General features: G+C 43.6%; 3 protein-coding genes and 1 pseudogene across 3 annotated transcripts; all 4 read left to right on the top strand.

The window, feature by feature from the left end:
* Nucleotides 1-9,124, top strand: part of LOC106590074 (thyroid receptor-interacting protein 11-like) — a 54,839-nt pseudogene extending 45,715 nt beyond the window's left edge.
* Nucleotides 9,125-21,455: 12,331 nt separating this feature from the next.
* Nucleotides 21,456-68,118, top strand: fbln5 (fibulin 5). Its single transcript, XM_045707216.2, has 11 exons — nucleotides 21,456-21,840; nucleotides 22,118-22,172; nucleotides 22,596-22,644; nucleotides 24,148-24,456; nucleotides 51,617-51,739; nucleotides 52,310-52,426; nucleotides 54,539-54,655; nucleotides 56,383-56,505; nucleotides 58,840-58,966; nucleotides 62,494-62,692; nucleotides 65,919-68,118. Exons 1-11 carry the CDS (start codon nucleotides 21,797-21,799, stop codon nucleotides 66,078-66,080), a joined length of 1,425 nt encoding a protein of 474 aa, XP_045563172.1. The 5' UTR covers nucleotides 21,456-21,796; the 3' UTR covers nucleotides 66,081-68,118.
* Nucleotides 68,119-70,548: 2,430 nt separating this feature from the next.
* Nucleotides 70,549-101,116, top strand: LOC106599381 (tandem C2 domains nuclear protein). The gene is made up of 12 exons (XM_045707184.2): nucleotides 70,549-70,691; nucleotides 70,982-71,052; nucleotides 72,164-72,361; nucleotides 75,255-75,389; nucleotides 77,672-77,754; nucleotides 78,599-78,680; nucleotides 86,023-86,132; nucleotides 87,330-87,446; nucleotides 90,291-90,482; nucleotides 96,610-96,715; nucleotides 98,645-98,841; nucleotides 100,208-101,116. Exons 2-12 carry the CDS (start codon nucleotides 70,983-70,985, stop codon nucleotides 100,316-100,318), a joined length of 1,401 nt encoding a protein of 466 aa, XP_045563140.1. The 5' UTR covers nucleotides 70,549-70,691; nucleotide 70,982; the 3' UTR covers nucleotides 100,319-101,116.
* Nucleotides 101,117-127,837: 26,721 nt separating this feature from the next.
* On the top strand, nucleotides 127,838-135,081 carry plek2 (pleckstrin 2). The gene is made up of 9 exons (XM_014189394.3): nucleotides 127,838-128,099; nucleotides 128,247-128,411; nucleotides 129,236-129,426; nucleotides 130,857-130,948; nucleotides 132,111-132,298; nucleotides 132,483-132,584; nucleotides 133,493-133,576; nucleotides 134,210-134,288; nucleotides 134,695-135,081. Exons 1-9 carry the CDS (start codon nucleotides 128,046-128,048, stop codon nucleotides 134,820-134,822), a joined length of 1,083 nt encoding a protein of 360 aa, XP_014044869.1. The 5' UTR covers nucleotides 127,838-128,045; the 3' UTR covers nucleotides 134,823-135,081.
* The last annotated feature ends 2,419 nt before the right edge of the window (nucleotides 135,082-137,500 follow it).

Raw genomic sequence — 137,500 nt, 5'->3', positions numbered from 1 at the left:
GAAATATAATTTTTTACATAAGTATTCATACCCCTGAGTCAATACTTTTTAGAAGCACCTTTGACAGCGATTACAGCTGTGAGTCTTTCTGGGTAAGTTTCTAAGAGCTTTGCACACCTGGATAGTACAATATTTGCCCATTTATTATTTTCAAAATTCTTCAAGCTCTGTCAAATTGGATTTTCACGTCTTGCCATAGATTTAAGACAAAACTGTAACTCGAACACTCAGCAACATTCACTGTCTTCTTGGTAAGCAACTCCAGTGTAGATGTGGCCTTGTGTTTTAGGTTATTATCCTGCTGAAAGGTGAATTCATCTCAGTGACTGGTGGAAAGCAGACTGAACCAGGTTTTCCTCTAGGGTTTTGCCTGTGCTTAGCTCCATTTCGGGTTTTTTTTATCCTGAAAAACTCCCCAGTCCTTATCTATTACAAGCATACCCATAACATGATGCAGCCACCACTATGCTTGAAAATATGGAGAGTGGTACTCAGTAATGTGTTGCATTGGATTTACCCTAAACATAACACCTTGTATTCAGGGGAAAAAAGTGAATTTGCTGTGACACATTTTTTGCAGTTTTACTCTAGTGCCTTGTTGGAAATAGGATGCATTACATTTTACATTTGACATTTTAGTCATTTAGCAGACGCTCTTATCCAGAGCGACTTACAGTAGTGAATGCAGACATTTCATACATTTAATTATTATTTTTTCTTTTGTACTGGCCCCCCATGGGAATCGAACCCACAACCCTGGCATTGCACACACCATGCTGGCGTTGCAAACACCATGCTCTACCAACTGAGCCACAGGGAAGAGATGCATGTTTTGGAATATTTATATTTGTATTCTGTACAGGCTCCTTCTTTTCACTCTGTCATTTAGGTTAGTTTTGTGGAGTAACTACAATGTTGTTGATCCATCCTCAGTTTTCACCTATTATTATATATTTTTAATATAGTTTTTCAACCCATGTTTTACCAGGTAAGTTGACTGAGAACACGTTCTCATTTAATCAACGAGACGTTACAGGGGACTCTGTTAACTGTTTTAAAGTCACCATTGGCCTCATGGTGAAATCCCTGAGCGGTTTCTTTCCTCTCCGGCAACTGAGTTAGGAAGGACGCCTGTATCTTTGTAGTGACTGGGTGCATTGATACACCATCCAAAGTGTAATTAATAACTTCACCATGCTTGTATGAGGTAGACATTCAACCATCACGTTGATTATTACTATTATTGCACACAGAGTCCATGCAATTTATGTGACTTGTTTTAGCAATTTTTTTTACTCCTGAACTTATTTAGGCCATAACAAAGGGGGTTGAATGCTTATTGATTCCATACATTTCAGCTTTTCATTTTTAATTAATTTGTAAATATTCTGTAAAATATAATTCCACTTTGACATTATGGGGTATTGTGTGTAGTAGGCCAGTTTAATTTAATCAATTTTAAATTCAGGCTGTGGAAAAAGTCAAGTGTTGTGTATACTTTGAAGGCACTACTGCTACTGTTTATTATCTGTAATCTTATTCCTAGTTAAATGTACATATCTAGCTCAATTACCTCGTACCCCTGCACATCGACTCGGTACTGGTAGCACATGTACAGTTGAAGTTGGAAGTTTACATTATCTTAGGTTGGAGTCATTAAAACTCGTTCTTCAACCACTCCACATATTTCTTGTTAACAAACTATAGTTTTGGCAAGTCGGTTAGGACATCTACTTCGTGCATGACACAAGTAATTTTTCCAACAATTGTTTACAGACAGATTATTTCACTTATAATTCACTGTGTCACAATTCCAGTGGGTCAGAAGTTTACATACACTAAGTTGACTGTGCCTTTAAACAGCTTGGAAAATTCCAGAAAATTATGTCATGGCTTTAGAAGCTTCTCATAGGCTAATTGACATCATTTGAGTCAATTGGAGGTGTACCTGTGGATGTATTTCAAGGCCTACCTTCAAACTTCGTGCCTCTTTGCTTGACATCATGGGAAAATCAAAAGATATCAGCCAAGACCTCAGAAAAACAATTGTAGACCTCCACAAGTCTGGTTCATCCTTGGGAGCAATTTCCAAACGCCTGAAGGTGCCACGTTCATCTGTACAAACAATAGTACGCAAGTATAAACACCATGGGACCACGCAGCTGTCATACCACTCAGGAAGGAGACGTATTCTGTCTCCTAGAGATTAACGTACTTGGGTGCGAAAAGTGCAAATCAATCCCAGAACATCAGCAAAGGACATTGTGAAGATGCTGGAGGAAACCGGTACAAAATTATCTATATCTACATATCGACAATAACTTGAAAGGCCACTCAGTAAGGAAAAAGCCACTGTTCCAAACCCACCATAAAAAATGTGCAGTTTGCAATGGGGACAAAGATCGTATTTTTTGGAGAAATGTCCTCTGGTCTGATGAAACAAAAATATAACTGTTTGGTCATAATGACCATCGTTATGTTTGGAGGGAAAAGGGGGAGGCTTGCAAGCCAAAGAACACCATCCCATCCGTGAAGCACGGGGGTGGTAGCATCATGTTGTGGGGGTGCTTTGCTGCAGGAGGGACTGGTGCACTTCACAAAATAGATGGCATCATGAGGCAGGAAAATGATGTGGATATATTGAAGCAACATCTCAAGACATCAGTCAGGAAGTTAAAGCTTGGTCGCAAATGGGTCTTCCAATTGGACGATGACCCCAAGCATACTTCCAAAGTTGTGGCAAAATGGCTTAAGGACTACAAAGTCAAGGTATTGGAGTGGCCATCACAAAATTCACCCAACTTATTGTGGGAAGCTTGTGGAAGGCTACCCAAAACATTTGACCCAAGTTAAAGAATTTAAAGTCAATGCTACCAAATACTAATTGAGTGTATGTAAACTTCTGACCCACTGGGAATGTGATGAAAGAAATAAAAGCTGAAATAAATCATTCTCTCTACTATTATTATGACATTTCACCTTCTTAAAATAAAGTGGTGATCCTAACTGACCTAAGACAGGGACTTTTTACTAGGATTAAATGTCAGGAATTGTGAAAAACTGAGTTTAAATGTATTTGGCTAAGGTGTATGTAAACTTCTGACTTCAACTGTATATAGCCAAGTTATCGTTACTCTTTGTGTATTTATTATTGCCGTAATTTCCGGACTATAAGCCGCAACTTTTTTCCCAGGCTTTGAACGTCGCGGCTTAAACAACGACGCGGCTAATATATGGATTTTTCCCACTTTCAAGTTTTTTTCACAAAAAAACCACATTCTGTGACGTGCGCAGTTTTTTGGCGGCATGAAGCTTTCATTAGACCAATGAAATTGCCGAACAGGTTAAGGTCAAACATATTTTTTGTTTACTGTTTAGATTAAATCAAGCGCTCTCAAACTTCCCATCATTCTGATTACGGTAGTCATTTTGTCACCTTGATTCCTGGGGGTACAACAAAGTATTTGCAGCCACTCGACATCAGTGTAAATCGTGCATTTAAGGTGGCGCTCTGTATTCAGCGGGAGGCTTGGATGACAAGTGGGGAGAAATCCTTCACTAAAACGGGCCGCATGCGAAGAGCAACTTATGGTCAAGTCTGCCAGTGGGTCCTGACAGCGTGGAGCATTGTCAAAAAATCCACTATCATCAACGGGTTTCGAAAGGCTGGACTGCTGCATGTTGAAGAGGGCTCAGCGGGGTTTTGCCTCCGGATGAAAGTGATGAGAGCGACAATGAAAACGATCCAATATCGGATGAAGCAATTCTGAGGCTATTCAACTCCGACACCAAAGGAGAGGACTTCAGTGGTTTCAGTGCACAGGAGAAGGAAGATGGTGACCAATGACTTTCTTGGTAGGCTACTGTTTACTGCTAATTATTTTGTTTTTTGTTACAAGCCGTGTTTCGTTAAAGCCTATTTATTTTTGTTACAAGCCGTGTTTCCTTAAAGCCTGTGTAAAGTTCATTTGTTTCAATGTACCGGTAGGCACCTGCGGCTTATAGACATGTGCGGCTTATTTATGTTCAAAAAAAAAAATGTAATTCAGTGGATGCGGCTTATATTCAGGTGCGCTTAATAGTCCGGAAATTACGTTACTTATGGCTTTTCTATTAGTTCTCCATTTTCTTTCTCTCTGCGTTGATGGGAAGGACCTGTAAGTCAGTATTTCACTGTTACATGCTGACCACACCAAGCGTTGCGAGCGTTGCGAAATAAACGTACACATACATGTTATTCAATCATTTCATCCAATCGGCTTGCGCGCGTCAACGAGCTTCTGCGTAGCCAGGCGCTAATATAGAACTTGATTCTATTTGTGACCCTTGATACACTGCAAGTCCCGCCTCTTCCATCTCATTGGTTGTTAGGAGCATATACCCACGTGGGTGATTGAAAGATGAACTGAGGTCCACACTCCAGTCCAGTTGGTGGTGGTAATGCACCTTAAAGTTGGTTGCCAACCTCCATGTAAATTCCAACGAAGAAGAAGAAGAAGCCTGAAGGAGGAGAGATGACTAGAAACAAACTCCGTTTACCCTTTTATCTGGGGATTAATTGTCAAGTAGAGGACCTTGTGCATTTCAGGTAAAATAACAACCCAATGTTTATATCCCAAGACAAATTAAATTACATTTCCATAAATGTTTCATGCTTTTCGATCTGTCCCCAAATTAATATAGTTGGTTCAGAGTTCGTTTTGATATTTCAACCTGCGTGTCCTGATTTGCATCTGGTGTGCGTGGACAAAAATCAACGCGCGCGCGCCCGGTCTGAATATGTGGATGTCGATTAAGGCAGCCCCCCGCACCTCTCTGATTCAGAGGGGGGTTGGGTTAAATGAGGAAGACACATTTCAGTTGAAGGCATTCTGTTGTACCACTGACTAGGTATCCCCCCTTTCCCTTTCTAGTCAGCATGTTAGTCTGCACCTGTCGTTTACGAAGCATGTGACAAATACAATTTGACTTAATTTCTTCTCCAGTCTTTCACTGAGATGAAGTTCCTGGAGGTGGAGTCTAGCCCGGTGCTTCCTGCCCCCAGACTTCCTGTCTATGACATCAAACCCCTCAGTGCCCCGCCCCCTGGGAGGACCACCAGCTCAGCCTGGGCTCAACAACCAGAAGGTAATGCTGTCATGGTAACATTGTTCCAGGTAAAGCTGTCATGGTAACATTGTTCCAGGGTGAGGTAAAGCTGTCATGGTAATATTGTTCCAGGGTGAAGTAATGCTGTCATGGTAATATTGTTCCAGGGTGAAGTAATGCTGTCATGGTAATATTGTTCCAGGGTGAAGTAATGTTGTCATGGTAATATTGTTCCAGGGTGAAGTAATGCTGTCATGGTAATATTGTTCCAGGGTGAAGTAATGTTGTCATGGTAATATTGTTCCAGGGTGAAGTAATGCTGTCATGGTAATATTGTTCCAGGGTGAAGTAATGCTGTCATGGGAATATTGTTCCAGGGTGAAGTAATGTTGTCATGGTAATATTGTTCCAGGGTGAAGTAATGCTGTCATGGGAATATTGTTCCAGGGTGAAGTAATGTTGTCATGGTAATATTGTTCCAGGGTGAAGTAATGTTGTCATGGTAATATTGTTCCAGGGTGAAGTAATGTTGTCATGGGAATATTGTTCCAGGGTGAAGTAATGTTGTCATGGTAATATTGTTCCAGGGTGAAGTAATGTTGTCATGGGAATATTGTTCCAGGGTGAAGTAATGTTGTCATGGTAATATTGTTCCAGGGTGAAGTAATGTTGTCATGGGAATATTGTTCCAGGGTGAAGTAATGTTGTCATGGTAATATTGTTCCAGGGTGAAGTAATGCTGTCATGGTAACATTGTTCCAGGGTGAAGTAATGCTGTCATGGTAATATTGTTCCAGGGTGAGGTCATGTTGTCATGGGAATATTGTTCCAGGGTGAGGTAATGTGGTCATGGGAATATTGTTCCAGGGTGAAGTAATGTGGTCATTACCGATGTTAGGGCCAGCCCGTCAGGCTTTGGTCGGGTAGCAGAGCTCTACTGCCATCTCAACCTGTCACCTCCAGCTTCATCTGACCTCTAACCTCTAATCTCTGACCTCTGATTTCTCCTAGGAGGGCGGCAGCCGGCAGGGAGCAGCAGGGGAGACCAACTCTTTCCTAGCTCCCCGCTCTGCGACCGTGCCACTGATGCATCATGGGAGTGATAGTTCCAGTGGGTCGGGAGGACACCACCTCCTGATGAAACCTATCTCAGACAACCTTCCCACCTTCACGCCTCTGCCTGTCTCTGCCGAGAACGAAGGGCAGGTGCTCAAAGACTTACTCAAGCAGTGATTGGAGCCGCGGCCTGTCAATCAGAGCTCCTCATCCAATCAGGAGGAACGTAGACACTTCATAGACTGAGATGGAGGAGGACCGTTAATACTGTGCTCCTTTCTTCCAACAGTCACTCAGTGAAGTCACTAACTTCCTCCACACAGCAGGACATGTCACCCTCTCTGATTCACTGGCAGTTTGTTGTCCTTTTTTATTTTTATTTAAAAAAATTTTTTTAGAAAGGGGTTGAAATAGTCTTTTTTTAAATGTATTATTTACTAAAGAAGGATCCATTCCATTGGCTATATTAAGGAGACGATCAGGACTCCCATTCACTCAGTCTGTGTAACCTTTTCTGGCACAGTATCTGGCACAGCCTCCTGTTTTATAGCCGTGCATTATAACGTGAGGGAGAACATCTCAGCTGTACTATAACATCACTGTTTGGACAATTGGAGATGTAGGTATATAAGTTTTGTATTATTTTAATTGAATTTTAGCCATAAGCCTAAACTCTGGTTCTGGCCCAAATAGCACCCTAATCCTTACTTTTAACCTGAGCCTTACGGGGCCTGGTCAAAGGTAGTGCACTATGTAGGAAATAGGGTACCATTTGGATCGTAGACTCGTCTGATCTGATGCAAGGCTTGCCTGATGCTTCCTGGCAACAGCAATGCTGTAGAGATTTAATGTGAGACTGCTCTATGCATCTGGTGAAACCATCCAGACATTTCTGCTAAATCTTCTGTTTTCCAGACAGAGAGACGGTGATTAGCCACACGGATTAGCCACACGGCATTACTGTGGTAAAACTGGTAATAACAGGCTGTGGTTTGATTAGATTGCTTGACTATGGTTCCGTTCCAATTAGCACCTTATTGCTTATAAACATACAGTGCAATTATGTGTGTGTGTGTGTGTGTGTGTGTGTGTGTGTGTGTGTGTGTGTGTGTGTGTGTGTGTGTGTGTGTGTGTGTGTGTGTGTGTGTGTGTGTGTGTGTGTGTGTGTGTGTGTGTGTGTGTGTGTGTGTGTGTACAGTACCAGTCAAAAGTTTTAGAACACCACCAAGGGTTTGTCTTTATTTTCACTTTTTTCTACATTGTAGAATAATAGTGAAGACCATCAAAACGATGAAATAACACATATGGAATCATGTAGTAAGCCCAAAAAAAAGTGTTAAACAAATTAAAATATTAGTTACATTTTTAGATTCTTCAAAGTAGCCACCATTTGCCATGGTGACAGCTTGGCACACTCTTGGCGTTCTCTCAACCAACTTCACCTGGAATGCTTTTCCAACAGTTTTGAAGGAGTTCCCACATATGCTGAGCACTTGTTGGCTGCTTTTCCTTCTCTCTGTGGTAAAACTCATCCCCTAACCATTTCAATTGTGTTGACGTCGGGTGATTGTGGAGGTCAGGTCATCTGATGCAGCACTCCATCACTCTCTTTCTTGGTCAAATGGCTCTTACACAGCCTGGAGGTGTGTTGGGTCATTGTCCTGTTGAAATACAAATTATAGTCGCACTAAGCGCAAACCAGATGGGATGGCGTATCGCTGCAGAATGCTGTGGTAGCCATGCTGGTTAAGTGTGCCTTGACTTCTAAATAAATCACTGACAGTGTCACCAGCAAAGCACCCCCACACCATCACACCTCCTCCTCCATGCTTCACGGTGGGAACCACACATGTGGAAATCATCCGTTCACCTACTCTGCGTCTCAGAAAGACATGGCGGTTTTAACCAAAAATCTCAAATTTGGACTCATCAGACCAAAGGACAGATTTCCAACGGTCTAATGTCCATTGCTCGTGTTTCTTGGCCCAAGCAAATCTCTTCTTATTATTGGTGTCCTTTAGTAGTGGTTTCTTTGCAGCAATTCAACCATGAAGGCCTGATTCACACAGCCTCCTCTGAACAGTTGATGGTGAGATGTTTCTGTTACTTGAACTCTGAAGCATTTGGGCTGCAATTTCTGAGGCTGGTAACTCTAATTGAACTTATCCTCTGCAGCAGAGTTAACTCGGGGTCTTCCTTTCCTGTGGCGGTCCTCATGAGAGCCAGTTTCATCATAGCACTTGATGGTTTTTGTGACTGCACTTGAAGACACTTTCACAGTTTTTTTTCCAGATTGACATACCTTCATGTCTTAAAGTAATGATGGACTGTCATTTCTCTTTGCTTATCTGAACTGTTCTTACCATAATATGGACTTGGTCTTTTACCAAATAGGGCTATCTTCTGTATACCACGCCTACCTTGTAACAACCCAACTGATTGGCTCAAACGCATTGAGAAGAAAATAAATTCCACAAATTAACTTTTAACAAGGCACACATGTTAATTGAAATGCATTCCAGGTGCCTACCTCATGAAGCTGGTTGAGAGAATGCCAAAAGTGTGCAAAGCTGTCATCAAGGCAAAGGGTGGCTACTTTGAAGAATCTCAATTATAAAATATATTTTCATTTGTTTACCACTTTTTTGGTTACTAAATGATTCCATATGTGTTATTTCATAGTTTTGATGTCTTCACTATTATTGTACAATGTAGAAAATAGTAAAAAGTTAAAAAACCTGGAATGAGTAGGTGTCCAAACTTTTGACTGGTACTGTATATGTGTATGTATGTGCGTACATGGGTGTCTATAAATATGAAATATAAGACAGTACTTTCAGAACTACCTTAAGTGCCTACCAATTTTTCTGTTCAGATAGGTATACTGTATGATTTTGGTTTGTAAATTAAGAAATATAAATATATATTTACAAAGTTGTAAAAACATAACAAAAACTGCACATTAAAAAGGTTTACGTGATGTCTTGCCCACTCTGTAAAGTTAGCTCTACATTTTTGTACGAATGTCCTCCACAATCGACTACTGCCAAATGAATGTCACAGATGCTTTCTCGAAGGTAAATAGACTAAAATATATATTAACATATATTCATGTACTCCTTAACATGTGTTAAAGATGCTCAGACTGAAGTTCGAAATTCTTAATGGATGATTAGAAAACCCTAAAACTGAGACTCTGATCATCGTGATAAGGACCAGTGACTTTCTTTTGTTGGTTGTTATGATAAAAATAAAGGTATTACTATACCCCTTAATCACATAGGTTGTCTGCTCCGTTTGAGTTTAACCTAGTGGCTGTGTCTCAAATTACACCCTATTCTCTGTACATAGTGAATATTACCACCAGGGACACCTGAAGTCAATATTGAATTCATTATTATTATGAGGAAGCTGGTGAGGTTCCAACAAACTTAATGCACCATAGTGCACGTCGGTCTGGAGCTCTGCCAGGGCAGTCCCGTTAGTTCTCTTATAGTTAAAATTTGCACGATTTACATGATTCATAATGAATTTATTAACGTTTGGTTCCTGCATGTGACTGACCAATATACCTCACGAGGATTTTTCTCTCCAAGCTGAGACCTTGAAACTGAGAGAACCCCTTTTTCAGTTCTCAAAGCAATGTTCTGGGCGTACTGCTAAATTGCTTATACTGATAGTGAGGATTCCACCCCAGGCACAATCAATCAGTCACTTGCATGAACCCAGTTCAATTTGGTTATTAGAAAAGCACAAACAACATTTTCCCCTCACAATAGTGCCCTACTTTTGATCAGGGCCCCGGCCAAAAGTAGTGAACTATATAGGGAATCGGGAGCCTTTTGGGACGCATTTTTTTTATTTAACTAGGCAAGTCAGTTAAGAACAAATTCTTATTTACAATGATGGCCTAGGAACAGTGGCCTTGTTCAGGGGCAGAACGACAGATTTTTTTTAACCTTGTCAGGTCAGGGATTCGATCTAACAACTTTTCAGTTACTGGCCCAACATTCTAACCACTAGGCTACCTGCTCTAACCACTAGACTACCTACCTATAACCACTAGACCACCTACCTCTCTAACCACTAGGTTACCTGCCGCCCCAAGAGCGTATACCTAAGAGACCCAGTGATTTATTATTTTGATATTCTTCATGAATTTGCACCATTTTCCACCTTGACCAACAATGTTCAGCAAAGAACCACTAGCTTCTGTATACGCTGCAACTCAGAACCACTAGCCTCTGTATACGCTGCAACTCAGAACCACTAGCCTCTGTATACGCTGCAACTCAGAACCACTAGCCTCTGTATACGCTGCAACTCAGAACCACTAGCCTCTGTATACGCTGCAACTCAGAACCACTAGCCTCTGTATACGCTGCAACTCAGAACCACTAGCCTCTGTATACGCTGCAACTCAGAACCACTAGCCTCCGTATACGCTGCAACTCAGAACCACTACATTTACATTGGAGTCATTTAGCAGACGCTCTTATCCAGAGCAACTTACAGTAGTGAATGCATACATTTCATACATTTCCGTACTGGTCCCCCGTGGGAATCGAACCCACAACCCTGGTGTTGCAAACACCATGCTCTACCAACTGAGCCACACGGGACCTCTAGCCTCCATATACACTGCAACTCAGAACCACTAGCCTCTGTATACGCTGCAACTCCTATGCATATCAGAAAAGTTACCTAACTTCCATTTCAAAGTGTCTGAATATTCTGCACTTGGACATATGTAACTCATTTATCTTCTAATGCTCTGCTGGGACACATTCAGCCACTAAACGTTGTGGAAAGTTGCAGGTAGAAATGCCATGGATTGAGTCGATGTCGTAACTTTTAGTAGTGGTGCATTTCCAGATGATCTCAAAACAGCCAGGGGTGGTTCCTCTCTACAAGAAGAGCAGTAAAACAAATGTAGGAAACTACAGGCCTGTGTCAACCCTCAGCACCTTATCTAAAGTTGTTGAGAGATTTGTTTTTTTAATCAACTTGAGGGATACCTTTTCGAGAACAAACTTCTTTATGAACTCCAGTCTGGCTTTAGAACAGCTCATTCCACTGGTACTTGCCTTATCCACATTTTTGACCTCAACAAGCAGGAACGTGAGAAGGGGAACTATACAGGACTGGTCATGTTAGACTTGCAGAAAGCTTTTGATACTGTGGACCATGATATTCTCCTGATGAAACTGAAATTCATGTTTAAAAAATGATGTAGCTGTCATAAGCGTCGAAAGGGACAGACCAAGGCGCAGCGTGTTGAGTGCTCATCTTCTTTTATTTTTTGAGAGAACACTTAAACAAAATAAACAAACGACAAGGGACAGTTCTGTAACTATACGAAAAAACAACCACCCATAAAACCCAAAGGAAAACAGGCTGCCTAAATATGGCTCCCAATCAAAGACAACGAAAAACACCTGCCTCTGATTGGAAACCATACTCGGCCAAACATGGAAAATTAAACATAGAAATAGAAAACTAGAACCAAAATCCTCTAGAACCAAAAAAACCCAAAACACACAAAACAAACCCCCCTGCCACGCCCTGACCATTCTACTATGGCAAATGACCCTTTTTACTGGTCAGGACGTGACAGTTGCAGTGAATTGGTTTAGGTCTTATCTGACCAATAGAATACAAGTATAATGTTGATTATGTTCTGTCAGAGGCCAAAAAAATATCCCGTGGAGTACCACAGGGATCCATTTTAGGGCCTCTCTTATTTCTTATATACGTTAATGATATACCAGATACAGTAAAGTGCAAACTCCTGCTTTATGCTGATGACTCAGCCATACTGGTATCAGGGAAGGATACAGTTTACATAGAGGAGACCCTGATTAAGGAATTGCATTTTGTTAGAGATTGGTTGACTGACAACCCAAAATTGCTGCTAAAATTATTTCTAAAATGGCGAACAAATTGAAATGTTTATATCGTAACGCTTGATATTGTAACATCAAAATTAAGAAACTGCTTGTCTCAACTCAGTGTCATTTTTATTATGCCTGAACTGCTTGGTTTATCGTTGCTCTCTGAAAAAGAGAATGCAGGTCATGCAAAATAATGTTATCAGGTATATGCTGAATATCCCTCTAGGACCCACATAGGGTCCGGGAGGTGGGCTTTGTTTCCTTTGGCGTCCAGAGTGGATCAACTTAAATCTAATCATATATTTGACATCCTTAAATGATTGTTCCCCCAGGTTATATGAAAAACCACATTTGATATGGTCTATAAACAAGTCAGTTACAATTACCAGAGCTAATGTTATGTCTTGTAAAATCCCAAGAGTAAACAGTACTGCAAGGAGCATGTTCTTTTTCCAAACAGGCATTTGTCTATGGAATAACCTTCCCTTAGAGATCAAGCAAAGAAAAAGTAGAAATAGCTTTTTAAAAAGAAAAGCCAGCAAAGGTTTTAATTTGGACAGGGTTGTCTCAGTAAGAGAAACCACTCCACTGACCCTTGTGCCCCCTACTGCTGCTCAGTTGTATATATCTGAAGGGTCGGTATGATGTGCAATTAATAGACTGTTTTAATGTGAAAATAATACGGTTGATTTTTTTAAGGTTAGGGAGACGTGCAGTGAATAGTGCCCCTTAATAGGATGTCAATATAAATGAATGTATTTATGGTTGTTTGTAATTTTTTTTCTTGCCTTTTTAATCATTATATGTGTTATTGTTTGGAGAACCACTTTAGAAACAAACGTTTTAATTAATACTTTCAAGTGATATCCTTTGGTTCCACAGTGTACATTTTTTGTTGTGTATGTCTGTTACCCAAAATAACCGTATTCTACCTGTCAGAGGCATGTTTGTTCTACATGGCATATTTCTATCTGAATGTTCCCAAACATTGTGTCCTGATGAACGCACCCCTATGGAGGCAGAATTGGATGCAATGCTTGTATGACCTTGTATTGTTCTGGTATTGGGGAGCAACATGATGATCATCAACTGAGATTATTTGATTTAACAGATCACTGCCTTTGTAACAGCTTAGCTTCCGTCCCTCTCCTTGCCCCAACCTGGGCTCGAACCAGGGACCCTCTGCGCACATCAACATCTGACACCCCACGAAGCAACGTTACCCATCGCGCCACAAAAGCCGCGGCTCTTGCGGTGCAAGGGGAACAACTACTTAAGGTCGCAGAGCGAGTGACGTCAGCTGATTGAAACGCTACTAGCGCGCACCACCGCTAACTACCTAGCCATTTCACATCGGTTACACCTTCATAGAACCATAATGGATTATTTGCATTGTGCTTTAAAGGAGTAGTTAGCGGTTTAGGTTTGTACACAGAACATGTGGAGAATCTCAATTAGATTTTTTTCAATAAATACTACCTAGTGTGATATGTTGTCATTAGTGTGATTGCCCCCACCTGGATCATGACCTAATAAACTACCACATGATCTTGGCCCGTGTGGTTGTCTGTAGAGCATGGTGCTTGCAATGCTAAGGATTGTGGGTTCTATTCCCGCTAGGGCCACCCATACGTAAAATGTATGCACACATGAATGTAAGTCGTTTTGGATAAAAGCGCCTGTTAAATGTCGCTGTGACTTTACTTTCATTAATCTGATGACTGTTATTTATCTAATCAATTAACTCTGTTTAATTGTGACCCGATTTAAATTCATCATGTAACAATTAACTCATTAGGATTTGGGGCACCACGAGAGCGGTTCTTTAAAGAGTGACCATCTCCCGAATTAAACTCTAAAGGTCTTAACCTATCACACCTTAACAGTAAACGTATTAATCATAACCTTGTATCATATCATTCTGAACAGTCGTAACCTCCTTGCATCTGCAAAAACCCCAGCCTTACTTATGATTCAGTACTACCCAAATTGGTTTAATTAATTATTTACTAGCTAACTAAATGGTAAAACAGGATAAACATACACACTTAATACATTAGAAACAGGTCCCTAGCGGACTGACACAATATGGCGGCTTGTTACAAAAGAGATGGAGAGGCGGGCAGAGAGCGACAGAGACAGAATTTGATACATTTAGAAACTACTCTCACAGTAATCATATACTTTGCACACGAACCGCCGCCCGTTTGGAGTAAGAAATCATGAATGTATTTACATGTAAATGTCTTGCTTCTTCATGTATTTCTATCGGGACCAGACCTTCTTGGAAAAGGGTGTTGGGCCTTTTTGCGGCACACTTGTAAGGCTCCGATTGTCCAAAAGGGATCCCCACCCGTCTCCTATTGTTGTTCTCCTCTGCTGTTGTCCGGTATCTGGTTACCTGTCGTGTAGTCTTGAACAGAACTACAGAGTTGATTTTCCTTCCATTCGCTCTAGAAGATGCTCCTTTGAAGATAGGCTAGCCAGCCGCGTCGATGGTTTCCAATGGTTTGAAGAAAGTAGTAGAATGGTCCCACTTAAAATCGCTATTCGAGAAACTAGCTGTACCAGTGATTGTCTGGGAGGTAACTTTATCTTCTCTACCTCGTGTTGAGATTCAACGTTTAAACCACTTTAAATATGAGCTGCAGCTCAATGTCTTTCTGATCTGATATGTTAATTCTTAACCCATCATTTTATACTGTTGGTTCAAAAGGGGCGGTTCCATCAGGAGACTACTTACTTACAATTTCCTTCGTTTCTACGATCACATCCCTCTCTTAACAAAAACATGTTCATCGTTTTTCATATTTCATGCACAATGCATCGGATGGACACTTCACACATATAGTGGGTATACTTTCCAAGTTACAGTATTTCCTTTATTACATTTTTAATGACATCACAAAGTAACAACCGAAACGTCACCAGTGTTCTTCAGATTGCCTCTGCCCATTCTCCACATTCTATGTTAGAAATATTGTTCCAGTGTTCGCCTTAGAACGTGTTAGAGTTTCGGCTGGAAAAGTTCTGTTAAAACAAAGGCACATATCTTAGGTGAATTTGGAGGGGGAGATAGCTGAATGTTCTGTCCTTGATTTGTAACAGGGCATGACCCCCCCATCAGTTCCCTTCTATCAGACCTCAGTATTAGACCCAGATGCAGTTCGAAATAACAGGTGTTTATTAACAAAACCGGGCGCATGCAGACGACAGGTCAGGGCCAGTCAGAGGTCAGTAATCCAGGGCAGAGTCAGAAAAATACAGAACGGCAGGGCCTGGAAAGAAGAGACAGAGGGCTGTGAGACAGAGGTTTAATCCTTGATACATGAAAAGTGGGATGTATACGGAGGGTGTGGGGCAACGGAAGATGAACAGCAGAGGGGCTAAGGATCTAAGAGATGGGGATAGGGGCGATAAAACGGGGGAGAAAGTTTGCGGGATTACACCTGGAAGGGAAGATCCCAAGTGGACAGCCATACCCTCTGCCTGAGACGATAACGGGGAGCTGGGGTCCAGTGGCGGTCCGCCTGTCGTCTATCTGGAGGTGGTCTTGAGAAGAGAAGACCGGGCTCTCTTCCATGTACGGCGACAGCGGCGGACAGACATCTGGACCGAGGGTATGTTGACCTCTTCCTCTTGCTCAGGGAAGAGCGGGGGCTGATATCCAGTCGAACACTCAAAAGGCGAGAGACCAGTGGCTGAGCAGGGTAAGGTGTTGAGTGCGTGTTCTACCCACACTAGTTGCTGGCTTCAGGTGGTGGGGTTGGCGGAGACAAGGCAACGAAGAGTCGTCTCCAGGTCCTAATTATCTCGCTCCGACTGGCCATTAGACTGGGAGTGAAACGGGCGCAGGGTTTTGTCCCTGCAGCCAGCGAGTCCTCAATGTACACTACCGGTCAAAAGTTTTAGAACACCTTCACATTCAAGTGTTTTTCTTAAATAGTAAAGACATTAAAACTATATAATAACACATATGGAATCATGTAGTAAACAAAAAAGTGTTAAACAAATCAAAATATATTTTATATTTGAGATTCTTCAAATAGCCACCCTTTGCCTTGATGACAGCGTTGCACACGCTTGGCATTCTCTCAACCAGCTTCATGAGGTAGTCACCTGGAATGCATTTCAATTAACAGGTGTGCCTTGTTAAAAGTTATTTTGTGTAATTTCTTTCCTTCTTAATGGGTTTGAGCCCATCAGTTGTGTTGTGACAAGTCTCCTGTGACAAGTCTCTGCTGCAGAGTATACGTTCATTAGAGTTACCAGCCTCAGAAATTGCAGCCCAAAAAAATGCTTCACAGAGTTCAAGTAACAGACAAATCTCAACATCAACTGTTCAGAGGAGACTGTGTGAAATCAGGCCTTCATGGTTAAATTGCTGCATAGGACACCAATAATAAGAAGAGACTTGCTTGGGCCAAGAAACACGAGAAATGGACATTAGCCCGTGCCAAATTTGAGGTTTTTGATTCCAATCGCTGTGTCTTTGTGAGACACGGTGTGGGGGAACGGATGATCTCTGCATGTGTATTTTCCACCATGAAGCATGGAGGATGAGGTGTTATGGTGTGAAGGTGCTTTGCTGGTGACACTGTCAGTGATGCATTTAGAATTCAATGCACTCTTAAACAGCATGGCTACCACAACATTCTGAAGCAGTATACCATCCCTTCTGATTTGGGCTTAGTTGGACTATCAATTGTTTTTCAACAGGGCAATGACCCAACACACCTCCAGGCTGTGTAAGGGCTATTTGACCAAGAAGGAGAGTGATGGAGTGCTGCATCAGATGACCACAATCCCGCGACCTCAACCGAATTGAGATGATTTGGGATGAGTTGGACCGCAGAGTGAAGGAACAGCAGCCAACAAGTGCTCAGCATATGTGGGAACTCCTTCAAGACTGTTGGAAAAGCATTCCAGGTGAAGCTGGTTGAGAGAATGCCAAGAGTGTGCAAAGCTGTCATCAAGGCAAAGGGTGGCTACTTTTTTGTTTACTACATGTGTCACGTCCTGACCAGTATTTAGGTATTATTTGTATTGTAGTTTGGTCAGGAAAGAAGATGAGTACACATAACCCCGCTGCGTATTGGTCCACTTTCTCCGACGATGATTTCTCTGTATCGTCTGACAAAGAAGAGTGTTACAACATGTGTTATTTCATAGTTTTGATGTCTTCACTATTATTCTACAATGTAGAAAATAGTCAAAATAAAGAAAACCCCTTGAATGATGTGGTGTTCTAAAACTTTTGACCGGTAGTGTATGTTTAGTGTCCGGACCCGACAGTGAATACAGCCATCCCCGGGGTGGTGTAGTGCCCGTAGAAGGTCGATCCCGCAGTCAAAGGGTCGATGCAGTGGAAGCGAAGTAGCCCAGGCTGTAAACCTTTTAATGGACAGGTAGACACATAATGACCGGTAGTCCCGCAATACAGACAACTCTCGGTGTTAAGTCTGCATAAACGTTCGGCTGGAGACAGCCTAGCTCTGCCGAGTTGCATTGGCTCCGGAAGAGGCGATTCGGCAGACCTTGGGGGAACTCGGGTAACCTCAGATTCTCTCGAGAACGTAGAAGCCGGGGACTTCCGGGATTCCTCGGAGGTGAGGTGGGATCCTTGGGCGAGCGAATGGGACCGGAATCAGACCTCCTCTCCCTCCTAAGTTCCCGTAGCCGCCCATCGATCCAGATGGTCCAGGCGATGAGCGAGTCGAGACCCGTAGGCAGCTCCCAGGACGCGAGCTCGTCTTTAACCTCCTCCGATAATTCATGAAGGAACGCGTCGAGGCGTTCTCCACTGTCAATGTGTGAAAATTCTCTGCGTAGTTTGCCACACCATGAGAGTCCTGACGTAGTTGGAGAAGTTTACGAGCTGCCTCTCTTCCTGGACAACGGAAAATGAAACACTTTACGTACCTCCGCTACAAATTCCTCCAGACTGAGACAAACTGCGGATTGTTGCTCCCACACCGCCGTAGCCCAGGCGAGAGCCCTCCCAGACATAAGCGTTATCAAGTACGCTATCCTCGAGCGATCCGAGGGAATTGAAAAGGGCTTCAGCTCAAAGATGAGAGAACACTGGGCGAGAAACACCCGGCAGGATCCTGGATCTCCAGCGTAGCGCTCCGGAGGTGGTAAGCGCGGTTCTCGGGAAGTCGGGGTAGGTTGGGTAGAGGCGCCGCTGTTAGCTGGGTAACTGACAGTCTGGGGGGTTACTGTAGTGGCGGGCTGCCTAACAGATAATCCGCGGAATTGCTCCAGCAATGTATGGAAGGCACGGTCATGGCGTTCCGCCACGGTCTAGAATCCTCCCTTAAGACCTTAAAGTAACTCCTTGTGTCTTCCAATGGTGGCTCCTTGGGAGGAGACGGCGTTGCGGAGCTGGTCCGAATCTGCTGGGTCAATCGTGGCCAGTTTGTACTATCAGACCTCAGGATAAGACCCAGATGCAGAAAGTTAAAATAACAGATGTTTATTAACAAAATGGGGCAGGCAGACGACAGGTCAAGGGCAGGCAGAGGTCAGTAATACGGAGCAGTGTCCGACAGGTACAGAACGGCATGCAGGCTCAGGGTCAGGACAGGCACAGTGGTCAAAACTAGAAAAACAAGGGCTAGAGTGAAACAGGAGTATGGGGAAAAACACACTGGTAGGCTTGACGAGACAAGACGAACTGGCAACAGACAAATAGAAAACACAGGTATAAATGCACAGGGGATAATGGGGGAAATGAGCAACACCTGGAAGGGGGGGTGGAGACAAGCACAAGACAGGTGAAACAGATCAGGGTGTGACACCTTCTCCCCCCCCCCCCCCCTCTGAGAGGTGGTCTGGTTGAAGTTATTTATTGCAAAGCTAATCTGACCTATTTGGATCCTTACAGGACAGTCATGACAATATAATAATGTAATTAGTATTATATGATTGAGACAAACAGTTTAGCAGCCTTATATAGCCTTGCTTATGCAACGAATAGTGTCTTAACACAACACACCCTCCAGATAGGTGTAATGCGATGCTCCTGGCGGCAGAGAAGTCAGGCGCAGGAGAGCGGAAACTCATTTACACCGTCAACAGAACAATACAATAAATGGGTCAAACAAAACCCGGTAAATACCAGCATACCGTGCACAAGCACTACAACAAACAATACCGGACAAGGACATGGGGGGGGGTTAAATAACAGAGGGTTAAAGAGGGTAACAGAGGGTTAAATACACAACATGCAATTGATGGAATTGGAACCAGGTGTGATGGAAGACAAGGCAAAACCAATGGAAAATGAAAAGTGGATCGGCGATGGCTAGAAAGCCGGAGACGTCGACCGCCGAACGCCGCCCGAACAAGGAGAGGGACCAACTTCAGCGGAAGTCGTAACAATAGGTTTTAAACATGCCTTGTAGAGTGATGGAAAGAATGACTGTGTACCAATGAATGGTGTTGTGACAGTGAATGGTGTTGTAACAGTGAATGGTGTTGTAACAGTGGATGGTGTTGTAACAGAGTAACAGTGAATGGTGTTGTGACAGTGAATGGTGTTGTAACAGTGAATGGTGTTGTAACAGTGGATGGTGTTGTAACAGAGTAACAGTGAATGGTGTTGTGACAGTGAATGGTGTTGTGACAGAGAATGGTGTTGTAACAGTGAATGGTGTTGTAACAGTGAATGGTGTTGTAACAGTGAATGTTGTTGTAACAGTGAATGGTGTTGTAACAGAGTAACAGTGAATGGTGTTGTAACAGTGAATGGTGTTGTGACAGTGAATGGTGTTGTAACAGTGAATGGTGTTGTAACAGTGAATGGTGTTGTAACAGTGAATGGTGTTGTAACAGAGTAACAGTGAATGGTGTTGTAACAGAGTAACAGTGAATGGTGTTGTAACAGTGAATGGTGTTGTAACAGTGAATGGTGTTGTAACAGTGAATGGTGTTGTAACAGTGAATGGTGTTGTAACAGTGAATGGTGTTGTTACAGTGAATGGTGTTGTAACAGTGAATGGTATTGTAACAGTGAATGGTGTTGTGACAGTGAATGGTGTTGTGACAGTGAATGGTGTTGTAACAGAGAATGGTGTTGTGACAGTGAATGGTGTTGTAACAGTGAATGGTGTTGTGACAGTGAATGGTGTTGTAACAGTGAATGGTGTTGTGACAGTGAATGGTGTTGTGACAGTGAATGGTGTTGTGACAGTGAATGGTGTTGTAACAGTGAATGGTATTGTAACAGTGAATGGTGTTGTAACAGTGAATGGTGTTGTAACAGTGAATGGTGTTGTAACAGTGAATGGTGTTGTAACAGAGTAACAGTGAATGGTGTTGTAACAGTGAATGGTGTTGTAACAGTGAATGGTGTTGTAACAGTGAATGGTGTTGTAACAGAGAATGGTGTTGTAACAGAGTAACAGTGAATGGTGTTGTAACAGTGAATGGTGTTGTAACAGAGTAACAGTGAATGGTGTTGTAACAGTGAATGGTGTTGTAACAGTGAATGGTGTTGTAACAGTGAATGGTGTTGTTACAGTGAATGGTGTTGTAACAGTGAATGGTGTTGTTACAGTGAATGGTGTTGTAACAGTGAATGGTATTGTAACAGTGAATGGTGTTGTGACAGTGAATGGTGTTGTGACAGTGAATGGTGTTGTAACAGAGAATGGTGTTGTGACAGTGAATGGTGTGGTAACAGTGAATGGTGTTGTGACAGTGAATGGTGTTGTAACAGTGAATGGTGTTGTGACAGTGAATGGTGTTGTAACAGTGAATGGTGTTGTGACAGTGAATGGTGTTGTAACAGTGAATGGTGTTGTGACAGTGAATGGTGTTGTGACAGTGAATGGTGTTGTGACAGTGAATGGTGTTGTAACAGTGAATGGTATTGTAACAGTGAATGGTGTTGTAACAGTGAATGGTGTTGTAACAGTGAATGGTGTTGTAACAGAGTAACAGTGAATGGTGTTGTAACAGTGAATGGTTTTGTGTTGATAGGTGAGACTCAACTGTGTTTACTGAACACCCACTGCCATGTAGGCCTCTGGTGAAAGCCCAGCGACTCAGGCCCAGACCGAGGCAAGCCTTTACATGTCAATGCAATAAGGCTAGATTAATTATAGGTAGTGGAAGTTGACTCTCATCTTCCTACAGAATCAGAAAAATAGAATAGATTATAAAATAAGATAAAAAAATCACTTTGCTGTAGAACCAGAATCAGAACGGAGGAATGTAACAGAAAACAGAACTGTGCATGTCTTCAGAGTCCCATTGTAGAATCGTGTCCTATTGATCTGTTCCTTCGATAATTATAAATAAATTTTCAAGTAGGCCCATACTTTGGATTAATGCGCCCTCTGATATCCCATCTGGGGCATTTCCCCCTCTCCCCTCTGCGGTGGTTCGAGGGGGCTGTCTCTCTTTGATTGAATCCAGCTGTTGTCAGAAATGCTCGAGGACCTGTCCCGGTCATTTGCATTGCTAAACTAAACTGTACAGTTTAGAGAGGGGGGGGGAAATAGACCAGACCGTTTCGAAAGACATTCCCCGTAAGGTGGGGCATAGATCAAGGTTTCGGTCGACTGGATAGCTGTTTATCAAATCCTGGTTTAGGTTTTCGGCGTAGTCTGGGCGGTGTGACTGGCGAGAGTAGCCCACCACATGCGCATTGGATTTTCGACTTCACAACAGTAGCAAAAGTGTTCAAAACCTTTCTTGCTCCAAAGTATCCACGGGTCATCTGAGTATATCAGCAAGATCCATAGAACATGTTTTTGGACATACGTGGCTTGAATGTCTGGACTTACGCAAGGTTAGTGAATGATGTTGGTTGTGAAATAGTTGTGATAAAGTTGACCAAGTTTTGTTGTAAAACAGAGCCATAGATTTTACTTTTATGTCACCAATATAATCTTACTCTGGTACATGCAATGGTTTGATATATCCTGATTCTTTTAAAACAGCCTTTAGCCTATATGGATTTGTCCCGTTGAATAATACAGGAGCCCAGTATTGAGATTATTCCATACATGATCCATCCTTGTGGAATTAAGATTATTTCTGACCAAAAAAAACCTCAATCTTTTCAGAATGTTGACAGTTGCGGTGTTGGTGTTATGTAGCATCCACTCTGGATATGGCCAGGTAACACATGTATTTATTTCTCATGGTATTTATTGAGACGTCTGTCTGTCTGCCTGCCTGCCTGCCTGCCTGCCTTCCTTCCTTCCTTCCTTCCCTGCTTCCCTCCTGCCCATCTGTCTTCACGCATTTCATTCATTCCTGCATGCATCTACAAAGAGTAGAGTGAATAGTGATGGACAGTAGGAGGCTTCAGTGGAAAATGATAAACTATGAACAAGATAATGTACGAATGAATGAAACAAAGTTACTGCAATGTTCCAAGTGCTTCATAAATTTTTTTCAAAAACCCAGAAAAGCAGCTCAACTTAAAGCTTCTACTGTAATGATGAATTAGTTGACTTCATAGTGTTTGTTTTTGCTTTCACTCACTGGTTGTCTGAATAATGCTCTTGGCCATCTGCTCTTTCCTATTCTTTCACGTAGACCTGCACGGAGGGGTTCGCCTATGATCGCAGAGCAAGAGTATGTGTTGGTGAGTTTAATCTCCCCTCCCCTCCCCTCCCCCACACACACCTACAGTATCCATTCTGTCTGTCTATAGGCTGTGTTTTGAGCAGTATCCATTCTGTCTATAGGCTGTGTTTTGAGCAGTATCCATTCTGTCTGTCTATAGGCTGTGTTTTGAGCAGTATCCATTCTGTCTGTCTATAGGCTGTGTTTTGAACAGTATCCGTTCTGTCTGTCTATAGGCTGTGTTTTGAGCAGTATCCATTCTGTCTGTCTATAGGCTGTGTTTTGAGCAGTATCCATTCTGTCTGTCTATAGGCTGTGTTTTGAGCAGTATCCATTCTGTCTGTCTATAGGCTGTGTTTTGAGCAGTATCCATTCTGTCTGTCTATAGGCTGTGTTTTGAGCAGTATCCATTCTGTCTGTCTATAGGCTGTGTTTTGAACAGTATCCATTCTGTCTGTCTATAGGCTGTGTTTTGAGCAGTATCCATTCTGTCTGTCTATAGGCTGTGTTTTGAACAGTATCCATTCTGTCTGTCTATAGGCTGTGTTTTGAGCAGTATCCATTCTGTCTGTCTATAGGCTGTGTTTTGAACAGTATCCATTCTGTCTGTCTATAGGCTGTGATTTGAGCAGTATCCATTCTGTCTGTCTATAGGCTGTGTTTTGAGCAGTATCCATTCTGTCTGTCTATAGGCTGTGTTTTGAACAGTATCCATTCTGTCTGTCTATAGGCTGTGTTTTGAGCAGTATCCATTCTGTCTGTCTATAGGCTGTGTTTTGAGCAGTATCCATTCTGTCTGTCTATAGGCTGTGTTTTGAACAGTATCCATTCTGTCTGTCTATAGGCTGTGTTTTGAGCAGTATCCATTCTCTCTGTCTATAGGCTGTGATTTGAGCAGTATCCATTCTGTCTGTCTATAGGCTGTGTTTTGAGCAGTACCCATTCTGTCTGTCTATAGGCTGTGTTTTGAGCAGTACCCATTCTGTCTGTCTATAGGCTGTGTTTTGAGCAGTATCCATTCTGTCTGTCTATAGGCTGTGTTTTGAGCAGTATCCATTCTGTCTGTCTATAGGCTGTGTTTTGAGCAGTATCCATTCTGTCTGTCTATAGGCTGTGTTTTGAGCAGTATCCATTCTGTCTGTCTATAGGCTGTGTTTTGAGCAGTATCCATTCTGTCTGTCTATAGGCTGTGTTTTGAACAGTATCCATTCTGTCTGTCTATAGGCTGTGTTTTGAACAGTATCCATTCTGTCTGTCTATAGGCTGTGTTTTGAGCAGTATCCATTCTGTCTGTCTATAGGCTGTGATTTGAGCAGTATCCATTCTGTCTGTCTATAGGCTGTGTTTTGAGCAGTACCCATTCTGTCTGTCTATAGGCTGTGTTTTGAGCAGTATCCATCTTGCATCTTTATACATTATGTTTTGCAGGCAGATTGTTTACAAGTTGTCCAAGATAATTTTCCACTCTGGAACAATAAAGTTTCCCTATTCTTATCCTTAACTGGTGTCCCTTCCTCCCTAGACATTGATGAGTGTCGTACGGTACCAGACGCCTGCAGAGGAGACATGCAGTGTGTGAACCAGAACGGAGGCTATCTCTGCATCCCCCGGGGGCTGTACAGCCAGCCTACCTACCCCCGGGCTGGTGGAGAAGGTGGAGGGGCAGGCAGGTCCCAGGCCAGCTACCCAGACACCTCCCTGGGCTTCCCAGAACCAGACCCCTACCCTCTACAACCCCCTCCAGGTCCCGTGGCACCCAGCTACCCCGTCGTAAGCCGCTCCGCTCCCTGCCTTCTGGGATACACCCTGGCAGAAGATGGGACCTGTCATGGTGAGTCTTGGTGATTATGTCCATATACTATTTTCATGAGAAGGTCTAATGGATTTGTCCCATGTCCCTGGTTGTTTTAAAGTTAGATACCTGTAATGGTGAGCACTTCTTTGTCACAAATGTCATAACATATTATACTCAACTAAAATGGCTTTTTCATAAATAGGCGCAAGGTGGATTTAGTGGGTTGTATATTTGGTGGTCTTGATGGGATAGTGGGCTGTATATCTGGTGGGATAGTGGGCTGTATATCTGGTGGGATAGTGGGCTTATATTTGGTGGTCTTGGTGGGATAGTGGGCTGTATATCTGGTGGGATAGTGGGCTGTATATCTGGTGGGATAGTGGGTTGTATATCTGGTGGGATAGTGGGCTGTATATCTGGTGGGATAGTGGGCTGTATATCGGGTGGTCTTGGTGGGATAGTGGGCTGTATATCTGGTGGGATAGTGGGCTGTATATCTGGTGGGATAGTGGGCTGTATATCTGGTGGGATAGTGGGCTGTATATCTGGTGGGATAGTGGGCTGTATATCTGGTGGGATAGTGGGCTGTATATCTGGTGTCTTGGTGGGATAGTGGGCTGTATATCTGGTGGGATAGTGGGCTGTATATCTGGTGGTCTTGGTGGGATAGTGGGCTGTATATCTGGTGGGATAGTGGGCTTTATATCTGGTGGGATAGTGGGCTGTATATCTGGTGGTCTTGGTGGGATAGTGGGCTGTATATCTGGCGGGATAGTGGGCTGTATATCTGGTGGGATAGTGGGCTGTATATCTGGTGGTCTTGGTGGGATAGTGGGCTGTATATCTGGTGGGATAGTGGGCTGTATATCTGGTGGGATAGTGGGCTGTATATCTGGTGGGATAGTGGGCTGTATATCTGGTGGGATAGTGGGTTGTATATCTGGTGGTCTTGGTGGGATAGTGGGCTGTATATCTGGTGGGATAGTGGGCTGTATATCTGGTGGTCTTGGTGGGATAGTGGGCTTTATATCTGGTGGGATAGTGGGCTGTATATCTGGTGGGATAGTGGGTTGTATATCTGGTGGTCTTGGTGGGATAGTGGGCTGTATATCTGGTGGGATAGTGGGCTGTATATCTGGTAGTCTTGGTGGGATAGTGGGCTGTATATCTGGTGGGATAGTGGGTTGTATATCTGGTGGTCTTGGTGGGATAGTGGGCTGTATATCTGGTGGGATAGTGGGTTGTATATCTGGTGGTCTTGGTGGGATAGTGGGCTGTATATCTGGTGGGATAGTGGGCTGTATATCTGGTGGTCTTGGTGGGATAGTGGGCTGTATATCTGGTGGGATAGTGGGCTGTATATCTGGTGGGATAGTGGGCTGTATATCTGGTGGGATAGTGGGCTGTATATCTGGTAGTCTTGGTGGGATAGTGGGCTGTATATCTGGTGGTCCATTTCAATGTCAATAACTTGTCAAATGCCAAACATATCACTGACTACTTCAACAAAAGCATTGCTTCCTAGTTCTTCGAATTTTGTTGAGCACAGTATCATGTTTCGATTTTAGATGTTTGTGTCCTTGCATATCTTCAGTCTGAATGAATGCACAATCATGGGATTATCTAAACCTTTGTATGATTGGCTCTGTATCTCTCACCCAGTATTGGCTTACTCCCTGCTGATTGGCTAAGGAAGTACGTTACACCCTGCTGATTGGCTGAGGCAGCAGGTCCACCTCCATCTTCCCCCTGGGATGTACAGAGCGGTCCCTGACTCTCAGCTCTCTCTGATACATTGGACCAGAGCCATATCTATACAGTAGTGATGCTCGGGTTGACTCATAACCCGCAGTCCCCACGGGCAGGCGGGTTGAATAAAGAGAAAACAATACCCAACATTAAAACACCCAGAAATGTCTTATTTTTGTTCACTTACATTTTAACATTTTAGTCATTTAGCAGACACTCTTATCCAGAGCGACTTACAGTAGTGAATGCATACATTTCATTTCATGCATTTAAAAAATACTTTTTTTTGTACTGGCCCCCCGTGGGAATGAAACCCACAACCCTGGCGTTGCAAACACCATGCTGGCGTTGCAAACACCATGCTCTACCAACTGAGCCACTTCATATCTATAGGCTACATTGAGGTTTTTCTTTCACTATTTTCAGCTGTCATTAGTGCTTACGCTTTAGTGAGCCAAGTAGCCTACACACCAATCGCCAAATGCTTTTGGTAACAGTTACTGTTGGTAAGTTAACTTTGATCCACTGAGTCACAGAAAGGACAATGTTGGAGCATAATTCAATAAGAGAAAAGCTGCGAATTGGAGAGTTGAATATTTAAAAAAAAAATATCTTATTATATTTTAATTTAACCTATATTTAACTAGGCAAGTCAGTAAAGGACACATTCTTATTAACAATGACGGCCTACCCCGGCCAAACCCGGACGACCGCTGGGCCAATTGTGCGCCGCCGTATGGGACTCCCAATCACAGCCGGATGTGATTTAGCCTGGATTTCGAACCAGGGACTGTAGCGTCGCCTCTTGCACTGACAGAAAATAAAGAGAAGGGAGGGCCAGAAAAGTCATGTTTTGGGAAAAATTAGGTGACGGGGTAAAAGACAATGATAGCAGTACCGTTTATGTTATGATTGTGAGGCGCTATATAAATTAGACAGTCACAAGACGGAGACTTGAAACGGGAGTATGGCACGTCAATGGAACTTGTTCAGATGTGAAAAATGCAAACTGAAATGTGGACACTGACTGTAAGTCTATAACATCTCATTCAGCCTTAATATCAACTCATGCAGACTCAAGCATTTCTTGCATTAAAATTATACACCAAATGTAGGTACAATTTTTTTTACACGGGAACAGGAGTGGAGAAATATGATTTCTTTCAGCATCTTGACAGAATGTGAATGTGCAGTTAGGGATCATCTGTAAAGGTGTTGTCTTTATCAGCATCATAAAAGCTGATAGTATTTCAATCACAGTTAGGGACCGTCTGTAAAGGTGCTGTCTTTATCAGCATCATAAAAGCTGATAGTATTTCAATCACAGTTAGGGACCGTCTGTAAAGGTGCTGTCTTTATCAGCATCATAAAAGCTGATAGTATTTCAATCACAGTTAGGGACCGTCTGTAAAGGTGCTCTCTTTATCAGCATCATAAAAGCTGATAGTATTTCAATCACAGTTAGGGACCGTCACTCAAACGGTTCCGGTGTCTCTGACTGTAGCTTCTAGCGCATTTTCTATATTAGTGGGTTAGTGTCGGGTTCACTTTAGTGGGTTAGTTCACTTTAGTGGGTTAGTCTCAGATTCACTTTATCATATGTAGTCAGACGGTTGCGGATGGGTTATTAGCAATTGCTGGCTGTCACGTCCTGACCAGTATAAGGGGTTATTTGTTATTGTAGTTTGGTCAGGATGTGGCAGGGGTGTGTTTGTTTAGAGTGTTTCGGGGTTTGTTGGGCTATGTTCTTATTTAAGAGGGGTGTTTGTTTAGAGTGTTTCGGGGTTTGTTGGGCTATGTTCTATGTTAGTATATTTCTATGTTTATCTAGTATGTCTAGTTCTATGTTTAGTTAATGGGGTTGACCTTCAATTGGAAGCAGCTGCTCCTCGTTGCTTCTAATTGAAGGTCCTATTTAAGAGGGGTGTTTTTTTCTATGGGATTTGTGGGTAGTTGTTCTTTGTATAGCCTAGTAGCCTTACAGGACTGTTTCGTCGTTGTTTTTGTATACGTTTTAGTTTTCCTTCTTTCTGCCAAATAAAAAGAAGATGAGTATACACATTCCCGCTGCACCTTGGTCCAATCCATACGACGCCTGTGACACTGGCGGTTGAAAACAAGCATACAAGACAAAAATATAAATGCAACATGTAAAGTGTTGGTCCCATGTTTCACGAGCTGAAATAAAATAAATCAAATGTTCCAAACGCAAAAAAAACATATTTCTCCCAAATTTTGCTCACACATTTATTTACGTCCCCATTTCTCCTTTGTCAAGATAATCCATCCACCTGACAGGTGTGGCATATCAAGAAGTTGATTAAACAGCATGATCATTACACAGGTGCACCTTGTGCTGGGGACAATAAAAGACCACTCTAAAATGTGCAGTTTTGTCACACAACAGAATGCCACAGATGCCTGAAGTTTTGAGGGAGTGTGAAATTGGCATGCTGACGGCAGGAATGTACACCAGAGCTGTTGCCAGAAAATTTAATGTTCATTTCTCTACCATAAGCCGCCTCCAACGTCGCTTAGAGAATTTGTCAGTACGTCCAACGGGTCTCACAACCGCAGATCACGTGTAAGTAACCACGCCAGCCCAGGACAGCTGATGGGTTTGCACGACCGAATAATTTTTGCACAAACCGTCAGAAACCGTCTCAGGGAAGCTCATCTGTGTGCTCGTCGTCCTCACCAGGGTCTTGACCTGACTGCACTTCAGCGTCGTAACTGACTTCAATGGGCAACTTCGATGACCACTGGCACGCTGGAGAAGTGTGCTCTTCACGGATGAATCCCGGTTTCAACTGTACCTGGCAGATGGCAGACAGCGTGTATAGAGAGTCGTGTGGGGGAGTGGTTTGCTGATGTCAACGTTGTGAACAGAGTGGTCCATGGTGGAGATGGGGTTATGGTATGGGCCCCATGGTGGAGGTGGGGTTATGGTATGGGCCCCATGGTGGAGGTGGGGTTATGGTTGTTAACAGAGTGGTCCATGGTGGAGGTGGGGTTATGGTTGTGAACAGAGTGCCCCATGGTGGAGGTGGGGTTATGGTTGTTAACAGAGTGGTCCATGGTGGAGGTGGGGTTATGGTATGGGCCCCATGGTGGAGGTGGCGTTATAGTTGTTAACAGAGTGGTCCATGGTGGAGGTGGGGTTATGGTTGTGAACAGAGTGCCCCATGGTGGAGGTGGGGTTATGGTTGTTAACAGAGTGGTCCATGGTGGAGGTGGGGTTATGGTATGGGCCCCATGGTGGAGGTGGGGTTATGGTTGTTAACAGAGTGGTCCATGGTGGAGGTGGGGTTATGGTTGTGAACAGAGTGCCCCATGGTGGAGGTGGGGTTATGGTTGTTAACAGAGAGCCCCATGGTGGAGGTGGGGTTATGGTATGGGTCCCATGGTGGAGGTGGGGTTATGGTATGGGCAGGCATAAGCTACAGACAACGAACACAATTGCATTTTATTGATGGTAATTTTAATGCAGAGAGATACCGTGACGAGATCCTGAGGCCCATTGTCGTGCCATTCATCCACAGCCATCACCTCATGTTTCAGCATGATAATGCACAGCCAGTGGAGTAACTTCACACAGCCTTTGAAGAGGAGCGGGACAACATTCCACAGGCCACAATCAACAGCCTGATCAACTCCATGTGAAGGAGATGTGTAGCGCTGCATGAGACAAATGGTGGTCACACCAGATACTGACTGCTTTTCTGATCCACGCCCCTTCCATTCTTTTTAAGGTATCTGTGACTAACAGATGCATATCTGTATTCCCAGTCATGTGGAATCCATAGATTAGGGTCTAATAAATGTATTTCAATTGACTGATTTCTTTATATGAACTGTAGCTCAGTAAAATCTTTGAAATTGTTGCATGTTGCGTTTAATTTTGTACATAGCTCTGGGTTGGGTAACCTCTGGGTTTTATTATGTTATTGTATATATATTGTATTCCTCTATTACGGATATATCTGAAAGGACAACAATCCTCATTCTTGAGCAAGATTGCACAGCTGATCTGATACATTCTTTGTGATTTCAATAGAATAACACATACCAGTTAAGAAATAAACAGTAAACTTCCTTTCCAGTGATAGTCTTTACATTCTGAAAGTGTTGCATAAAGCAGGCCTGTACTGAGCCTGTTATGGACAAGCTGTTGAAATGGACAGAGCAGACGGAAATGAGCAGTGCAGAAGCCCCATTAGGGCATATTTCTGCCATTCTGGCTAAATGAAGCGTGACTCTATAATAAGTGGAAAATGCCTTCCTTACTTTCAGTTTAGACTGGCACATATGTATCCCGGCTTTTTGTGGGAAGGAAAAAAAAAGGAGATTTCAGTGATTCTACTACAGTATGCTAAAACCTTGGTAAAAACCCAAATCCTCCTCCTCCTCAGAGACAGAGAGAGCTGCTATGTATTCCAACCATCTGCAATGCCCATCACACACACACACACACACACACACACACACACACACACACACACACACACACACACACACACACACACACACACACACACACACACACACACACACACACACACACACACACACACACACACACACACACACACACACACACACACACACACACCCAAACGATGAGGTAATGTGGTAGTTGCAAAATCTGTGCCTTGTTGGTTGGCGGAATAGACATTCCTCTGTATAGAGCTGGGTAAGGACTTAGAGGCTTCATCTCACCCTGTGTGTGTGTGTGTGTGTGTGTGTGTGTGTGTGTGTGTGTGTGTGTGTGTGTGTGTGTGTGTGTGTGTGTGTGTGTGTGTGTGTGTGTGTGAGAGCGAGTGTGTGTGTGTGTGTGTGTGTGTGTGTGTGTGTGTGTGTGTGTGTGTGTGTGTGTGTGTGTGTGTGTGTGTGTGTGTGTGTGTGTGTGAGCGAGTGTGTGTGAGCGAGTGTGAGAGCGAGTGTGTGTGAGCGTGTGTGTGTGTGTGTGTGTGTGTGTGTGTGTGTGTGTGTGTGTGTGTGTGTGTGTGTGTGTGTGTGTGTGTGTGTGTGAGCGAGAGTGTATGTGTGTGTGTGTGTGAGCGAGAGTGTATGTGTGTGTGTGTGTGAGCGAGTGTGTGTGTGTGTGTGTGAGAGAGTGTATGTGTGTGTGTGTGTGTGTGTGTGTGAGCGAGTGTGTGTGTGTGTGTGTGTGTGTGTGTGTGTGTGTGTGTGTGTGTGTGTGTGTGTGAGAGTGTATGTGTGTGTGTGTGTGTGTGTGAGCGAGTGTGTGTGTGTGTGTGTGTGTGTGTGTGTGTGTGTGTGTGTGTGTGTGTGTGTGTGTGTGTGTGTGTGTGTGTGTGTGTGTGTGTGTGAGAGAGTGTATGTGTGTGTGTGTGTGAGCGAGCTCTTACAGGGCAGAGATTTTCCAGACCGTGACTTCCTGTCTCAACTAGTTAGCGGCAGATGTGGCTTTGTCTTAATGGCGGAGCTTTTCCTCTTCCACTAATGGTCATTAGCCATCAAACAACACGAAACACAAGACCCTCTGTAAGGGATGCCGCCATTGAAACTAGCAGAGAGACCCCCATCAGTCTGTTACCCTATTAGCAGAGAGACCTCCATCAGTCTGTTACCCTATTAGCAGAGAGACCCCCATCAGTCTGTTACCCTATTAGCAGAGAGACCTCCATCAGTCTGTTACCCTATTAGCAGAGAGACCCCCATCAGTCTGTTACCCTATTAGCAGAGACCCCCATCAGTCTGTTACCCTATTAGCAGAGAGACCTCCATCAGTCTGTTACCCTATTAGCAGAGAGACCCCCATCAGTGTGTTACCCTATTAGCAGAGAGAACCCCATCAGTCTGTTACCCTATTAGCAGAGAGACCCCCATCAGTCTGTTACCTATTAGCAGAGAGACCTCCATCAGTCTGTTACCCTATTAGCAGAGACCCCCATCAGTCTGTTACCCTATTAGCAGAGACCTCCATCAGTCTGTTACCCTATTAGCAGAGACCCCCATCAGTCTGTTACCTATTAGCAGAGAGACCCCATCAGTCTGTTACCCTATTAGCAGAGAGACCCCCATCAGTCTGTTACCCTATTAGCAGAGAGACCCCCATCAGTCTGTTACCCTATTAGCAGAGAGACCCCCATCAGTCTGTTACCCTATTAGCAGAGACCCCCATCAGTCTGTTACCCTATTAGCAGAGACCCCCATCAGTCTGTTACCCTATTAGCAGAGACCCCCATCAGTCTGTTACCCTATTAGCAGAGACCCCCATCAGTCTGTTACCCTATTAGCAGAGACCCCCATCAGTCTGTTACCCTATTAGCAGAGAGACCCCCATCAGTCTGTTACCCTATTAGCAGAGACCCCCATCAGTCTGTTACCCTATTAGCAGAGACCCCCATCAGTCTGTTACCCTATTAGCAGAGACCCCCATCAGTCTGTTACCCTATTAGCAGAGACCCCCATCAGTCTGTTACCCTATTAGCAGAGACCTCCATCAGTCTGTTACCCTATTAGCAGAGACCCCCATCAGTGTGTTACCCTATTAGCAGAGAGACCCCCATCAGTCTGTTACCCTATTAGCAGAGACCCCCATCAGTCTGTTACCCTATTAGCAGAGAGACCCCCATCAGTCTGTTACCCTATTAGCAGAGACCTCCATCAGTCTGTTACCCTATTAGCAGAGAGACCCCCATCAGTCTGTTACCCTATTAGCAGAGAGACCCCCATCAGTCTGTTACCCTATTAGCAGAGACCCCCATCAGTCTGTTACCCTATTAGCAGAGAGACCTCCATCAGTCTGTTACCCTATTAGCAGAGAGACCCCCATCAGTCTGTTACCTATTAGCAGAGACCCCCATCAGTGTGTTACCCTATTAGCAGAGAGACCCCCATCAGTCTGTTACCCTATTAGCAGAGAGACCTCCATCAGTCTGTTACCCTATTAGCAGAGACCCCCATCAGTGTGTTACCCTATTAGCAGAGAGACCCCCATCAGTCTGTTACCCTATTAGCAGAGACCCCCATCAGTCTGTTACCCTATTAGCAGAGAGACCCCCATCAGTCTGTTACCCTATTAGCAGAGACCTCCATCAGTCTGTTACCCTATTAGCAGAGAGACCCCCATCAGTCTGTTACCCTATTAGCAGAGAGACCCCCATCAGTGTGTTACCCTATTAGCAGAGAGACCTCCATCAGTCTGTTACCCTATTAGCAGAGAGACCCCCATCAGTCTGTTACCCTATTAGCAGAGACCCCCATCAGTCTGTTACCCTATTAGCAGAGAGACCCCATCAGTCTGTTACCCTATTAGCAGAGACCCCCATCAGTCTGTTACCCTATTAGCAGAGAGACCCCCATCAGTGTGTTACCCTATTAGCAGAGACCCCCATCAGTCTGTTACCCTATTAGCAGAGACCCCCATCAGTCTGTTACCCTATTAGCAGAGACCCCCATCAGTCTGTTACCCTATTAGCAGAGACCCCCATCAGTCTGTTACCCTATTAGCAGAGACCCCCATCAGTCTGTTACCCTATTAGCAGAGACCCCCATCAGTGTGTTACCCTATTAGCAGAGACCCCCATCAGTCTGTTACCCTATTAGCAGAGACCTCCATCAGTCTGTTACCCTATTAGCAGAGAGACCCCCATCAGTCTGTTACCCTATTAGCAGAGAGACCCCCATCAGTCTGTTACCCTATTAGCAGAGAGACCCCATCAGTCTGTTACCCTATTAGCAGAGACCCCCATCAGTCTGTTACCCTATTAGCAGAGACCCCCATCAGTCTGTTACCCTATTAGCAGAGAGACCCCCATCAGTCTGTTACCCTTTTTAAATACACTACAAGTTTTACCTTTCCTGCATCGCAGAAAAGTTATCCTGCAACAGGGTGATCAAATGAAGATCCTACATCTGTATATCAGGAGCTGAACTGAAAGGCTCCCAGACTGTGTTCATTAGTGGAGTTACCACACAGACAGGAGTTACCACACACACAAACCTTTAGTACTGGTTTGTAGACTACCTTGCACAGTGTTGACACTTGATGTGCAATTCTGAGCTCACCAAACACTAGAACCAAGGAATGTTCTTTCAATTCTTTGACTAGAACACTGAAGTACGATTGGAGACGACTTTGTTTTGATTTCAAACTTTCTTTGTGTGGAGTAACTGTCTTATTAAACAACAGTCATAATTTACTTAACCAATCATCATTTTCCTTTAACAGCTTTATCAATTGATTAATCAAATCAAATGTATTTATAAAGCCCTTCTTACATCAGCTGATATATCAAAGTGCTGTACAGAAACCCAGCCTAAAACCCCAAACAGCAAGCAATGCAGGTGTAGAAGCACGGTGGCTAGGGAAAAAACTCCCTAGAAAGGCCAAAACCTAGGGAAGAAACCAAGCGAGGAACCAGGCTATGAGGGGTAGCCAGTCCGCATCTGGCTGTGCCGGGTGGAGATTATAACAGAACATGGCCAAGATGTTCAAATGTTCATTAATGACCAGCATGGTCAAATAATAATAATCACAGTGAACAGGTCAGGGTTCCATAGCCGCAGGCAGAACAGTTGAAACTGGAGCAGCAGCACGACCAGGTGGACTGGGGACAACAAGGAGTCATCATGCCAGGTAGTCCTGAGGTATGGTCCTAGGGCTCAGGTCCTCCGAGAGAAAGAAAGAAAGAGAGAATTAGAGAGAGCATACTTCAATTCCACACAGGACACTGGATAAGACAGTACAAATACTCCACAGATATAACAGACTGACCCTAGCCCCCGACACATAAACTACTGCAGCATAAATACTGGAGGCTGAGACAGGAGGGGTCAGGAGACACTGTGGCCCCATCCGATGAAACCCCCGGACAGGGCCAAACAGGCAGAATAAAGTAATACATGAATGGTTGAAGGTTGGTTACTATAGCTAGGTTATATGGTTGAAGGTTGGTTACTATAGCTAGGTTATATGGTTGAAGGGAGGTTACTATAGCTAGGTTATATGGTTGAAGGGAGGTTACTATAGTGAGATTATATGGTTGAAGGGAGGTTACTATAGTGAGGTTATATGGTTGAATACTATAGTGAGGTTATACTGTGGTATTCTATAGTGTGGTATTCTATAGTGTGGTATTCTATACTGTGGTATTCTATAGTGTGGTATTCTATAGTGTGGTATTCTATAGTGTGGTATTCTATAGTGTGGTATTCTATAGTGTGGTATTCTATACTGTGGTATTCTATACTGTGGTATTCTATAGTGTGGTATTCTATACTGTGGTATTCTATAGTGTGGTATTCTATACTGTGGTATTCTATAGTGTGGTGTTCTATAGTGTGGTATTCTATACTGTGGTATTCTATACTGTGGTATTCTACAGTGTGGTATTCTATACTGTGGTATTCTATAGTGTGGTATTCTATACTGTGGTATTCTATACTGTGGTATTCTATAGTGTGGTATTATAGTGTGGTTTTCTATAGTGTGTTATTCTACAGTGTGGTATTCTATAGTGTGGTATTCTATAGTGTGGTATTCTATACTGTGGTATTCTATAGTGTGGTATTCTATAGTGTGGTATTATAGTGTGGTATTCTATAGTGTGGTATTATAGTGTGGTATTCTATAGTGTGGTATTCTATAGTGTGGTGTTCTACAGTGTGGTATTCTATACTGTGGTATTCTATACTGTGGTATTCTATAGTGTGGTATTCTATACTGTGGTATTCTATAGTGTGGTATTCTATAGTGTGGTATTCTATAGTGTGGTATTCTATACTGTGGTATTCTATACTGTGGTATTCTATAGTGTGGTATTCTATACTGTGGTATTCTATAGTGTGGTATTCTATACTGTGGTATTCTATAGTGTGGTGTTCTATAGTGTGGTATTCTATACTGTGGTATTCTATACTGTGGTATTCTACAGTGTGGTATTCTATACTGTGGTATTCTATAGTGTGGTATTCTATACTGTGGTATTCTATACTGTGGTATTCTATAGTGTGGTATTATAGTGTGGTTTTCTATAGTGTGTTATTCTACAGTGTGGTATTCTATAGTGTGGTATTCTATAGTGTGGTATTCTATACTGTGGTATTCTATAGTGTGGTATTCTATAGTGTGGTATTATAGTGTGGTATTCTATAGTGTGGTATTATAGTGTGGTATTCTATAGTGTGGTATTCTATAGTGTGGTGTTCTACAGTGTGGTATTCTATACTGTGGTATTCTATACTGTGGTATTCTATAGTGTGGTATTCTATACTGTGGTATTCTATAGTGTGGTGTTCTACAGTGTGGTATTCTATACTGTGGTATTCTATAGTGTGGTATTCTATAGTGTGGTGTTCTATAGTGTGGTATTCTATACTGTGGTATTCTATAGTGTGGTATTCTATAGTGTGGTATTCTATAGTGTGGTATTCTATACTGTGGTATTCTATTGTGTGGTATTCTATTGTGTGGTATTCTATAGTGTGGTATTCTATAGTGTGGTGTTCTATAGTGTGGTATTCTATAGTGTGGTATTCTATAGTGTGGTATTATATACTGTGGTATTCTATACTGTGGTATTCTATAGTGTGGTATTCTATAGTGTGGTATTCTATAGTGTGGTATTCTATACTGTGGTATTCTACAGTGTGGTATTCTATACTGTGGTATTCTATAGTGTGGTATTCTATAGTGTGGTATTCTATACTGTGGTATTCTATACTGTGGTATTCTATAGTGTGGTATTATAGTGTGGTATTCTATAGTGTGTTATTCTACAGTGTGGTATTCTATAGTGTGGTATTCTATACTGTGGTATTCTATAGTGTGGTATTCTATAGTGTGGTATTATAGTGTGGTATTCTATAGTGTGGTATTCTATAGTGTGGTATTCTATACTGTGGTATTCTATAGTGTGGTATTCTATAGTGTGGTATTCTATAGTGTGGTGTTCTACAGTGTGGTATTCTATACTGTGGTATTCTATACTGTGGTATTCTATAGTGTGGTATTCTATACTGTGGTATTCTATAGTGTGGTGTTCTACAGTGTGGTATTCTATACTGTGGTATTCTATAGTGTGGTATTCTATAGTGTGGTATTCTATAGTGTGGTGTTCTATAGTGTGGTATTCTATACTGTGGTATTCTATAGTGTGGTATTCTATAGTGTGGTATTCTATACTGTGGTATTCTATAGTGTGGTATTCTATTGTGTGGTATTCTATAGTGTGGTATTCTATACTGTGGTATTCTATAGTGTGGTGTTCTACAGTGTGGTATTCTATACTGTGGTATTCTATACTGTGGTATTCTATAGTGTGGTATTCTACAGTGTGGTGTTCTATAGTGTGGTATTCTATAGTGTGGTATTCTATACTGTGGTGTTCTATAGTGTGGTGTTCTATAGTGTGGTATTCTATACTGTGGTATTCTATACTGTGGTATTCTATAGTGTGGTGTTCTACAGTGTGGTATTCTATACTGTGGTATTCTATACTGTGGTATTCTATACTGTGGTATTCTATAGTGTGGTATTCTACAGTGTGGTATTCTATACTGTGGTATTCTATAGTGTGGTATTCTATAGTGTGGTATTCTATAGTGTGGTATTCTATAGTGTGGTATTCTACAGTGTGGTATTCTATACTGTGGTATTCTATAGTGTGGTATTCTATACTGTGGTATTCTATACTGTGGTATTCTATAGTGTGGTATTCTATAGTGTGGTATTCTACAGTGTGGTATTCTATACTGTGGTATTCTATAGTGTGGTATTCTATACTGTGGTATTCTATACTGTGGTATTCTATAGTGTGGTATTCTATAGTGTGGTATTCTATAGTGTGGTATTCTATACTGTGGTATTCTATAGTGTGGTATTCTACAGTGTGGTGTTCTATAGTGTGGTGTTCTATAGTGTGGTATTCTATAGTGTGGTATTCTATAGTGTGGTATTCTATAGTGTGGTGTTCTATAGTGTGGTATTCTATACTGTGGTATTCTATACTGTGGTGTTCTACAGTGTGGTATTCTATACTGTGGTATTCTATACTGTGGTATTCTATAGTGTGGTATTCTATAGTGTGGTATTATATACTGTGGTATTCTATACTGTGGTATTCTATAGTGTGGTATTCTATAGTGTGGTATTCTATAGTGTGGTATTCTATACTGTGGTATTCTACAGTGTGGTATTCTATACTGTGGTATTCTATAGTGTGGTATTCTATAGTGTGGTATTCTATACTGTGGTATTCTATACTGTGGTATTCTATAGTGTGGTATTATAGTGTGGTATTCTATAGTGTGTTATTCTACAGTGTGGTATTCTATAGTGTGGTATTCTATACTGTGGTATTCTATAGTGTGGTATTCTATAGTGTGGTATTATAGTGTGGTATTCTATAGTGTGGTATTCTATAGTGTGGTATTCTATACTGTGGTATTCTATAGTGTGGTATTCTATAGTGTGGTATTCTATAGTGTGGTGTTCTACAGTGTGGTATTCTATACTGTGGTATTCTATACTGTGGTATTCTATAGTGTGGTATTCTATACTGTGGTATTCTATAGTGTGGTGTTCTACAGTGTGGTATTCTATACTGTGGTATTCTATAGTGTGGTATTCTATAGTGTGGTATTCTATAGTGTGGTGTTCTATAGTGTGGTATTCTATACTGTGGTATTCTATAGTGTGGTATTCTATAGTGTGGTATTCTATACTGTGGTATTCTATAGTGTGGTATTCTATTGTGTGGTATTCTATAGTGTGGTATTCTATACTGTGGTATTCTATAGTGTGGTGTTCTACAGTGTGGTATTCTATACTGTGGTATTCTATACTGTGGTATTCTATAGTGTGGTATTCTACAGTGTGGTGTTCTATAGTGTGGTATTCTATAGTGTGGTATTCTATACTGTGGTGTTCTATAGTGTGGTGTTCTATAGTGTGGTATTCTATACTGTGGTATTCTATACTGTGGTATTCTATAGTGTGGTGTTCTACAGTGTGGTATTCTATACTGTGGTATTCTATACTGTGGTATTCTATACTGTGGTATTCTATAGTGTGGTATTCTACAGTGTGGTATTCTATACTGTGGTATTCTATAGTGTGGTATTCTATAGTGTGGTATTCTATAGTGTGGTATTCTATAGTGTGGTATTCTACAGTGTGGTATTCTATACTGTGGTATTCTATAGTGTGGTATTCTATACTGTGGTATTCTATACTGTGGTATTCTATAGTGTGGTATTCTATAGTGTGGTATTCTACAGTGTGGTATTCTATACTGTGGTATTCTATAGTGTGGTATTCTATACTGTGGTATTCTATACTGTGGTATTCTATAGTGTGGTATTCTATAGTGTGGTATTCTATAGTGTGGTATTCTATACTGTGGTATTCTATAGTGTGGTATTCTACAGTGTGGTGTTCTATAGTGTGGTGTTCTATAGTGTGGTATTCTATAGTGTGGTATTCTATAGTGTGGTATTCTATAGTGTGGTGTTCTATAGTGTGGTATTCTATACTGTGGTATTCTATACTGTGGTGTTCTACAGTGTGGTATTCTATACTGTGGTATTCTATACTGTGGTATTCTATAGTGTGGTATTCTATAGTGTGGTATTCTACAGTGTGGTATTCTATACTGTGGTATTCTATACTGTGGTATTCTACAGTGTGGTATTCTATACTGTGGTATTCTATACTGTGGTATTCTATAGTGTGGTATTCTATAGTGTGGTATTCTATAGTGTGGTGTTCTATAGTGTGGTATTCTATACTGTGGTATTCTATACTGTGGTGTTCTACAGTGTGGTATTCTATAGTGTGGTATTATATACTGTGGTATTCTACAGTGTGGTATTCTATACTGTGGTATTCTATACTGTGGTATTCTATAGTGTGGTGTTCTATAGTGTGGTATTCTACAGTGTGGTATTCTATACTGTGGTATTCTATACTGTGGTATTCTCTACTGTGGTATTCTATAGTGTGGTATTCTATACTGTGGTATTCTATAGTGTGGTATTCTATACTGTGGTATTATATAGTGTGGTATTCTACAGTGTGGTGTTCTATAGTGTGGTGTTCTATAGTGTGGTATTCTATAGTGTGGTATTCTATAGTGTGGTATTCTATAGTGTGGTGTTCTATAGTGTGGTATTCTATACTGTGGTATTCTATACTGTGGTGTTCTACAGTGTGGTATTCTATACTGTGGTATTCTATACTGTGGTATTCTATAGTGTGGTATTCTATAGTGTGGTATTCTACAGTGTGGTATTCTATACTGTGGTATTCTATAGTGTGGTGTTCTATAGTGTGGTATTCTACAGTGTGGTATTCTATACTGTGGTATTCTATAGTGTGGTGTTCTATAGTGTGGTATTCTATACTGTGGTATTCTATACTGTGGTATTCTATACTGTGGTGTTCTACAGTGTGGTATTCTATACTGTGGTATTCTATACTGTGGTATTCTATAGTGTGGTATTCTATAGTGTGGTATTCTACAGTGTGGTATTCTATACTGTGGTGTTCTACAGTGTGGTATTCTATACTGTGGTATTCTATACTGTAGTATTCTATAGTGTGGTGTTCTATAGTGTGGTATTCTATACTGTGCTATTGTAGTAGGAGATTGGACAAAAGTGTAGTAGTCTTATTAGTGATGACATATGTGATCTAACTGCCCCAGACTCCAAATTAATACGGTTGATATACAGTCATGGCCAAAAGTTTTGAGAATGACAAATATTAATACAAACTGCTGCCTCAGTTTGTATGATGGCAATTTGCATATACTCCAGAATGTTATGAAGAGTGATCAGATGAATTGCAATTAATTGCAAAGTCCCTCTTTGCCATGCAAATGAACTGAATCCCCAAAAAACATTTCCACTGCATTTCAGCCCTGCCACAAAAGGACCAGCTGACATCATGTCAGTGATTCTCTCGTTAACACAGATGTGAGTGTTTACGAGGACAATGCTGGAGATCACTCTGTCATGCTGATTGAGTTCGAATAACAGACTGGAAGCTTCAAAAGGAGGGTGGTGCTTGGAATCATTGTTCTTCCTCTGTCAACCATGGTTACCTGCAAGGAAACACGTGCCGTCATCATTGCTTTGCACAAAAAGGGCTTCACAGCCAAGGATATTGCTGCCAGTAAGATTGCACCTAAATCAACCATTTATCGGATCATCAAGAACTTCAAGGAGAGTGGTTCAATTGTTGTGAAGAAGGCTTCAGGGCACCCAAGAATGTCCAGCAAGCGCCATGACCGTCTCCTAAAGTTGATTCAGCTGCGGGATCGGGGAAACACCAGCACAGAGCTTGCTCAGGAAAGGCAGCAGGCAGGTGTGAGTGCATCTGCACGCACAGTGAGGCGAAGACTTTTGGAGGATGGCCTGGTGTCAAGAAGGGCAGCAAAGAAGCCACTTCTCTCCAGGAAAAACATCAGGGACAGACTGATATTCTGCAAAAGGTACAGGAATTGGACTGCTGAGGACTGGGGTAAAGTCATTTTCTCTGATGAATCCCCTTTCCGATTGTTTGGGGCATCCGGAAAAAAGCTTGTCTGGAGAAGACACGGTGAGCGCTCCCATCAGTCCTGTGTCATGCCAACAGTAAAGCATCCTGAGACCATTCATGTGTGTGGTTGCTTCTCAGCCAAGGGAGTGGGCTCACTCACAATTTTGCCTAAGAACACAGCCATGAATAAAGATTGGTACCAACACATCCTCTGAGAGCAACCTCTCCCAACCATCCAGGAACAGTTTGGTGACAAACAATGCCTTTTCCAGCATGATGGAGCACCTTGCCATAAGGCAAAAGTGATAACTAAGTGGCTCGGGGAACAAAACATTGATATTTTGGGTCCATGGCCAGGAAACTCCCCAGACCTTAATCCCATTGAGAACTTGTGGTCAAACCTCAAGAGGCGGATGGACAAACAAAACCCCACAAATTCTGACAAACTCCAAGCATTGATTATGCAAGAACGGGCTGCCATCAGTCAGGATGTGGCCCAGAAGTTAATTGACAGCATGCCAGGGCGGATTGCAGAGGTCTTGAAAAAGAAGGGTCAACACTGCAAATATTGACTCTTTGCATCAACTTCATGTAATTGTCAATAAAAGCCTTTGACACTTATGAAATGCTTGTAATTATACTTCAGTATTCCGTAGTAACATCTGACAAAAATATCTAAAGACACTGAGGCAGCAAACTTTGTGGAAATTAATATTTGTGTCATACTCAAAACTTTTGGCCACGACTGTAGTAGTCTATCAAAACAATCACACCAATTATTTTAATATTCTTAACTTTGACAATATTTCACCTCTTCACTTAAAAGTCAAATGTTTTACATTTTTAACATTTTTAGTCATTTAGCAGACGCTCTTATCCAGAGCGACTTACAGTAGTGAATACATACATTTCATACATTATTATTATTATTTTTTCATACTGGTCCCCCGTGGGAATCGAACCCACAACCCTGGCGTTGCAAACACCATGCTCTACCAACTGAGCCACACGTGACCAGGCTCAGTACCACAACAATACTTTCAAAAAGCTGAAGCAAGTCACAAAATATTTATTTGTGGAAAATTACCATGTAATTACCATATTTAGAATACTATTTGAACCCAGTTCTGCCTGAGAGAGTATATAGCAGTTTAAATGCTGGCAGGTGCTGCTCTGTGTTTCTGTGTTGCTGTGCTGCTGTGCTGCTCTGTGTTGCTGTGTAGCTGTGTTGCTGTGTGTTGCTGTGCTGCTCTGTGTTGCTGTGCTGCTGTGCTGCTCTGTGTTGCTGTGTAGCTGTGCTGCTGTGTGTTGCTGTGCTGCTCTGTGTTGCTGTGTTGCTCTGTGTTGCTGTGTTGCTGTGCTGCTCTGTGTTGCTGTGCTGCTCTGTGTTGCTGTGTTGCTGTGCTGCTGTGTGTTGCTGTGCTGCTCTGAGCTGCTGTGCTGCTCTGTGTTGCTGTGTTGCTGTGCTGCTCTGTGTTGCTGTGCTGCTCTGTGCTGCTGTGCTGCTCTGTGTTTCTGTGTTGCTGTGCTGCTGTGCTGCTCTGTGTTGCTGTGTTGCTGTGCTGCTGTGCTGCTCTGTGTTGCAGTGTAGCTGTGCTGCTGTGTGTTGCTGTGCTTCTCTGTGTTGCTGTGCTGCTCTGTGTTGCTGTGCTGCTCTGTGTTGCTGTGTTGCTGTGCTGCTCTGTGTTGCTGTGCTGCTCTGTGTTGCTGTGCTGCTCTGTGTTGCTGTGCTGCTGTGTGTTGCTCTGCTGCTCTGTGTTGCTGTGTTGCTCTGTGTTGCTGTGTTGCTGTGCTGCTCTGTGTTGCTGTGCTGCTCTGTGTTGCTGTGTTGCTGTGCTGCTGTGTGTTGCTGTGCTGCTCTGAGCTGCTGTGCTGCTCTGTGTTGCTGTGTTGCTGTGCTGCTCCGTGTTGCTGTGCTGCTCTGTGCTGCTGTGCTGCTCTGTGTTTCTGTGTTGCTGTGCTGCTGTGCTGCTCTGTGTTGCTGTGTTGCTGTGCTGCTGTGCTGCTCTGTGTTGCAGTGTAGCTGTGCTGCTGTGTGTTGCTGTGCTTCTCTGTGTTGCTGTGCTGCTCTGTGTTGCTGTGCTGCTCTGTGTTGCTGTGTTGCTGTGCTGCTCTGTGTTGCTGTGCTGCTCTGTGTTGCTGTGCTGCTCTGTGTTGCTGTGCTGCTGTGTGTTGCTCTGCTGCTCTGTGTTGCTGTGTTGCTCTGTGTTGCTGTGTTGCTGTGCTGCTCTGTGTTGCTGTGCTGCTCTGTGTTGCTGTGTTGCTGTGCTGCTGTGTGTTGCTGTGCTGCTCTGAGCTGCTGTGCTGCTCTGTGTTGCTGTGTTGCTGTGCTGCTCTGTGTTGCTGTGCTGCTCTGTGCTGCTGTGCTGCTCTGTGTTTCTGTGTTGCTGTGCTGCTGTGCTGCTCTGTGTTGCTGTGTTGCTGTGCTGCTGTGCTGCTCTGTGTTGCAGTGTAGCTGTGCTGCTGTGTGTTGCTGTGCTTCTCTGTGTTGCTGTGCTGCTCTGTGTTGCTGTGCTGCTCTGTGTTGCTGTGTTGCTGTGCTGCTCTGTGTTGCTGTGCTGCTCTGTGTTGCTGTGCTGCTCTGTGTTGCTGTGCTGCTGTGTGTTGCTCTGCTGCTCTGTGTTGCTGTGTTGCTGTGCTGCTCTGTGTTGCTGTGCTGCTCTGTGTTGCTGTGCTGCTGTGTGTTGCTGTGCTGCTGTGTGTTGCTGTGCTGCTCTGTGTTGCTGTGTTGCTGTGCTGCTGTGTTGCTGTGTGTTGCTGTGCTGCTCTGTGTTGCTGTGCTGCTCTGTGTTGCTGTGCTGCTCTGTGTTGCTGTGTTGCCGTGTGTTGCTGTGTGTTGCTGTGCTGCTGTGCTGCTGTGTTGGCTATCAGCCGGCTGATACAACCCTGTCTAACACCCCTCCACCTCCTCACCCCTCCACCTCCTCACCCCTCACCCCTCCACCTCCTCACCCTTCCACCTCCTCACCCCTCACCCCTCCTCACCCCTCCATCCCCTCACCCCTCCACCTCCTCACCCCTCCACCTCCTCACCCCTCCAACCCCTCACCCCTCACCTCTCCTCACCCCTCCTCACCCCTCCAACCCCTCACACCTCCACCTCCTCACCCCTCCACCTCCTCATCCCTCGCCCACCCCTCCACACCTATTCCCTATATAGTGCACTGCTTTAGACCAGAGCCCTATTCCCTATATAGTGCACTACTTTAGACCAGAGCTCTACATGTACTATATAGGGAAGAGAGTGCCGTCTGGGACGCTGATCAACACTTACCGGGCCGGACTGCAGACTTTACCGTTTATCACAGCTGCCTGTTTAAACAAGAACACTTTGCTTAGCTGACTTCTCACCCCCCTCCCTCCCTCCCTCCCTCCCTCCCTCCCTCCCTCCCTCCCTCCCTCCCTCCCTCCCTCCCTCCCTCCCTCCCTCCCTCCCTCTACCTCCCTCCCTCCCTCCCCTCTACATAAAATAACTTCATTGTCTGAGAACCACGAACAGTCTGAATTTTTATTTGTAATATCCACATAAGGAAATGTAATGTTACAGTGGGGGAAAAAAGTATTTGATCCCCTGCTGATTTTGTACGTTTGCCCACTGATAAAGAAAGGATCAGTCTATAATTTTAATGGTAGGTTTATTTGAACAGTGAGAGACAGAATAACAACAAAAATATCCAGAAAAACGCATGTCAACATTTTTTTTAATTGATTTGCATTTTAATGAGGGAAATAAGTATTTGACCCCTCTCTCAATCCGAAAGATTTCTGGCTCCCAGGTGTCTTTTATACAGGTAACGAGCTGAGATTAGGAGCACACTCTTAAAGGGAGTGCTCCTAACCACAGCTTGTTACCTGTAAAAAAGACACCTGTCCACAGAAGCAATCAATCAATCAGATTCCAAACTCTCCACCATGGCCAAGACCAAAGAGCTCTCCAAGGATGTCAGGGACAAGATTGTAGATCTACACAAGGCTGGAATGGGCTACAAGACCATCGCCAAGCAGCTTGGTGAGAAGGTGACAACATTTGGTGCGATTATTCGCAAATGGAAGAAACACAAATGAACTGTCAATCTCCCTCGGCCTGGGGCTCCATGCAAGATCTCACCTCGTGGAGTTGCAATGATCATGAGAACGGTGAGGAACCAGCCCAGAACTACACGGGAGGATCTTGTCAATGATCTCAAGGCAGCTGGGACCATAGTCACAAAGAAAACAATTGGTAACACACTACGCCGTGAAGGACTGAAATCCTGCAGTGCCCGCAAGGTCCCCCTGCTCAAGAATACATATACATGCCCGTCTGAAGTTTGCCAATGAACATCTAAATGATTCAGAGGACAACTGGTGAAAGTGTTGTGGTCAGATGAGAGCAAAATGGAGCTCTTTGGCATCAACTCAACTCGCCGTGTTTGGAGGAGGAGGAATGCTGCCTATGACCCCAAGAACACCATCCCCACCGTCAAACATGGAGGTGGAAACATTATGTTTAGGGGGTGTTTTTCTGCTAAGGGGACAGGACAACTTCACCGCATCAAAAAGACAATGGATGGGGCCATGTACCGTCAAATCTTGGGTGAGAACATCCTTCCCTCAGCCAGGGCATTGAAAATGAGTCGTGGATGGGTATTCCAGCATGACAATGACCCAAAACACACGGCCAAGGCAAAAAAGGAGTGGCTCAAGAAGAAGCACATTAAGGTCCTGGAGTGTCCTAGCCAGTCTCCAGACCTTAATCCCATAGAAAATCAGTGGAGGGAGCTGAAGGTTTGAGTTGCCAAACGTCAGCCTCGAAACCTTAATGACTTGGAGAAGATCTGCAAAGAGGAGTGGGACAAAATCCCTCCTGAGATGTGTGCAAACCTGGTGGCCAACTACAAGAAACATCTGACCTCTGTGATTGCCAACAAGGGTTTTGCCACCAAGTACTAAGTCATGTTTTGCAGAGGGGTCAAATACTCATTTCCCTCATTAAAATGCAAATCATTTTAAAACATTTTTGACATGGGTTTTTCTGGATTTTTTGGTTGTTATTCTGTCTCTCACTGTTCAAATAAACCTACCATTAAAATTATAGACTGATCATTTCTTTGTAAGTGGGCAAACGTACAAAATCAGCAGGGGATCAAATACTTTCCCCCCCCACTGTAGCTTCCCTTTTCATCAGTGCTGTGACTATAGGGCTGCGGTGTGAATTGGAAACACTCCTAGTCTAAGGTGCATGAAACCCGTTAAACTACCACAAACCTTGTGAATCTGATATCAAAAGAGCCGGAGACAACAACTTCGATGGACAACATCCTCTGTAGTTTAGTGAACTACCAGAGCAGGGCTGAGCATTGTGCAAACAATGGTTACAATGTCTTTAAATATTAATTTCACTCTATACACACAATGTTAAACAGTAGATTTATAAATAAACCACCCTGCTCTCCCTGCTCTCCCTCCCTCCCTCCCTCCCTCCCTCCCTCCCTCCCTCCCTCCCTCCCTCCCCTCTACATAAAATGACTTCATTGTCTGAGAACCATGAACAGTCTGAATTTTGATTTGTAATATCCACATAAGGAAATGTTATGTGTTGATTATGGGGTAGTGTGTGAAACTGTTTAAGGGAAGTTAAATGAATTTCACCCAGAACATTAGTCTTTAATCTAGTGTAATACACGGAATTACAGTTATTTATGTGCAATCTGTGGGAACTATTATCATACTACATTAAGAACAATACATTCAGTTAATGCGATACTGACCTGTAGCAACTGCATATTTAGTGAAACTTAGAATGTTAAGGTAGGCTACCTCCAAAAAACGTTGTAATATTGGGTAGATTCAACAAACAAGGTTACTTCACGATCAATAGTGACTTTTTTTTATCAACTATCAAGGTTACTTCACGATCACTATTCACATACTGGGGTGGGGGACAGTTCTACATGAACTGGGGTGGGGGACAGTTCTACATGTACTGGGGTGGGGGACAGTTCTACATGAACTGGGGTGGTGGATAGTTCTACATGTACTGGGGTGGGGGACAGTTCTAAATGTACTGGGGTGGGGGACAGTTCTATATGTGCTGGGGTGGGGGACAGTTCTACATGTACTGGGGTGGGGGACAGTTCTATATGTACTGGGGTGGGGGGACAGTTCTATATGTACTGGGGTGGGGGACAGTTCTATATGTACTGGGGTGGGGGGACAGTTCTATATGTACTGGGGTGGGGGACAGTTCTACATGTACTGGGGTGGGGGGACAGTTCTACATGTACTGGGGTGGGGGGACAGTTCTATATGTACTGGGGTGGGGGGACAGTTCTATATGTACTGGGGTGGGGGGACAGTTCTACATGTACTGGGGTGGGGGGACAGTTCTATATGTACTGGGGTGGGGGGACAGTTCTATATGTACTGGGGTGGGGGGACAGTTCTATATGTACTGGGGTGGGGGGACAGTTCTATATGTACTGGGGTGGGGGACAGTTCTATATGTACTGGGGTGGGGGGACAGTTCTATATGTACTGGGGTGGGGGGACAGTTCTATATGTACTGGGGTGGGGGGACAGTTCTATATGTACTGGGGTGGGAGGACAGTTCTATATGTACTGGGGTGGGGGGACAGTTCTATATGTACTGGGGTGGGGGACAGTTCTATATGTACTGGGGTGGGGGACAGTTCTATATGTACTGGGGTGGGGGACAGTTCTATATGTACTGGGGTGGGGGACAGTTCTATATGTACTGGGGTGGGGGACAGTTCTATATGTACTGGGGTGGGGGGACAGTTCTATATGTACTGGGGTGGGGGGACAGTTCTATATGTACTGGGGTGGGGGGACAGTTCTATATGTACTGGGGTGGGGGGACAGTTCTATATGTACTGAGGTGGGGGGACAGTTCTATATGTACTGAGGTGGGGGGACAGTTCTATATGTACTGGGGTGGGGGACAGTTCTATATGTACTGGGGTGGGGGGACAGTTCTATATGTACTGGGGTGGGGGGACAGTTCTACATGTACTGGGGTGGGGGACAGTTCTATATGTACTGTGGTGGGGGGACAGTTCTATATGTACTTGGGTGGGGGACAGTTCTATATGTACTGGGGTGGGGGACAGTTCTATATGTACTGGGGTGGGGGACAGTTCTATATGTACTGGGGTGGGGGACAGTTCTATATGTACTGGGGTGGGGGGACAGTTCTATATGTACTGGGGTGGGGGACAGTTCTATATGTACTGGGGTGGGGGACAGTTCTATATGTACTGGGGTGGGGGACAGTTCTATATGTACTGGGGTGGGGGGACAGTTCTATATGTACTGGGGTGGGGGACAGTTCTATATGTACTGGGGTGGGGGGACAGTTCTATATGTACTGGGGTGGGGGGACAGTTCTATATGTACTGGGGTGGGGGACAGTTCTATATGTACTGGGGTGGGGGGACAGTTCTATATGTACTGGGGTGGGGGACAGTTCTATATGTACTGGGGTGGGGGGACAGTTCTATATGTACTGGGGTGGGGGACAGTTCTATATGTACTGGGGTGGGGGACAGTTCTATATGTACTGGGGTGCGGGACAGTTCTATATGTACTGGGGTGGGGGGACAGTTCTATATGTACTGGGGTGGGGGACAGTTCTATATGTACTGGGGTGGGGGACAGTTCTATATGTACTGGGGTGGGGGACAGTTCTATATGTACTGGGGTGGGGGGACAGTTCTATATGTACTGGGGTGGGGGGACAGTTCTATATGTACTGGGGTGGGGGACAGTTCTATATGTACTGGGGTGGGGGACAGTTCTATATGTACTGGGGTGGGGGGACAGTTCTATATGTACTGGGGTGGGGGGACAGTTCTATATGTACTGGGTGGGGGACAGTTCTACATGTACTGGGGTGGGGGGACAGTTCTACATGTACTGGGGTGGGGGGACAGTTCTACATGTACTGGGGTGGGGGACAGTTCTACATGTACTGGGGTGGGGGGACAGTTCTATATGTACTGGGGTGGGGGGACAGTTCTACATGTACTGGGGTGGGGGGACAGTTCTACATGTACTGGGGTGGGGGACAGTTCTACATGTACTGGGGTGGGGGACAGTTCTATATGTACTGGGGTGGGGGACAGTTCTATATGTACTGGGGTGGGGGGACAGTTCTATATGTACTGGGGTGGGGGACAGTTCTATATGTACTGGGGTGGGGGGACAGTTCTATATGTACTGGGGTGGGGGGACAGTTCTATATGTACTGGGGTGGGGGGACAGTTCTATATGTACTGGGGTGGGGGACAGTTCTATATGTACTGGGGTGGGGGACAGTTCTACATGTACTGGGGTGGGGGACAGTTCTATATGTACTGGGGTGGGGGAGAGTTCTACATGTACTGGGGTGCGGGACAGTTCTACATGTACTGGGGTGGGGGACAGTTCTATATCCAGCTCATAATATTTGTTTAACTAGGCAAGTCAGTTATGAACAAATTCTTATTTTATAATGACGGCCTACTGGGGAACAGTGGGTTAACTGCCTTGTTCAGGGGCAGAACGACACATTTTGTTCGAGGATTCAATCCAGCAACCTTTCAGTTACTGGCCCAATGCTCTAACCACTAGGTTACCTGCCGCCCCAAAATTTATGGAAGATGCCAAATATTATTGTTATTTTTTTTAGGGTGTAGATCAGCTTTAATATTGCAGATAGATTGTGGCTTCCGTCATTGAATATATACAGTACTGGTCAAAAGTTTAGACACCTACTTCAAGGGGTTTTCTTTATATTTTTTTTTTTACTATATTCTACAAAAAAAAAGTCAAAAGCTATGAAATAACACCAAAGAAGTGTTAAACAAATCAAAATATATTTTATAAATGAGATTCTTCAAAGTACCCACCGTTTGCCTTGATGACAGCTTGGCATTCTCTCAACCAGCTTCCCCTGGAATGCTTTTCCGACAGTCTTGAAGCATTTCCCACATATGCTGAGCACATGTTGGCTGCTTTTCCTTCACTCACAATCCGAGGGGGAGGAAGAAGTCAAGACTATCCAACCACACGGAGCAGGACCAGAACAAGGCTGTGATCAACATTTCTGGAGAACCCCTTTCTGATGATTGCGTAAGGGTATTGTCTAAAGGACTGTCCTTTGCCCCCACATACTCAACTAATGAATTTAATACAAAGATTGACCTATTTCGTTTCTACAGGAATCTACATCTGAAGGCCTGGTACAAGCAAAACATCTCTCCAGTGTGATGAGACAGGCAGAGAGTGTAATGAGACAGGCAGGGAGAGAGTGATGAGACAGGCAGGGAGAGTGATGAGACAGGCAGGGAGAGTGATGAGACAGGCAGAGAGAGTGATGAGACAGGCAGGGAGAGAGTGATGAGACAGGCAGTGAGAGTGATGAGACAGGCAGGGAGAGTGATGAGACAGGCAGAGAGTGTAATGAGACAAGCAGGGAGAGTGATGAGACAGGCAGAGAGAGTGATGAGACAGGCAGGGAGAGTGATGAGACAGGCAGGGAGAGTGATGAGATAGGCAGGGAGAGTGATGAGACAGGCAGGGAGAGTGATGAGACAGGCAGGGAGAGTGATGAGACAGGCAGGGAGAGTGATGAGACAGGCAGGGAGAGTGAGCTCATCCGTGGTGTCTCGGCAAACCCTCAAGCTTCTGGCCCGTTAGCTCTGTGTAGCATCGACTATTCCACAAAACCATCCTGAAGAGGTCAAGTCTATATCCACGTTTATAAACAAAGAATCACTACAGTTATTGTTATTTGTGGTGGTGATCATTGTTTTTTTTTTGTTCATTTTATCAGAGAGGAGGGTGTGACCATTTCTTTTATAGTACAAGGGGGAAAATATATTTTCCATTGGGGGAGGAGGGATACATTTAACCCAGTCGAACCAACCTGTCTCTGTTCCTCTATTGCAGACATTGATGAGTGTGAGACAGATTCCCACCAGTGTAACCCCACCCAGGTGTGTATCAACACAGCTGGAGGTTACACCTGTTCCTGTACCGAGGGCTACTGGCTGGTCGGGGGACAGTGTCAGGGTAAGAACCTGTGTGTGTGTGTGTGTGTGTGTGTGTGTGTGTGTGTGTGTGTGTGTGTGTGTGTGTGTGTGTGTGTGTGTGTGTGTGTGTGTGTGTGTGTGTGTGTGTGTGTGTGTGTGTGTGTGTGTGTGTGTGGTAGGACAGATACTACCCTATATCGTCATTATGGAAATGTCAATCATTACTATATGTGGAAATACACTATATGTTTACGTTTTTTTTTTGTTGCTGTGTCAAACTTGGCTTTTCCTGATTGTTCCAGGTCTTTCCAGATATTGATTGTTTAACTTCCAGATATTGATTGTTTAACTTCCAGATATTGATTGATTAACTTCCACCTCTCTGTGTCCAGATATTGATTATTTAACTTCCAGATATTGATTGTTTAACTTCCAGATATTGATTGTTTAACTTCCATCTCTCTGTGTCCAGATATTGATTGTTTAACTTCCAGATATTGATTGTTTAACTTCCAGATATTGATTGTTTAACTTCCATCTCTCTGTGTCCAGATATTGATTGTTTAACTTCCAGATATTGATTGTTTAACTTCCACCTCTCTGTGTCCAGATATTGATGAGTGCCGTTACGGGTACTGCCAGCAGCTGTGTGCCAACGTGCCAGGCTCCTATTCCTGCTCCTGTAACCCTGGCTTCCTCCTCAACCCTGACAGCAGAACCTGTCAAGGTGGACACACACACACACACACACACACACACACACACACACACACACACACACACACACACACACACACACACACACACACACACACACACACACACACACACACACACACACCGTGCAGACACACACACACACACACACACACACACACACACACACACACACACACACACACACACACACACCGTGCAGACACACACACACACACACACACCGTGCAGACACACACACACACTGGCATCCATGCATGCACCCGTATACACACACACACACACACACACACACACACACACACACACACACACACACACACACACACACACACACGTATAAAGTGCCTTATGAGAGTATTCACAGCCCTTTACTTTTTCCACATTTTTTTGTGTTAAAAGGTGAGATTAAAATGTTTGTAATTGTCATTTTTTTGGGGTCAACGATCTACACAAAATACTCTGTAATGTCAAAGAGGAAAGAAAAATTCTAACATTTGTTAAAAAATAAATCATGAAAAATCAAACACTAATATATCATGATTAGATAAGTATTCAACCTCCTAAGTCAACAGTACATGTTAGAATCACCTTAGGTAGTGATTACAGCTGTGAGTCTTTCTGGGTAAGTCTCTAAGAGCTTTCCACACCTGGATTGTGCAACATTTGCCCATTTTATTATTTTTACAATTCTTCAAGCTTTGTCAAGTTGGTTGTTGATCATTGCTAAGACAACGATTTTCAGGTCTTGGCATAGATTTTCAAGTAAATTTAAGACAAAACTGTAACTAGGCCACTCAGGAACATTCACTGTCTTCTTGGTGAGCAACTCCAGTGTAGATGTGGCCTTGTGTTTTAGGTTATTGTCCTGCTGAAAGGTGAATTCATCTCCCAGTGACTGGTGGAAAGCAGACTGAACCAGGTTTTCCTCAAGGGTTTTGCCTGTGCTTAGCTCCATTCCATTTCTTTTTTATCCTGAAAAACTCCCCAGTCCTTATAGATTACAAGCATACCCATAACATGATGCAGCCACCGCTATGCTTGAAAATATGGAGTGGTACTCAGTAATGTATTTGTATTGGATTTTCCCCAAACATAACACCTTGTATTCAGGACAAAAAGTTAATTGCTTTGCCACATTATTTGAAGTATTACTTTAATGCATTGTTGCAAACAGGTTGCATATTTTGGAATATTTGTATTCTGTACAGGCTTCCTTCTTTTCACTCTGTCAGTTAGGTTAGTATTGTAGAGTGACTACAATACATTGTTAATCCATCCTCATTTTTCTCCTATCACAGTCATTAAACTCTGTAACTGTTTTAAAGTCACCATTGGCCTCATGGTTAAATCCCTGAGCAGTTTCCTTCCTCTCCGATATTCAATGTCTGCTTTTTACATTTTTACCCATCTACCAATAGGTGCCCTTCTTTGCGAGGCATTGGAAAACCTCCCTGGTCTTTGTGGTTGAATCTGTGTTTGAAATTCACTGCTCGACTGAGGGACCTTACAGATAATTGTCTGTGTTGGGTACAGAGATGAGGTAGTCATTCAACCATGCAACTTATTATGTGACTTGTTAAGCACATTTTTACTCCTGAACTTATTTAACCTCTACTGGAGCGGTGACCAACAAAAAAATAAATAGAAAACACATGTTTTTTTCTTTGTAATATCTTTTACCAGATCTAATGTGTTATGTTCTCCTATATTAATTTCACATTTCCACAAACTTCAAAGTGTTTCCTTTCAAATGGAATTAAGAATCAGCATATCCTTGCTTCAGGTCCTGAGCTACAGGCAGTTAGATTTGGGTATGTCATTTTAGGTGACATTTTTTTTTTAAAGGGTCCGATCCTTAAGAGGTTTTAAGCTTGTCATAACAAAGGGGTTGAATACTTCTTGACTCAAGACATTTCAATTTTTTTCATTTGTAATTAATTTGTAAAAAAAAAAATTAAAACCAGAATTCCTTTTTTTTTAAAAATATTATGGGGTATTGTGTGTAGGCCAGTAATCAATTTTAAATTCAGGCTGTAACACAACAAAATGGTGAAAAAGTCAAGGTAATAACCTTGTTGTAGTGAAGGTGTTAATCTAACCTCCTCTCTCCTCTCTCTAGATGTGGACGAGTGCGAGGATAACCCCTGTACCCACGGCTGTTTCAACACCTACGGCTCCTACATGTGTAGCTGTGAAGAGGGGTTTGAGCTGGCTTCTGACGGGACCACTTGCAATGGTGATGACGCGAGATCAAATAAGTTCTGTGTTGCTGCAACCAAAGAGAAGGGTGTCCATCCCCAATGACACCCTATTCCCTATATAGTGCACTACGTTTGACCAGAGCCATATGGCACCCTATTCCCTATATAGTGCACTACATTAGACCAGAGCCCTATGGCACCCTATTCCCTATATAGTGCACTACGTTTGACCAGAGCCATATGGCACCCTATTCCCTATATAGTGCACTACATTAGACCAGAGCCCTATGGCACCCTATTCTCTATATAGTGCACTACGTTTGACCAGAGCCATATGGCACCCTATTCTCTATATAGTGCACTACATTAGACCAGAGCTCTATGTGACCCTATTCTCTATATATAGTGCACTACATACATGACCTCAGAGAGTCAGGACACCCCTTTAACGTCCCATCCGGAAGACGGCACCCTACACAGGGCAGTGGGATATTTTTTAGACCAGAGGAAAGAGTGCCTCCTACTGGCCCTCCAACCAGGGACTGATGGGTGCCCTATGGCACCCTATTCCCTATATATATAGTGCACTATGTTTGACCAGAGCCCTATGGTGCACTATATATAGGGAATAGGGTGCTATTTGAGCCACTAAGTTGTTGAAGTGAGACAGATAAAGGAGGTCTATGGTAACCTAGTGATTCATAACCATCCAAATCATTATTTTATATCTGGCTATTGTTCAGTCATTATTGTGCCCCTCCTTACACTTTGAACTGTAATTCTTGGGCAATATTGTAATGACAGTGATGACTATGATGTGGTGTTTTATGATGTACTGTGGTATACTGTGGTGTACTGTGATGACTGTGGTATACTGTGGTGTACTGTGATGACTGTGATGTACTGTGGTGTACTGTGATGTACTGCGATGTACTGTGATGACTGTGGTGTACTGTGATGACTGTGGTGTACTGTGATGTACTGTGGTGTACTGTGGTGTACTGCGATGTACTGTGGTGTACTGTGATGACTGTGGTGTACTGTGATGTACTGTGGTGTACCGTGGTGTACTGTGATGTACTGTGGTGTACTGTGATGTACTGTGGTGTACTGTGGTGTACTGTGATGTACTGTGGTGTACTGTGATGTACTGTGGTGTACTGTGGTGTACTGTGATGTACTGTGATGTACTGTGATGTACTGGGGTGTACTGTGATTGACTGTGGTGTACTGCGATGTACTGTGGTGTACTGTGGTGTGCTGTGATGTACTGTGATGTACTGTGGTGTACTGTGATGTACTGCGATGTACTGTGATGACTGTGGTGTACTGTGATGACTGTGGTGTACTGTGATGTACTGTGGTGTACTGTGGTGTACTGCGATGTACTGTGGTGTACTGTGATGACTGTGGTGTACTGTGATGTACTGTGGTGTACCGTGGTGTACTGTGGTGTACTGTGATGTACTGTGGTGTACTGTGATGTACTGTGGTGTACTGTGGTGTACTGTGATGTACTGTGATGTACTGTGATGTACTGGGGTGTACTGTGATTGACTGTGGTGTACTGCGATGTACTGTGGTGTACTGTGGTGTGCTGTGATGTACTGTGATGTACTGTGGTGTACTGTGATTGACTGTGGTGTACTGTGATTGACTGTGGTGTACTGTGGTGTACTGTGGTGTACTGTGGTGTGCTGTGATGTACTGTGACGTACTGTGATGTACTGTGATAACTACTAATGCTGTGTATCACCCGTAGACCTGGACGAGTGTGGTTTCTCAGAGTTTCTGTGTCAGCACCGCTGTGTGAACACACCTGGCTCCTTCCAGTGTCACTGCCCAGGGGGATACTACCTTTATGAGGATGGGAGAAGCTGTGAAGGTAATCAGGACACCTACTGTACTAACCCTAACCTGTCCAGGGGTGGGAGAAGCTGTGAAGGTAATCAGGACACCTACTGTACTAACCCTAACTTGTCCAGGGATGGGAGAAGCTGTGAAGGTAATCAGGACACCTACTGTACTAACCCTAACCTGTCCAGGGATGGGAGAAGCTGTGAAGGTAATCAGGACACCTACTGTACTAACCCTAACTTGTCCAGGGATGGGAGAAGCTGTGAAGGTAATCAGGACACCTACTGTACTAACCCTAACCTGTCCAGGGGTGGGAGAAGCTGTGAAGGTAATCAGGACACCTACTGTACTAACCCTAACTTGTCCAGGGATGGGAGAAGCTGTGAAGGTAATCAGGACACCTACTGTACTAACCCTAACCTGTCCAGGGGTGGGAGAAGCTGTGAAGGTAATCAGGACACCTACTGTACTAACCCTAACCTGTCCAGGGGTGGGAGAAGCTGTGAAGGTAATCAGGACACCTACTGTACTAACCCTAACCTGTCCAGGGGTGGGAGAAGCTGTGAAGGTAATCAGGACACCTACTGTACTAACCCTAACCTGTCCAGGGGTGGGAGAAGCTGTGAAGGTAATCAGGACACCTACTGTACTAACCCTAACCTGTCCAGGGGTGGGAGAAGCTGTGAAGGTAATCAGGACACCTACTGTACTAACCCTAACTTGTCCAGGGATGGGAGAAGCTGTGAAGGTAATCAGGACACCTACTGTACTAACCCTAACCTGTCCAGGGGTGGGAGAAGCTTTGAAGGTAATCAGGACACCTACTGTACTAACCCTAACCTGTCCAGGGGTGGGAGAAGCTGTGAAGGTAATCAGGACACCTACTGTACTAACCCTAACTTGTCCAGGGGTGGGAGAAGCTGTGAAGGTAATCAGGACACCTACTGACAGCAGTCTGTAATCTGTCAGCATGACAGGAGACTGACTTACTGGGTGAATCTCAATATATCAAATCACGTTATTGGTCACACACACATATTCAGCAGATGTTATTGGTCCATACACATATTCAGCAGATGTTATTGGTCCATACACATATTCAGCAGATGTTATTGGTCCATACACATATTCAGCAGATGTTATTGGTCACATACACATATTCAGCAGATGTTATTGGTCACATACACATATTCAGCAGATGTTATTGGTCCATACACATATTCAGCAGATGTTATTGGTCCATACACATATTCAGCAGATGTTATTGGTCCATACACATATTCAGCAGATGTTATTGGTCCATACACATATTCAGCAGATGTTATTGGTCCATACACATATTCAGCAGATGTTATTGGTCACATACACATATTCAGCAGATGTTATTGGTCACATGCACATATTCAGCAGATGTTATTGGTCCATACACATATTCAGCAGATGTTATTGTGGGTGTAGCGAAATGCTTGATTCCTTGCGTTGCGTCCTCTCTCCTCGCTTCTTACTCAAAATGTCAGAGGAAACTAAGGATCTTCTCTTCAAAGCTATCCTCGTTTACCTCTGGCATTTTGGGAAGGTGATGAGAATACTTTTTAGATTCACCCCGGGACTAACTTTACCATAACCTTTCTAGATAGGACTAGATAGATGTAAACCTACAGTAGGTGTCTCTCCAGGAACAGGGTTGGAGAGCCCTGGACTAGATAGATGTAAACCTACAGTAGGTATCTCTCCAGGAACAGGGTTGGAGAGCCCTGGACTAGATAGATGTAAACCTACAGTAGGTGTCTCTCCAGGAACAGGGTTGGAGAGCCCTGGACTAGATAGATGTAAACCTACAGTAGGTATCTCTCCAGGAACAGGGTTGGAGAGCCCTGGACTAGATAGATGTAAACCTACAGTAGGTATCTCTCCAGGAACAGGATTGGAGAGCTCTGGACTAGATAGATGTAAACCTACAGTAGGTATCTCTCCAGGAACAGGGTTGGAGAGCCCTGGACTAGATAGATGTAAACCTACAGTAGGTATCTCTCCAGGAACAGGGTTGGAGAGCCCTGGACTAGATAGATGTAAACCTACAGTAGGTATCTCTCCAGGAACAGGGTTGGAGAGCCCTGGACTAGATAGATGTAAACCTACAGTAGGTATCTCTCCAGGAACAGGGTTGGAGAGCCCTGGACTAGATAGATGTAAACCTACAGTAGGTATCTCTCCAGGAACAGGGTTGGAGAGTCCTTTAGTATAGTATACCTACCTATTGCTTGTTTTGTTTTCATTGTGTAATAATAATATTTGTAATTTGTTATGATGGATGATGATGTTGTGTAACTAACGTTAATTGTTGTGTGTTTGATTTTTGAAGATATCAATGAATGTGAGACTGGTAACAACACGTGTACAACAGCACAAGTATGTTTCAATTTCCAGGGAGGCTATACATGCTTGGATCCGCTAAAATGTGATCCACCGTACGTTGAACTCAGTGACAAGTAAGTACTCTCAATACTCTCTCTCTCTAAGGACTGTAGACATATTAATGCCTAGTCAATATCTCTCATTATAACTAACTATTGCTATTTTAACGCTTAGAACTTCACAAATAAATACAAAATAATTTTAAAAATTTAAAAGGAATTCCTTTATGAAATCAGATTTTTTTTTTTAAATGATACACTAAATGACCAAAAGTATGTGGACACCTGCTTGTCGAACATCTCATTTCAAAATCATGGCCATTAATATGGAGTTGGTTCCCCCTTTGCTGCTATAACAGCCTCCACTCTTCTGGGAAGGCTTTCCACTAGATGTAGGAACATTGCTGCGGGGGACTTGCTTCCATTCAGCCACAAGAGTATTAGTGAGGTCGGGGCACTGATGTTGGGCGATTAGACCTGGCTCGCAGTCGGTGTTCCAATTCATCCCAAAGGTGTTTGATTTGGTTGAGGTCAGGACTCTGTGCAGGCCAATCAAGTTCTTCCACACCGCGCTTCCACTGCTCCAGAGACCAATGGCGGCGAGGTTTACACCACTCCAGCCAACGCTTGGCATTGCGCATGGTGACATTAGGCTTGTGTGCGGCTGCTCGGCCATGGAGACCTATTTCATTAAGCTTCTGACAAACAGTTCTTGTGCTGACGTTGCTTCCAGAGGCAGTTTAGAACTCGGTAGTGAGTGTTGCAACTGAGGACAGATTTTTTTTATGCACTACGTTCTTCAGCACTTGACGGTCCCGTTCTGTGAGCTTGTGTGGCCTACCACTTCACAGCTGAGCCGTTGTTACTCCTAGACGTTTCCACTTCACAATAACAGCAGGGAAGAAATTTGACAAACTGACTTGTTGGAAAGGTGGCATCCTACGACCGTGCCACGGTGAGCTCTTCAGTAAGGCCATTCTAATGCCAATGTTTGTCTATGGAGATTGCATGGCGGTGTACTCGATTTTATACACCTGTCAGCAACGGGTGTGGCTGAAATAGCCGAATCTACCAATTTGAAGGGGTGTCCACATACTTACGCATATATAGCGTACAGTTGAATTCGGAAGTTTACATACACCTTAGCCAAATACATTTTAACTCAGTTTTTCACAATTCCTGACATTTAATCCTGGTAAAAATTCCCTGTCTTAGGTCAGTTAGGATCACCACTTTATTTTAAGAATGTGAAATGTCAGAATAACACTAGAGAGAATGATTTATTTGAGCTTTTATTTCTTTCATCACATTCCAAGTGGGTAAGAAGTTTATATACACTCAATTAGTATTTGGTAGCATTGCCTTTAAATTGCCTCCTTGCTCGCACACACTTTTTCAGTTCTGCCCACAAATTTTCTATGGGATTGAGGTCAGGGCTTTGTGATGGCCTCTCCAATACCTTGACTTTGTTGTCCTTAAGCCGTTTTGCCACAACTTTGGAAGTATGCTTGGGGTCATTGTCCATTTGGAAGACCCATTTGTGACCAAGCTTTAACTTCCTGACTGATGTCTTGAGATGTTGCTTCAATATATCCACATCCTTTTCCTACCTCATGATGCCACCTATTTTGTGAGGTGCACAAGTCCCTCCTGCAGCAAAGCACCCCCACAACATGATGCTGCCACGACCGTGCTTCACGGTTGGGATGGTGTTCTTCGGCTTGCAAGCGTCCCCCTTTTTCCTCCGAACATAACGATGGTCATTATGGCCAAACAGTTCTATTTTTGTTTCATCAGACCAGAGGACATTTCTCCAAAAAGTATGATCTTTGTCCCCATGAGCAGTTGCAAACTGTAGTTTGGCTTTTTAATGGCGGTTTTGGAGCAGTGGCTTCTTCCTTGCTGAGCGGCCTTTCAGGTTATGTCGATATAGGACTCATTTTACTGTGGATATAGATACTTTTGTACCTGTTTCCTCCAGCATCTTCACAACGTCCTTTGCTTTTGTTCTTGGATTGATTTGCACTTTTCGCACCAAAGTACGTTCATCTCTAGGAGACAGAACGCGTCTCCTTCCTGAGCGGTATGACGGCTGCGTGGTCCCATGGTGTTTATACTTGCGTACTATTATTTGCACAGATGAACGTGGCACCTTCAGGCGTTTGGAAATTGCTCCCAAGGATGAACCAGACTTGTGGAGGTCTACAATTTTTTTCTGAGGTCTTGGCTGATTTCTTTTGATTGTCCCATGATGTCAAGCAAAGAGGCACTGAGTTCGAAGGTAGGCCTTGAAATACATCCACAGGTACGCCTCCAATTGACTCAAATGACGTCAATTAGCCTCTCAGAAACTTCTAAAGCCGTGACATCATTTTCTGGAATTTTCCAAGCTGTTTAAGTCACAGTCAACTTAGTGTATGTAAACTTCTGACCCACTGGAATTGTGATACAGTGAATTATAAGTGAAATAATTTGTCTGTAAACAATTGTTGGAAAAATGACTTGTGTCATGCACAAAGCAGATGTCCTAACCGACTTGCCAAAACTATAGTTTGTTAACAAGACATTTGTGGAGTGGTTGAAAAATTAGTTTTAATGACTCCAACACTACAAACTTCCGACTTCAACTGTATTTCTGTCAGTAACCAGGTTTCCATCCAAACGTTTTATGCGAGTAAAGTACGTTGGTTAAAAAAATTATGTCACGAAAACAGGAAACAGCTCATTTGTAAGGTGAACTTTCCAAATGTCGACAAAATGAATGACGTCGGTGGAAACACTTTTATGCTCAAATATGGAAATAATAACCATCATGTCGAAGTAAACTTGGAGTCACGTGATGACGTGGTCTTTCCCACTACGACTCAGGAAACCATGCAGTTTATTATTAGGCTCTGGATGAAATAGATGATGATGAACTTCACAGGGTGGCGAAAAATACACATGATGAGTTTGATGAGCCTTTCTAATAAACACCGAGGTTCTTATTTCTGGTCACATGATGATAGATGCTCGACTGCCATTGAATTTTTTTTTTAAATGATCTCGCTCTTTTCATCCATAATGATGCTCTTTTCATCCAATAATGATTTAGGACACTGTATCTGCCAGCTGTTGACCAGAGCACAGGGACCAATACCAGAAAAGACACATTCGCTATATCATTATTAATTTTTTGGCGCTTAAAGCATCAGTAGAGTTTAGAATGTTTCTGGAAACCTATTTAACTTTCTTTTTTTTGTGGGGGGGGGGGGGGGTAACATGGGAATTAAACCGCAAAAAGTGATTTTTATGCACACTGTGTCATCATTCACATCCTTTTATCTGCAACAATTCCATTGGATGGAAACACATCTCTGGTGGGAAAATGCTAATTGTTATGCAGATTTTTTGATGATTCTCATGAAAATCTGTCGCCAATTGGATGGAAACCTAGCTAGTGATCATGAGTTGCCGTGATACTTCTGATGTTTTAGTTGTGTATATATATAAATGTTTTCATTTGAGTTTATTGTAAATGTACCTATTATACTGTTATATTATTAACCCAGGTTACAATATGTTTCCCTCCCTCCCTCCCTCTCTCCCCTCCCTCTCTCCAGTCAGTGTATGTGTAGTGCTGAGAACCCAGCTTGTAGAGACAGGCCCTTCACCATCCTTTACCGCCACATGGACCTGTCCTCAGGCCGCAGCGTCCCAGCAGACATCTTCCAGATGCAGGCCACTACCAGATACCCTGGAGCTTTCTATATCTTCCAGATCAAAGGACCGGGCAACGAGGGACGAGAGTTCTACATGAGGGTGAGAGAGAAAGGGAGGGAGGGAGGGAGGAGAGTTCTACATGAGGGTGAGAGAGAAAGGGAGGAAGGGAGGAGAGTTCTACATGAGGGTGAGAGAGAAAGGGAGGGAGGGAGGGAGGAGAGTTCTACATGAGGGTGAGAGAGAAAGGGAGGGAGGGAGGAGAGTTCTACATGAGGGTGAGAGAGAAAGGGAGGAAGGGAGGAGGGTTCTACATGAGGGTGAGAGAGAAAGGGAGGAAGGGAGGGAGGGAGGAGAGTTCTACATGAGGGTGAGAGAGAAAGGGAGGGAGGAGAGTTCTACATGAGGGTGAGAGAGAAAGGGAGGGAGGGAGGAGAGTTCTACATGAGGGTGAGAGAGAAAGGGAGGGAGGGAGGGAGGGAGGGAGGGAGGGAGGGAGGGAGGGAGGGAGGGAGGGAGGGAGGGAGGGAGGGAGGGAGGGAGGGAGGGAGGGAGGAGAGTTCTACATGAGGGTGAGAGAGAAAGGGAGGGAGGGAGGAGAGTTCGACACGAGGCTGAGAGAGAATGGGAGGGAGGAGAGTTCTATGTGAGGGAGGTAGGGAGGAGAGGTCTACATGAGGGAGTGAGGGAGGGAGGGGAGTTCTACGGGAGGAAGGGAGAGCACAAGGAAAGTTCTACATGAGGGTGAGAGAGAAAGGGAGGGAGGAGAGTTCTATGTGAGGGAGGTAGGGAGGAGAGGTCTACATGAGGGAGTGAGGGAGGGAGGGGAGTTCTACGGGAGGAAGGGAGAGCACAAGGAAAGTTCTACATGAGGGTGAGAGAGAAAGGGATGGAGGGAGGAGAGTTCTACACGAGGGTGAGAGAGAAAGGGAGGGAGGGAGGGAGGAGAGTTCTACATGAGGGTGAGAGAGAAAGGGAGGGAGGGAGGAGAGTTCTATGTGAGGGAGGTAGGGAGGAGAGGTCTACATGAGGGAGTGAGGGAGGGAGGGGAGTTCTACGGGAGGAAGGGAGAGCACAAGGAAAGTTCTACATGAGGGAGGGAGGGAGGGAGGAGAGTTCTACGTGAGAGAGGAGAGTTATACAAGAGGGTGAGAGAGGGAGAGAGGAGAGTTCTACATGAGGGAGGGAGGAGAGTTCTACATGAGGGAGGAAGAGAGGAGAGTTCTACGTGAGGGAGGGAGGGAGGGAGGGAGGGAGGGAGGGAGGGAGGGAGGGAGGGAGGGAGGGAGGGAGGGAGGGAGGGAGGGAGGGAGGGAGGAGAGTTCTATGTGAGGGAGGGAGGAGAGTTCTATGTGAGGGAGGGAGGAGAGTTCTATGTTAGGAAGGTAGGGAGGAGAGGTATACATGAGGGAGTGAGGGAGGGAGGGGAGTTCTACGGGAGGAAGGGAGAGAGCAAGGAGAGTTCTACATGAGGGAGGGAGGGAGGAGAGTTATACGTGAGGGAGGAGAGTTATACAAGAGGGTGAGAGAGGGAGAGAGGAGAGTTCTACATGAGGGAGGGAGGGAGGAGAGTTCTACATGAGGGAGGGAGGAGAGTTCTATGTGAGGGTGAGAGGAGAGTTCTATGTGAGGGTGAGAGGTAGGGAGGGGAGTTCTACATAAGGGAGGAGAGTTATACAAGAGGGAGGGAGGGAGGAGAGTTCTACGTGAGGGAGAGAGGAGAGTTCTACATGAGGGAGGGAGAGAGGAGAGTTCTATGTGAGGGAGGGAGGGAGGAGAGTTCTACATGAGGGAGGGAGGAGAGTTCTATGTGAGGGAGAGAGGAGAGTTCTACATGAGGGAGGGAGAGAGGAGAGTTCTACGTGAGGGAGGGAGGGAGGAGAGTTCTACATGAGGGAGGGAGGAGAGTTCTATGTGAGTGAGGGAGGAGAGTTCTATGTGAGGGTGAGAGGTAGGGAGGGGAGTTCTACATGAGGGAGGAGAGTTATACAGGAGGGAGGGAGGGAGGGAGGGAGGGAGGGAGGGAGGGAGGGAGGGAGGGAGGGAGGGAGGGAGGGAGGGAGGGAGGGAGGGAGGGAGGGAGGGAGAGTTCTACGTGAGGAGGGAGGGAGTTCTACGTGAGGGAGGGAGTTCTACCTGAGGGAGGGAGGGAGTTCTACCTGAGGGAGGGAGGAGAGTTCTACATGAGGGTGGTAGGGAGTTCTTCATGAGGATGGTAGTGGAGTAGCGGCCTGAGGGCCATGTAATATAATGTTTTTAAAATGGGACAACTGCCTTAATTTTGCTGGACACCAGGAAGAGAAGCTGCTACCTTGGCAGGAACTAATGGGGATCCATAATAAACCCCAGGAAGAGTAGCTGCTCCCTTGGCAGGAACTAATGGGGATCCATAATAAACCCCAGGAAGAGTAGCTGCTGCCTTGGCAGGAACTAATGGGGATCCATAATAAACACTATGTAGGGCCCTGGTCAACTGTAGTGCACTATGTAGGGCCCTGGTCAACTGTAGTGCACTATGTAGGGCCCTGGTCAACTGTAGTGCACTATGTAGGAATTGGGTGCAATTTGGGATGCTGACTGGGTGGATATTTTGATTCCTTGATAAGACTAGAAGTTTCCTCAAGCTGTTTTTGGTGTGTAGTACTGTACTGCAAAGACAAAGTGTGATGAAATCCCTCCATGGTAAAGTGTGAACATACAGTATCGTTCTGAACTCTCTGCCACATCTCCACATAGTTTAGAGAACAGGCGTGCGCAATGTAGTTTACAATAGAAGTTACCCGCTGCATATCTCAAGAGTTCTGCACTCGGCTCTTTTGCCCCCAGTTGCTCTCTGTCTATCCGTCGTAGCTCAGTTGGTGTATCATACAATGTTGTCCATATGGCAGAGGGAGGCACATGCATAACTAGAGTGTAGAGGCCTGCCTACTGTCCCGTGATAGATGGAGGCCGACAATTTGATCCCATGTTTTTCGTCAATATGTCAAACAATCAATCTATCAAATTTATTTCTAACAAATTCTTTACATAAACAAAACATTTCAAAAGTGCTTTAAACTTCAGTAACACGGCCTACAATCTCAAATTCCAAGCAGAAACACAGTGGCCCAGATGTCTAAAGTTAGGAGCTACATTCAGCCATTAGTCCATGATGTCTGAAATCTCTCTCTGTCTGTCTGTCTGTCTGTCTGTCTGTCTGTCTGTCTGTCTGTCTGTCTGTCTGTCTGTCTGTCTGTCTGTCTGTCTGTCTGTCTGTCTGTCTGTCTGTCTGTCTGTCTGTCTGTCTGTCTGTCTGTGTCTCTCTCTCTCTCTCTCTCTCTCGTTGCAGCAAACCAGTAACGTGAGTGCCACTCTGGTCCTGTCTCGACCCATCAAGGGTCCCAGGGAGCTGGTCCTGGACCTGGAGATGGTAACCGTTAACAACGTCATCAACTTCAGAGGCAGCAGTATCATACGGCTCACGATATACGTGTCTGAGCATCCTTACTGAGGCCCCCCCCCCCCCCCCCCCCCCCCCCCCACCCCCCGACCTTTAACCCCTGACCTCTGACCAATCACTACGTCCGGTCCAACTCTCACAAGCCCGAAGTATTACCTTCCTAGATTCCTTCCTTCCAGCAGGCAGCTCCACTCTGCTTCACTCCCATTTTTTTATGGATGATGGGGTCTCTTCCACTACAACTATCGTCTCAATAAACTCTTACCCGTTGTTATAGGAGACGGGGGGGGGGGGCTGTACATTATGACTGTCTATACATCAGACTGTACATTATGACTGTCTATACATCAGACCGTTACTGGACTGTACATTATGACTGTCTATACATTGGACTTTACATTATGACTGTCTATACATTGGACTGTACATTATGACTGTCTATACATTGGACTGTACATTATGACTGTCTATACATTGGACTTTACATTATGACTGTCTATACATTGGACTGTACATTATGACTGTCTATTCATTGGACTGTACATTATGACTGTCTATTCATTGGACTGTACATTATGACTGTCTATACATCAGACTGTACATTATGACTGTCTATACATCAGACTGTTACTGGACTGTACATTATGACTGTCTATTCATTGGACTGTACATTATGACTGTCTATACATTGGACTGTTACTGGACTGTACATTATGACTGTCTATACATCAGACTGTTACTGGACTGTACATTATGACTGTCTATACATCAGACTGTACATTATGACTGTCTATACATCAGACTGTACATTATGACTGTCTTTACATCAGACTGTTACTGGACGGTACATTATGACTGTCTATACATCAGACTGTTACTGGACTGTACATTATGACTGTCTATACATCAGACTGTTACTGGACTGTACATTATGACTGTCTATACATCAGACTGTTACTGGACTGTACATTATGACTGTCTATACATCAGACTGTTACTGGACTGTACATTATGACTGTCTATACATCAGACCGTTACTGGACTGTACATTATGACTGTCTATACATCAGACTGTTACTGGACTGTACATTATGACTGTCTATACATCAGACTGTTACTGGACTGTACATTATGGTGCCTATCAGAGTAAGGACGTATCTACACAGAAGGATATTTATGTTGTATTGTAAAGGCTGTGTGACTCTGTCTGTCTCTCTCTCTCTCTCTCTCTCTCTCTCTCTCTCCTCTGCTCTTTAAAAATACAGATTTCCAATGACATTTACTATTAAGGTAATTGAAAGCAGTGTTGTCAGTCTGGGTTGTTTACTGCGTACTTCTATTTGTGTTATTAATGAACTCACAGTTACCTTATTTTCTGTGAAGCGTTATCCTTTAAATAAGCTGTGAATGTGAGCTTTACAATATGTGATACAATGTGTTAGTGATGCTTTGGCCTTTTTTTTGTGTGTGTCAACCATCTACAGACTAAGATCTGTTAAAAACAAAAAAAGGACCTTAATAAAACCTTGACAGTATGTTTTCTACCTACCTGACTGAATTAGCCTGATCCCATGTCTGTTTGTGCTATCATTCCATGAGAATGGCAAGGAGTGAAATGTTAGCCCAAAACAGACTGCTACCAGGCTATGACTGCTCTGGTCTGGGTACACTTTGTTTCTGTCACTGTATTGTGAATGAACAACACAAGTGTGTGTTCTACTGTTATAGGGGGGGCTCACCTCCTTCAGCTGGTGAATTACCATCCTAATTAAGCTACACACATTCCATTTTTCATTTTTTCATTTTTGAGACAATCATTTTTGTCATCGGTGCCCCCTCAGATGCACAACGGATGTAATAACAAGATACATTTCCATTGAATATTGTCTTTGTGTTTCATTTTGCTACGTTTGCCATGAACAAAACTCTCCCCATAAAAATTTAAAAAATGGTGGTCAGTTCTGTTTTGTGTTTTTTTTTTTTTGTCTAAAAGTCTTTGGCAGATTTCATTAATTCCTCTTCAGTAACAACCTGTAAGTTCTACAAGCGAGCCAAGTCAGTCATAATAAAACATTGTACTAGACCTGAACACTATATCTGGTCAAAGTTATTCTTCTTATGTTACAATGTCATGGGTATTTTGGAATAAGATATCATAACACAAGGCGAGCCACAGATGGAGACACAGGAGGCAGATGGTTGGAGTCTTCGATGTTTAATAATCCAAAATGGAGTAGGCAAAGAGAATGGTCGTGGACAGGCAAAAAGGTCAAAACCAGATCAGAGTCCAGGAAGTACAGAGTGGCAGACAGGCTCAAGGTCAAGGCAGGCAGAATGGTCAGGCAGGCGGGTTCAGAGTCCAGAAAACAGGCAAGGGTCAAAAACCCGGGAGGACTAGCAAAAGGAAAATAGCAAAAAGGCAGGAGAACGGGGGAAAAAACGCTGGTTGATTTGGACATACAAGACGAACTGGCACAGGGAGACAGGAAACACAGGGATAAATACACTGGAGAAAATAAGTGACACCTGGAGGGGGGGGGGGAGACAATCACAAAGACAGGTGAAACAGATTAGGGTGTGACATAAGACCTTTATTAAAGTGGTCAAATGAGATCACTTGTGATAAGGGTCGCCTAATAAATGCACTGTACATACAGTTGAAGTCGGAAGTTTACATACACTTAGGTTGGAGTCATTAAAACTCATTTTTCAACCACTCCACAAATTTCTTGTTAACAAACTATACTGTAGTTTTGGCAAGTCAGTTAGGACATCTACTTTGTGCATGACACAAGTCATTTTTCCAACAATTGTGTACATACAGATTATTTCACTTATAATTCACTGTATCACAATTCCAGTGGGTCAGAAGTTTACATACACTAAGTTGACTGTGCCTTTAAACAGCTTGGAAGATACCAGAAAAGGACGTCATGGCTTTAGAAGCTTCTGATAGGCTAATTGACATCATTTGAGTCAATTGGAGGTGTACCTGTGGATGTATTTCAAGGAATTCCTTCAAACTCAGTGCCTCTTTGCTTGACATCATGGGAAAATCAAAAGAAATCAGCGAAGATCTCAGAAAAAAATGGTAAAACTTGTAGACCAAGTCTGGTTCATCCTTCGGAGAAATTTCCAAACGCCTGAAGGTACCACGTTCATCTGTACAAACAATAGTACGCAAGTATAAACACCATGGGACCACGCAGCCGTCATACCTCTCAGGAAGGAGACGCGTTCTGTCTCCCAGAGATGAACGTACTTTGCTGCGAAAAGTGCAAATAATTCCCAGAACCACAGAAAAGGACCTTGTGAAGATGCTGGAGGAAACAGGTACAAAAGTATCTATATCCACAGTAAAACGAGTCCTATATCGACATAACCTGAATGGCCGCTTAGCAAGGAAGAAGCCACTGCTCCAAAACCACCATTAAAAAGCCAGACTACAGTTTGTAACTGCACATGGGGACAAATATCGTACATTTTGGAGAAATGTCCTCTGGTCTGATGAAACAAAAATAGAACTGTTTGGCCATAATGACCATCGTTATGTTCGGAGGAAAAAGGGGAGGCTTGCAAGCCAAAAAACACCATCCCAACCGTGAAGCACGGGGGTGGCAGCATCATGTTGTGGGGTTGCTTTGCTGCGGGAGGGACTGGTGCACTTCACAAAATAGATGGCATCATGAGGTAGGAAAATGATGTGGATATATTGAAGCAACATCTCAAGACAGTCAGGAAGTTAAAGCTTGGTCGCAAATGGTCTTCCAAATGGACAATGACCCCAAGCATACTTCCAAAGTTGTGGCAAAATGGCTTAAGGACAACAAAGTCAGGGTATTGGAGTGGCCATCACAAAGCCCTGACCTCAATCTTATAGAAAATTTGTGGGCAGAACTGAAAAAGCGTGCGCGAGCAAGGAGGCCTACAAACCTGACTCAGTTACACCAGCTCTGTCAGGAGGAATGGGCCAAAATTCACCCAACTTATTGTGGGAAGCTTGTGGAAGGCTACCCGAAACATTTGACCCAAGTTATAAAATGTAAAGGTAATGCTAGCAAATACTAATTGAGTGTATGTAAACTTCTGACCCACTGGGAATGTGATGAAAGAAATAAAAGCTGAAATAAAAGCTGAAATAAATCATTCTCTCAACTATTATTCTGACATTTCACATTCTTAAACTAAAGTGATCCTCCTAACAGACCTAAGACAGGGAATTTTTACTCTGATTAAATGTCAGGAATTGTGAAAAACTGAGTTTAAATGTATTTGCCTAAGGTGTATGTAAACTTCTAGACTTCAAGTGTATATAGAGAGATAAAGTTGAAGAGTCTGTTCTTTATTAAGGAAGCAATTGAGAGTTCTCCTGTTTGTTTGTTCTCTGTGTTCAGAGAAGGAAGCTTGTGGTGTTTTTTCCGAGAAAGTCTTGTTGAAGGGCATTCCCCTTGAGACAGAGAGTAGGTGTGTGTGAGAGAGAGAGTGCGTGCCAACACTGGTCAACCAGCACTATAATAGACAGGCACTAGGATCCAACACTAATCTGAGGTTCCAGAGGAGGTTTCACAGATCAAAACAGACTGGCAGAATTCCCACTATTCCACTTGTATTCCTGGCGAGATAACCGTTCTGCGTATTCCAGGCGGGATAAACGCTTTGCAGGTATTTAGAAGTTGTTTTGTTTTGGTTGATCTGATTATTGAGAGATTATAATAGTTGTTTATTGTTATAGGTATCTTATTGTTACTACATTTTCTAGATATTCATCTATTTTCATCGTAAGATATAGCCGACTACTGTCTATTAATTTCATGAAGTATTCTGTTGTCCCCAAAAAAATTGTCAATTATAAATGAATGAGAGTGTAGTTATGAGACTCTTTCATGCCTCCTGTCCTGTGCTTAATGTTGCACTCTGCTTTAATGTCGACTCTGATTTCGACCCTGTTACAGCATGGCAATGGAATGCATCAATAACTGCTTCAAAAGCTTCCTAGGCAAAGACAAGGCAATCGAACAGCAAGGTAAATTGTTAACTTTATAAATATAAAAAAAATATTCTAAACTATACTGGATTATTCCGTGTGTTATAGCCTTACATCCTTCTGACAATTGTTTGTTAAGTAAAATAGATTTGAGAACAAAACACCATTTTGTTTTACTTTCATGTAAGTTGTTAATTTTCCCATTTCAAATAGTCAAATGTAGGATATTGCCCAAATTACATGTGATACGTGAATAGTATGTGATGAATGTCCTGTACTCTGTAGAGTTCACATTGAAAATGCCCCCTGGGAGTGGAATTATCTCTTTCAATAAGTGGGATATAAACTACACTGAACAAAAATTTAAACACAACATGTAAAGTGTTGGTCCCATGTTTCATGAGCTGAAATAAAAGATCCCAGAAATGTTCCCTACGCACAAAAAGCTTTTTTTCTCTCAAATGTTGTGCACAAATTTGTTTACATCCCTGTTAGTGAGCATTTATCCTTTGCCAAGATAATCCATCCACCTGACAGGTGTGGCATATCAAGATGCCGATTAAACAGCATGAACATTACACAGGTGCACCTTGTGCTGGGGACAATAAAATGCCACTCTAAAATGTGCAGTTTTGTTACACAACGCAATGCCGCAGATCTCTCATGTTTTGAGGGAGCGTGCAATTGGCATGCTCACTGCAGGAATGTCCACTAGAGCTGTTGCCAGAGAATTGAATGTTCATTTCTCTACCATAAGCAGCCTCCAACGTCATTTTAGAGAATTTGTCAGTACGCCCAACCGGCCTCACAACGTGTAACCACGCCAGCCCAGGACCTCCACACCTGGCTTCTTCACCTGGGGGATAATCTGAGACCAGACACCCGGACAGCTGATGAAACTGACGAGTATTTCTGTCTGTAATGAAGCCCTTTTGTGGGGAAAAAAGTCATTCTGATTGGCTGGGCCATCGCTGGCTCTGCCCAGTCATGTGAAATCCATAGATTAGGGCCTAATTCATTTATTTCAATTGACTGATTTCCTTAAAATCAGCTGTAAACTCAGTAAAATCATTGAAATTGTTGCATGTTGCGTTTTGATATTTTTTTGTTCAGTATATTTTAACTGATCTATGTATGTCCTACTCTGTAGTGATAACGGTGAAGATGTCCCCTGCCAGAGCCATCTCAGGTGACCCCAGGAAGAGTGTAGGTGTATCGGAAGACTATCTCCTCTCTAAACTCCCCCCGGGTGGGAAAGACGTTCCCTTTGTCATCCCCACGTTCAAACCTTCCTACGTCCAACCGCCAGGCTCACGTTACCTCGGCTACCTGACACCGTGGATACACAGTACGAACCAAATCAATCAATGTTTTTATTTTTTTAGTGAAAATCTATATAAATCCGTGTTTTATTACTAAGGGACACTTCTAAATGTACATGTTTTACTATATAATGTCTTCCATATAGCCACATTTCCTAGTCTTCTTACATGCTCCTTCCCAATCAAGGTGTTTTGGTACTTCCCTTATGCACCACGCTTTTCTGCACGCTTAACTATACAGTCAACTCTATCCTGCCCTCTATCAATAGTAACGATGGTGGTAGGTGAACCTTTTGTCCAGATCTGCAATAGGTTAATTAACTAGCAATCCTACCACACATAAAATCATTCAAATATGCAAATATAATATTCAATAAAAATATTCCAATATATCTAAACGCCACAAGAACATAGAGGGATGGCTGATAGGCAGCGGAGAGGCAAGGTGAGGCATTACGCAATTATTAAGAACAGTCAAGACATGAGAGACACAGCTTAAAAATCTCCCCTATTGATCTTGTTTAAAGCCGTACACATGTAATTTACTATATATGCATAGGGTGTTTACATAAGGTGTTTACATAAGGTGTTTGCCTTTCATGCCAGTGACTCGGTTTCACTTCCTTGTCCTGCCTTTCGCTACATTGGTGTCAGGAGTGAGAATGGCGAACGCGCGGTTCGGATGTGCTATGGGGCTGAGTAGTCGAAGCACAGGTGACGTGCCTTCAAGCACAGAGGGGCCAGTGTAGAAAAACTCGCTATATGAGCCACATTACAATTCACAGCAAGTGGGTTAACCCTACTGGTGTGATGTATAGGGTGGTTTTTTTTTGTCTTTCACGCCAGCGACGCGAGTTGTATTCCCTGCCCCGGCATTCGCTACTATACCAAAAGGCTAAAACATCTGTTGGTGAGGTCGCTAGGTGATGTTACAAAAAGTTGTTTAGTATTATTACAAAAGGTACCGTTTTTTTCCTCCCCTGCTGGCTCGCATCACTTTTACAGTTAATGACATTTTTTTATGGCCTTAGGGACAGTAAAACTATCCTACCTAGACTACAACACCACAATCTAATTAATATTTGCATTATTGTTTTTCAAGTGAGTACAATTCTACTCTAGGCTGTAAACTGCAGTGAAAACACCAATTTTAAACAATAGCATTATTTGAATGTTTCGTTCCGTTTGGATCAGTTGTAGGTCTACTCTCTCGACAGATTATAACGTCTAGAAAAGCACAGGACAGTCTGACTGTATTTTTTACACATAGACATAGACACATAGACCTATGTGTGGCTCAGTTGGTAGAGCATGGTGTTTGCAACGCCAGGGTTGTGGGTTCGATTCCTACGGGGGACCAGTACGGAGAAAAAATGTATGAAAATGAATTAAATGTATGTATTCGCTACTGTAAGTCGCTCTGGATAAGAGCGTCTGCTAAATTACTCAAATCTAAATGTATGCTTCCAATAGGCTCAGTTATTCAGGAGTATAGCTTCACTTCCATTCTGCCTCTTTTCTGATCCGATCGGCTATTCCTCGGCCTAGAACCTAACCTAACGCTTCAATATAGCCTAAATATTTGTCATTTAACTTCTAAATGCCCACCCCAGTAGAAATCCATATATTTTTTTCAAGCTGAGTCAAAGTATGACGTATTTGGGCTTGAAGTGACAACCCGAACTGTCAGCTTGGTGCAAATTCTTGCCAATGGTGTGTCTTTTCCTATGACATAACGTGTACATCATTTTTTTTAGCTTCCAGTACATTTCGTTTCAGGGCTGGGTTTTATTTGAATGGTACCACCCACCAGCATGGCACTGTTTATTCATTAATCAGGTACACCTGCAAAGTTTGCGAGTCACGACTGAGCACAGCAACATAACAGATCTTCTTTGGCTCCAGCGAAGATGGGGGAAGGAATGAATATAGTTCACTCAGGCCTTTTACCGTTCAGTAATTTTTAAAGGGACGCGTCTCCCATAGACACCAATGTAATAGCAGCTGGGTCTGGTCTACTTAGTTCATTGACTTTCATTGAACCAGATAAAAACAAACAGCTGGAGTGGAGTGTCTCGCTTCCTCTTCCGTCTCTGGCTACAGTTTTATTTGCCGTAGTCTACACTTGGCATCTTCACTTTTTTCCCAACCAGATAATTATCATAATCCATTGGATAATTTGTCAAGTTTCACTTATTTTTTTTCGCTAGTCTGTATTAAAATATATATATATATATATATATATATATATATATATATATATATATATATATATATATATATATATATACACTGAGTATAGGAAACACTAAGAGCACTTGCTCTTTCCAATGACATAGACTGACCAGGTGAATCCAGGTGAAAACTATGATCCCTTATTGACGTCACCTCTTAAATCCACTTCAATCAGTGTAGATGAAGGGGGAGGAGACGGTTTAATAAAGAAGGATTTTTTTAAGCCTTGAGACATGGATTGTGTCATTCAGAGGGTGAATGGACAAGACTAAATATGTACGTGCCTTTGAATGAGGTATGGTAGTCGGTGCCAGGCGCACTGGTTTGTGTCAAGAACTGCAACGCTGCTGGGTTTTTCACACACACAACAGTTTCCCATGTGTATCAAGAATGGTCCACCACCCAAAGGACATCCAGCCAAATTGACACAACTGTGTAACTCAATATTAGGCAGGTGTTCTTATAATGTTTTGTACACTCAGTGTATAAGACCATTTTATAAATGGTAAAATTGCATGTGATATGATTGCATTTTTGACCAGAATCAAACTGTCTCTAATATCACAATAATGTACCTACTGTGTATTGATTATGTTGATAAATTCTGTGTGTACCCCAGGTTTAGGTGATGTGTCCTGTAACTTCTGACCTGTCACCTCTAACCTTTGTGTACCCCGGGTTCAGCCAGTAGCGCCTATGCAGATAGGAAGGCTGAGCTGTCAGGGGCCAATCACATCGTCTATAACCCTGACTCCTCCCCCAACATGTGTCCCGGGACAACACCACACAGCACCCTGGAAAAGACTCCCCGTGGATCAGGTGTGTACTGTAATATCACCCTAACACTAAACCTGTACTGTAATATCACACTAACACTAAACCTGTACTGTAATATCACCCTAACACTAAACCTGTACTGTAATATCACACTAACCCTGTACTGTAATATCACCCTAACATTAACCCTGTACTGTAATATCACCCTAACACTAAACCTGTACTGTAATATCACACTAACACTGTACTGTAATATCACCCTAACACTGTACTGTAATATCACTATAACCCTGTACTGTAATATCACCCTAACACTAAACCTGTACTGTAATATCACACTAACACTAACCCTGTACTGTAATATCACCCTAACCCTGTACTGTAATATCACCCTAACACTAAACCTGTACTGTAATATCACCCTAACACTAAACCTGTACTGTAATATCACACTAACCCTGTACTGTAATATCACCCTAACATTAACCCTGTACTGTAATATCACCCTAACACTAACCCTGTACTGTAATATCACACTAACCCTGTACTGTAATATCACCCTAACACTGTACTGTAATATCACCCTAACATTAACCCTGTACTGTAATATCACACTAACCCTGTACTGTAATATCACCCTAACATTAACCTGTACTGTAATATCACACTAACCCTGTACTGTAATATCACCCTAACATTAACCCTGTACTGTAATATCACCCTAACCCTGTACTGTAATATCACCCTAACACCCTGTACTGTAATATCACTATAACCCTGTACTGTAATATCACCCTAACACGAACCCTGTACTGTAATATCACTATAACCCTGTACTGTAATATCACCCTAACACTAACACTGTACTGTAATATCACCCTAACACTGTACTGTAATATCACCCTAACACTAACCCTGTACTGTAATATCACTATAACCCTGTACTGTAATATCACCCTAACACTAACCCTGTACTGTAATATCACCCTAACACTGTACTGTAATATCACTATAACCCTGTACTGTAATATCACCCTAACACTGTACTGTAATATCACCCTAACACTGTACTGTAATATCACACTAACACTGTACTGTAATATCACCCTAACCCTGTACTGTAATATCACCCTAACACTGTACTGTAATATCACCCTAACACTGTACTGTAATGTCACCCTAACCCTGTACTGTAATATCACCCTAACCCTGTACTGTAATATCACCCTAACCCTGTACTGTAATATCACCCTAACCCTGTACTGTAATATCACCCTACCTGACGACCACTCCCCCGTACTGTAATATCACCCACCTGACGACACCTCCCCCGTACTGTAATATCACCCTAACACTAACCCTGTACTGTAATATCACACTAACCCTGTACTGTAATATCACCCTAACACTGTACTGTAATATCACACTAACACTGACGACCACTCCGTACTGTAATATCACCCCTAACACTGTACTGTAATATCACACTAACACCCCTGTACTGTAATATCACCCACCTAACCCTGTACTGTAATCACCCTCACCACTGACGACACCCCCCGTACGACCCCACCCTGTACTGTAATACACCCCCGTCGCACCCCCCGCGTATGGCACGGGCTTGATGCTCCTTTCCAATAAATATCGAGGGTCTGATTCTAGTGACATGATGATCGATGCTTGACTGCCGTTTGACAAAGAAAAACGTTCTTGCTGCTCTGACCAAACTAATCTCATCATTTAGACTGGCTACCGTTATCTGGGAGTTGTTGTCTAGAGAGCGTGGTCCAAGACCTGAGTAGGCACATTTGTTATTTAACGGAACAGTTTTTGTAATAAAACTATCCGTAGAGTTGAAAATGCGATTGGAAAAAATATTAGATTTCTATTCGGTACATAAAAAAAATCTGCAACAAGTTAGTTTGGTGTAAACACCACAGGTGGGAAAATTCACATATATTCTTTATGCATATTTTTGAATATTAGCATAAAAATCTGTCGCTAATTGGATGGAACTCTAGGCACTGTTTTCCAATATTTAGAACCTGAGCTTCCGTTTTAGATTTTTCGAAATTTTTGACAGTTTGCGGTTATCTGCCCTTCCCATTATTTTAGCGTTATGGATATAGTGTGAGGAGAGACCAGGACCTCTGAATCAGGTGTTAAACTACAATATCAGAAAAATTCAATAGAAAATCATCACACTAAGAAAAGGTTCACGGTGTATCATTTAGATTTAGATATTCCTGTGTCTTTTAAGTACCATTAACTGTTGGCTTGGCTTTCACGTTGGTATAAATCCTCTTGGTTGGCTTGGCTTTCAGGTGGGAATATGAAGACTGGAAGACAGAGTCTGAGTAAATCCATGTTTGATCTGTCCAACTCCAGCCCTCACAACCACATACAGGTGAGGTTTTATGTTATGTAATATTTATTTAACTCGGCACCCGTGAAACCACACAGTAAACCAAGCCTAACGCCTAACCTATGAGCTGCCATACCTATTTCTGTCCTCTTAAATCATTGTGCGTCACTTGTATCATCAATGTTTTCATTGACCGTTACTCAACTTGCTGTCTGTAAAAGACGGAGCAAATCTCTGTTGATTGTGTTAAATGAAGTGGAAATCAATCACATTTATATGTAGTGTATCACAAAGGGTTTGGTTAGGGCTGTCTGGGTGGGGTTCTCTTAGCTGTATTAGTAAAGGATATGGTGTAGTACTGTATCGTATTCGCGTGTCATCAACAACCCATTGGTTACCAGGTATATACATATATATATATATATATATATATATATCGATAGTGAAGCTGTTATGAATACTCCGTATCTCGTGTCTCGCCCCAAAACCACAAGAAACATTACAATCTCTCGTACAGAACCTCGTCTTAAATAACGTGATAGGCTTCAGTGCTGAACACATAGTACTCCTGAGTTGTACTCCAAATGGCATTATATTGCCTTTATAGTGACCTATGGGCCTTGGTCAAAAGTAACGCAAGTAGTTTTTCGGCTGTCCTTCGTGTGTTGTAGTGTTTTATTTATAACGTGTTATTGGGGAAACTACCTTTACAGCTGTTACTGTGTTTAGTGTAATTATACATACCGGTAGATAATAATACAGAGGCTGTTTGAGTATCCTGTTCATGTCTTGTTGACTTTCTCTTGATATCATGCAATACTGTCTCTGTGTTTTGTTGCGACATTGCGTCCACTGTTTAAAACACGTTGTGTTTATCCCGATGCAGCGTTACGACAGTGTGTCCAATGTACAGAGCGGCAGTGCTTCATCCTCCAAGAGGGACTCCCTGGAGAGCAGCCGTAGTCTTGGTAACCATTACACACACACACACACACACACACACACACACACACACACACACACACACACACACACACACACACACACACACACACACACACACACACCAGGGTCAGACCTAAATCACATTTCGATTATGGTAATGAATCCGAACAGAACACACAGCTCATCTAATGAAGCAGTCAATTTCAAACATTTGCCAAAATGCAATTCACGGGAAAACACCATTCCAAACAGCGCACCTGGAAAACACCATTACAAACAGCACACCTGGGAAAACACCATTCCAAACAGCACACCTGGGAAAACACCATTCCAAACAGCACACCTGGGGAAACACCATTCCAAACAGCACACCTGGGAAACACCATTCCAAACAGCACACCTTGGATAAAAACACCATTCCAAACAGCACACCTGGAAAAAACACCATTCCAAACAGCACACCTTGGATAAAAACACCATTCTAAACAGCACACCTGGAAAACACCATTCCAAACAGCACACCTGGAAAACACCATTCCAAACAGCACACCTGGGAAAACACCATTCCAAACAGCACACCTGGGAAAACACCATTCCAAACAGCACACCTGGGGAAACACCATTCCAAACAGCACACCTGGGAAACACCATTCCAAACAGCACACCTGGGAAAAACACCATTCCAAACAGCACACCTGGGGAAACACCATTCCAAACAGCACACCTGGAAAAAACACCATTCCAAACAGCACACCTGGGAAAACACCATTACAAACAGCACACCTGGAGAAACACCATTCCAAACAGCACACCTGGGAAAACACCATTCCAAACAGCACACCTGGGGAAACACCATTCCAAACAGCACACCTGGGAAAACACCATTCCAAACAGCACACCTTGGATAAAAACACCATTCCAAACAGCACACCTGGGAAACACCATTCCAAACAGCACACCTGGGAAAAACACCATTCCAAACAGCACACCTGGGAAAAACACCATTCCAAACAGCACACCTGGGAAAACACCATTCCAAACAGCACACCTGGGAAAACACCATTCCAAACAGCACACCTGGAAAAAACACCATTCCAAACAGCACACCTGGGAAAACACCATTCCAAACAGCACACCTGGGAAAAACACCATTCCAAACAGCACACCTGGGAAAAACACCATTCCAAACAGCACACCTGGGAAAACACCATTACAAACAGCACACCTGGGGAAACACCATTCCAAACAGCACACCTGGGAAAACACCATTCCAACCAGCACACCTGGGAAAACACCATTCCAACCAGCACACCTGGGAAAACACCATTCCAAACAGCACACCTTGGGAAACACCATTCCAAACAGCACACCTGGGATAAAAACACCATTCCAAACAGCACACCTGGGAAACACCATTGCAAACAGCACACCTGGAAAAAACACCATTCCAAACAGCACACCTGGGGAAACACCATTCCAAACAGCACACCTGGAAAAAACACCATTCCAAACAGCACACCTGGGAAAACACCATTACAAACAGCACACCTGGAGAAACACCATTCCAAACAGCACACCTGGGAAAACACCATTCCAAACAGCACACCTGGGGAAACACCATTCCAAACAGCACACCTGGGAAAACACCATTCCAAACAGCACACCTGGAAAAAACACCATTCCAAACAGCACACCTGGGAAAACACCATTCCAAACAGCACACCTGGGAAAAACACCATTCCAAACAGCACACCTGGGAAAAACACCATTCCAAACAGCACACCTGGGAAAACACCATTCCAACCAGCACACCTGGGAAAACACCATTCCAACCAGCACACCTGGGAAAACACCATTCCAAACAGCACACCTTGGGAAACACCATTCCAAACAGCACACCTGGGATAAAAACACCATTCCAAACAGCACACCTGGGAAACACCATTGCAAACAGCACACCTGGAAAAAACACCATTCCAAACAGCACACCTGGGGAAACACCATTCCAAACAGCTCACCTGGAAAAAACACCATTCCAAACAGCACACCTGGGAAAACACCATTTCAAAGAGCAAACCTGGTAAAAACACCATTCCAAACAGCACACCTGGTAAAAACACCATTCCAAACAGCACACCTGGGAAAACACCATTCCAAACAGCACACCTGGGGAAACACCATTCTAAATAGCACACCCGGGAAAGACCATTCTAAACAGCACACCTGGAAAAAACACCATTCAAAACAGCACACCTGGAAAAACACAAATTTCAAAGAGCACACCTGGGAAAACACCATTACAAACAGCACACCTGGGGAAACACCATTCCAAACAGCACACCTGGGAAAAAACACAATTTCAAACAGCATACCTGGAAAAAACACCATTCCAAACAGCACACCTGGGAAAACACCATTACAAACAGCACACCTGGGGAAACACCATTCCAAACAGCACACCTTGGATAAAAACACAATTCCAAACAGCACACTTGGGGAAACACCATTCTAAATAGCACACCCGGGAAACACCATACTAAACAGCACACCTGGAAAAAACACCATTCTAAACAGCACACCTGAGAAAAACACCATTCCAAACAGCACACCTGGAAAAAAACACCATTCCAAACAGCACACCTGGGAAAACACCATTCCAAACAGCACACCTGGGGAAACACCATTCCAAACAGCACACCTGGGAAACACCATTCCAAACAGCACACCTGGAAAAAACACCATTCCAAACAGCACACCTGGGAAACCACCATTCCAAACAGCACACCTGGAGAAACACCATTCCAAACAGCACACCTGGGGAAACACCATTCCAAACAGCACACCTGGGGAAACACCATTCCAAACAGCACACCTGGAAAAAACACCATTCCAAACAGCACACCTGGGAAAAACCCCATTCCAAACAGCACACCTGGGAAACCACCATTCCAAACAGCACACCTGGGAAACCACCATTCCAAACAGCACACCTGGAAAAAACACCATTCCAAACAGCACACCTGGGAAAAACCCCATTCCAAACAGCACACCTGGGGAAACACCATTCCAAACAGCACACCTGGGAAAAACACCATTCCAAACAGCACACCTGGGAAAAACACCATTCCAAACAGCACACCTGGGAAAAACCATTCCAAACAGCACACCTGGGAAACACCTTTCCAAACAGCACACCTGGGGAAACACCATTCCAAACAGCACACCTTGGATAAAAACACCATTCCAAACAGCACACCTGGAAAAAACACCATTCCAAACAGCACACCTTGGATAAAAACACCATTTTAAACAGCACACCTGGAAAACACCATTCCAAACAGCACACCTGGAAAACACCATTCCAAACAGCACACCTGGGAAAACACCATTCCAAACAGCACACCTGGGGAAACACCATTCCAAACAGCACACCTGGGGAAACACCATTCCAAACAGCACACCTGGAAAAAACACCATTCCAAACAGCACACCTGGGAAAAACCCCATTCCAAACAGCACACCTGGGGAAACACCATTCCAAACAGCACACCTGGGAAAAACACCATTCCAAACAGCACACCTGGGAAAAACACCATTCCAAACAGCACACCTGGGAAAAACCATTCCAAACAGCACACCTGGGAAACACCTTTCCAAACAGCACACCTGGGGAAACACCATTCCAAACAGCACACCTTGGATAAAAACACCATTCCAAACAGCACACCTGGAAAAAACACCATTCCAAACAGCACACCTTGGATAAAAACACCATTCTAAACAGCACACCTGGAAAACACCATTCCAAACAGCACACCTGGAAAACACCATTCCAAACAGCACACCTGGGAAAACACCATTCCAAACAGCACACCTGGGAAAACACCATTCCAAACAGCACACCTGGGGAAACACCATTCCAAACAGCACACCTGGGAAAACACCATTCCAAACAGCACACCTTGGATAAAAACACCATTCCAAACAGCACACCTGGGAAACACCATTCCAAACAGCACACCTGGGAAAAACACCATTCCAAACAGCACACCTGGGGAAACACCATTCCAAACAGCACACCTGGAAAAAACACCATTCCAAACAGCACACCTGGGAAAACACCATTACAAACAGCACACCTGGAGAAACACCATTCCAAACAGCACACCTGGGAAAACACCATTCCAAACAGCACACCTGGGGAAACACCATTCCAAACAGCACACCTGGGAAAACACCATTCCAAACAGCACACCTTGGATAAAAACACCATTCCAAACAGCACACCTGGGAAACACCATTCCAAACAGCACACCTGGGAAAAACACCATTCCAAACAGCACACCTGGGAAAAACACCATTCCAAACAGCACACCTGGGAAAACACCATTCCAAACAGCACACCTGGGAAAACACCATTCCAAACAGCACACCTGGAAAAAACACCATTCCAAACAGCACACCTGGGAAAACACCATTCCAAACAGCACACCTGGGAAAAACACCATTCCAAACAGCACACCTGGGAAAAACACCATTCCAAACAGCACACCTGGGAAAACACCATTCCAACCAGCACACCTGGGAAAACACCATTCCAACCAGCACACCTGGGAAAACACCATTCCAAACAGCACACCTTGGGAAACACCATTCCAAACAGCACACCTGGGATAAAAACACCATTCCAAACAGCACACCTGGGAAACACCATTGCAAACAGCACACCTGGAAAAAACACCATTCCAAACAGCACACCTGGGGAAACACCATTCCAAACAGCTCACCTGGAAAAAACACCATTCCAAACAGCACACCTGGGAAAACACCATTTCAAAGAGCAAACCTGGTAAAAACACCATTCCAAACAGCACACCTGGTAAAAACACCATTCCAAACAGCACACCTGGGAAAACACCATTCCAAACAGCACACCTGGGGAAACACCATTCTAAATAGCACACCCGGGAAAGACCATTCTAAACAGCACACCTGGAAAAAACACCATTCAAAACAGCACACCTGGAAAAACACAAATTTCAAAGAGCACACCTGGGAAAACACCATTACAAACAGCACACCTGGGGAAACACCATTCCAAACAGCACACCTGGGAAAAAACACAATTTCAAACAGCATACCTGGAAAAAACACCATTCCAAACAGCACACCTGGGAAAACACCATTACAAACAGCACACCTGGGGAAACACCATTCCAAACAGCACACCTTGGATAAAAACACAATTCCAAACAGCACACTTGGGGAAACACCATTCTAAATAGCACACCCGGGAAACACCATACTAAACAGCACACCTGGAAAAAAACACCATTCCAAACAGCACACCTGGGAAAACACCATTCCAAACAGCACACCTGGGAAAACACCATTCCAAACAGCACACCTGGGAAAACACCATTCCAAACAGCACACCTGGGAAACACCATTCCAAACAGCACACCTGGAAAAAACACCATTCCAAACAGCACACCTGGGAAACCACCATTCCAAACAGCACACCTGGAGAAACACCATTCCAAACAGCACACCTGGGGAAACACCATTCCAAACAGCACACCTGGGGAAACACCATTCCAAACAGCACACCTGGAAAAAACACCATTCCAAACAGCACACCTGGGAAAAACCCCATTCCAAACAGCACACCTGGGGAAACACCATTCCAAACAGCACACCTGGGAAAAACACCATTCCAAACAGCACACCTGGGAAAAACACCATTCCAAACAGCACACCTGGGAAAAACCATTCCAAACAGCACACCTGGGAAACACCTTTCCAAACAGCACACCTGGGAAACCACCATTCCAAACAGCACACCTGGAAAAAACACCATTCTAAACAGAGCACGTGATAGCGGTTCCATATGTGACAGATTAAAATCTGTGTTAGAAACTTAGAAAGTGGGGGAAGATCTAAAGATGCAACAACTAGTATGGGTTGATAATATGTCTAGGCTTCTGGCCTTTGGCTTCTGGACAACGAAAGAAAGGTGATATGAAAACCAATACACACACCCTTCTACCTGGAACCGAAAAGGGGTTCTTCAAAGGGTTCTCTAAGAATAATTTCAGTTTCTAGATAGCACCATTTTTTCTAAGAGTGCAAAACAGGAGTGAAATGGCAGAACAGTGGGTCCAATTGGTAAGTAAATGGAAATACATTTGCTGAAATTATATAATTACTTCTGTCTATACAGAAATAAATTAAATAATTCAAAATACTTTACCAGAAAGCATCAGGAATCATTAGCTTCTTTTGAAAGCCTGCAATTTGGTCATTGTGCTTGGCAACAGGCCTAGCCAGGGGCGAAAATCTGATATCCACTTTGGAGGGGACAATTACATGACATTTTCTCAAGAGCAATTCCTGAGGGGGACACCAAAAGTAGTGCTGTAACACATAGCCTACATTGTAATATGGTAAATGTATATTGAGGAACCAAAGAAATAAGGTGTTTGCCGTTCTCCTAACTACCGGTACGGATTGTGTCAATGTTTGTCTATGGAGATTGCATGGCTGTGTGCGCGATTTTTTTTTTTTTTACACCTGTCAGCAACGGGTGTGGCTGAAATAGCCAAATCCATTAATTGGAAGGGGTGTCCACATGGTATCAGTCAAACATACACACACACAACAATATACAACAAACTCCACATTGCAGATCGATATTCAAACAAACACTCATGAGTTCTGGCCAGCAGCATACTACCCTGCATCCCACTGCTGGCTTGCTTCTGAAGCTTAACAGGGTTGGTCCTGGTCCATCCCTGGATGGGAGACCAGATGCTGCTAGAAGTGGTGTTGGAAGGCCAGTAGGAGGCACTGTTTCCTCTGATCTGAAAGAAATATCTCAACGCCCCAGGGCAGTGATTGGGGACATTGCCCTGTGTTGGGTTCCTTCTTTCAGATGGGACGTTAAACGGGTGTCCTGACTCTGTGGTCACTAAAGATCATATGGCACTTATTGTAAGAGTAGGGGTGTTAACCCCGGTGTCCTGGCTAAACTCTGAATCTGTCCCTCATAACATCATGGCCACCTAATCCTCCCCAGCTTCCAGACGGCTCATTCATCCCCCCCTCCTCTCCCCTGTAACTATTCCCCAGGTTGTTGCTGCTTAAAAAAAAATATATAGCTTACTCTTAGAAAAAAAAGTGCTGTCTAGAACTTTTTTCGTTCAATGTAGAACTTTTTCCACAGAAGGTTCTACATGGAACCCAAAAGGGTTCTCCTATGTGGATAGCCCGAAGAAACCTTTTGGAACCATTTTTTTTCTTGGAGTGTAGGTTACAACGTTGTGTTTTCCGTTGAGCTAACGTATGTCTCTGTGTGTCTTGTAGAGTCCATCACGTTGTCAGGCGATGAGAGGGAGCAGAGAGAGCTGGGGAAGGTGTGTGTCCGGCTGAGTTACCAAGAGGCCCTGGAGCAGGTGTGGATCACGCTGGTACAGGTACGGTTACAGGCCGGGAGGAGGGGTGAGGATGAGTGATTGGGGGACTAAAGGGCCCATTGTACCTGCCTTCTAGGTGGCTGAATGGGGCCTCTGTCTCAGACTGTTGGAACAGAAACCAGAAACCCCATCTCAATATCTCCTCTCTCTTCACAAGTCACTGCTCTGTTAACTTCTGAGAGGTTACTCACTCAAGAGGAATAATCATGAACAACAATTTTCTTTCCAAACAAAACTTAAAATGGTCATAGTCTTCTTATCATATACTGTAACAAAACGATCACAAAGTAGATACACTAACAAGTAAATGGCCTGCCACACAAGTCCCTGTATAATAAATACACTATGATACCTAGCCAGCTCTCCAGCTCTGTAGCCAGCCCTCCGGCTCTGTAGCCATACTCCCAACTCTGTAGCCAGCCCTCCAACTCTGTAGCCAGCCCTCCAACTCTGTAGCCAGCCCTCCGGCTCTGCCCTCCAACTCTGTAGCCAGCCCTCCAACTCTGTAGCCAGCCCTCCGGCTCTGTAGCCATACCGCCGGCTCTGTAGCCAGACCTCCAGCTCTGTAGCCAGCCCTCCAACTCTGTAGCCAGCTCTCCAACTCTGTAGCCAGCCCTCCAACTCTGTAGCCATACCCCCAACTCTGTAGCCAGCTCTGTAGCCAGACCTCCAGCTCTGTAGCCAGCCCTCCAACTCTGTAGCCAGACCTCCAGCTCTGTAGCCAGACCTTCAGTTCTGTAGCCAGACCTCCAACTCTGTAGCCAGACCTCCAGCTCTGTAGCCATACCCCCAACTCTGTAGCCATACCCCCAACTCTGTAGCCAGACCTTTAATTCTGTAGCCATACCCCCAACTCTGTAGCCAGACCTTTAATTCTGTAGCCAGCTCTCCGGCTCTGTAGCCATACCCCCAACTCTGTAGCCAGACCTTCAGTTCTGTAGCCATACCTCCGGCTCTGTAGCCAGCTCTCCGGCTCTGTAGCCATACCCCCAACTCTGTAGCCAGACCTTCAGTTCTGTAGCCATACCCCCAACTCTGTAGCCAGACCTTTAATTCTGTAGCCAGACCTTTAATTCTGTAGCCAGCTCTCCGGCTCTATAGCCAGCTCTCCGGCTCTGTAGCCAGACCTTTAATTCTGTAGCCAGCTCTCCGGCTCTGTAGCCAGACCTCAAATTCTTCTTTCTCTCCTTCTCTCAGTGTAAGGATGTGTCCCTCGTTCAGAACAGCAGTGAGCAGCAGAAGATTAGCTTTAAAGGCATCATCACTATGAGCAAACCAGTACAGTTCAAGAGCTCCGTCAAGGAAGGTTCTCCGGTAAGTTATTTAACGCATCCCAACCACATCTTAGCCTGGTACCAGATCTGTTTGTGCTGTCATACCAACTCCTATGATCAGTGATGTAGGAAAGACAATACAAACAGATCTGGCACCAGGTAACTCTATGTACTGTACAGTACTGTAACTCCAGTCACATCCAGATAGACTATCATCAGCCTGGTGGTCCCGTACCTGTTTGTGTTTGTTGGCCTATAGCAAACGTCTATAGGTGTTGTCATGCAATGACCATGGGAGTTAAAAAGACAGCACAAAGATATCTGGAACCAGGCTACTGTAGCATGACCTCATCGATCTAAAACACTGGACCACTGGAACCAGTAGCATGACCTCACTGTTCTAAAACACTGGACCACTGGAACCAGGCTACTGTAGCATGACCTCACCGTTCTAAAACATTGGACCACTGGAACCAGGCTACTGTAGCATGACCTCACTCGATCTAAAACACTGGACCACTGGAACCAGTAGCATGACCTCACTGTTCTAAAACACTGGACCACTGGAACCAGGCTACTGTAGCATGACCTCACCGTTCTAAAACATTGGACCACTGGAACCAGGCTACTGTAGCATGACCTCATCGATCTAAAACACTGGACCACTGGAACCAGTAGCATGACCTCACTGTTCTAAAACATTGGACCACTGGAACCAGGCTACTGTAGCATGACCTGACTGTTCTAAAACACTGGACCACTGGAACCAGTAGCATGACCTCACTGTTCTAAAACACTGGACCACTGGAACCAGGCTACTGTAGCATGACCTCACCGTTCTAAAACATTGGACCACTGGAACCAGGCTACTGGTAGCATGACCTGACTGTTCTAAAACACTGGACCACTGGAACCAGGCTATGGTAGCATGACCTCACTGTTCTAAAACACTGGACCACTGGAACCAGGCTACTGTAGCATGACCTCCCATATCTAAAACACTGGACCACTGGAACCAGGCTACTGTAGCATGACCTCCCATATCTAAAACACTGGACCACTGGAACCAGGCTACTGTAGCATGACCTCACCGTTCTAAAACACTGGACCACTGGAACCAGGCTACTGTAGCATGACCTCCCATATCTAAAACACTGGACCACTGGAACCAGGCTACTGTAGCATGACCTCCCATATCTAAAACACTGGACCACTGGAACCAGGCTACTGTAGCATGACCTCCCATATCTAAAACACTGGACCACTGGAACCAGGCTACTGTAGCATGACCTCCCATATCTAAAACACTGGACCACTGGAACCAGGCTACTGTAGCATGACCTCCCATATCTAAAACACTGGACCACTGGAACCAGGCTACTGTAGCATGACCTCACCGTTCTAAAACACTGGACCACTGGAACCAGGCTACTGTAGCATGACCTCACCTAAAACACTGGACCACTGGAACCAGGCTACTGTAGCATGACCTCCCATATCTAAAACACTGGACCACTGGAACCAGGCTACTGTAGCATGACCTCCTCTATCTAAAACACTGGACCACTGGAACCAGGCTACTGTAGCATGACCTCACCGTTCTAAAACACTGGACCACTGGAACCAGGCTACTGTAGCATGACCTCACCGTTCTAAAACACTGGACCACTGGAACCAGGCTACTGTAGCATGACCTCACCGTTCTAAAACACTGGACCACTGGAACCAGGCTACTGTAGCATGACCTCACCGTTCTAAAACACTGGACCACTGATGGTCAGTTAACTAATAGCTTCACATCCAATTCCAGTAGCAGTTCTGACTTCCAGTATTCTCCCATTCTAGACATTGGTGATCTGTTTGATAGGCAACGTGTGTTGAATAGAGAGGAAAGGTCTCTGGCAGCTGATCTCATTCCTTCCTCTCCCCTGGCCATTATATTACCTGCTCAGTGTCTATGAGTAGGAGAGCCGATATAGGATCAGTTGAGTCTTTTAGATCATAATGAATGAGATGATATGGACAGATCCTAGATCAGAATGAATGAAAGATGATATGGACAGATCCTAGATCAGAATGAATGAAAGATGATATGGACAGATCCTAGATCAGAATGAATGAAAGATGATATGGACAGATCCTAGATCAGAATGAATGAAAGATGATATGGACAGATCCTAGATCAGAATGAATGAAAGATGATATGGACAGATCCTAGATCAGCACTCCTTCGTTAAGATGCTTTGTGGATACAGGCCCAGATCTGACCACCGTCAAGGAAGAGAGAGAGAGAGAGATCTCCTCACAACTAAAAATCTTTTTTAGTTGTCACTTTATCCTCTTGTCTAGCGTAGTGTTTCTGTTGTTGAGCTGTTGCAGCCCCTGAAGAGTCAGACTGATTTGTTAGGTCTAGAACGAGTTAGTGCCAGTGAATAAAGTGCTATAGCCCAGGGAATCTACGTGAGAACAGGGTTTGTTTATTTGCGCTGTTGAGGCTCTTTGCTCTGCTAAAGAGCTACAAGGAAGTAGGTAAATAAGTCAAGAAACAAAGTGATTCTCTTGTAGAAGACTATCAGACAGAGCCAGAGTGGAATACTGTCTAAGGGCTCTATTCGAGCCTTACAGATTCTACAATATGAATGTAAAGGTCCTTTCAGATTGAGCTGACATTTGCAACGTTTTTTTTTTCTGTGAATGCTGTCTACACTTCAGCGGGAACATCGCCTTCTACATTTCAATCACGCTGTACAGCTGAACTTCCATGATGTGGATTGAATAGAGCCCTTATCTTTTATCTCTGCTCCCTCTCTCTCTCTCTCTCTCTCTCTCTCTCTCTCTCTCTCTCTCTCTCTCTCTCTCTCTCTCTCTCTCTCTCTCTCTCCAGGACACAGTCTTCATGGAGACCTTTGTGTTTACATTGCGGCTGCAGCAGCTGCGTTGCTGTGCTCTGGTATTCCGGCTGCAGACCCACCAGCCCAGGAAGAGGACGGTGGCAGAGTGTGTTCTCTCCCTCAGACAGCTAGGCCCTGTGGAGACACAGCACTGGATGGAGCTCAACCCCCTCTCCAAGACCACAGTAAGTATGGATTTATACAGCATAGAATGTCTAGAATATACATTCCAACTCAGTGGCCTTGTGGTTAGTGTCCCGTCCCTTAGGTTGGAAGGTTGTGGAGTTCGATCCCTGGCCGAGTCCTTAAGATTAAGTTCACTTTATTGGTCAATTGTGCATAAAGGTTCCAACTGAAATTTGACTTCCACTTATAACTCAACCCCTTCAAAAGACACACACACACACACACACACACATAGAGGTTTTGGAAAGGCGTGGGTGGTGCCTTGCTTAAGGGCACAACGGCAGGCAATGGCATCTGGGATTTGATACCAGCAACCTTCCGGTTTCCAGCTCACTTCCCGTTAGATTTTTCCCGTCAGACCCGGAATTCAAACCTGGCAACCATCTGGTTGCTGAATAGCCTCTCTAACCGCTACACCAAAGACTCTAAAAATGGGACCTGATTCGTTCCTGCTTGGCACTCAGCATTAAAGATAGACTAGTGTCCTGTCCAGGGGGTGTACTGGTACATCAAGCTGTCTCACTACAGAAACTGGAGATGGACTAGTGTCCTGTCCAGGGGGTGTCCTGGTAAATAAAGCTGTCTCACTATAGAAACAGGAGATAGACTAGTGTCCTGTCCAGGGGGTGTACTGGTACATCAAGCTGTCTCACTTACAGAAACATTTAAAAAAAATGTGTAATACATTTGCAAAAATCTCTAAAAACCTGTTTTCTTTGTCATTATGGGATATTGTGTGTAGATTGCTGAGGATTAAAAACATATATATATATATAATCCATTTTAGAATAAGGCTGTAATGTAACAAAAAGTGGAAAAAGTCAAGGGGTCTGAATACTTTCCGAAGGCAAATCACATTCTGCCTGTAGTTTGGTGGTGTTGTCGTCGTCTTTGGTCTCTGACCAAGAGGAAATGCCTGTAGAATGGAAAAAGCATATGACTTTGTAATTTAAATATGTAATCTATTCTCTGTGCCTATGCTCTGGGTATCTTCCTATTATCAGGACAGTATGTAAAGAACAAAACTTACGTCTGCCAAGTCATGAAACAATGTTTTTATTTGTTGATCTATTGCAGGCTGTTGGCATATTGAGGAACATGCCAATATTGATATACTGATGGAGCCTCTCCGGGGTTGCATAATCTGGCAGTGGGGAATTTTTTGAGAAGTTTTTGTGAAACAGAAACTGGAGGTGAAAGGTTTATTGGAAAAAGCCATCAGGCTGAGGCTGGGATGGATGGTGGAATTGTGAGGCCCGGAAAGTAGGTCCAACCTCAACACTTCAGGGGAGAAAGAGAGAGAGGCACCGAGAGAGAGGCACCGAGAGAGAGGCACCGAGAGAGGCACAGAGAGAGAGGCACCGAGAGAGAGAGGCACAGAGAGAGAGAGGCACAGAGAGAGAGAGGCACAGAGAGAGAGGCACAGAGAGAGAGAGGCACAGAGAGAGAGAGAGGCACAGAGAGAGAGAGAGGCACAGAGAGAGAGAGGGCACAGAGAGAGAGAGGCACAGAGAGAGAGGGCACAGAGAGAGAGGCACAGAGAGAGAGGCACAGAGAGAGAGGCACAGAGAGAGAGACACAGAGAGAGAGACACAGAGAGAGAGACAATATTAGAAACACATATTTCCCTCAGATTACACAGATCCACAAAGAATTTGAAACAAACCCAATTTTGATAAACTCCCATATCTACTGGGTGAAATACCACAGTGTGTTATCACAGCAGCAAGATTTGTGACCTGTTGCCACAAGAAAAGGTTAACCAGTGAAGAACAAACACCATTGTAAATACAAACAGTATTAATGTTGAGTTAGAAGGATTCGATCTTCATCCTGTATTGACTGTTTTGACTGTTTGATGGTCGTAGCCGGATTTCATAAAAGCGTCAGGATTACTGTCCCGCTCCTTGAAAGAGTTCTAGCCTTTACTGTCCCGCTCCTTGAAAGAGTTCTAGTCTTTACTGTCCGGCTCCTTGAAAGAGTTCTAGTCTTTACTGTCCCGCTCCTTAAAAGAGTTCTAGCCTTTACTGTCCCGCTCCTTGAAAGAGTTCTAGTCTTTACTGTCCGGCTCCTTGAAAGAGTTCTAGTCTTTACTGTCCCGCTCCTTAAAAGAGTTCTAGTCTTTACTGTCCCGCTCCTTGAAAGAGTTCTAGCCTTTACTGTCCCGCTCCTTAAAAGAGTTCTAGTCTTTACTGTCCCGCTCCTTGAAAGAGTTCTAGTCTTTACTGTCCCGCTCCTTGAAAGAGTTCTAGCCTTTACTGTCCGGCTCCTTGAAAGAGTTCCAGTCTTTACTGTCCCACTCCTTGAAAGAGTTCTAGCCTTTACTGCCCCGCTCCTTGAAAGAGTTGTAGTCTTTACTGCCCCGCTCCTTGAAAAAGTTGTAGTCTTTACTGTCCCGCTCCTTGAAAAAGTTCTAGCCTTTACTGTCCCGCTCCTTGAAAGAGTTCTAGTCTTTACTGTCCCGCTCCTTGAAAGAGTTGTAGTCTTTACTGTCCCGCTCCTTGAAAGAGTTCTAGCCTTTACTGTCCTGCTCCTTGAAAGAGTTGTAGTCTTTACTGTCCCGCTCCTTGACAGAGTTCTAGTCTTTACTGTCCCACTCCTTGAAAGAGTTGTAGTCTTTACTGCCCCGCTCCTTGAAAGAGATGTAGTCTTTACTGTCCCGCTCCTTGAAAGAGTTGTAGTCTTTACTGCCCCGCTCCTTGAAGGAGTTGTAGTCTTTACTGCCCCGCTCCTTGAAAGAGTTGTAGTCTTTACTGCCCCGCTCCTTGAAAGAGTTGTAGTCTTTACTGGCCCGCTCCTTGAAAGAGTTCTAGCCTTTACTGTCCCGCTCCTTGAAAGAGTTCTAGCCTTTACTGTCCCGCTCCTTGAAAGAGTTCTAGTCTTTACTGCCCCGCTCCTTGAAAGAGTTGTAGTCTTTATTGTCCCGCTCCTTGAAAGAGTTCTAGCCTTTATACTGTCCCGCTCCTTGAAAGAGTTGTAGCCTTTATACTGTCCCGCTCCTTGAAAGAGTTCTAGCCTTTATACTGTCCCGCTCCTTGAAAGAGTTGTAGCCTTTACTGTCCCGCTCCTTGAAAGAGTTCTAGCCTTTACTGTCCGGCTCCTTGAAAGAGTTCTAGTCTTTACTGTCCCGCTCCTTGAAAGAGTTCTAGCCTTTACTGTCCCGTTCCTTGAAAGAGTTCTAGCCTTTATACTGTCCCGCTCCTTGAAAGAGTTCTAGCCTTTACTGGAATATTTTCCAGTCTGTGCGAGCGAAACAGTCCTGTAGCTTAGCGTCCGCTTCATTGGACCACTTCTGTGTCGAGCGTGTCACTGGTACTTCCTGTTTCAGTTTTGTGCTTGTAAGCAGGAATCAGGAGGATAGAGTTATGGTCAGATTTGCCAAATGGAAGGGCCTCCCGAGTGGCGCTGTGGTCTAAGGCACTGCATCGCAGTGCTAGCTGTGCCACTAGAGATCTTGGTTCGAGTCCAGGCTCTATCGCAGCCGGCCGCGTCCGGGAGTCCCATGAGGCGGCGCACAATTGTCCCAGTGTTGTCCGGGTTAGGGGAGGGTTAAATAGTGACTCCAGTGGTGGGCTGGGTGCAGTGCACGCTGACATGGTCGCCAGGTGTACAGGGTTTCCTCCGACACATTGGTGTGGCTGTTGGGCATTGTGTCAAGAAGTAGTGTGGCTTGACTTGGTTGAGTTTCAGAGGACGCGCGGCTCTCGACCTTCGCCTCTCCCGAGTCCGTACGGGAGTTGCAGCGATGGGACGAGACTGTAACTACCAATTGGATACCACGAAAAAGGGGTAAAAAAAAGTTATTAAAATAAAAATAAGATTTGCCAAATGGAGGGCGAGTGAGAGCATTGTATGCTTCTCTATGTGTGGAGTAAAGGTCATCTACAGTTTTTTTTCACCTCTCATTGCACAGGTAAACATACTGGTAAAAATGAGGTCAGACAGATTTCAGTTTCCCTGCATTAAAGTCCACGGCCACTAGGACGGCGCCTCTGAATTGGCTTTTTCTTGTTTAATTATGGCCGGAAACAGCTCGTTGAGTGTGATCTTAGTGCCAGCATCATTTTGTGGTGGTAAATAGAAGGCTATGAAGAATATAGATACAAACTCTCTTGGTTGGTAGTGTGGTCTACAGCTCTTCGACCTCTGGAACGGCGTCTCCTCCTCATACGAATTATGGGGATTTGGGCCTGGTCTGGGAGGAAAGGGAAAGGTATCCCCCTTTCCCTTTCCTCCCAGACCAGGCCCAAATCCCCATAATTCGTTTGAGGAGGAGACGCCGAGTCAGTTGTACAACTGAATGGTTTCAACTGAACTGTGACTTCCGCATTTAACCCAACCCCTCTGAATCAGAGAGGTGCTGCGGGGGGCTGCCTTAATCAACATCCACGTCTTCGGCACCCGGGGAACAGTGGGTTAACTGCCTTGCTCAGGGGCAGAACTACAGATTTTTACCTTGTCAGCTCGGGGATTCAATCCAGCAACCTTTCGGTTACTAGTCCAATGCTCTAAGAGCAGTATATCCTTCGGGTCAGACTCATTAAAGAAAAAATACATAGAATTGCTGTTCTGAACAGTTTGAGGTGAATAATCACTGTTCTGATTGATCATACGGGCTTCCGAGTGGCACAGCGGTCTAAGGCAGTGCTAGAGGCGTCACTACAGACCCTGGTTCCATCCCGGGCTGTATCCCAACCGGCTGTGATCGGGAGTCGCATAGGGCGGCGCAAAATTGGTCTAGCATCGTCCGGGTTAGCAGAGGGTTTGGCCAGGGTAGGCCGTCATTATAAAGTAAGAATTTGTTCTTAACTGACTTACCTGGTTAAATAAATAAAATAAAATATGGAGAGTGGTACTCAGTGATGTGTTGTGTTGGATTTTCCCCAAACATAATGCTTTGTATTAAGGACATAAAGTACATTTCTTTGCCACATTTTTTGTAGTTTTACTTTAGTCAATTAGGTTAGTATTGTGGAGTAACTAGATGTTGTTGATCCATCCTCAGTTTTCTCCCATCACAGCCATTGAACTCTGTAACTGTTTTAAAGTCACCATTGGCCTCATGGTGAAATCCCTGAGCTGTTTCCTTCCTCTCCTGCAACTAAGTTAGGAAGGACGCCTGTATCTTTGTAGTGACTGGGTGTATTGATACACCATCCAAAGTGTAATTAATAACTTCATGCTTAAAGGGATATTCAATGTCTGCTTTTTTTAAATCTACCAATCGGTGGCCTTCTTTGTGAGGCTTTGGAAAACCTACCTGGTCTTTGGGGTTGAACCTGTGTTTAAAATTCACTGCTTGACTGAGGGACCTTACAGATAATTGTGTGTGTCGGGTACAGAGATGAGGTAGTCATTCAAAAATTATCTTCATTATTATTGCACACAGAGTCCATGGGACTTATTATTTGACTTGTTAAGCACATTTTTACTCCTGAACTTATTTAGGTTTACCATAACTAAGGGGTTGAATACTTACTGACTCAAAACATTTCATATTTTTATTTTTATTAATTTGTAGAAATAATTCCACTTGATGGGGTACTGTGTGAAGGCCAGTGGGTGTGAATAGTTTCTGAAGGCACTGTAGCTACCTAACCAAGTACAGCCATTTGGGATAGGACCAGTATGTTCAGCAACATGAAGTTGGTAGAATATTTTTTGGGAAACTGTAGAAATGTGTACCTACTGTCTCCAGCGTCTGATGTTCTCACTCCTTCTCCAGGTGTGTCACGCTGGAGCTGCACCTGGCCACCTGTCTCCAGCGTAATGATGTTCTCACTGCTTCTCCAGGTGTGTCACGCTGAGCTGCACCTGGCCACCTGTTTCCAGCGTCTAATGTTCTCACTCCTTCTCCAGGTGTGTCACGCTGAGCTGCACCTGGCCACCTGTTTCCAGCGTCTAATGTTCTCACTCCTTCTCCAGGTGTGTCACGCTGGAGCTGCACCTGGCCACCTGTTTCCAGCGTCTGATGTTCTCACTCCTTCTCCAGGTGTGTCATGCTGGAGCTGCACCTGGCCACCTGTTTCCAGCGTCTGATGTTCTCACTCCTTCTCCAGGTGTGTCATGCTGGAGCTGCACCTGGCCACCTGTTTCCAGCATCTAATGTTCTCACTGCTTCTCCAGGTGTGTCACGCTGAGTTGCACCTGGCCACCTGTTTCCAGCCTGTTAACGGACGCATCCAACTGCAGGTTCTCGCTGCCCAGAACCTCCCAGCTCCACTCAGCCAGGGTAGGGGTCTACGTAGCCCGTTATATATTTGTTCTAACCTCCCAGCTCCACCCAGCCAGGGTCGGGGTCTACATAGTCTGTTATATATCTTTTATAACCTCCCAGCTCCACTCAGCCAGGGTAGGGGGTCTACGTAGTCTGTTATATATCTGTTATAACCTCCCTGTTCCACTCAGCCAGGTAGGGGTCTACATAGTCTGTTATATATCTGTTATAACCTCCCAGTTCCACTCAGCCAGGGTAGGGGTCTACATAGTCTGTTATATATCTGTTATAACCTCCCTGTTCCACTCAGCCAGAGTAGGGGTCTACGTAGTCTGTTATATATCTGTTATAACCTCTCTGCTCCACTCAGCCAGGGTAGGGGTCTACGTAGTCTGTTATATATCTGTTATAACCTCCCTGCTCCACTCAGCCAGGGTAGGGGTCTACGTAGTCTGTTATATATCTGTTATAACCTCCCTGCTCCACTCAGCCAGGGTAGGGGTCTACGTAGTCTGTTATATATCTGTTATAACCTCCCTGCTCCACTCAGCCAGGGTAGGGGTCTACGTAGTCTGTTATATATCTGTTATAACCTCCCAGCTCCACTCAGCCAGGGTAGGGGTCTACGTAGTCTGTTATATATCTGTTATAACCTCCCAGCTCCACTCAGCCAGGGTAGGGGTCTACGTAGTCTGTTATATATCTGTTATAACCTCCCTGCTCCACTCAGCCAGGGTAGGGGTCTACTTCATCTGATCCCAACATGTATTATATGTACTAATAGGGAGAAGTACACTATATGACCAAAAGTATGGGGTTGAGGTCAGGGCTCTGTGCAGGCCAGTCAACTTCTTCCACACCGATCTCGTCAAACCAGTTCTTTATGGACCTCGCTTTGTGCATTGGGGCATTGTCATACTGAAACAGGAAAGGGCTTTCCCCAAACTGTTGCCACAACGTTGGAAGCACAGAATCATCTAGAGTGCCATTGTATGCTGTAGCGTTAAGATTTCCCTTCTCTGGAACTAAGGGGCCTGAACCATGAAAAACAGCCCCAGACCATTATTCCTCCTCCACCAAATGACAGTTGGCACTATGTAATGGGGCAGGTAGCGTTCCCCTGGCATCCGCCAAACCCAGATTCGTCCGTCGGACTGCCAGATGGTGAAGTGTGATTCATCACTCCAGAGAACGTGTTTCCACTGCTCCAGAGTCCAATGGCGGCGAGCTTTACACCCCTCCAGCTGACGCTTGGCATTGCGCATGGTGATCTTAGGCTTGTGTGCGGCTGCTCGGCCATGGAAACCCATTTCATGAAGTTCCCAACTAACACTTATTGTGCTGACGTTACTTCCAGAGGCAGTTTAGAACTCGGTAGTGACTGTTGCAACCGAGGACAGACGATTTCTACGCCCTAAGTGTATCAGCATTCGGCAGTCCCGTTCTTTGAGCTTGTGTGGCCTACCACTTCACCGCTGAGCCGTTGTTGCTCCTAGAAGTTTCCACTTCACAATAACAGCAGGGCAGAAATTTGACAAACTGACTTGTTGGAAAGCCATGTTGAAAGTCACCGAGCTCTTCAGTACAGACCATTCTACTACCAATGTTTGTCTATGGAGATTGGATGACTGTGTGCTCAATTTGATACACCTGCCAGTAACATGTGTGGCTGAACCGGGCCAAATCCACTAATTGAAGGAGCGTCCACATACTTTTGTATATACAGTGTATGTCATTCTTTGTAACAGAGAAAATGTATTATAATGAACTGTATGTGGATGTTTAACCAGTTCAAAATTGGTTAAGGTTAGGTTTAGGGTTAGTTAGAGAGCTTCAACCTGGAACCATTTTCAAATCTGCCAGCTGTATACACACTGTCTACTAAGTAACCATTTCCCTTTGTGCTTTTCCATTTCCCTTGTGATTCCCTTGTCCATCAACCAGCATTCTTTGTGAAGATAGAGATGCAGCAGTTGAGCAGGGTGGTGATGAAGAAGAAGACTCACGCCCTGAAGTCCTCCGGAGGTCAGCTGACCTGGACTGAGTCTTTCTACTTCCCCTTAGCTCTGGACCAGGGCTTCCTGCTGTCAGTCAAACTCTACAGCCGCGGTTCTGTCAGACGGAAACACTACCTAGGACAGGTGAGACGAAAGCCTAGGGCTCTATTCCCTGCCTTCCCTGTAGCTCTGTTGGTAGAGCATGGTGTTTGCAACACCAGGGTTGTGGGTTCAATTCCAACGGGGGGGGCCAGCACAGGAAAAATAAAATGTATGAAATGTATGCATTCACTACTGTACGTTGCTCTGGATAAGAGCATCTACTAAAATGTAAATGTATTCAATCCGAATAGCAGAAGTTCAGTTTGTCAGCGCAATTGAAATTTAAAGGCAATATTCCAACTTTAGCGGAGACTGAATTCATGGTAAACGGTGAAATCTGAAATGACCTTTACATTTCTATTAGATTACAAGGCTACAAGGGGATTTTCTCTCAATGCGACTTCGTGCAGCCAATTGCAATGTCTCCTTAAGGTGTAACACCAGGAGCCGTTGTGGATTTGATCCGCATTTCCATCTATTACGTTCCCACAAGACAAACTCAAAATGTTGCTCACAACAAAAGGACCAAAAAACAGAAAGGGGTACTGAAAAGGCACCCATGTGGGGTCTCCGCTGAAAGTTGACAAGCAACTAGGAAATGTGCCCTAAAACATTCCCAGGATGGACGCCCACTAAATGTGGCTAGGGAAAGGAGGAAACAGGGAAAATACATATAAAAGGCTTTTTGTTTCAGAACTTAAATAACGAGAGCCAACGAAAGGTGTTACTCTCTCAAGAACTGACTGATCCATAGGCCAGCAGGTCTTAAATATCAGCTGGGCTGACTGATGCACAGGCCAGCAGGTCTTAAATACCAGCTGGGCTGACTGATGCACAGGCCAGCAGGTCTTAAATACCAGCTGGGCTGACTGATGCACAGGCCAGCAGGTCTTAAATACCAGCTGGGCTGACTGATGCACAGACCAGCAGGTCTTAAATACCAGCTGGGCTGACTGATGCACAGGCCAGCAGGTCTTAAATACCAGCTGGGCTGACTGATGCACAGGCCAGCAGGTCTTAAATACCAGCTGGGCTGACTGATGCACAGGCCAGCAGGTCTTAAATACCAGCTGGGCTGACTGATGCACAGGCCAGCAGGTCTTAAATACCAGCTGGGCTGACTGATGCACAGACCAGCAGGTCTTAAATACCAGCTGGGCTGACTGATGCACAGACCAGCAGGTCTTAAATACCAGCTGGGCTGACTGATGCACAGACCAGCAGGTCTTAAATACCAGCTGGGCTGACTGATGCACAGACCAGCAGGTCTTAAATACCAGCTGGGCTGACTGATGCACAGACCAGCAGGTCTTAAATACCAGCTGGGCTGACTGATGCACAGACCAGCAGGTCTTAAATTGAGTTTAAGATTAGGCCAGTTACATAACTTTTATTACGGCTTCTACAGGTTCACCTTGGCTTCGACAGCCCAACACAGGAAGCAGCAGAGCAGTGGAGGGACAGCATGTCTCACCCTGAGAAGGTGGTAGCTGTATGGCACAGACTCAACGGATTCTGACACACCTGTATAAATTCACACAGTGTCCCAAAGGAGTTGACAGTCTCACCTGTATCGCCACCTGTACCGCCACCCAGTGGTGTAAAGTACTTTAGTAATAATACTTTAAAGTACTACATAATACGTTTTTGGAGGTATCTGTACTTTACTTTACTATTTATATGTTTGCCAACGTTTACTTTTACTTCACTACATTCCTAAAGAAAATAATGACCTTGTATTATTTTTGTATATAAAGTATGTAGCTAACACATTTATGTTGCATAGACTTGTTTTGTGTCATGCCATATGTTGTATGTTCAGTTGATATAATATTTTAGAGGACAGATATTTGGCGGCAGGTAGCATTTGGCCAGTAACCGAAAGGTTGCTAGTTCGAATCCCCGAGCTGACAAGGTTAAAAAAAAACTGTCGTTCTTCCCCCTGAACAAGGCAGTTAACCCAAGGTTCCCTGGTAGGCCGTCATTGTAAATAAGAATTTGTTCTTCACTGACTTGCCTAGTTAAATAAAGGTTCAATAAAAAAATATAAACAATTCATGAGTAATGGTACCCCAGAGTTGATGTGTTCTCATTAGTGGTCCTGATGAATTCCTGGTCTTCTGCATCTCCTGTACTCACACTGTTTAGTGTTTCCCACATATTTAAGGGTCTCTATTCAGTCTGTAAAGCTGAAGACTTAGGGCTCTATTCAGTCTGTAAAGCTGAAGACTTAGGGCTCTATTCAGTCTGTAAAGCTGAAGACTTAGGTCTCTATTCAGTCTGTACAGCTGAAGACTTAGGGCTCTATTCAGTCTGTAAAGCTGATAGACTTAGGTGCTCTATTCAGTCTGTAAAGCTGTAAGACTTAGGGCTCTATTCAGTCTGTAAAGCTGAAGACTTAGGTCTCTATTCAGTCTGTAAAGCTGAAGACTTAGGGCTTTATTCAGTCTGTAAAGCTGAAGACTTAGGGCTCTATTCAGTCTGTAAAGCTGAAGACTTAGGTCTCTATTCAGTCTATAAAGCTGAAGACTTAGGTCTCTATTAAGTCTGTAAAGCTGAAGACTTAGGTCTCTATTCAGTCTGTAAAGCTGAAGACTTAGGGCTCTATTCAGTCTGTAAAGCTGAAGACTTAGGTCTCTATTCAGTCTGTAAAGCTGAAGACTTAGGGCTCTATTCAGTCTGTAAAGCTGAAGACTTAGGTCTCTATTCAGTCTATAAAGCTGAAGACTTAGGTCTCTATTAAGTCTGTAAAGCTGAAGACTTAGGTCTCTATTCAGTCTGTAAAGCTGAAGACTTAGGGCTCTATTCAGTCTGTAAAGGTGAAGCGTTAGATTCAGACATGAATGCTGCCTCCGCTAAAGAGGGAAAAACCGCCTTTAAATTTCAATCACGTTGTAAAGCTGAACTTCTGCGATGCGGATTGAATAGAGCCCTTAACTGTCTAATATTATAGTCTTAATCTAGACATCTACTGTATATTTTTTAGTATTATAAGAATTGATTAACCGTCATTAGCATATAGTTATCGTACAAACTGTTTCATGGTTTGAGTCTTTCATCCCATCTTATGTCATTTTATGTATTTTATTTTGTCATTTTATGTATTTGTATTTTATTTTATGTCATTTTATGTCATTTTATGTATTTTGTCATTTTATGTATTTTTATGTATTTTATGTCATTTTATGTCATTTTATGTCATTTTATGTATTTTTATGTATTTTATGTCATTTTATGTATTTTATGTATTTTGTCATTTTATGTTATTTTATGTATTTTATGTCATTTTATGTATTTTATGTCATGCCATGTAAAGACTGTAAAGATAAGCATGATTAAAACTACAGTAGGTTTTTCTCAAACCCAAAATCAATGACTTTTACAGTATCAGTCAAACATTTAGACACAACAACTCATTCAAAGGTTTTTCTTTATTTTTACTGTTTTCTACATTGTAGAATAATAGTGAATACATAAAAACTATGAAATAACACATATGAAATCATGTAGTAACCAAAAAAAAAGTGTTAAACAAATCAAAATATATTTTATATTTGAGATTCTTCAAAGTAGCCAAGCCTTTGCATTGATGACAGCTTGGCACACTCTTGGTATTCCTCTCATGCGTGTCATGAGGCGCAGGTGAGCGAGACAAGGGTGACAGGTGTGCTGGATAATCAGCAGCCTGATCACCTCGAGGCCGGAGAGGGAGTATACGTGACATATATTGTGCACTAAGACTTGTGTTTGTGTCCTTGTCGGTGCGTGCTTCGGCCAGTCATCGTTTACGTAATAAATATTTGATCTAAGTTAATGTTTACTCAGCCTGCAGGCATTCCAGACACACCTTGGCCGTAAGCTTTTCTCATTACTCAACAGCACCTTTCACTCAACACCATTCGGAGAGCAAAGGGTCTGACTAACACTTCGGGATTTGAGAATCTGTGTCCCTAATTTACATGAGGTACTGTCTAGTTTGATCTTTAGGGGGTTGTAAAAGACCTGGGTTTAAATACTTACAGGGTTCGCTTTAGGGAGTCCAAACAGATCAGTTGAGAACGGACACCAAATGAGAACCAGTACACTGGTCACTGGTCCGTGCGCATGTCCTCTTCCAATTGGCTAACGTTTCAGTGGGCCCGTCCAAAAGCTCGAAATCATCTGAACATTTTGTTTGTGAAAACGGATAAACATTTTGAAGGTTAAGGACGCGTCATCTCCGCTGTCCGACTTACGACTCCCCATTTCAGTAACTATTGGAACTCGCGGATAAAATCAACGTGCCGGTTTGGCCACGCTCTTAGACCGTCTGGAGTGTCTGGCAGGTAGTGTTTAAACTTTTAACACTTCTCTATTGGTTTTCATTGCAACAGGCTAGCTCAATCAAGCACAGATACAGTATATGAAATTATTTCGATTAGTACTTAACACCAGGTCTGGTGTGTAACAGGTTTTCATGTTGACAATCTGACACTCATTCCAACCTGTCATCTATGTTCTCTTGTAAGAAGGAGCTCATTCCATCACTATGGATACAATGATGGAATGGAACCTCACTGTTTCTGAAGTGGCCAGAGTCATCCTGAGATACCAGGATCTATGTTCATTCTGTGTGTTCTGACTGTGGCTAGAGGGAGAACAGCTATATGCCTTGTGATTGGGTTTTGGCTAGAGGGAGAACAGCTATATGCCTTGCGATTGGGTTTTGGCTAGAGGGAGAACAGCTATATGCCTTGTGATTGGGTTTTGGCTAGAGAGAAAACAGCTATATGCCTTGTGATTGGGTTTTGGCTAGAGGGAGAACAGCTATAGGCCTTGTGATTGGGTTTTGGCTAGAGGGAGAACAGCTATATGCCTTGCGATTGGGTTTTGGCTAGAGGGAGAACAGCTATATGCCTTGTGATTGGGTTTTGGCTAGAGGGAGAACAGCTATATGCCTTGTGATTGGGTTTTGGCTAGAGGGAGAACAGCTATATGCCTTGTGATTGGGTTTTGGCTAGAGAGAAAACAGCTATAGGCCTTGTGATTGGGTTTTGGCTAGAGGGAGAACAGCCCATGTGGGGTCCTCTGAGAAACTAATCTTATCAAACCGTGTGGCTCGCTTGGTAGAGCATGGCACTTGCAATGCCAGGGTTGTGGGTTTGATTCCCAAGGGGGACCAGTATGAAAAAAAAATTATGCACTCACTACTGTAAATCGCTCTGGATAAGAGTGTCTGCTAAATGATGAAAATGTAAAAAAACAAATTAGTAACTTGTTTTTCTTCAAATGGGTTATAGAATACAACCTTTTTTTAGGTAAGGGTATTTTACACTATCAGAATGCACTTTGTGTAATTTATGTGTCGGGGCAAACATGCGGCACCTACAATATAGTGAATATGAACACCGCGTTAATTAGAGATGATCATTTTTCCAAGTGGAGGTCCTCTTTATTTTCTAATGTCAGATTGTGTTTGTTTGCAGAAAAAGTTTGGGAAACCCTGACATAGCAGCCGGGCCAGATTACAGACCGGGCACGTGCCCTGGGGCCCCGATCTTCAGAGGAACCCCAAAAATAATCTAATAGTACATGAACACATCACAAACCATTGTAAAAATGTGTAGCATTGCCGTAAATGAGCTTTAAGACGGTAAACATTTCTTGTAAATGCAGGAAGTTAACTGATTTCCTAAATATTAAAAATGTTTTCAAAAGAAAATCTGGGCCTCAGAAGGTGTGTTTTTTTGATCAGACTAGAATCAAAGATTGTGGTATAATAAAGCAATGTGGCAAAACGTACCCTCTGATAGGCTAGATGAAATGTTCAACAATCTGAAATTATTTGATGGTCTATCAGAGAGTTTCCACTCTCTAGAAATGTATGAAAATTCCACGACTTTTCCATGACATGAGAATTCCAATGACAACGGCCAAACACAAAGGGAAATAAAATGCTGAAAAATAAATGTATTTTAATGATCGTTGAATTTCCAAAACATGATGCAACTGAACTGTGTGTAAATTCCTGAAAGCGTGGTCTCTTTCCCAGGCCTTTTAAATGGTCCAAAAAACACAAACAGTTCCCGACAACAGAAACCAACGGCATCAGATGGCCTAACATAATAGCTGTGCTATTCTGTTACACAACCCCATACAACTAATGTCAATAAAGACTTGCAGTCCCTCGTAACAGATCAGTCTATTTCCTGTGACCTCACAACCAGTCAGAATAGTCAGTCCACTAAGGAGGAGAGTCTGATGAATATTATGTTCCTCTTGAGTTCAAAGACAACCAGTCTGACAGGAAATCAAGAAAATCTGAAGGTGTAACAGTGGTGTCCAACATTCTCAGGGCAGGTCCACATGTTGAGGAAGGAATCAGACTTCATGTCCCTCTAGTATAGCAAATAGAGGATCTGTGAATAAAATGAGAAACAAAGTATGCATTCGCAGTGGCAATCAACTTTCTGGGGGTGGTTAAAAAAAAAAAGTGACTGTAGTGACGCTTTCGACTGTGCCGATAAGATTGTGGTTATTGACAGACTCAACAGCTTTGGTTTCTCAAATGACTGCCTCGCCTGGTTCACCAACTACTTCTCAGACACAGTTCAGTGTGTCAAATCGGAGGGCCTGTTGTCCGGACCTCTGGCAGTCTCTATGGGGGTGCCACAGGGTTCAATCCTCGGCCCAACTCTTTTCTCTGTATACATCAATGATATCGCTCTTGCTGCTGGTGAGTCTCTGATCTACCTCTACGCAGACGACACCATTCTGTATACTTCTGGCCCTTCTTTGGACTCTGTGTTAACCTGTCTGGGAACCTGGGATGCTTGCGTCCCACCCTAGTCAACAGCCGGTGGAATCGCGTCGCGCGAAATACAAATACCTCATAAATGCTATAACTTCAATTTCTCAAACATATGACTATTTTACACCATTTTATAGATACACCTCTCCTGAATCGAACCACGTTGTCCGATTTTAAAAAGGCTTTACAGCAAAAGCAAAACATTAGATTATGTTAGGAGAGTACCCAGCCAAAAATAATCACACTGCCATTTTCAAAGCAACTAGCATGCATCACAAATACCCAAAACACAGCTAAATGCAGCACTAACCTTTGACAATCTTCATCAGATGACACTCCTAGGACATCATGTTACACAATACATGCATTTTTTGTTCGATAAAGTTCATATTTATATATAAAAACAGCATTTTACATCGGCGCGTGACGTTCAGAAAATATTTTCCCTCAAATGCTTCCGGTGACCAGCGCTACAATTTACAAAATTACTATTCGAAAACATTGTTAAAATTTTATATTGTCATTCAAAGAATTATAGATTAACATCTCGTGAATGCAACCGCATTGCCAGATTTAAAAATAACTTTACTGGGAAATCACACTTTGCAATAAACGAGGTGGTATGCTCAGAAAAATAGGCTAGGCGATACATGTTAGCGCCATCTTGGAACCATCTAAAATCAAATATACTATTGTAAATATTCCCTTACCATTGATTATCTTCATCAGAAGGCACTTGCAGGAATCCCAGGTCCACAACAAATGCAGTTTTGTTCGAAAAAGTTAATAATTTATGTCCCAATAGCTCCTTCTTGTTAGCGTGTTCCGAAGGCTACTCATAATGTACGAGGCGCGCGGGACTTGTCGTCACAAATGTGCAAAAAATATATATTTACGTTCGTTCAAACATGTCAAACGTTGTATAACATAAATCTTTAGGGCCTTTTTCAATCAGAGCTTCAATAATATTCAAGGTGGACGATTGCAGTGTCTTACTAAATGTTTCGGAACAAAAGGGTACCCACGGGCGCCCGCGTCATAGTAGTAATGGCCCTCCCCCTATGACCAACTTTCCAGGCCTCTCGTTCGGTCAGTTTCTACCGGAGAAGACTCAAAAAACTTTGTAAAGACTGTTGACATCTAGTGGAAGCCTAAGGAAGTGCTAAATGAATCCTAACTCACGGTGTGTTTCATAGGCAAAGTGTTGAAGGTGATTCCACAAATCAGATTTCCACTTCCTGCATGGAATCTTCTCAGGTTTTGGCCTGCCATATGAGTTCTGTTATACTCACAGACACCATTCAAACAGTTTTAGAAACTTTAGAGTGTTTTCTATCCAAATCTACTAATTATATGCATATTCTAGTTACTGGGCAGGAGTAGTAACCAGATTAAATCGGGTACGTTTTTTATCCGGCCGTGCAAATACTGCCCCCTAGCCCCAACAGGTTTTAACTAACCTCCAGACGAGCTTCAATGCCATACAACTCTCCTTCCGTGGCCTACAACTGCTCTTAAACGCTAGTAAAACTAAATGCATGCTCTTCAACCGATCGCTGCCCGCACCTGCCCGCCCGTCCAGCATCACTACTCTGGACGGTTCTGTGGACAACTACAAATACCTAGGTGTCTGGTTAGACTGTAAACTCTCCTTCCAGACTCACATTAAGCATCTCCAATCCAAAAGTAAATCTAGAATCGGCTTCCGATTTCGCAACAAAGCATCCTTCACTCATGCTGCCAAACATACCCTCGTAAAACTGACTATTCTACCAAACCTTGATTCGGTGATGTAATTTTCAAAATAGCCTCCAACACTACTCAGCAAATTGGATGCAGTCTATCACAGTGCCATCCGTTTTGTCACCAAAGCCCCATATACTACCCACCACTGCGACCTGTTTGCTCTCGTTGGCTGGCCCTCGCTTCATATTCGTTCCCAAACCCACTGGCTCCAGGTCATCTATAAGTCTTTGCTAGGTAAAGCCCCGCCTTAGCTCACTGGTCACCATAGCAGCTCCAGCAGGTATATTTCACTGGTCACCCCCAAAGCCAAATCTTCGTTTGGCCACTTTTCCTTCGAGTTCTCTGCTGCCAAACGGGAGATCTGCTGCCAAAAATCACTGAAGCTGGAGACTCATATCTCCCTCACTAACTGTAAGCATCAGCTGTCAGAGCAGCTTACAGATCATTGCACCTGTACATAGCCCATCTGTAAATAGCCTATCCAATCTACCTCATCCCCATACTGTATGTATTTATTTATCTTGCTCCTTTGCACCCCAGTATCTCTACTTGCACATTCATCTTCTGCACATCTATCACTCCAGTGTTTAATTGCTAAATTGTAATTACTTCGCCACTACGGCCTATTTATTACCTTACCTCCCTTATCTTACCTCATTCGCACACACTGTATATAGATTTTTTCTATAGTAAATAGTAGTAAGCATTCAGAGAAGCATGTACGTTTTTAGAGAACACAAAAAAAAAAATATGTGCCTCATCAATATATTTTCTAAAGGTAGACACAGTTGTGTGTGCATGCAGTTATTCTCACTAGACAGTCCGTGTTGATAGAGATCGACAGTGAACATGGGAGAAAAAACCTCTACCCACGATGTCAAGAGTTTACCAGCAGAGATGATGATGGCTCTTCATCATGACTGAGAAGTTGCGTCCTTAACGTGTTGGGTCTAATGGAACAAGCCACTGCTTTTGAAATACTGTAGTCGACGCTCTTTTCCACCACTAGATGTGAAATGAAGCGTAAATCAAAGTGACTCATATAAGAACTGGGTAACAAATAACATCCCCCAATAAGCTCTTCTCTTAAGTCACACAATAGTCAATTATCTGATTCTTAAAAATAATATTGTCAACACACCTTTAGGGATTTGAGGTGAAGAGTTGTGAAGAGTTGTAAGAGTTTACTTCAAAATGGAGAAGGGACGATAAGGTTTTGGGGAAACTGCTGGAAACATACATTTATTTATTTATTTTTATTTCACCTTTATTTAACCAGGTAGGCTAGTTGAGAACAAGTTCTCATTTACAACTGCGACCTGGCCAAGATAAAGCAAAGCAGTTCGACAACATACAACAACACAGAGTTACACATGGAGTAAAAACAAACAAACAGTCAATAATACAGTAGAAAAATAAGTCTATATACAATGTGAGCAAATGAGGTGAGATAAGGGAGGTAAAGGCAAAAAAAAAGGCCATGGTGGCAAAGTAAATACAATATAGCAAGTAAAACTATAAGAACTGGGTAACAAATAACATCCCCCAATAAGCTCTTCTCTTAAGTCACAAAATAGTCAATTATTTGATTCTTAAAAATAATATTGTCAACACACCTTTAGGGATTTGAGGTTCCCTTGTGAAGAGTTGTAAGAGTTTAGTTCAAAATGGAGAAGGGACGATAAGGCCGTGCTGCTTTGGGGAAACTGCTGGAAAGTTATCAGACCAAGCAATAACAGCTAGTTTACATTCATTTAAGTGTTGAAATGAATGCCATTGGCACCCGTCAGATATGAATTATTAACATAATTCACCAAACTAAGAATATGAAATATTAAAATGACAATGGAGAAGCTGAATTGTGCATCCAAGTCACACATTTGCTTGCATACCTTTTCATCCAGAGGCTCACAGGTGTCAGAGGAACACCTAAATATGTTAGTTATCAGACCAAGCAATAACAGCTAGTTTAAACTCATTTAAGTGTTGAAATGAATGCCATTGGCACCAGTCAGAGGAACACCTAAATATGTCAGAGGAAGTGTCCTTTTCAAAAAAAAAATACAAATTTTTTTTGATATTTTTCACAGTAGAATAACTCCATGTTCAAAACAGGAACATATTTTTAAATCTCACAACAACAAAAAAATGAATAAAATATTTTCAGGCAAATGTGCAACTGTCTTTTCACAGAGAGAAGATCAGACTCTTCCTTATGACTCCTTTCCTCCTTGTCAGCAGGTCGTTTTACTTGTTCCCGGCCAAGATGAGGAGATTTCCCGTCGGGCATCTATTTATTTATTTTTTTCTTCTGAGATTACGGTCAGAAATAAAGGAACTGCTTTTCTTTTCCTGGGATGAAGCAGGTCAGAGATGCTCTCCATCTCATCACAATGAGGTTCTACTTGTCTGACTTCATGTCTTCTTGGCTATAATCCAGGACCTTTATACCAGGCGGTGTCAGAAGAGGGCCCTAAAAATCTGCAGCCACTCAAGTTAGACGGTTCGTAACAATTCACCAAGTCTGGAACCAACAGGACCCTGAACAGCTTCTATACCAAAGCCATAAGACTGATAAATAGCTAGTTAAATAGTTAAAAAATCGCTACCCGGACTACTGTGTATTATCTATCCTGTTTATACCTTATTACCTAGTTATATATACACATATCTACCTCAATTACCTTGTACCCCTGCACATCGACTCAGTACTGGTACCCAGTGCATAGAGCCATGTTATCATTGATTCAGTACTGGTACCCAGTGTATAGAGCCATGTTATCATTGACTCAGTACTGGTACCCACTGTATATTATAGCCATGTTATCATTGACTCAGTACTGGTACCCAGTGTATAGAGCCATGTTATCATTGACTCAGTACTGGTACCCAGTGTATAGAGCCATGTTATCATCGACTCAGTACTGGTACCCAGTGTATAGAGCCATGTTATCATTGACTCAGTACTGGTACCCTGTGTATAGAGCCATGTTATCATTGACTCAGTACTGGTACCCAGTGTATAGAGCCATGTTATCATTGACTCAGTACTGGTACCCAGTGTATAGAGCCATGTTATCATTGACTCAGTACTGGTACCCAGTGTATAGAGCCATGTTATCATTGACTCAGTACTGGTACCCAGTGTATAGAGCCATGTTATCATTGACTCAGTACTGGTACCCAGTGTATAGAGCCATGTTATCATTCACTCAGTACTGGTACCCAGTGTATAGAGCCATGTTATCATCGACTCAGTACTGGCACCCAGTGTATAGAGCCATGTTATCATTGACTCAGTACTGGTATCCAGTGTATAGAGCCATGTTATCATTGACTCAGTACTGGCACCCAGTGTATAGAGCCATGTTATCATTGACTCAGTACTGGCACCCAGTGTATAGAGCCATGTTATCATTGACTCAGTACTGGTACCCTGTGTATATAGCCATGTTATCATTGACTCAGTACTGGTACCCAGTGTATAGAGCCATGTTATCATTGACTCAGTACTGGTATCCAGTGTATAGAGCCATGTTATCATTGACTCAGTACTGGCACCCAGTGTATAGAGCCATGTTATCATTGACTCAGTACTGGTACCCTGTGTATATAGCCATGTTATTACATCGTACCCCTGTTCATCGACTCAGTACTGGTACCCTGTGTATATAGCCATGTTAGTACCTCGTACCCCTGCTCATTGACTCACTACTGGTACCCTGTGTATATAGCCATGTATATAGCCATGTTAGTACCTCGTACCCCTGCTCATCGCCTCAGTACTGGTACCCCAGTGTATATAGCCATGTTATTACGTCGTACCCCTGTTCATCGACTCAGTACTGGTACCCTGTGTATAGCCATGTTATCGTTACTCATTGTGTATTTATTATTACTCGTTTACTTCATTATTTCTCTATTTTATTTCTCTCTGTATTGTTGGGAAGCAAACATTTCACTGCTAGTCTGAACCTGTTGTTTATGAAGCATGTCACGAATGCAATTTGATTTGATGAACATGTTCAGTCGTCAATTTCTTCCCTTCCTTTGGTTACTACTTTCAGGTTTTGATAAAAAAAAATTCTCAAGTGATGCTGCAGTGACCATCTGGTTTTATCTGTGAAATTGGTTAGATTTGACTTTCATAATACTGGCTGGTTTGCCCTGTCTGTAAAGTGAAGCGAGCGGCGTATGTTGATCCTGCAACTCTCAGTTCACTCACTTCATATTTCACCTGATCACTCCTCATTCGCACTTCTTTCAGTTTTCACACACGACAACTGTAGTTTAGACACTTACCACTACTACTTACCACAACCACTAAACCACAACACTACTGACCACGTCCATACTGTAGGGCCCAAAGAACTTGTAACACAACTACACTGACCAAAACTACTGTCCAAAACCAATTGGCATGCTGACTGCGGCAATGTCCACCAGAGCTGTTACCAGATAATTTTATGTTAGTTTCTTTTCTATAAGCCACACCTCCAACATCATTTTAGAGAATTTGACAGTACATTCAACCAGCCTCACAACCCGCAGATCACGTGTAACCACGCCTGCCCAGGACCTCCGCATTCGGCTTCTTCACCTGCGGGATCGTCTGAGACCAGCCACCGGGACAACTGATGAAACTGTGGGTTTGCACAACTAAAGACTTCCTATACAAACTGTCAGAAACATCTCAGAGAAGCTCATCTGCATGCTCGTCGTCTTCACCAATGTATTGACCTGACTGCAGTTCGGCTTTGTAACCGAATTCAGTGGGCAAAGGTTCACCTTCGATGGCCACTGGGCACGCTGGAGAAGTGTGCTCTTCACAGGTAAATCCCGGTTTCAACTGTTCTGGGCAGATGGCAGACAGCGTGTATAGAGAGTCATGTGGGGGAGTGGTTTGCTGATGTCAACGTTGTGAACAGAGTGCCCCATGGTGGAGGTGGGGTTATGGTATGGGCCGGCATAAGCTACAGACAACGAACACAATTGCAATTTATTGATGGAAATTTGAATGAACAGAGATACCGTGACGAGATCCTGAGGCCCATTATCGTGCCGTTGATCCACAGCCATCACCTCATGTTTCAGCATGATAATGCACGGCCCCATGTCGCAAGGATCTGTACACAATTCCTGGAAGCTGAAAATGTCCCAGTTCTTCCATGGCCTGCATACTCACAAGACACGTCACCCGTTGAGCATGTTTGGGATGCTCTGGATCGATGTGTACGACAGCGTGTTCCAGTTCCCGCCAATATCCAGCAAATTCACACAGCCATTGAAGAGGAGTGGGACAACATTCCACAGACCACAATCAACAGCCTGATCAACTCTATGTGAAGGAGATGTGTCGCGCTGCATGAGGCAAATGGTGGTCACACCAGATACTGACTGGTGTTCTGATCCACGCCCCTACTTTTTTACCTAAGGTATCTGTGACCAACAGCTGCATATCTGTATTCCCCAGTCATGTAAAATCCATAGATTAGGGTCTAATGAATTTATTTTAATGCATCATCCCACTACTTGGCCCTCCCACCACCCCATCCCACTACTTGGCCCTCCCACCACCTTGACCCTAAACCAGAAGTGTCAGACATGCGGCCCGGGTGTTCAATCTGGCACGGGTTGTTTGAGTAAAAAAATAACTTTTGAAATAACACATGTATTAATACTCTTGACCATCTTGCTAGGCAGACTGAGTCAGCAGCGACTTCCAATACTGTCTCTACTTCTGTTATCCACACGTCCGCCTGGGAGGAGTCGGCCTGAGAGGGGTCGGTCTGGGAGTATGGAACCCCTTCTCTCAAAACTCTGTAGATATTCTGCACTAAAATCTCTCACACTCAAATATTTATCTGCTGCTGCAACTATCACCTCTTTATTCTGTGATCAGTGCAGTCCAGTTTATTGCCATGGCTAGTCAGGGGCTTGTGGCTGGATGTGTTACAGCTACGGACGGAAGTGCTTTTACCCATGAAATTGAGATGGGGGTCCCTTGAGAAAAACAGCAATCTTAACAAAACAAATGAAGTATTTGTTTTTCTTCAAATGGGTATTTAATACAACCTTTTAGTGTCAAGTAAGGGCTTTTTCTACTATTAGAATGTCATTGTGTGTTGGGACAGCAAGCTGCATCCTAAAATTGAGTGAATATGAACACAGAGCGTTATGTCACTTTTTAGGTGACCCGCCCAAATTCACATAGATATGCGACTTATGGATCTGTCATTCTCATTGAAAGCAAGTCTAAGAAGTAGATCGGTTCTATGTGCGCTATTTCACTGCTTCCCATTCTTAAGTTTTGTTTTTGCGTGTTTTACTTTTAGTTTTGTACAGCAGCTTCTAAAACACAGATAGAACAATGATTTCACTGGATGTACTGTATAAATGTGAAGCATCCTGTTGGTGTTTCCACTCACTACCAAATATGATAGTGAGAGGAAGCCCACTTGCGGGTAGTTGGAGAAGATGCAACGAGGTGAATTTTGGCTGACATTCTGTTCATTTTCTCATCAATTAAATATTTGATCTCAATACAGTTTTCTGTTCCCAAAACTAGAATATGTAATGAACAAAATTTGTAGACTTTACACTTAGCGCACTTTTTTACAACTTTGGCAGTTTAGAAGGATTGCAAAAGCAAATTGAGTTATTGCACACGTGCATTTCACAGAGTAGACGTTCCCTGCATCTGTAAAGGTTTGTGAGGGTCTTAGGGGCCAAGAGGAATTTCTTCAGCTGTTGCGCCTTCTTCACCACACGGTCTGTATGGGTGGACCCTTTTCAGATTGTCAGTGATGTGTACGCCGAGTAACTTGAAACTTTTCACCTTCTACACTGCGGCCCCGTCGATGTGGATGGGGGGGGGGGGGTGCTCCCTCTGCTGTCTCCTGAAATCAACGATCGGCTCCTTCGTTTTGTTGACGTTGAGGGGGAGGTTATTTTCCTGGCACCACTCCGCCAGGGTCCTTCACCTCCTCCCTGTAGGCTGTCTCGTCATTGTTGGTAAATTAGGCCTACTACTGTTATGTCTGCAACCATGATGAGTTGGAGGCGTGCGTGGCCATGCAGTCATGGGTGAACAGGGAGGACACAGCTAGGGATGCCATCTGGGCTGGTAGCCTTGAGGGTTAACACGCTTAAATATCTAACTCATGTCGGCCACGGAGAATGACAGCCCTTGGGAGCGGCTCGCGTCATGTTTAGCTTGTCCGGGAGCAAGACGTCGGTGTCTGCGACGTGGCTGGTTTTCCCCTAGTAGTCTGTGATTGTCTGTAGTTCCTGCCACATACGTCTCATGTCTGAGCCATTGAATTGCGACTCCACTTTGTCTCTGTACCTGTTTGATTGCCTTACGGAGGGCATAACTGCACTGTTTGTATTCAACCATATTCCCAGTCACCTTGCCGTGGTTAAATGCGTTGGTTCATGCTTTCAGTTTTGCACGAATGCTGCCATCTATCCATGGTTTCTGGTTTGGGTAGGTTTTAATAGTCACAGTGGGAACAACATCCCCTATACACTTCCCGATGAACTCAGTCACCTTGTCTGTGTATACGTCAATGTTGTTCTCAGAGGCTACCCGGAACATATCTCAGTCCGCATGATCAGAACTATCTTAAAGCATGGATTCCGATTGGCCAGACCAGCATTGAATAGACCTTAGCACGGGTACTTCCTGTTTGAGTTTCTGCCTATAGGAAGTGGGGAGCAGAATGGAGTCGGGATCTGATTTGTCGAAGCGAGGGTGGGGGAGGGCTTTGTAGCTTTCCCGGAAAGGAATGTAACAATGTTTGAGAGTTTTTGAAGCCTGATTACTACAAGTAATGTTGATAGAACTTTACTAGCGTTTTCCTTCAGATGTGCTTTTGTTGGTTCCACTTTTCTGGGCTCCGTTATTTACTTAACAAATAAGGAACATTCAAAATGTGTACTTATAAATCATAACAATTGTAATCAAAATACAGCTGTAGACAGAAGTCAAAGATCAAACAACAGACACACAACTGATGTCTCTCCTGAGTTCTGCCCCGAACAAAAGAAAGACAGCGTCTTATATAACCGAGATCACACCTTATCCTATGTCAAACCCTGTATGTGCAGCTGAAAGAACAAGTTATTATTAACACAAGGTTTCTGAGAACCTGTCTCAGCGGTATGCAAATCTGCCCTTTTTTCAGAGACAAACAGACGCCGTCTCTCTGTGTCTCGCTAACACCCTCAGTCCCTTTTCTCACCTTTTCTCACAGACGTGGGGCTGCGGGGTTTTGGCAGAGAGCTAGACACAGACAGAGGCCTCAATATTCAGCTATACAGTGAGCATAAGTACAATGTCAGGTAAGCAAATGAATAACAACATAATCAATGATAGGAGTCTTTAGAAGACCCCCAAAATCAACTTTAACCCTACACATTGTTAAAGTCTTTACAATCTACAATAAATGCGGCCTCAGGATATGTGGTTTCCAGTTTGAACAAGGTCCAGTGTAGTTCCTTTAGGGCCGCCGTGGGATCGGCTTGAGGGGGAATATACACGGCTGTTTTTGATAGCCGAAGAGAATTCTCTTGGGAGGTAGTACGGTCGGTATTTGATTGTAAGGTATTCTAGGTCAGGTGAACAAAAGGACTTGAGTGCCTGTACGTTACCACAATCGCACCATGAGAAGTTAATCATGAAACATACACCTCCGCCTTTCTTCTTCCCAGAGAGTTCTTTATTCCAGTCTGTGTGATGTACTGAGAACCCATCTGGCTGTATGGACGGGAACAGTATATCTGGAGAGAGCCATGATTCCGTGAAACAGAGGACTGTATGTTACTGTCCCTAATGTCTTTCTGGAAGGAGATCCTCCCCCTGAGCTCATCTATTTTATTGTCCAGGGACTAAACATTAGCAAGTAATATACTCGGAAGCGGTAGATGTTGTGCACACCTCCTGAGTCGGACTAGTAGTCCATTCCGAATACCTCTTCTCTGCTGGGGGGCGTCTTGGAGTAGCCTCCCTTGTCTTGGGGGGTACGAACAAAGTATCCAATTCAGGAAAGTCGTATTTGTGGTCGGAATGCTGGTGAGTTACCGCCACTCTGATATCCAAAAGTTATTTCCGGCTGTATGTAATAACACAAAAAAACATTCTGGGCTAGTAATGTAAGAACTAACACAGAAAAAAATACTGCAAAATTGCTTAGGAGCTAGAAACAGAGCTGCCATGTCTATTGGCGCCATCTTGACATAGCATGCTAGCCAGGTTTGCTAACTTGCCGAGGAAAGCTAGCTACTGCTAGCTATTCTGGCTTCCTAGCGGAGGAATTGCTTGGGTAGAGCTCTTTTTTAGCATACGTAGCTAGCGTTAAGTCGCTTGGTTATTCCAAACGGATCGTGTTGAGGTCAAAGAGGCTAGCTAGCCCAGCTCAGACTAGAAGCCTCGTCGTGGCTAACGTTGGCTAGCATGCATAACCTCCGGCGAATGAAACTTACTAGCTTTCCCCCTTTCCCCTTTCCAATTCCAGGAGTTGGAGGAAGCGGGGCTTGCTGGCACCTCCCATGAGGAAGCATCCTCAGGGCACTTGGCTTGGGTAACCCCTAGAGGGAGGGGTCTGAGCGACCGGTGAGACCCTCCACAAAGACATGACTTCTTCTTTAAATTTGAATTGGCGGATTGCAACCATGAGGTGCATACACCGTCACCTATTGTACTGAATTGTGAGGCCATTCACGGTCTCCCTATTAATCTATTCCTCTTATCAAGCTCTGTATTTCCACCTATTGTTCTATAGTTGATTACACTTCCTATAAAAATTGCCCTACATCCATCAAATAAACACCACTATTCCACTACTTGTCCCTTATCTGATCCTACAGCAGGCCGGAAACCTGAGAGGGCGGGACACCATCACTCAACACAGCTTGTAACTCTTCTGCAGTAAAATCCTTCGTACACCCAAGTACTTCTCTACAGCTGCCACAGCCATTTCCTGTGATTTACATTCCATTTCTGCGGTACAGTTGATAACCATTGCAGAAACGCAAAAAATCATCAGGAGTCCACTTCGAAATATTTTCACTTGACAGTTGGTACGTGCATGCTTTGAGTACACGTCCTGGTAATCCGTCTGGCCCAGCGGCTTTGTGAATGTTGACCTGTTTAGAGGCTTTGTTCATATCGGCTACCGAGAGCGTTATCACACAGTCATCCAGAACAACTGGTGCTCTCGTGCATGCTTCAGTGTTGCTTGTCTCGATGCGAGCATAAAAGGCATTTAGCTCATCTGGTAGGCTCGCGTCACTGGGCTGCTTGCGTCTGGGTTTCCCTTTGTAGTCCGTAATAGTTTTCAAGCCCTGCCACATCCGACGAGCGTCAGAGCCGGTCTAGTAGGTAGTAGGAGTGAGTATGTGTGTGTGGGAGCATTTACATTTCTTTTTTTACATTTTAGTCATTTAGCAGACGCTCTTATCCAGAGCATGAGTGCATATATTTCATGTAGCACAACTTAGTTTGGAAGCTTGTCCATTTTTAAAGCCCCCTCTTTCACCCCGAATTCCATGATGTTCAAAAGGTTCAAGGGGTATATCAATCTCCCCAGAGTGAGAGCAAAAAGTTGTGTGAGTCGCTCTCTGTCCACAAGGGGGCACTCCTTCCCCATAGATGGCTCATTTCTGGCCTTCATTGCAGATTCCTGCTTGTTGTTCACTAGTCCCTATGAGGTGCTTGTTCATATAGGTTATGGGTTCCTGTAGGCGATTGGTTTCATTCCTGGGAATTGGATTGAATTATGAATTGACCCCTGTCTGTTATCACAGAAGGGGTCAGTTTCTAAGAGCTGTCCCTTTTCCAGCTGGGTTACAAGGTGCTGTGGTACCGGTACCTAAGATTGATGGGTATGATAACCTTTATGATAACCGTTTTTCCCCCGGGTTTATTTTTAATGCGTGGAGTCCAGCGCTGGGTGCCAGGTGGTTACCGGGACGCATCTTACCGCCTAAACCAAGCCTTTCGTTGTGACAGAAGTATATCAATTGGGCTACAGCAGGCCCCGAAAACCAGAGTGGACCGGGTTTTAGGCAAACCTTGGTGCATAAACACAGTTTGGTCAATCCAAAGTTTCACAGTGTATGTATTTTCACAGTATGTCAAAAGATTTGCATCTTACACATGTGTGGGTGCAATGAAAAAGTCTCCCTTCTCCATATTCAGACACATGGTCGAGAGTATTGGAAAGGGAAACATAACAAATCTTTCTCAGTCCACAAGATGGCATCCCGCCCCTTCAGATGGCACCTGGCGGGAGGCTCGCTGTCTGCTTCAACCAATGTCATCCACACGCAAATGTTGCTCTGGATCATGCAACAGTGGCAAAACTGTGGAGCAGTGTGCATTTTCTCTGACTTCAGGCGATGCATGTTCCCAGTTGCCTCACCTCGGATGTGGATCTGCTATCCGGGGTGGGGGTGGGGGGGTGGTTCTTCCCCCTGGGTGGTTGCCCAGATATGGGAGAGGCTCGGCAGAGCTGACGTAGATCTTTACCCATTACGAGACACTGCCCTTTTGGGAACGGTCGCTTCGGACACTCCTTCACGCCAGTTGTTCTGAATCAGATGTTGAAGAGGGTGCGCCTGGAGGGTTACTAACCGGAGAATGCCAGTGGAAGAATTCCTTTTTTTTTTTTTTAAGTGCACTTCCACTTACTTCATATTTGATGGTAGAATAACTCCATGTTCGAAATAGGAAAGTAAAACAGGTCTTGATGCAGTGTCTTTTCTTAATTTTGCCACACAAAAAAAATAAAAAATAAATAGCCTTTACATAAAATAAAATCATGATCCATCAAAGTAGGTTATTTAACAAATGCGTAGCCTACTCTCAATTTGAAAATAAAATATCCTCGTTCGTCTTCTTATTTCCAAAATGTTTTAAAAAAAAGATCAGAGGTTATTCTACAGAGGCTTGTAAAGGTAGTTTAGTTTGGCTAGTCAATTAAAACGTTGAAGACAAAATAAGTCTATCAATAATCCTGCTGTATTCAGTCTCTTTACAACAAGACAAGGCATCAAGAGTTAACCAACAGGAGGCCAAGGGAATGTACACAATCCACGATTCAAAGACTAAACCACTTAATACAAATAAGTCAAAAATATACATATGTTTTGTCACCCTATTTCACTCAATCTTAAAAAGACTAGGCTACTCATTCTTGTGTATCTGAACTTGTCCAAGAAACGCTAGTGACTCCCAGCTAACACATAACGTTCTGAGAACCATATGTTTCCTAGAGTTTGGTGAGAGTGGGGTTGTCCTATGGTTAATTTGCATACAATCTTCCCACAACTTTCTGGGAATGGTGCAGGATAGTTGCTTGGCTTTGGAACATTCTCAGAACTTTGGCAAGGAACTTGCCAAAAAAACAAACACATTTTCTTGGTATTTCATTACTTTAACGGGAATTCTGCCTAAAGGATCCAACACGGTTACATTTCAATTTCAATGTTGGTAATGTTGTAGGAACATTCTCCAACTGGTTTGACATTGGGAATGCTCTCAAATAGTTCAGAGAACGTTAAGAAATCAGAGAATATTTTTTTTTTTAAATCATAAACATTCTGTACTTCATAATGTTTTCTTAACGTTCTCGTAACAATTTGAGAACGTGACTTCAAATAGAACCATGAGGAAACCTGTAGGAACTACTATTTGAAGTCACGTTCTCAAATTGTACCTAGAACATTAAGAAACAACATTCTTCTGTGGGAATTTCAGTACTTCAACATGATGTATCCTTACAGGTTTCCCCATGGTTCTATTTAAAGTCACGTTCTCAAATTGTTTCGAGAACGTTAAGAAAACCTTCCATAAAAACCACAAGAAAACGTCTAAGAATGTTATTTTAAAAAACGTACATTCCATTCTTAGCGTCGAACAAAACTCTATCCTCTATCTTGTTAAATGTTAATAGGCCTTGTTTCATTTGAAATGAGGTCTGTTTGAATATACTAAAATGAACAGCTTTGTATGAGTTAGAATACCATGTTTTATGATGGTTTTTTTTTATCTCCATCCTGGTGCTGCAGTGGACTAATTCCATGGATAGAGAACAGAAGATTGATGCCGTGCCAGATTTTTTTTAAAAACGAGGTGTTTGCATGATTAATGCCTAAGCAAATAAATGTCCATGTGTCCCATCTGTGCTTGAAGTTCGAAACACTTAACCCAAACTAAGTTAGCAGTGTTATTAAAAAGTATTTTTTGAAACATGTTCTCAAAATATTATTTAATTACCTTCAAATAACCTAATGATTTCCAATCTCAAAATGTTTTTAAATAACATTCTTAGAACTTTCCCTTGAACGTTAAAAATTTTGTGGTTTTTATGAAAAGCTTTCTTAACGTTGTCAGAAACAATTTGAGGACATTACTTTAAAATAGAACCAATGAGGAAAACGTTACGCAGAAGTACCCGAAATTCACACAGAATAACGTTGTTTCTTAACGTGGTGCCAGCAGGGGTGGCACCACTGGTTCAAAAATGGTATGGCAAAATTAGTATGTATCTTTTCTAGGGCCTGAGTTTTTCCCGATCTCATGACCTGGTCAGGTAAAACTCTGGGTCCTATTCGCAGGCTATGACAAAATATTATTATTATAGATAGCTTCCCTTTTCATCAGTGCTGTGACTATAGGGCTGGGGTGTGAATTGGAAACACTCCTAGTCTAAGGTGCATGAAACCCGTTAAACTACCACAAACCTTGTGAATCTGATATCAAAAGAGCCGGAGACAACAACTTCAATGGACAACATCCTCTGTAGTTTAGTGAACTACCACAGCAGGGCTGGACAACATCCTCTGTAGTTTAGTGAACTACCACAGCAGGGCTGGACAACCTCCTCTGTAGTTTAGTGAACTACCACAGCAGGGCTGGACAACATCCTCTGTAGTTTAGTGAACTACCGCAGCAGGGCTGGACAACATCCTCTGTAGTTTAGTGAACTACCACAGCAGGGCTGGACAACATCCTCGGTAGTTTAGTGAACTACCACAGCAGGGCTGGACAACATCCTCGGTAGTTTAGTGAACTACCACAGCAGGGCTGGACAACATCCTCTGTAGTTTAGTGAACTACCACAGCAGGGCTGGACAACATCCTCTGTAGTTTAGTGAACTACCACAGCAGGGCTGGACAACATCCTCGGTAGTTTAGTGAACTACTATAGCAGGGCTGAGCATTGTGCAAACAATGGTTACAATGTCTTTAAATATTAATTTCACTCTATACACACAATGTTAAACAGTGGATTTACAAATAAAAAAGACAGGTTGCATTGTAGCATAGTCTGACTATGAAAAAACGCATTCCGATTGGCTGGGCCTGGCTCTCCAGTGGGTGGACCGGCTCTCAAGTGGGTGGGCCCATGCCCTCCCAGGTCCACCCATGGCTGCGCCCCTGCCCAGTCATGTGAAATCCATATATTATGGCCTAATGAATTTATTTAAATTGACTGATTTCCTTTTTTATGAACTGTAACTCAATAAAATCATTGACATTTTTGCATGTTGGGTTTATTTTTGTGTTCAGCGTACATAGTTTTAGAGGATGACTAAACTGATTTTATTAACACATACCTTGAACATGTGTTCGCTCTCTCAGACAGGAGAGGACGGATTCCACTAGATAACACAGCCGCAAACAGACCAGAGAGGAGCGTGAGCGAAGAAAGAAACCAAGTGCAGAGTCAAACAATAAGGTGCTGGTGCAACCAAGGGTGCGTTTGCAAATTCACAGTGCCAGAGAGCGCTCAGAGTGTGCTCTGGGCGTTTGTAAATTCAGAGCGTTGTCAGATTGTCCATTGGTAAATTCAGAGCATTGTGTGACGATCGTCATAGTGAGGAGACCAAGGTACAGCGTGGTGAGTGCTCATTAATAATATTTTATTAACTCAGAACAATAAATCAAAACAACAAACAAAGGAAAAAATGAACGTCACGTTCTGCAGGCTTTAAAAACAAGATCCCACACTGAAGGAGGGAAAAAGGGCTGCCTAAGTATGGTTCCCAATCAGAGACAACGATAGACAGCTGCCTCTGATTAGGAACCACACTCGGCCAAAACAAAGAAATACATCACATAGAATGCCCACTCCACATCACACCCTGACCTAACAAAATAGAGAAATAAAACGTCTCTCTCTCAGGTCAGGGCGTGACACATTGTCAGTTTGTCCGTTGGTAAATTCAGAGCGTTGTCAGTTTGTCCGTTGGTAAATTCAGAGCGTCGTCAGATTGTCCGTTGGTAAATTCAGAGCGTTGGCAGTTTGTCCGTTGGTAAATTCAGAGCGTTTCGATCTCGGAGCGTTCAGAACACACACTGGACGCTCTGGCCCAGGAGTAGGGTTGATCCGAGCGTTCTGACCATCACAACGGCAGTCAAGCCCCCATTTTACTCTCCCTAACAGAGCTGGTTAGGCTGTTTTCATGTTATCCACAGCGTTGGTGACTGCAACTGTGCTGCTGGCAATAATGAAATTATTTATTTTTGACGACATTTACTGACACCAGCCAAATTCAACGGGTGTTGAGCTGGAATTTTGGGAGGTATTATGTCAACTATGTCCATTAAGAAAAACCTGCTTTCTTTTCTGTTGCAAAACGTTTTTCTATATGCTCTATGACGTCAACTAATGAATATGTCTGGTCAGAGAGGAAGAGGCGAAGCGAGAGGGATAACTGGGCCCAAAATCTGTCTTCTCAAACAGGTGGCGTCGATCAGAGTGTGTCGAATTTGGTTAAAGTGATACTTAGGGATTTTGAGGCTTTTGCTGCATTTCAAACTCTCATCGACGCCTTATGCCCTTGGGTGAATCCCCGTCACCATCTTGGACGTCGGCCCAAACCATTAGCAAACAGGAGAAGTTCGCAACATAAGCACCTCAGCCCTCGTTTTTGATCGAGTTTGCGAGTGTACAATTATGTTCACTTCGGGGCCTGAAATGCCCCATAATTCAATTCGCGATGATTGTACATCCGCTATGAAATGTCAGCCGAAACTTAAAACCTCAACGTTAATATGGGTAAGTCAACATACAAGTGTAAGTAAAAACGAATGTAAAGAGGTTAGAAATTGTGCTACTAATGCACATTACGGCACAAACACGTCTCGTAAAAGTAATGATGTTTTTGTTTGGTTAGCTTTTGGAGATTGTAGAAATAAAGCATTTTCCTTCTTCAGAAGTTCCAGCTTGGCAGGCTAATGTTATTTAGCTAATTAATTTACTATCTATCATACAGTAGGCAGGCTAACGTTATTTAGCTAATTAATTTACTATCTATCATACAGTAGGCAGGCTAATGTTGTTTAGCTAATTAATTTACTATCTATCATACAGTAAGCAGGCTAACGTTATTTAGCTAATTAATTTACTATCTATCATACAGTAAGCAGGCTAACGTTATTTAGCTAATTAATTTACTATCTATCATACAGTAGGCAGGCTAACGTTATTTAGCTAATTAATTTACTAATTATCATACAGTAGGCAGGCTAATGTTATTTAGCTAATTAATTTACTAATTATCATACAGTAGGCAGGCTAACGTTATTTAGCTAATTAATTTACTATCTATCATACAGTAGGCAGGCTAATGTTATTTAGCTAATTAATTTACTATCTATCATACAGTAGGCAGGCTAATGTTATTTAGCTAATTAATTTACTAATTATCATACAGTAGGCAGGCTAACGTTATTTAGCTAATTAATTTACTAATTATCATACAGTAGTTATTTAGCTAGTACTGAGTCAATGATAACATGGCTCTATACACTGGGTGCCAGTACTGAGTCAATGATAACATGGCTATATACACTGGGTACCAGTACTGAGTCAATGATAACATGGCTCTATACACTGAGTACCAGTACTGAGTCAATGATAACATGGCTCTATACACTGAGTACCAGTACTGAGTCAATGATAACATGGCTCTATACACTGAGTACCAGTACTGAGTCAATGATAACATGGCTCTATACACTGGGTACCAGTACTGAGTCAATGATAACATGGCTCTATACACTGGGTACCAGTACTGAGTCAATGATAACATGGCTCTATACACTGGGTACCAGTACTGAGTCAATGATAACATGGCTCTATACACTGGGTACCAGTACTGAGTCAATGTGCAGGGTAATACAAGGTAATTGCGGTAGGATATGTACACTGAACAAAAATATAAACTCAACATGTATAGTGTTGGTCTCATGTTTCATGAGCTAAATAAAAGATTCCATATGCACAAAAACCTTATTTCTCACAAATGTTGTGCACAAATTTGTTAACATCCCTGTTAGTGAGCATTTCTCCCTTGTCAAGATAATCCATCCACCTGACAGGTGTGGCATATCAAGAAGCTGATTAAACAGCATGATCATTACACAGGTGCACCTTGTGCTGGGGACAATAAATGGCCATGATAAAATGTGCAGTTTTGTCAAACAACACAATGCCAAAGTTTAGAGGGAGCTTGCAATTGGCATGCTGACTGCAGGAATGTCCACCAGAGCTGTTGCAAGATAATTTAATGTTATTTTCTCTACCATAAGCCGCCTCCAATGTTGTTTTAGAGAATTTGGCAGTACGTCCAACCGGCCTGACAACCGCACACCACGTGTAACCACGCCAACCCTGGACCTCCATATCTGGCTTCTTCACCAGCGGGATCATCTGAGACCAGCCACCCGGACAGCTAATGAAACTGTGGGTTTGCACAACCAAAGAACTTCTGCACAAACTGTCAGAAACCGTCTCAGGGAAGCTCATCTGCGTGCTCGTGGTCCTCACCTGGGTCTTGATTTGACTACAGCATTGTAACCAACTTCAGTGGGCAAATGTTCACCTTCGATGGCCACTGGCACGGTGAAGGAGTGTGCTCTTCACAGATAAATCCTGGTTTCAACTGTACCGGGCAGATGGCAAAAGCTACGGACAACGAACACAATTACATTTTATCAATGGCAATTTGAATGCACAGAGATACCATGATGTCGTGCCGTTCATCTGCCGCCATCACCTCATGTTTCAGCATGATAATGCACAGCCCCCATGTCAACAAGGATCTGCACACAATTCCTGGAAGCTGAAAATGTCCCAGTTCTTCCATGGCCTGCATACTCACCAGACATGTCACACATTGAGCATGTTTCAGATGACAGCGTGTTCCAGTTCCCGCCAATATCCAGCACCTTCGCACAGCCATTGAAGAGGAGTGGGACAACATTCCACAGCCTAAAATCAAATCAAATGACATTTTATTGGTCACATACACGTGTTTAGCAGATGTTATTGTGGGTGTATCGAAAATGCTTGTGTTTTCTAGTTCCAACAGTTGCAGTAGTATCTAACAAGTAATATCTAACAATTTCACAGCACATACCCAATACACACACAAATCTAAGTAAAGGAATGGAATTAAGAATATATAAACATAATGTCAGAGTGGCATAGACTCTGATACAGCAGAATAGTATAGAATACAGTACCAGTTTATAATACAGTATATACACATGAGATTAGTAATGCAGCTATATGAAAAAAGGAGATCGATGTGTGTGTCATGCTACATTTTTTTTTCTCCTAACCAAACTGTGCTATTTTCTGTGGGTTTTTTTTTCTCCCCCGCATTGTTTGTAACTTATTTTGTACATAATGTTGCTGTTACCATCTCTTATGACCGAAAAGAGCTTCTGGAAATCAGAACAGCGATTACTCACCTCAGATTAGACAAATATTTTTTTTCTTTAATGAGTCCTACGTGAAGGATATACTGCTTCTCCGAGACTAGGCCCAAATCCCCGTCATCTGTTAACCAACAGATGCATATCATGTGAAATCAATAGATTAGGGCCTAATGAATTCATTTCAATTGACTGATTTCTTTGTATAAACTGTAACTCAGTAAAAATCTTTGAAATTGGTGCATGTTGCGTTTTATATTTTTGTTCATAACTAAGAATAACGCCTAGATCACACCGACCGAGATATTTTATTTTTGTTACACCAGAAGAAGTACATTCATTTCCAATGTGTTTGCCGTGCAGCATTGCGTTGCAGAGACAGTTGAGGTGTGTTCTGTGTGGTGCATACGTTGGATTTATCAGGATGTATGCATCAAACTGTATGTGTAGACAGCTTGACAGAAATGGTAGCAGAATGTGAATGTTGAACCTTTGTTGCATACATATCCAGATGATGCCGTGTACTATTTTGCGCGAAAACCACTGTTCGGTGTTATCCAGGCGTCAAGTAACTATAGGAGTGTATAGCCTGCTGCAAACATTCCCTTTGGACAGTAAGATGAAACGACTTAATATCGCCATCTGCCGGCCTTTGGGTTTACCGTTCCATGTTGCGAGCAGATCCACAAACAAGATGTTGTATTTTACAGAGAGTATGGGCTGTATTTAACCCGAAGTACCTGCACTACAGCGCGATAGAAAATGTAAAGTAAATAAGTACGTTTACATGCACACTAATAATTCGATATTAAACGTATTATGGCAGTATGCCGAGTATGCCATAGTCATCATGTAAACACCTTACTGTGTTTATAATCAGGGTAAGGTCATAATCGGAAGTAAGAATACAAAGGTTAAAACGCCTGTTTTCTTTTTTTCAAATGAGGATATGCAAACACCTTAATCGGATTTCCGGCGGTGTATTTCATCTGCCTATGTGCTGGTGTAACCGATGTGAAATGGCTAGTTAGTTAGCGGTGGTGCGCGCTAATAGCGTTTCAATCAGTGACGTCACTCGCTCTGAGACTTGAAGTAGGGTTGCCCCTTGCGTTGCAAGGGCCGCGGCTTTTGTGGCGCGATGGGTAACGATGCTTCGTGGGCGTCAGTTGTTGATGTGTGCAGAGGGTCCCTGGGACGGAATCTACACTGTTACACTAGCATGAGTGAAGTGAGTTCGAATAAACGGAATAGTTTTCAAATGTCCGAACTCGGAATGAAATAGGCTTCCCCACCCAAAAAACAAGACACCGTTTCCGTGGTAGAACGTTTACTTGTAGTCCCACCAGACCTGATTTCAGAAGTGATCATGAAAACAGGATTTATTAGGGAAATTGTTATTTTTGTAAAGCATGTAAAACGTTTAAATTGAACTATTGTAACGACCCTGGGTTTATAAGCGCGGATTTCGACTCTGCCGTTCGAGCATGTTTTTGCGGCACAGTCGATAGCGCGCCGGACTTCGGGCTTGAAGGTCGAGGGTTCGAGACCTGCTCCCTACCTGTTTCTTTACACTGGTGTCAGAAGGGATCGGACCTTGCATCCACGACAGTGCGTGTGCTTGGCCGGTTGAGCACGTTCCTGCTGTTTCATTACACTATTATATTAATCTGACTATTACTGTGTGCACGTAACCGACGATTACTCATTCCTGTTTCTGTTTTTGCGGAGACTGGATCCACTTAAAAACTCTGCATATGTCGATTTAATCGGAATTTACCTTTTATATTTCAAATGCGCTATAGCGCTGTAGAGAAAAAGGCTTATTTTTTTGTGGAAAGAGCCACGTTTTTTTCCCCTGCATTCCGATGTTGTGAGAGTTCTGTGCTGGCTGGGTGTGTACCAGATGACTCACCAGCCAGGTGAGAGATATACCATTACTCCGCACCAGAGCCGAGGTAGAACAGCTGACTGACTATGGAAGAAGAGCAGCAGAACCCGATCCTGAAAGAGGGATTCCTTGTGAAACGGGTATGATATAAATAAACCGTTATATGTCCATATGATGCGCATTTCACTCGACTATTATTCATCAATGTGTTATAACATTGTTTTAAATAAGTAGTTATAAAATGCGTAGTATTTTAATTAATATATATTTTGTAATTGTATCTCTAGGGTCATGTAGTTCACAACTGGAAGGCTCGCTGGTTTGTACTCAAGCCAGACAAGTTGCTCTACTATAAATATGATGGAGGGAAGAGAGACTCCTGTCAACGCGGGAGGATCATGTTGACCGATTGTAAAATCTCTTGTCCGTTTCTGGAGTATGACAACCGCCCGGTGAGTTAATGTACAAGCCCCTTTACGTTTACCTCGTCTGGAATCAGTGACATTATGGCTGTTGAACAGCATTCAAATCATAGAATTACATACTCCATCATGGTTCTAATGCTGATCTCTGTGATTAGAACAGCATTATATTCTATTGTTTTCTAGAGTTATGATTCTATTCTAGAATGATGATTCTATTCTAGAGTTACGATTCTAGAGTTATGATTCTATTCTAGAGTTATGATTCTATTCTAGAATTATAATTCTATTCTAGAGTTATGATTATTTTCTAGAATTATAATTCTATTCTAGAGTTATGATTATTTTCTAGAATTAGAATTCTATTCTAGAGTTATGATTCTATTCTAGAATTATGATTCTATTCTAATAGAATAGCATTATATAGTGTATGCTGTTCATGTCTCTGAAACTGTTGCCCTGAGGATATATCGCTGCACTAGATATGTCAATAGATTGACGTGGTGTATTGTTGAAAACAGGCTGCGAAGTGGGAGTGTCTCAGCTCTGTTGAGCCCAGCCCAGCTTTTTGCTTCCTTCTGTAATCATACGAGAAAATGCAAGGCCTGGGGACATCTCGTCATAAATAGACTAGAGTAAATGTCCCATTTTGTTTTTTATTAGAGTAGTTTCAACCTTAGACCACTTGACACTATCATCGTAGATAGAGTATGCTTTTCATAGTTTTCAAAGGTGTGTTGGGATACATCTCTCGATGCTGTTGGACACATCAGGATATCATCTTGGGGTTAAGATGTAATCTTCAGGTATTCAACATCATCCGTTGGTCTTCTTTGTTGTTTACTGTACCTCAGCTGGTGTTCAAACTGCAAACCAAGAGTTCTGCCGAGTACTTCCTGGAGGCGTGTTCTCGGGAGGAGCGTGACCAATGGGCAGCGGATATCGGTGCAGCGGTGGAGAAGCTCCGCCCGGCTGACTCTCCTACCCCCAGCCAGTCTAAAACCACTGGACACCAGTCACTACAACTACACAACGTCAGCCTGAAGTGAGACTCTTAGGAGGCTTGGCTGAAAGACTTTCGCCAACCGTCGACACTGGTTAAAATTACACCATTACAACCAGATTACATGGTTATAAACTGGTTAAAATTACACCATTACAACCAGATTACATGGTTATAAACTGGTTAAAATTACACCATTACAACCAGATTACATGGTTATAAACTGGTTAAAATTACACCATTACAACCAGATTACATGGTTATAAACTGGTTAAAATGACGTTATTACAACCAGATTACATGGTTATAAACTGGTTAAAATTACACCATTACAACCAGATTACATGGTTATAAACTGGTTAAAATTACGCCATTACAACCAGATTACATGGTTATAAACTGGTTAAAATGACGTTATTACAACCAGATTACATGGTTATAAACTGGTTAAAATTACACCATTACAACCAGATTACATGGTTATAAACTGGTTAAAATTACACCATTACAACCAGATTACATGGTTATAAACTGGTTAAAATGACGTTATTACAACCAGATTACATGGTTATAAACTGGTTAAAATTACACCATTACAACCAGATTACATGGTTATAAACTGGTTGTAATAACATTGCCCGCTTGGTTGTATTTAGTCTATTAGTCACATGAGTGAAGTCTTTAGCTATTCCATAAAGACAGTCACACAGCTGGTCAATAGTGAAGCTATTCCATAAAGACAGTCACACAACTGGTCAATAGGGAAGCTATTCCATAAAGACAGTCACACAACTGGTCAATAGGGAAGCTATTCCATAAAGACAGTCACACAGCTGGTCAATAGTGAAGCTATTCCATATGGACAGTCACACAACTGGTCAATAGGGAAGCTATTCCATAAAGACAGTCACACAGCTGGTCAATAGGGAAGCTATTCCATAAAGACAGTCACACAGCTGGTCAATAGTGAAGCTATTCCATAAAGACAGTCACACAGCTGGTCAATAGGGAAGCTATTCCATAAAGACAGTCACACAGCTGGTCAATAGTGAAGCTATTTCATAAAGACAGTCACACAGCTGGTCAATAGTGAAGCTATTCCACAAAGACAGTCACACAGCTGGTCAATAGTGAAGCTATTCCACAAAGACAGTCACACAGCTGGTCAATAGGGAAGCTATTCCATAAAGACAGTCACACAGCTGGTCAATAGTGAAGCTATTCCACAAAGACAGTCACACAGCTGGTCAATAGGGAAGCTATTCCATAAAGACAGTCACACAGCTGGTCAATAGTGAAACTATTTCATAAAGACAGTCACACAGCTGGTCAATAGTGAAGCTATTCCACAAAGACAGTCACACAGCCGGTCAATAGTGAAGCTATTCCAGCTAAAGGTTTAGGGCCAAGGGGAAGAGCTAAGAGGTGAATTTTATCCAGCTGACATGGTGGGTTGTCCTTCCTTCTCTCAGCCAGGTGGTGGACTCCATGTATGACGTCCACAGTGGCATCAAGCTGACCAGCCACAACGAGCAGGGAAACTCCTACAGCAACTGTTTCTCAGGTGAGACGCTCTGACACATGCCAAGAACACCTTCTGAATATTGAGTTGCATCCACCTTTTTGCCCTCAGAACAGCCTCGATTCGTCGGGGTCACGGACTCTACAAGGCGTCGAAAGCGTTCCACGAGGAATGCTGGCCCATATTGATTCCAATGCTTCCCACAGTTGTGTCCAGTTGGCTGGATGTCCTTTGGGTGGTGGACCATTCTGGATACACACTGGGAAACTGTTGAGCGTGAAAAACCCAGCAGTATTGCAGATCTTGACACAAACCGGGGCACCGGGCACCTGCTACCATACCCCGTTCAAAGGCACTTTTCTTTCCCATTCACCCTCTGAATGGCACACACACACAATCCATGTCTCAATTGTCTCAAGATTTAAAAATCCTTTGTCTCCTCCCCTTCATTCTACACTGATTGAAGTGGATTTAACAAGTGACATCAATAAGGGATCATAGCTTTCACCTGGATTCACCTGGTCAGTCTGTCATGGAAAGAGTTCTTCATGTTTTGTATACTCAGTGTGCATGCCACTTAACAGACATTTGTGTATGTGATCCCAGCTGAACATACTACTGCTGTTGGTGCTGTTGGTGGAGGGGGATCTCTGAGGTTGTTGTGGATGGATGTAATGACAGTGGTGCTGATGCTGTGGATCCTCTCTCTCTCTCCCCCCTGTCTCACCTTCTCTCTCTCTCCTCTCTCCCCTCTCTCTCTGTCCCCCTCTCTCCCTCTCTCTCTCTCTCTCTCTCCCTTCTCTCTCATCTTCTCTCTCTCTCCTTCTCTCTCCTTCTCTCTCTTACCTTCTCTCTCTCTCCTCTCTCTCTCCCCCTCTCCCCCTCTCTCTCCTTCTCACCTTCTCTCTCTCTCCTCTCGCTCCCCCTCTCCTCCCTCTCTCTCTCCCTCTCTCTCTCTCCCTCTCCTTCTCCCTCTCCTTCTCTCTCTCCCCCTCTCCCCCTCTCTCTCTCTCTCTCCCTCTCCTTCTCCCTCTCCTTCTCTCTCTCTCCCTCTCCCTCTCTCTCTCTCTCTCTCTCTCTCTCTCTCTCTCTCTCTCTCTCCCCCTCTCTCTCATATTATTTCTCCCTCTTTCTCCTTCCCTTTCTCTCTCTCTCTCTCTCTCTCTCTCTCTCTCTCTCTCCCCCCCCTCTCTCTGTCCTCAAGGTTCTGCGGTGGTGGACTGGCTGGTGTTCAATCAGCTGGCTCTGACCCGTGTAGAGGCTGTGACTCTGTCCTCGGCCGTCCTAGAGGAAGGTTTCCTACGCCCCGTAGGTCTGAGGAGCGTTGAGGCTCAACGCAGCCATGGGCTCAGTGAGCAGTTCCTGGATGACTCCACTGCTCTCTACAGCTTTGTGAGTGACAGTCCCTAGTTATAGTAGTAACCCCTTCTCTCCATGAAGGTTGATTCACTGATTGATTCACTGACTGATTCACTGATTCATTCACATGTACTGTTGTGCTTTAGACAGTGTCTAAACCAGATGTCCTGTACCCTACTGTATTTCCTTGTTAATGTGTCCATGTTGTCTCTCCCAGTCAGAGAACTTTAAGAAAAGAGGGAGTGTGAAGGCTGAGACTTCCCTATCAGCCATGGAACTAAGTGGGAAAGTCCTGAAAAGAGGCTATCTACTGAAACAGGTGAGAAAAACTCTGCCAGTCAGCCCAAACTAGGGGCTATCTACTGAAACAGGTGAGAAAAACTCTGCCAGTCAGCCCAAACTAGGGGCTATCTACTGAAACAGGTGAGAAAAACTCTGCCAGTCAGCCCAAACTAGGGGCTATCTACTGAAACAGGTGAGAAAAACTCTGCCAGTCAGCCCAAACTAGGGGCTATCTACTGAAACAGGTGAGAAAAACTCTGCCAGTCAGCCCAAACTAGGGGCTATCTACTGAAACAGGTGAGAAAAACTCTGCCAGTCAGCCCAAACTAGGGGCTATCTACTGAAACAGGTGAGAAAAACTCTGCCAGTCAGCCCAAACTAGGGGCTATCTACTGAAACAGGTGAGAAAAACTCTGACAGTCAGCCCAAACTAGGGGCTATCTACTGAAACAGGTGAGAAAAAACTCTGCCAGTCAGCCCAAACTAGGGGCTATCTACTGAAACAGGTGAGAAAAACTCTGCCAGTCAGCCCAAACTAGGGGCTATCTACTGAAACAGGTGAGAAAAACTCTGCCAGTCAGCCCAAACTAGGGGCTATCTACTGAAACAGGTGAGAAAAACTCTGCCAATCAGCCCAAACCATCTGTGATTGGATGTGGCCTAGTCTTTGCCAATCAGCCCAAACCATCTGTGATTGGATGTGGCCTAGTCTTTGCCAATCAGCCCAAAGCATCTGTGATTGGATGTGGCCTAGTCTTTGCCAATCAGCCCAAAGCATCTGTGATTGGATGTGGCCTAGTCTTTGCCAATCAGCCCAAACCATCTGTGATTGGATGTGGCCTAGTCTTTTGTGTTTGTTCTCTGCTTCAACTCTGCTCTCATAACCACACTTCTCTACATATCATGTGTTTGGTTATTCATGTCTCCTGTCTTCCTCTAATACAGGGACACAAAAGAAAGAACTGGAAGGTTCGACTGTTTGTGCTGCGATCAGAGCCAGGTTACCTTCACTACTATGACCCCAGTAAGGTGAGTGACGATTGGTTACCTTCACTACTATGACCCCAGTAAGGTGAGTGACGATTGGTTACCTTCACTACTATGACCCCAGTAAGGTGAGTGACGATTGGTTACCTTCACTACTATGACCCCAGTAAGGTGAGTGACGATTGGTTACCTTCACTACTATGACCCCAGTAAGGTGAGTGACGATTGGTTACCTTCACTACTGTGACCCCAGTAAGGTGAGTGACGATTGGTTACCTTCACTACTATGACCCCAGTAAGGTGAGTGACGATTGGTTACCTTCACTACTATGACCCCAGTAAGGTGAGTGACGATTGGTTACCTTCACTACTATGACCCCAGTAAGGTGAGTGACGATTGGTTACCTTCACTACTATGACCCCAGTAAGGTGAGTGACGATTGGTTACCTTCACTACTAGTAAGGTGACATGGCTATAGACTATAGCTATATACTCATAGCCTGGGTACCAGTCTATTTGTGCTATCTTTCCATAGCCTGGGTACCAGTCTATTTGCTCTATCTTGCCATACAGGTTCTCATTCTCTTCGGTCTTCTTCTGTGGGTATTGACATCATGTTGTTTGTGTTCTGTCTCATCCACTTCCTGTGTTATGTCACTTGTTGATGACATCAGGACGACATCAGTCCCGTGGGCGGGTTCTCTCTCCGAGGCTGTCTGGTCTCTGCTCTGGACGACAACGGTGTTCCTTCAGGTGAGTCACACAAACACAAACGAGCGCACGCGTACATGCGCACGTACACACACACACACTGAGTCACTCTCTCAGTCAGCCCTAAGATACAGCTGTCTTGCTCCAGTAAAGGTGTGGCTGATAACACAATGGGACTGGCCCGTGACAGGCATGGGTTGAGTTCAGTAGGGCACACGAGCAAAACATCTTGATCCAAATGTTCTCATTGAAGTTCAGGTAGTACCTACTAGTTTCATTCTGTTTCAAAACGTTTTGTTCTTCCTGAACATGACCCAGAGAGAGCAGTGAGTCAGTCAGTCTGGGGAGGCTGATTCTCTCTCTCTCTCTCACTCTCACTCTCACACTCACACTCACACTCACTCTCACACTCACACTCACTCTCACTCTCACACTCTCTCTCACACAGGTGTGAAGGGTAAAGTCCAAGGTAACCTGTTGAAGATCATCACACAGTTTGATACTCACTACTACATCCAGGCTCCCAGCAGACAGGAGAAGATGGACTGGATAGAAGCTATCAGAGGACAGAGTTAAATAAAGTCAAGTTTATTACTTTAACGTAGTGTTTTAGGTCAGGCTGTTATCGATACATCCAATCCATACCGTTTTTATTTTTTATTTTTTTTACTATACAAATCTTCTAGCGTATAAGATTCCAAGAAAGTATACATTCCATGAATGTAACCGTGCAAAGTTAACCGTTTGGAATAATGGTTTTAAACATGTAAATAGATCATTCAACATGGTGCTGTTTTGAATATTAAATAAAGCTTTTCGCCCATGTGAGAAGGCCTATGTGTTTCATGTGTAATGTTCTTAGCACGTGTAACATTGAAGTCACTCTATGGTTTAAGTACAAATGTACCAGAAATGTGATTCAGGTAGAGACAGGCAGCGCCCCGGGAGAAGTGTGTCACACCCACAGCGAGACCAGACGTGCTTTTTCCAAACAATAAAATAGAGCCATAACGTGTAATCTAGCCTACATCCCAAAATGGTGCCCTATTCCCTATATAGTGCACTACTTTAGACCAGAACTCTATGGGGCACCGGTCAAAAGTAGTGTACTGTATAGGGAATAGGGTGCCATTTGGGATGCAAACCTTAGTGCATCTCTATGATTCCTTCCCTGTTGGTATCATCATCCCGGTTACCCAGGTAACTGAAGTGTTCTGAGGTGAACCAGAGCTGTAGTTTTCCATTGACACAGATATATTCCAAAGAGGCAGCTATAGAGAAATGTACTAAAGATTGACAACAATTTTTACTGCCAGATGCAAGGTTTCACCCGTCCCAATTATTTCAGATATACAGAAGTGCAAGTTTCACCATGGCACAGACCGTGTGTCACATGTCCTTAGGGCTGCTCTTAAATACTGTGTCTGGCAGCACAGAGACTACAGGACTGCTCATAAATACTGTGTCTGGCAGCACAGAGACTACAGGACTGCTCATAAATACTGTGTCTGGCAGCACAGAGACTACAGGACTGCTCATAAATACTGTGTCTGGCAGCACAGAGACTACAGGACTGCTCATAAATACTGTGTCTGGCAGCACAGAGACTACAGGACTGCGCATAAATACTGTGTCTGGCAGCACAGAGACTACAGGACTGCTCATAAATAATGTATCTGGCAGCACAGAGACTACAGGACTGCTCATAAATAATTACATTTTTACATTTTAGTCATTTAGCAGACGCTCTTGTCCAGAGCGACTTACAGTAGTGAATACATACATTTCATAAATTTTTTTGTTGTTGGTACTGGCCCCCCGTGGGAATCTAACCCACAACCCTGGCGTTGCAAACACCATGCTGGCATTGCAAACACCATGCTCTACCAGCTGAGTCACAGGGAAGGCCATAATAATGTGTCTGGCAACACAATAATAAGGTGATTGATGACATGACTGGATGGATTGTTATGTTGCTTCATAGACCTGGCTAGTACAAGAGACATGACTGGATGTTACGACTTCTACCGAAGTCGATGCCCCTCCTTGTCCGGGTGGTGTTCGGCGGTCGACGTCACCGGTCTTCTAGCCATCACTGATCAGTTTTTCATTATCCATTGGTTTTGTCTTGTCTTCCTACACACCTGGTTCCAATCCCATTCATTACATGTTGTATATTTAACCCTCTGTTTCCCCTCATGTCCTTGTCACGGTCGTCGTAATGGATGAACCAAGGCACAGCGCGTATGTGAATGCTCATTTTATTTAACACGAATCAAAACAATGACCGGACGACAAAGAGTCTTGTAGGCAACACACAGCAATACAAAGAACAATCTCCCACAAACCCCAAAACAAACAAACTCCTAATTATAGGACCTTCAATCAGAGGCAACGATAGACAGCTGCCTCCAACTGAAGGCCCCAACACCAATTAGAAAAACATAGAAATACAAATGTCTAGACAGAACATAGAAATAAACTAACATAGAACAATAACCAAAAACCCCGGAATACATAAATCTAACACCCCTCTACATACACAACCACCCTGAACCATATAAAACAAATACCCCCCTGCCACGTCCTGACCAAACTACAATAACAAATGACCCCTTTACTGGCCAGGACGTGACACCCACCCCCTGCCACGTCCTGACCAAACTACAATAACAAATGACCCCTTTACTGGTCAGAACGTGACACACACCCCCTGCCACGTCCTGACCAAACTACAATAACAAATGACCCCTTTACTGGCCAGGACGTGACACACACCCCCTGCCACATCCTGACCAAACTACAATAACAAATGACCCCTTTACTGGTCAGAACGTGACACACACCCCCTGCCACGTCCTGACCAAACTACAATAACAAATGACCCCTTTACTGGCCAGGACGTGACACACACCCCCTGCCACGTCCTGACCAAACTACAATAACAAATGACCCCTTTACTGGTCAGGACGTGACACACACCCCCTGCCACGTCCTGACCAAACTACAATAACAAATGACCCCTTTACTGGTCAGAACGTGACACACACCCCCTGCCACGTCCTGACCAAACTACAATAACAAATGACCCCTTTACTGGCCAGGACGTGACACACACCCCCTGCCACGTCCTGACCAAACTACAATAACAAATGACCCCTTTACTGGCCAGGACGTGACAGCCAGTGATTGATTGTAAGTTATGTACGCGTGTATTTTTGTATCGGTGTGCGACGGGTTATTTTTAGTCGTGT

Source organism: Salmo salar, chromosome 01 (genome assembly GCF_965601325.2).
Source record: "Salmo salar chromosome 01, fSalSal1, whole genome shotgun sequence".
NCBI classification, from domain to species: domain Eukaryota; kingdom Metazoa; phylum Chordata; class Actinopteri; order Salmoniformes; family Salmonidae; genus Salmo; species Salmo salar.
Note: the sequence above shows the minus strand (reverse complement) of the source record. Positions and strands in the feature narration are given on the sequence as shown.

Excerpts from the sequence above, each read along its gene's own strand:
- LOC106599381 (XM_045707184.2), top strand. The coding sequence starts at position 70,983 with ATGGCAATGGAATGCATCAATAACTGCTTCAAAAGCTTCCTAGGCAAA. Across the intron at positions 72,362-75,254 it reads CCTGACACCGTGGATACACA|CCAGTAGCGCCTATGCAGAT; the intron begins GTACGAACCAAA and ends CCCCGGGTTCAG. Across the intron at positions 78,681-86,022 it reads GGAGAGCAGCCGTAGTCTTG|AGTCCATCACGTTGTCAGGC; the intron begins GTAACCATTACA and ends TGTGTCTTGTAG.
- fbln5 (XM_045707216.2), top strand. The coding sequence starts at position 21,797 with ATGTTTTTGGACATACGTGGCTTGAATGTCTGGACTTACGCAAG. Across the intron at positions 56,506-58,839 it reads GGATGGGAGAAGCTGTGAAG|ATATCAATGAATGTGAGACT; the intron begins GTAATCAGGACA and ends TGATTTTTGAAG. Across the intron at positions 58,967-62,493 it reads TACGTTGAACTCAGTGACAA|TCAGTGTATGTGTAGTGCTG; the intron begins GTAAGTACTCTC and ends CCCTCTCTCCAG.
- plek2 (XM_014189394.3), top strand. The coding sequence starts at position 128,046 with ATGGAAGAAGAGCAGCAGAACCCGATCCTGAAAGAGGGATTCCTTGTG. Across the intron at positions 132,299-132,482 it reads CCACTGCTCTCTACAGCTTT|TCAGAGAACTTTAAGAAAAG; the intron begins GTGAGTGACAGT and ends TGTCTCTCCCAG. Across the intron at positions 132,585-133,492 it reads GAGGCTATCTACTGAAACAG|GGACACAAAAGAAAGAACTG; the intron begins GTGAGAAAAACT and ends CCTCTAATACAG.